At 36.8% G+C, this 144,179-nt stretch overlaps 2 protein-coding genes across 14 annotated transcripts; one reads left to right on the plus strand and one right to left on the minus strand.

Annotated features, from left to right (window-relative positions):
* Window positions 1–21,852: 21,852 nt before the first annotated feature.
* On the minus strand, window positions 21,853–47,711 carry CEP44 (centrosomal protein 44). Of its 13 annotated transcripts, none has more exons than XM_086703842.1 (13): window positions 47,144–47,711; window positions 45,830–45,938; window positions 44,883–44,914; window positions 39,744–39,882; window positions 36,223–36,370; window positions 34,923–35,069; window positions 33,980–34,102; window positions 31,369–31,539; window positions 30,110–30,316; window positions 29,293–29,368; window positions 23,446–23,570; window positions 23,155–23,192; window positions 21,853–22,396 (listed from the first exon to the last, which is right to left on the minus strand). In XM_086703842.1, exons 4-13 carry the CDS (start codon window positions 39,830–39,832, stop codon window positions 22,354–22,356), a joined length of 1,167 nt encoding a protein of 388 aa, XP_086559968.1. In that variant the 5' UTR covers window positions 39,833–39,882; window positions 44,883–44,914; window positions 45,830–45,938; window positions 47,144–47,711; the 3' UTR covers window positions 21,853–22,353. The 13 variants fall into 13 exon arrangements, 11 of the variants coding, with proteins under 11 accessions (XP_086559968.1, XP_086559969.1, XP_086559965.1 ...); XM_086703843.1 differs by having other exon boundaries at window positions 44,846–44,914; XM_086703839.1 differs by having other exon boundaries at window positions 45,618–45,938.
* A 5-nt stretch (window positions 47,712–47,716) lies between these two features.
* Window positions 47,717–93,374, plus strand: FBXO8 (F-box protein 8). Its single transcript, XM_025921892.2, has 6 exons — window positions 47,717–47,968; window positions 67,551–67,887; window positions 71,206–71,332; window positions 89,898–90,016; window positions 91,197–91,393; window positions 92,544–93,374. The coding sequence occupies exons 2-6, from the start codon at window positions 67,559–67,561 to the stop codon at window positions 92,729–92,731; spliced, it is 960 nt and encodes a 319-aa protein (XP_025777677.1). The 5' UTR covers window positions 47,717–47,968; window positions 67,551–67,558; the 3' UTR covers window positions 92,732–93,374.
* The last annotated feature ends 50,805 nt before the right edge of the window (window positions 93,375–144,179 follow it).

A 144,179-nucleotide genomic window follows, 5' to 3' on the forward strand; every position in this document is an offset into this window, starting at 1 on the left:
AAAACATGTAGTGATCATGAAGAGGTGATGACAATTTGGGGTCCTCTTCTGAGGCATCTGTTTTCATTTATATTCAGTTGTTCATCTGCTAGTCATTCAGGAAGGTTTATTAGTAGCTTAGGCATATTTAAGCAGTTGAATAGTTGAATCTGCATAGAAAACTAATAGTTTTTGGTCAGAGATGATTAAGACAGAATACATTGTATATATAATATATATACACACTATATATATACACACTACAGTAATAGTTCTTTTTTAGTTGTAGACTTAGCACTTTTATTTGCACTAGAACACATTATGAATGATGTTGTGGTTCTAAGGCAAGTAGCCATTCAGTTGTTTGATTCACAGCCTAGAGTCCATTTGTTCTAAAGTTGTGTAGTCCTGTGCCACAGAAAAAAATGTAGGCCTTTATCCTGGAACATCAGGTAAACTCATTCACATGTAAGGCATTATTTTTATGTGAAGTCCAGTAAGCTTATTTTATTAAATAGAATTCCAAATTTGTTTGGAAAAAAACACTTGGACCGTGGCACACTATACCTTTCGACCTCTATGACTACACTTTGACTCTTTTAATGGCTTCTCATTCATTCATCCACTCTTTTTTTTTTTTTTTTTTTTATGTTTTTTACTTTTGAGAGAGAGAGATGGAGTGTGAGCAGGGGAGGGGCAGAGAGAGAGGGAGACACAGAATCGAAGCAGGGTCCAGGCTCTGAACTGTCGGCACAGAGCCCGACACGGGGCTTGAACCCACAGACTGTGAGATCATGACCTGAGCCGAAGTCGGACACTTAACCAACTGAGCCACCCAGACGCCCCTCATTCATCCATTCTTAAGCAGAACCCCAAATGCCCAAGACATAAAAGAAAATCATTGGTAAATTAGACTTCATTAAAATGGAAAACGTTTGCTCTTTAAAAAATGCTATTAAGAAAATGGAAAGGCAAGCCAAAAACTTGTAGAAAATATTCACAACACAGATGTCAGATGAAAGACATGTATCTAGAATATATACAGGCAAGTAACTTAAAAAAAAAAAAAATGCCAGACTGTTTGCCAAGGTGGTTATATAACACCTGCCAGCAGTGTATGAGTCTAGTTACTTATTAACTGTGTGATCTTTGGCAAGTAATGACAACTCTGACTCAGAAACAATGGTAGAATACAAAAATAATCACAACGAATCTCTTTCCAAGAAGTAGAGTCAGTCTCCCTTTGAACACTCCCCCCTGCCCACACCGCTACCATATTTGAAACCTGGTAGGACTTGTGACTTGCATTGACCAACAGAACACATGAGAAATGAGGCTGTGCTAGTTCCAAGCCTGGGCCTCAAGAGATCTTACAGCTTCTACTCTGGAGCTTTGGGAACCCTGAGACTACCCCATGAACAAGCCCCAGCTTGTAGGCTGGGGAATGAGAAGCACTATAGAGAGGCTCTGTCTGCTGTCTCAGCTAAGGCCCTTATAGACCAGCTCTGACTCACCAATTGATCTCAAGGACCAGCTAGCAAAGCCCCGCCCAAATTGCTATCCACAGAACCAGGAGTTAAATTAAATTCTGGACTGATGTTTTATTTATTTATGTTTTCATTTACTCATTTTTGAGAGTGAGCGAGACAGAGCGTGAGCGGGGGACGGGCAGAGAGAGAGGGAGACACAGAACCTGAAGCAGCCTCCATGCTCTGAGCTGACAGCACAGAGCCTGTCACAGGGCTTGAACTCACCCACTGTGAAATCATGACCTGAGCTGAAATTGGACGATTAACCGACTGAGCCACCCAGGCTCCCCGCTGGGTTGATGTTTTAAACCATTAACTTTGGAGGTAGATTCTTAATCACAATGGATAACTGATATGGACTTCTCATCATTAAGGTGGGACAACACAAATACCTCCCTGTTTGGATTATTGAGATTTAAATGAGATTCAGTCTATCAGAGTAAGTACTGGAGTATGTTAGCAAAGATTAGTGTTACTGTAATTGTAGATAAAGATGGTTTTGTGGGGAGGAGGCTTTTTCAAAAGGCTGCCACTGCACAGCAGCCTACTGTATTATCTGATAGCCTATAAAAGCTCCCATTTTGAAAAAATACATTATGAGCTAACTGGCTGAGAATGACTCTTCCTGACAAGAAGGGTGGAGATGCTTCTCTTCCAGATTATGGCTCTTACGTGTAAATACATGGTTGGCGCAGAGAGGAAGACACTTTATGGTTCTTCTTCCTACTGACCTACCAGCTCATAATCTTCTATCAAATCAAGCTTTTTGTCTTGTGTGGCATCAAGTTGAATCAAAGAGATGTCAGGGAATGATGTGGGAAAGGACAACTTGGAATTAATATGGTTAAAAGACAAGAGTTTCCAAGAGGAATACACGGAACAAGCTTGAGCAGAATATCTTGATTGTTGTTTCTATGTTAACTGGGACTTTTAGCTGCATTCCATTAAGTTACTGCAAACAATGATGCTCATCAGAATATAATATTTAGAATTTTATTCCAATGCATCTTTTCATGTCCCCGAGCCCAAAACTATAAAAGATATTTCTTAAATACATATTCTGAAAACTCTGAATGCTGATCAAATGTTTAGTCTTAGCATTTTTAATTTTCCTTTTTTTTGCATAATTTTTAAATTTTTACAAAGTTTTTCTCAGCAGTGAGTGCATTAACTGTTATACTAACAAGTGTTAATGTAGTTCCTGTCTTTTCCCGAAAGGACTATAAAACCGCAAGGCTTTTAGGATTTAAGGCATAGATATAAATATTCAACCCAGGTGTTTTTAAATCACCTTCCACAATCTCAAACGATGCTATACTTGAATAGCTCTGGCAGAATGTCTTAGAGTGTCTTCTGTTTGTATCTAGTTATGTTATATCCAGAAGAAATGCATACAATAAAGCAAAGCCTGCTGACATATTTATTTTTAGGATAGTTCTGTCATATGAACTTTATAAGCATATTTGAAAATCCAGCTGTGGAAAGGTATGCATACTAGATAAATGGCAGTTGGGCGTTTGCCAGACCACAAAGTTAAACTGTACGAAGCAAAGAAAATTCTAAACCAGTGTTAGAGCAATTCGTTCTTTTAAGTTAAAATCTTCAATTAACCACCTAATTTCTGTCAATATCAATATAGCAATCTTTTTTATGCCTATTGAAAGTAAGAAAATATATTACAATGTTTTTCTGAAACACTCCTAAGAGTGATGTCTTTTTTGGCTTTTAAAAGTCTTGTCTTATCTAAAGTGTTTCTATAAATATAAATGGCTTTTGTGCCCAGCGTAATCAATTTTCCATTTTCAGTAAATTCCAAAGAACTCAACCCTCCACAAGAAGTGTTGGCTCAACATCCTAGTGGATTGTTTCTATTAGCAAATGCATTATTTAGAGAGGAATGTCTCCATGTGTTCTAGACTTCAATTCTGGGAAGGCAATAGGTTCAATCCTAAGCATTGTTTCCCTCCAATTAGAAACAAAATTGCATTTATTCCCCCCCAAATTAGATTCCTTGAGGCAGATTTTATGGATATGTTTAACTTGAATAATTTTCTCTTTAGAATCAGGCACACTATGGTTCTAGTCCTGTGTGTGGAACAAACATCTGAACCCGAACAGTAAGTAGTGGTGATTAATGCATACGCTGCCTGGGATGTTTGGTTATTCAAATATGAGGCACATAAAATCTCTGTCACTTTGACACCCAGACCATTTGGGGAGATGTTTTCTGTCTTAAATACGGTCCTAAAAATAAAAGTGAATTTTTTTTTTTTTTTGATGGGAATGATGTGGAAAAAAATGTATGTTGGCAATTTGAGGAGTCAATAAATGCGGTGAGTGGAGCTAAGGCCTGCAAGATCCGGCCTGTGGAACTGTGTTCGTAAGAGGCGGTGATGCAGTTACTGCAGTGAATCGAAAGTGTTGCCCATGTTGCAGGTTCAAAGATTAGCAAATGCTGTCACCATTATTTTCCTTTCTCTCCATTGCCACAGGTTTTCCTGCTCCACTGAAATGAATGGCATGTTTTCGTGTGGAATGTATAATCAACACAAGAGTAGCGATGTGTCCTCGATATGAAGGCCTTATTTTCTCATTTCCTCAGCTTGTGTGGAACATTCTGACCTTAGTGGGGCAACCAAACCTGCAAAGAACTGACTTTCCCTGCCCAGCTCTTTTGTCTGCTGCTCCCATTGTTAAGCTATGTTTGAATTCCTACCTTGCTTACCCAATGTTTTTGCTATTCTGGAGATAGAGGTATATATATGAAACGCTTATGTGTAGATCTAATAAACAGTTAATAACACAGTGAGAGGAAACTAAGGATGGGTACTTTGGTACTTCTGTAATGTTCGAATTTTTCTCTAGTATCTTGTACTGACTTTGTAGATTTTTTTCCCTTAAAGTTGATACAAATATTGAAGTTAATGAAGCACGTCTTCCTATTTTAAGAAATGCATTTTCCTAGCCTCCATACTTCCCATTTACGATGATAGTAAAGAAACATTAAAGCTATTGACCCATATTAAGAGAATGGATGAAGGGTTATCAGCAGAGGTTTCAACAAATGGCTGGCAAATGGAAATCAGGTGAGAGTGCTGCCTGGGAAGGAGGAAGGAAAAAGCCCTAGGCTGGGGTGTACCCACTCAGAAAACTGGAGCTGAGAAGGGAGCCAGCTTTTCAGGCAGAATTCTGGAGAACCTCTAGACTTAGTAAATGAGCTCCAAAAAAATTCAGAGGATGGCAAGGAAAGAAAAACACGGGATCTGAGAGATAAGGATTAAATGCCGGAGGAAGGCCAAGGAAAACTCTCATGAATGGAATGGAGTAAGTCTAGAGAGCAGCCAGCACAGGTTGGACTGAGAGGGGAGAGTACTCCATGTGGGGAGATTCTAGGAAGAAAATGCAAAATGATACATTAATATAGGATATCAACATATGAGTAGGGGAGGTAGATAGTAATTAGCGTGCTCTTGTCCCTCTTCCATAATAAGTAGGCATAAGATAATGCCCAAAGTAGACCAAACGAACAAAAAACGTAACTATATTTAGAAATACATAGGCACCAGCAGAAATAGTTAAAATGTTCAGAGATTTTTCCTCTGGGAAAAAAGTGAGGAGCCACGGGGATAAGAAACCTCCATAAATTATCTTATTTTAATAAAAGAATTAGTAATAAATGTAATGATAATATGATTTATGTACTAATTAGTAGATTTATAAATGAAAATATTTAATTGTGAGTTTACACTTGAACAAAAATTCCTATAGACAAGTATAACTTGTATAGACATAAAGTTGGAGATAGATACCAACCACCCTAATCACCATTACCCTCAAAATACTTCCTAAAGAAAGAATAATACATATGATCAAAAATTTCCACATAGAGGTGTTTATCACGGCATTAATTTTTTTAGGAACTTTATAAATCAGCAAAACACACAGTAGAGACAATTATTTAAAGGATTGTGGTGTTGTGCCTGGCATGTTGAAGAAGGTCAAGTGTTTGTTGAACTTTTAAAAGACAATATTTTGTAGCTATTAAAATCCAGACAGTGCATTTGGAAACATATTCTATGATGTGGGAAAAGCCAGGGAGTTTCATGAAAAAATAAAAATTATGTCTAAATTATATAACATTTTTTAATAACACATACAATCCACATAAATACACACATAGAAAAAAGTAAAAAGAAAAAGGTACACGAAAACCTTAACAAAGGTTATTTCTTTGTTATGCATTTAGTACAAATTTGCTCTTTGTACTTTTAAAATCTGTCCAAATGAAAATGTTATTTTTAACATCTTGAAAAATGAACATGTGGTCTATATTCAGAATAAAAACAAAAGATTGTATATTCTTATATAGTCATTTTATAGGAAGTATGAAAGTTAAGCTATAATAAGTATTATCTAAAAAATTCAAGTTTACATATTCTTTCTGACCTAAGGGTAGAGGAAGTTATTTGTAACTCATCCAAACTCATCTTTAAAAATGTAACAGGATAGTCCAGTAGTCTATTTTTACCATAAATCTATCTTAGGCAAGAATGTTGATAACCTGAAGGTTAACATATATTCATTAGCATTTTTTTTTACAAAGTCAGAACAACATAATCCAAACAGTCTTATCCTTTTTTCTAACCTAAAAAAAAAAAAAAAAGAAAAAAAAAAAAAACACATGAAATACCTTTTGAACTTTTTCCCTTCAGTTTCTCATAGCATAACATTTCTAGTTCTCATGAGTAAAGTACATTCTTTAAGCTATAAAGTGTGAGAACGTTATCCTGGAAGCAAAATGTTATTGTTAAACCACCGGATATATTTTAGCATTGACCATTTCATAACTTTGAAGATATACCAAAACAATTAAAAAACATGTGTCCTTCAACTTTAGCTTTCACAGCTTAAAAATCAACTAAAACTATACTATGAGGCTAAGAACTTCTGAAAATTCTTATGATTTTCTTATGATTCTTATGATTAACTCTTGTAATTTTTGTGTGTTTTAGCAAAGTGCTTTCCTGTGCATGTTCCCATTAATCCTAATTCACCTTCCTAATGAAATGGGAAAGTATATAATTGCCATTACTTTTTACATTCCAATTTTAGATGGTAATGGTTTGTCATAAATTTTTCTATGTGACTTCAGATTTTAAAAAACCACTTTAACTTATATCGTTAAAGGATATTTTGGTCCAGGAAAATCCAGAGCAATTGATACTGTCTATGTAAAATTCAAGTAGCTTGAGTTGTATAATATACAGTATAAAATCTTTTACGTGTGTCAAGTGTTATGGTTAAAAGTCATAGTTATTGAATAGTTCTTCTTTGCCATGAGAAAAGAATTAAAGAAATAAGTTTGATTTTTCCTAAAAATTACACACAATTTTCTGGATATAACATTGTACTCACACGGCCTCTAATAATCGCGGCAGTATATTGGTTCATGCAAATTTAAAGTCCACAGATCTGGCTTTCGAAGAAGCTTCCTTCAGCAATTCACATACTGTTTTTAGCATTGTGCCCTTTAAGATACTGTCTTCTTTGGGTTCACATGGCAGCTTATCCTCAGGCGTAAATAAGTATCAGCTCCAGACTCGAATCCTCACACTATGTTGTACAGAGTAAGAGCGAGAGCCTCTGCTGGTAGCTAATATAGAAAATGAAAGGGGCGCCTGGGTGGCTGAGTCGGTTAAGCGGCTGACTTCAGCTCAGGTCATGATCTCACGGTTCCTGGGTTCGAGCCCCGCGCCGGGCTCTGTGCTGACAGCTCAGAGCCCGGAGGCTGCTTCGATTCTGTGACTCCGCCTCTCTCTGCCCCTCCTCCACTCACACTCTGTGTCTCTCTGTCTCTCAAATAATAAAAATGTAAAAAAAAAATAAATAAATAAATAAAGAAAAAGAAAGAGGTTTCTCTTTCTCAAAAAGAACAAACTCTTTGCCCACAGTTGGGTTACCTGTTCACCTGTCAGTTAGTGTCTGAGAATAAGTAGAATGGGTTAAAATGTTAAGTGGGCCCACACCTGGATTCATGTCACTTAAAATTACACGCCTCAGAAAGGGAAGGCATTGTTGCCCATTAGGAAATTTGGGTGAAGTCTCCAAAGGAAGAGAAGTGTGAGAGTGCACGGCAAGTAAGTGTCTACTCTATCTATCACAACTGTATAGATTATTTTGTATTAATAATTGTTATACTTCCTCACTTTTCAGACAAAACAACCAAAATAAAAACCAATTCTATCGTCCTCAACTCCATGACCAAAGTGAACAATGTAACATGTTTTTGACTTGAAAATAGGTCCTGGATTGACGAATTCACAAAGCCTGCTTTTTCGTATCATTGGAAGAACGGAGAAGACAGGGAGTCCCATGACATATCAGAAACCGCTTTAGGGGGGCGCCTGGGTGGCGCAGTCGGTTAAGCGTCCGACTTCAGCCAGGTCACGATCTCACGGTCTGTGAGTTCGAGCCCCGCGTCAGGCTCTGGGCTGATGGCTCGGAGCCTGGAGCCTGTTTCCGATTCTGTGTCTCCCTCTCTCTCTGCCCCTCCCCTGTTCATGCTCTGTCTCTCTCTGTCCCAAAAATAAATAAACGTTGAAAAAAAAAATTAAAAAAAAAAAAAAAAAAGAAACCGCTTTAGGTAGTACTAAGAAAAAGAATTGTATTTGAGTCCCTTAGGATAACTTTATGAAACTTCTGCCAGAAAATTATGACTTATGCAGAAACTGAATCCTTGTTTGCAGTAGACATTGCACTAAACTCATATCAGTTGCATATAAACAAGCCCAAACAAATCAACATATGTAATTTTCTAGAATTAGAGGTGGGAGATTATTTATCCCATTGGACCCATTTAAAGACATGGCTCTTCAGTGATTTTTCACAAGAGTACTGTCAACATTCTTTGTCATCCATCTGAGACAGAAACATCGTTTTCCTTATCCAGCCACTCATCAATTCTTTGATTCTATTTCTTCACTATTTCTCTTTCCCGTCTCCCCTTTGTCTCCAATACTAATTCTTAACCATAAGCCCCTCTCTCTCCTGGACAGTGTGACAGGTCCCTAACAAGTCCTTTGTTAGGAAAGTCCCTAACAAGTTTCCTTGTTAGGAAAGACGACCTTTGTCGTCTTCTAATTCCCTTTTTAAAACTCACTCCCCGCCCCCCACCTTGGGGAATCTTGGTAAAATGAAATTCTAGGCCCCATGACTTGCCATTGTTTCACAAGGTCAAAGCTCCTTAGGATGATACAGTAAATTCTACCTCTCCAGTTTCATTTCTCACTAATGGCTGCTACCATTTTTTTTTTTTGACAATTTCATGTAATACTACTATGAATACTATGGATATTCTTATATAGCCTTTAAGTACCTGTGAGAATTTATTTAACGTGTATGCCACAGTGTGGTATTGCTAATTCTCAAGACAACGCACATCTTTACCTCTATGAGATTTTGCCAAAGTATTTGCAAAGCAGTTGTGCTGATTTGTATTCCTACCAAAATTGATTAAGACCTCCTGTTGACTATAATCTTATCAAAACTTAATATTGGTTTTTTTCAATTTTATGAATCTAAAGGGTAACTCAGAGTATATCTTCATGTGTGTACTGCCCATTCAGGATTCCTTTTCTCAGTAATTCCTATTGTTTTTTGTACCCTTTTCTATTGGATCTATTCATGTATTTATAGGTGTTCTTTGTATAGGCTGAATACTAACCTGTTTGTTATTTCTACTGAAACTTCATCTTTGCTTTATCATCTCACATTTTCATTTGGTGGACGAAATATTTTTAAGAGATTCTCGAATTTTTAGTGATGAAATCGCATAGGAATAAATCACACAAAAAATTAAAAATGGAGAATAAAGTATCAGCTGAAATTATGGGGGATAAGTGGTTAGAGGCCCTGGGGTTCCTCTGGGAGCTTTCCTGTTTTCTACCAAATCCCTGAAGTAACTTCTGGAATCTCCAAAAAGAACATGGGCCCAGTTTGAGAACGAGGGCCCTGAAGCAAATTTCTCTGTACAGAGAAAGAAACCAAGGCTCAGAGAGCGTGAACTAAGTGCCCCAGGAACCCTAACAGTGGCCTTTCAACCAATGCCATCTGGAAGGAAAGGGTGGGGAAATAGGCTGGAGCGGCAGGGGCATTCAGGTGGTGACCTTGATCTTAGAGGCTTTGTCCTCCACAGGTGTGCAAACTGAGGGCTTCAGGCAGTATTACCTCATCCCTGACCTTGTACCCTTGGCATCCAGACTGCCAGCTCACTTCTCAATCTCACTGGCTTCACTGTGGATATAATATCAACGAAGGAATTTGAGCCCTGGAACCATTTTCTAAATGACTCTGTTGGGGAAAACCATGGCTGGCAGAGCAGAAAGGATAGATAAGGAGGGTGTAGAAAACGTGGGTGTGGAATGATCCAGCCATTCTCCATGACTGGCAGTTTGAAACCTTTTGCCAGGTGAGGCTGAAAGGCTTTCCAGGTTCCATGTGAAAAAGGACACCATTTCCAGTTCATATAAAGCAACTGAACAGCTTTCGGGAGTTGGAGGTCAGGCTTGACAGCCAAGCCATAACCACTGGCACACATGCTCCTTGTTGACCGTGTTTTGTCCCTATGAACCTCTGAATTATCTGAGGGATGCAAGGAGTGTCGGTTTTAGAGCTGTTAAACCTCTGTAACATTGACATTTTCTCAGGTTCAGGGAGTCGTCCCTCAGTCTACGCACCGCGTCTTTGTGGCCAGGTGTCCAGTGGGTTGGCAGGGTGGATTGTCACTGGCAATCCTGGATTGGCAGGGTGGCTCATTGTCATGAGCCGCACCATGGGGGCACACAGTGGCCTTCGCACCAGTGCCTGATTCTCAAAAGCGTTCAGGATTGGAATTCCCACATGGCTACAATTTAGCTCTTTTCCTCTCCTTGGTGAGATTTCTGGGCCTCCGCACATCTAAGGTTTCCTTTACTCATCAAATCAATTACCTTTCATGCTTAAGCCAGTGTATGTCAAGCTACCCGTGCAATAGATACGGGATGCTGAAAATAGCTTCAAGTACCTTCCAGTCTGACACATTTGCAGGGCTAACTGCCGTGTGAGCAACCAATCCTCCAGGAAGACACCGTCTTTCCTAATTCAAGTATTTAGCATTAATGTCAAATTTGTTCTTTGTCTTTTACGGTTTGTGCATTTGTGTTTTAATCACTATTTCCCTACCCCAATGTCATAAAGCTGTTGTATATCGGCGCTTCTCCCTAGGCATATTTTTTTAAATGTAGATTTAGCTCAAAGGTGATGTTGATACTGCTGTTTACAGACCTTTCTCTTCTATTTTCATATTTGTCTTTGATCTACTTGAAGATGTTTGTGAACGGTGTAAAAACAGGCTGTAAATGCATTTTCCCTTATATCGGTAGCCGTGTGTCCCTACAACTATTTACTCTATAATCCATCCTTTCCCCACCGATGAGTAACACAATATTTGTCATATATCTTATTCTATATAGACAGTCTGTCTGGGGGCTCTCTGCTCTAATAGCCAACTGCCCTACAATTGTTTAAGAATTCTAATTACTGTTATAATTACTACAGTTTTATAATATTTTCAAATATCTTACAGGACAAATTGATACCCCATTTTTCCTCAAAATTGTCTTAGTTATCTTTGAGGGCTTTTCTGTCTTAATTTTTACGATCTTAAATTCTGGAGGGAAAAACTGAAGGTTTTGGCTGGAATTGGGATGAAATTGTAAACTGGGGGAGAATAGACAATCTTTATGGAATATTCCTAGCATGATGATGGTAGGTCCTTCCATTAATTTAGGTTTTGTTTTTATTTTACATCAGCTTTATAATTTTCTACATGAAGTTCATACACATCTTTATTGCATTTGTTACTATGTACTATATTATCTACTCCTTTTCTATGTATATGTATATATATGTATATATCTATATTTAACAAAAATCTCTATGAAAAAAAATAAATAAAAAAGAAAATCTCCATGGCTCTACAGAAATAAAATTAAGTTTTGCATATAGATGTAATACCCCCAATCCACCAAATGCTATTATTTATAAAAATTTGTCTAATTTTGTTCTTTTCTACATAGCCCTTCTCATTGCTGAAAATTAGTGGTAAAGAGAAATCGTAAGTAAAAAGCAGAGTAAAAAGGCAGATTCTGTAAAGAACCAAAGATAAAAAGACAGACTTCTCATCAGAAATAATGCAAACCAAACAGTAGAGAGGCATCTTCAAATTGCTGAAAAAACAAACCTGTTTACCTAAAACTATATACCTGGAAAAAAACATCTTTTGAAAATGAAAGTTAAAGAAAGTCTTTTTCAGAATCGATCAGTAGCAAACTAGTGAGAAAAGTTAAAGAAACTCCTTCAGACAGAAGGAAAATGGTAAGAGGAGAAAATGTGGCTCTACATAAAAAGCAACCAGAAATGGTAAAAATGTGGACATCTATGACTTTTAACAATTATTTAAACCTCTTGAAAAAAGAAGGAATTGTCAGAGCCTGGGTGGCTCTGTCCCGTTAAGCGTCCGACTTTGGCTCAGGTCATGATCTTACAACTCATGAGTATGAGCCCCGCATCGGGCTCTGTGCTGACTGCTCAGAGCCTGGAGCCTGCTTCAGATGCTGTGTCTCTCTCTCTCTCTCTCTCTGCCCCTTCCCCACTCACGCTCTGTCTCTCTCTCCTTCAAAAACAAACATTAAAAATAAGTAAATAAAAAAAAAAGGAATGATCAAAGCAAACTTATTGGCAATGTTTTGTGGAGTTTATGCCACATTTAGAAGTAAAATATAACAAAACCTTGAGAAGGAATGGAAGGATGTTATAATCTTGTTATGACCTACTTGAACTAGTGCATACTTATTAGAAGGTAGCCTGCAACAAGTCAGAGATGTATACTGCAAACCTAAGAGCAACCACACACACACACACACACACACACACACACACAGACACAAAGTATATTTATAAGCCAATGAAAGAGACAAAATAGAAACATAAAAGATTCAATTAGTGCAAAATAATGCTGGAAAAGAAGCCAGAACAACAAAAAAGGAACTAAGAACAAATGGGAAACAGAAAACGAATAAGAAAGTGGTAGATTTTAAGCCCAGCCATATCCACCATCCAATTAAATGTAACTGACCCAAACACTCCAGGGATTTTCAGATTGGACAAAAAAAAAGACCAAACTGTATATTACCTTCAGGGAGCCCACTTTAAATACACCCATAGATACACTACAAGATGGGAAATAATTACTGTACGACACTTTGTAAAAAAAAAAGCTGGAGTGGCTATATTGATATCAAAGTAGATTTCAGGAGGATATTCCTAGATAAACAGGGCCAATTTATAATGATAAAGGAGTGAATTTGTCATGAGGAAACAGTCAATGTTTATACATCTAACAACTGACTCCAAATACATGATAGAACTAAAAAAAAATTTTTTTTGTAGCCTTCAATAATTTATAGTGGGAGATTTAAACCACCCTTCTCTCAATAACTAAAATACATCAATTGGATGTTATGAATGTTCAAAACTTCCGCATTGTGGGGGTAACATCCCTGACGTTTATGGGGATGGCCCAACAGATGACCCCTAATACAGGGCAGGTGAGATCAACAGCAGTTTTAAGTTACATGTACTCACAGCCTACGGGAGGGGAACACTGCGTGCCATGCAGGGCCACATGGCAGTAACATTTGGAATCAGTGAACAATTAGGGGCTGTGGGAAGCAAGCTTTGTAGCATTATGAGGGGGGTGTGCCTCCCGGTTGCTGCATAAGGATGCGATTAATTCTGTGTCTTCTGTGAATAATTCTGTGTCTGGCACGAAACTGAAACCTGCTGCTCAGGGATAAGCAAGAATTGTGCCTGGTCTCCCGGGGAAGGAGGGCTGTTTGGCTAGGGAATCTATGCGTGGCCGCAGGATGGGTAGGGTGTGGTTAGGCCATATGAGGCCCTCTCCATTTTACCAGATGCCACGACAGCACCCAATTTCGGCCTTTCAGTCTTTCATGGCACACACCCACCAAAAGGCTGACAAAACCAAGTGTTGGTGAGGATGCTGAGAAATGGAACTCCTAAATCGCCGGTGCGAAAAGGAACACGGTACAGCTGTTCTGGAAAGCAGTGAAGCAGTTGCTCATCAAGTTAAACATAACTTTATCGTGTGACTCAGCTGTCGCGCCTAGGTATTTACCCAAGAGAAATGAAAATGTGTCTTCAAGCAAAGACTTGTATTGAAATGTTTGAGCAACTTTGTTCATAATGCCCCCAAACTGGAAATAACCATCAACAGATGACACAATACAGAAATCGTGGTATTTCCACATAATAAAATAATCCACTCAGCAATATGAAGGGAATGGACTACTAATACACACAATATGGATGGATCTCAAAAGCCAAATAGTATAGGATTACATTTACATGAAATTCCAGAAATGGCAGAATTAAAATAACAAAATGCAGATTAGTGGTTGCTAGGGACCAAGGATAGAGGGAGAGGATTAACTAACTACAAAGAGTCATGCTCTGTATCTTGATTAGAGTGATGGCTACAAGAATATATACATTTGTCAAAGGTTAAAATTGGTGAATTTTGTTGTATTTAAATTATTCCATAATAAGACTGATGAAAAAAACATGAGGGAAAAAACCCTCCAGGCCTTAGGTTTCTACTATCAGCAAATTACCTCAGGGCAGCTGCTATTTTTGGCAAGTTCAAGACTACATTTCTGCTTCCTCTTGTCCCGTTGGAATTTCTTCTAATTTCTTGTGATGTTTCTTGTTATTTTCTGTTGACTCTGATGTATTGATTTTTTTAAATATCTTGTCTGCCATATTGCTACAAGCAGAAATCTCATTTTCTTTCAAAATCCACTGGTTTTTATGAGATCTATGTACTTTTTTTGTGCAAAATTTCCTCACTTTTTTAACAGGAGAAACTCCTATTAAGGCTAAAAAATATCAATGCTTAACATGGAGAATGATTTTAAAAGTTCACAACCTGGAAATTAATGCTACGTGCTATTTCCCATTTTTAAATGCATTATCTACCAGATACAAAAAATGTAATATACGTAAATAAAGAGCCGATTTAAAATTGAAATGAAGATGTTGAATTGAGCAGTCAGTAAGAGTTGACTACAAAATTTGTATTATCACGTAACACGGGGGCTAGAGGAGATCTGTGTGTTGATCTATCAAACCAGAAAATAAACTGAGAATGTCCTATGTGCCAGGCATTGAGCTAAGTGTGGGAGGGTACATCAGTAAACAAGACTCAGGATGTCTTCTCACATGTAGCTTCCAGTATGGCAGGGAGGACAGACTTTATGCAACAACCGTCAACAATGGTTTTTAGAATGTACAAGTTGAAATGAAAAAATCCAGGTGCTTTAATATGTAATGGCAAGCCTAAGCTATGTTAGGCAGCAAGGGAAAGTTAACTGGAGGAAGTCAGGTTTGATCTGAAACCATGGGGTAAGTAGAAGTTGGCTAGATGTGGTACAGAGGGTAAGAAACAATGACTGGGGAATAAGCAGCATTTCAGGTGAATGGAACAGTATAAGGTCATCATAAGTCCAACACGTTCAAAAACTGAAAAAGCAGTTTTTGAAGAGGGAAAATGGAACACAACACAGTAATTCAAAACATGTTGCAAAATTGAGAAAAAGATAAATGGACTACTGCGATGCTTTTATTAAAGTCTTCAACTGTGGCGGGTAGTTTAGTTTTCTAGTTTGAATGTCAACAGACTAACCATCAGCACTCGAAAACACAAAGCAGATTCTCGACTAGTAAATTCAGGCTTACTGAAATGATGAGGCTGAGGGCGAACATTCTGATTGGGTCAAGTTTATGAATGCCTAATGGTTTCTGCCTTCCTCTCCTTTCTGTCTACTCAGACCTAATCCATCTATTGATACCGTTTCCTAAACATATTTTTTGAAATATAAGATGCATTTTTTCCTCCCTCATTTTAAAACTTCTCAAATTGGGTTGTATGTAACAATTTTTTTTTTTTTAAGTTTGTAAGACCATTTATCCCTGAATTATAACTTAAATGTAAAATATGGATTCCCAAAATCATTTTCCAGGTTTTCCAAAAGGTGAATTTAGGACATAATACTGAAAAGCCAATATGTATGCAGAAGAGGATTGCTTTTTACACTTTGGGCAATAAAATTAAGATAAAAAACCGGGAAATTTCTCACATACACACAGATATTTCAAGGATAGAAGATATTGTTATGAACTGTGCACACTTAATGAAGAATCATTTCTGATGAGACACCAAACATTAATTTGTACAGTTTACACCTAATTTTGGAAAAAGAATGTTTTAACTCCTAGTTATACATAATTCAACTGAATAAAGTAAAAAAAAAAACTAAATGCATTCAAAACCCTAAACTATCCATTCAAAAGGGAAAAGAGTCCAAGATACTGAACATGGGTTGTAAAAAGTTATATTTAAAGCAATTCAAAAGAATCTGTATTTAAAAGTTTAGACTCAAATGTTTATGATAATAAACAATTATTGGAGTCTAAGCTCTAAGCAAGAGGTATGTAAAGGTAAACTAGTGCTTCTCAAATTTAAGGCACCTACAAATTACTTTGGGTTCTTGTGCCATATAAATCTGATTCAGCAGATCAGGTAAGTGGCTTCAGATTTTGTATTTTTAGTAAGATTCCAGTCCAGGACCAGCTAGGTAATGTATCAAACCAAACATTAATGTATTAATGTATCTCCCACCACGCAGATACTAAATTGAAGATTATCTTTAAGTAAGATCAATTTATTTTTTTAAATTTTATTTATTTATTTTTTGAGAGAGAGAGAGAGAGAGAGAGAGAGGAACAGAGGATCCTAAGTGGGCTCTCTGCTGTCAGCACAGAGCCCGACGTGGGGCTCGAACCCACAAGCTGCGAGATCATGACCCGAGCCGAAGTCGGACACTTAACCAAATGAGCCGCCCACACGCCCCAAGTAAGATCAATTTAAATCAAATTTAAGATAGTCTTAAATTAGAAGAAATACATTTTCTTTCAATCCCATTGTTTCCCTCCATCTCCAGTCATCATAAACCGAGTCACCCTTATTATGTCTTTCGTAGATTACCGTCATGGCCTCCTAAATGGTTTCTCTGCCTCTAGCCTTGGCACCTTACTCATTCTCCATAATACAGCACTAAAATGCTCGGAGTCCCATCGGGTTAGATATTCTGCTACTTACCTTTTCACTAAATACAAACTGCCCCTGGGGCCTGTATGAAGACACCTCTAACCACCATTCCCTCCTCCCACACCTCATGACACACACTCATTAAGCTAGTTTTGGTGAATTTCCTTCAAATGACCTTCCTCTCAAGACCTTTGTTTATGCCAGCCCTTTTGCTTAAATCATCCCTGGCTACCCCTCATTCATCCCTTAGGACTTAGATCGACAGCATTTTAGAAGCTTTCTCTCCACCCCACATTAGTCAGATGCATCATGCTTCTCTTTAGGTACTTACTCTTAGGTACTTACTAGATACTGTCATTACTTATTTTAACTGTCTTTTCCTGCTCAGGCTTTTAGTGTATTGAGAACAGGAACCGTGTTCATCTTGTTCTCTGCTTATGGTCAGCGCCTGGCACACTGACCTATACCCAGTAAACAACTGAATCAGCTTTCATTCTAAATAACTCATTAACATAGAAACAAACTATGATGACCCTTTTCTAGAACAGATGCTGATTAGATCCTCCATCAGTATGTGTCTTCTTCCACTGTGTGGATATAGCAGGACTGACCAGACTGCAACTTTCAACTTGATAAAATCTTACTTATCTGGAAACCTTGATTATAACTTATAACTTCATTATAATTTGATATTCACTCAGCCAACAAATAATTACTACGTACCACTTAGCTTGTAATAAATAAGCAAACAAACGATCAAATGCTAGGTACTAGGGGGAAATAAACATTGGAAGAAAGACGGAAAACCAAAAGACAGAACGGACACTAAAGTCATATAAGCAACTAATAACTACAAAATCGGTGTACAAATCAAAATCATAAACATGGCACTAAAGCAACAAAGAGGAGCATGTGCTTTGGCTTCTGCAGTTGATAAAAGGCTCTTTAAGGAAGGTACAGTGTCTTAGAAGAGAAGCAGAAATTTGCCAAATGGAAGGAAAGCCATTTTCAGCCAAAGAAACTGTGCAAAAGCACGAGTGAAGAGAGTACTGTGTATATAGATTACAGAATTGGAGGAGAGGACTCTGGACATGTAGATGAGACCTCAAAGAAAAAGATCTTCGCTGTCCAGGGTAAGAAGGGCTTTGCTCAGTAGGAGGAAGAGAAACTTAAAACATTTTAAGCAGCAGCATAGCATAATCGAAGAACAATTCAGAAAAGCAGTGTGGCTACACTGAGGGAGGAAGGCTGTAAGCGGGGGTCCGTGAAGAGCACCAGCACCAACCAGAAGAGGGAATGCAGTGGCCATGGGAAAAGAGGTACAAGGATTAAGAGGATACAGGACTCCGAGTGGGCGGTTAGGAGTAGTAATCTCTGGCTGAGCGAGATTCTGTTTTGTTTCTTGAGAGCAGCTGTCACTGAAACACACCGAAAACAAGCCACCCATATTAAAACTCAGAGATGGTCGGGGCGCCTGGGTGGCGCAGTCGGTTAAGCGTCCGACTTCAGCCAGGTCACGATCTCGCGGTCCGTGAGTTCGAGCCCCGCGTCGGGCTCTGGGCTGATGGCTCAGAGCCTGGAGCCTGTTTCCGATTCTGTGTCTCCCTCTCTCTCTGCCCCTCCCCCGTTCATGCTCTGTCTCTCTCTGTCCCAAAAATAAAAAAACGTTGAAAAAAAAAAATTAAAAAAAAAAAAAAAAAACTCAGAGATGGTAATGTGTGTTTCTTCACCAGAGTGGGGGATGAGGAAAATGGAAAGTGAGCCAGTAGTAATGGGTCTAAAAAATGACCAAATCCTGGCACTGCTCTAATTCAAATGAATAGCTTTCCATTTATAATAATCAGTAACCAGCCCAGTTTATTTTATCCATTTTTCATAAACATCCTAACAGGCATACATTCTTAGAGAAACTCAGAAGTTTCAGAAACGGCAAAATAGAAAAAGAAGTAGAAATACCATCTCGTAAGGACCCAGAAAGAAAGCACCTCGTTGGGTAAATTTTACCGATACAGCACGTGAGAAGCTGTACGAGTAGGTGAGGCATGTACGGTCCAATCCATAGGGACAGTCAAAAGAGGTTTCAAAAAAACAGGCATAAAATAACTCTAGTGCATATGTACAAGTGTCTTTCAGGATTTCAACACCAAAGTAACTGAAGAGCTCAACCCAATTTGTACGTTCGGGGATACTTATTAAGTTCTCTGTTCTTAACTTTAAAATGTTGAACACTTTGCATTTAAAATCTTCTTTAAAAACTCAAATTAAACTTTTCTATTAGTGATTTAGGGCTTGAGAGAGAAAAGTAAGACGTGCTATACACATAGTCCCTATTCCTACAAGTATTAGGTATAAATAACAATCATTATCAAACTAACATGAATTGTAGCCACCACCTCCCCAAATTTGTCTCCATGTTGCTCCTGCTGTCAGTTCTGGTTTTCCTGCTTCCTTCACTTGGAACAGTATAAGAAACCTGCCATTTTCACTAGAAACATTAAAAGTCAAGGGACACAACAATTAAACTTTTAATTTTGTAGTTTAACTTTAAAGTTTCACACTACTCCACCTCTTCACCTTCTAAACAACCTGCAGCTGAAAGAAAGGACAGAAGAATCTGGGGACTGTTAAAAAGTAAAAATTAAATCTATCATGTTGTTATTTGAGCTCCGAAAGTATTAGAGTTTGTAAAATTGACAAGGTTCTTTAATTTTTAATGCTTCCCCAAGTGCCTGTCAATTATATAAAGCCATGAGTAATGAATGGCGTAAAACACAGTTCCAAGTTTTATTTTTTAGTGAGTAGATTTATTCCATGTTAAAACATCACATTAAAAATGCTACAATAAAACAAACAACAAATATAGAACTTTTTCTAACTTATTAATCCTTATCTTCGCCTAGGATTTTTCACACAGCTGATGTTACTTTTCTTTAATCTACTCTGACTAGTACTTTCCCTTACTCATTCTTTATAGTGTTCCTATATAATCTTCATCCAGACCTATTCTCTAGTATAGACAGGGCAGCACAAGCTGCAGATGCCTCTGTTGGTAGTAAAATAAATACTTCTCATCTGGGTTATGGGAGAATTAAGGGGATGGAGTTAGTGAAAATTCCAATTAAGGGTTTAATAACATAGCTCCAAATAATCTCTCCAGGATTCTCCTTTCTCACTTTCTCAGGACCCTCAAATTAATCAAAAGGGGTTTAAGGTTACAAGCTACTAACCAAATTGTTTGAGAGAAAATTTTAATAAGAGTAAAATAATAATTTGGCTATCACTTCAATAACTTCAAAGTCAAATTAGCTTTGCTTTCCACAAAAACTACGTTGTCAGGATAGTATAAGTGTAAATGTATAGTGTTATTACGAGTTGACTTTTTTAGTTTTTGTTTCACGTTGTTAGACAAAAATATTTTTAAGATTGGATTCCAAATTTCTACTTGATAATATAAAACAACTTTTACTACATTTTCAATAGTTCCTTATACTTATAGTATATTTGCATATACTATATGCAAATTAGGATTCAAGAAGTTTCAAATCATCTAATTGTTATGCACAGTTGACTCTTGAACAACAAGGGTGTTGGGGAAGTCTACCCTCTACGCAATCAAAAATCTGCATATAACTTTGGATTCCTCAAAAACTTATCTACTAATAGCCTGCTGTAGACCAGAATTCTTACCAATAACTTAATGCTATGCAACACATTTTTTTTTTTTATGTTATAGGTATCACACACTGTATTGCAATAAGAAAAGAAAATGTCAGTAAGAAAATCATAAGGAAAAGAATACACATTTACAGTACTGTGCTGTAAAAAATCCATGTTAAAATGGATCTGGGCAGTTCCAGGCAGTTCACACCTATGTTGTATAAGTTCACACCTATGTACTGTATATGTATGCTATATAAAACAAAAGGACAGGGAGGGAAAAAAGAGACAAAGAGAAAAGGGGACATTTTTTTCTTCTGTTTTAAACAAGAAAACTTGAAAAAGTTTTTTTTTTTAATTGGAATTGAGTTTCTCAAAAGAGGAAATATAAAGTACGTTTTATGGGAAATCACTTGTTTTAATAAAAGGTAAAATACTGATATATGAACCACAAGGTGGTGCTATAATTCCATGTTGGTACTGATATTTTGGAATATAAAAGCAGTGTTTTTTCTTTTATGACTGTAATATCTTGAGTTTTATAAATCTTTTATAATTGAGAAAATATAGCTAATTGGATTCATCAATTCTAGAGATATCTACTTAATACTAATTTTTAAAGTTGTAGGCTAACTTTAAAAATTCTTAAAGTCTAGGGGCGCCTGGGTGGCACAGTCGGTTAAGCGTCCGACTTCAGCCAGGTCACGATCTCGCGGTCCGTGAGTTCGAGCCCCGCGTCCGGCTCTGGGCTGATGGCTCAGTGCCTGGAGCCTGTTTCCGATTCTGTGTCTCCCTCTCTCTCTCTGCCCCTCACCCGTTCATGCTCTGTCTCTCTCTGTCCCAAAAATAAATAAACGTTGAAAAAAAAAAATTCTTAAAGTCTAATAACTATGTACTAGAATACTAAAAATACTTAAAAGTTATTTCCACACAGAATTTTAACGAAATGTTAATATTTCACGTGACAACTATCAAATTGAACATATAGACTATAAACAGATGAACCAATAAAATCTAATTAGATAATCTAAACAATAATAAAAAAGAAAAAATACTCCTTTTTTCCTTCAAAATAGTCAATTTTCTTATCGATTACCCAGGGCTATTATTACACTTTTTAATTTATAGAGATAAAAAAAGATAATTTCTCTAGTAATTTGTCTAGTAATTTCAATTGAATTTCATTTTTTCTCTTGGTTTAACTTCATCTAAGACCTTTTCTCTCTCTAGAAAGATATATAACTTCCCATCACCTAAAAAACCCAAAAAGACCTTACTGTGTACCTTGTAATACTGGATGGCCACCATCTGTGTCTGTGCTGCTGGTCTTAAAATGTGTTATGGAATAGAGCACTAAAATACTCAACACATTTCTCATGGTGAACTTTCTGACCTATTTCCAAATACAAAAGGAGAATCATACCCTTACTTTCTCAGCGTTAACTGAAAATGTACCGCTGCTTTTTGATTAACATTAAAATTATATTTTTATTTAATTTGCAATGAGCATTTTTGATTTTTCATTACAACATATTAGTCAGTACAGATGGCAAGATGGTATGCACGAGAGCCTCCTGGGTACAATATGCAAGTCCCAGCTGGAGTGTTTCCAACAGGATGTAAACCATGGTCCACAAGCCTCTACTTTAAAAAACATATTACTTAGCACACTGCCAACAAATGTCAACACAAAAATACAGTGCTATAATGACTTCACTCTGTAAAAGACACGTACTGGCACGTAAGTTTTCCTTAAAAAAGTAAAATACAGTAAAGCAGTGTAATCGTAGCATAAAAATATTTAAGTATTTACTCAATATCGAAAAAAACTCATATACCAAATGGAATTCAAAAATTCTTCATAAAAATATTGCAGTATGTTAAAATTTATAGAAAATCCTTAAAATATACAACATGTACAGTAGCCAAAGTCCTAGAGAAGTTCACGCAGAAAATCTATAATTAGTGATTTGGACATTTCAGTAACTCTGCAGTTTCTTCAAACCTGAAATATAACAAATAAATAATATGTTAAGTAAAAAAAAAGTCATAATGAGGCATAGTATTTAAGTGGCTGAAAATTATACTTTTGAGCCCAAAATAAATTTCCTACTTTTCTTATTTACAGGTATAAAAAATAAATTAAGTATATACCATGGCCAGAGGGGAGAAATACCACTAAAGTCAATTATGAGTCTTTAATTCTTAGAGCCTGAGTTATTTTAGTACTTATGAAATTTCAAAGCAATATAGTCCCCTGAAGTAGGATGCTGCATAATCATCTTACACAAGTTCATTTCATATTTCCTTTCAACTGCTTTTACTATTTCATATTCGTATAAGACACAAGTATCATTTTTAGTATTATTTTACCAATAACTGAAAGACTAGCAATACTTTAACAATACTTAAAATGTCTCCAAACCATCCACCTACATATATTTAATATTTTGATAAATCAGTTATCAAAGGTAGATAATACTTTTGATTAACTTCAACCAGAAATATCTCTGCACTGTTTAATCCTACAATTAATTCCATTAACAATGTTTTACATCACTTGTTGGAAACCAAAATAGTGACTCATCTCACAAACACATAACTGTAGGGGGATTTATTATCCACTGGAGTCCTGAAGGAAATTCCACACCTGATTGAGAGACCTTTAAGGTTTGAAACACATATGCACTTTCTATATATACTGTAATCCAATACAACTCCCTACAGAGAAATGAATTTCTGTTCCCCCTCTCTGTTACTTACATTTTTTTCATCCTTTCCATTTTCTGGATTGTTGTTTCCTTTAATTTAAAAAGCAACAAATTTAGGCGATTTCTCAAAGTAAACCATCATCAAAGACGGACCGTGAACATATAAAACAGTCTAAAACATTGCATTAAGTACTGTTTACTTATCATAAAGAATTTTTACGAGAGATTAAGATTTACAGTTTCGCTATTTTTCTTGCCAATGCATCTACAACCAAATCTAGTGCTTGCTTATTCTCCTGCCCTTAGAAAGGAAATCATCTAAGCAGTTGCCAGTTTTTCTTACCTCTGAATTCTCTTTCAGACCACAGTAACAAACCATTGGGGTTCTGGGAATTGAATCTGATGACACTGTACTATAACCAGAGGATAGAGGAACACTCGTTTGCCTCTCCTCTTTGCCTTTTCTATCTGTGGAGAAATTAATGTTTAGGTTATCTTCACAGTGCAGTCACATCTAAAAATTTTATTTGTAAATGGAAGAAAAACAGACATTTTAATATAAAATGGCTACTGGTATTGACCCAGATAAATTGTTATTATTCTTTTAAGATTATACCTAGAGATCTAGATGTTAAAAACTGGCCAGTAAAAATTATAAAAGGTACTACTTATCTTTATCCTGATAGTCCTGATAGCAAGTAGGCAAGCTCATAATTTATTTTTAAGTATCAGCTACTGACTCATGAATATTCTTTTCTGAAGATGGTTGTAACTATTACTAATGCTGAGTATACTTTTGAAAAATCAATAAAGATTCCCTCCTAAGTTAACCTGTATGGAAAAAACAATGCCTAAAATTCAGGGTTTAAAGATTTTTTCTTTTTTCTAAAGAAGTGAACAACTTTCCACCTCGTACACTGATACCATTCATGCGACAAAATGATGGCAAGAAAATGATGTTCTATATTTGACTAAATCAAATATAGAACATCACTTATAAGACATGTTACTATTAAATCAATCCCATTAGCCCTATGTTTTAGTCAAGATACATATGACCGCAAAATCAAGGCCAGAAAAAAAAAATAAGCACCCATTTAAACTGGTTTACATAAAGACGGTTTTATTGTAAGCCTACATAGACAACCTCAATTAGGGAAAAGGTATTAGCACCTGAAGACTGAAACAACTGGAAAGACTTTTACTTTCATTTCACACAGAGCCAGTCTCTTTTGTCTACTTCTCTTACCTATTTACTCCATACATCTGCTTACTTATCAGCATGAACTTGGAAGAAAAAGGCCGGCCTAGCCCAGGCTCAACATCTTGACTGACTTAGTATCCTAATTCCAAATTCCCAAGGGAGAGAAAATGCTCTGGCTCAACACCTTTTGAATTGGCATTCCCTGGATTAGGTGTTTACTCTTGATTCAGTTGGTCAAGCTCAGGGATCAAGATCACATAGTACAATTTTGAAGATTATCTATACCCAGATCTTTTAACAGGGGCTTTTGGCAATAGGTAATTTCAAGGAATAACCTGAAACTAGGCAGGAACTATATCTACCATTCCCTAATCTTGGATTATTTTCCATGGATAGAGATGAGTATCCTTGGAAAGAGCTGAACATTTTTTAAGCTGTTCAAAAATAATGAGGTTTTAAGTCCTAGGACAGGAAATAAGAAGTGGGAAGACAGAATGGAAACTGAATGGAAGGTGAAGGAACAGCTTTCTGCTCTGCTCTCTGGGGCCTAGACTTGAAAGTATCTATCTAGCCTTCAAGGGTATATACCTCACAATGGGAAAAAGCTGGTATTAGGCAGGCTATGGAGGCTATTGGGAAAGCCACATAGGGCATTCCAGAGATTACAGAATGGGACATATATAGAACACAAGCCATATTTTAATAGCCAGATCAATGAAGTGTGTATTACTTTCTGTGATGATTTTTCCTATTGCTTTCCTAAGTCTTTAGTATACAGTCTTCGTTGTTTATTTTATTTTATTTTTTTTTCAATGTTTATTTATTTTTGGGACAGAGAGAGACAGAGCATGAACGGGGGAGGGGCAGAGAGAGAGGGAGACACAGAATCGGAAACAGGCTCCAGGCTCTGAGCCATCAGCCCAGAGCCCGACGCGGGGCTCGAACTCACGGACCGCGAGATCGTGACCTGGCTGAAGTCGGACGCTTAACCGACTGCGCCACCCAGGCGCCCCAAGTCTTCGTTGTTTAAACATAATGGCTTTTAACTGTGCTATGGGAAGTTGAGAAAAAATTTGGCAACTAAGTTCAGGTTGGAAAAGATGGGGTGCCTGGGTGGCTCAGTTGGTTGAGCGTCCAACTTCAGCTTTAGGTCATGATCTCACAGTTCGTGAGTTCAAGCCCCATGTCGCGCTCTGTGCAGACAGCTCACAGTGGAGCCTACTTCAGATTCTGTGTCTCCCTCTCTCTCTGCTCCTCCCCCACTTGTGCTCTGTCTCTGTCTCTCTCAAAAATAAATAAACTTAAAAAAAAAAAATTTAACTTCAGGATGGAAAAGAAAGGGAAGAGTAGTAGTCCCTAGGGCAATTATTGTTTACAGTTTCAGAGTCATTGCCAATAGATCTCTATGAAGAAAGGGGATCTGTAAGATCTAGATTTTCTAGCCAACTTCCCATGACCTTTAATCTTTAACTGACAACTTTGGAGAATTACCTTACTGCATTAAGAGAACTAGTTAGGTCCTTTGCCATTTAACTATGCAGGTATCTCCCGCTTATCAAAAGTTCACATCATGCCACTTTGCTTTTAAAGAAGATCCACATTAGTACCTGTTTTTGCTAACCAAAAGAAATCAAGGAGGATTTTCACTTTTTTTGAATAAAGGCAAAAAAATGAAAATAGCATTCAGCACTTGTTTCACAGCAAGTTATTTTAGAGGCATCACACACCTGGAGCAGCGAGAGTGGCCCGCAAAGCTCCTTCCCTGGGAGTTACACTCAGCATCTCAGCATCAAGCCGCCATAGCTTTGAACTGTTTCTGTGAGCAACTGCTTTATCGGGACTTATTTTGTGCATCCATTGGCAAGATGTGTCCTAAGGCATCAAAAAAGCCTACAAAAAGTTATTTTTGAGGTGTGGGAATGCTCAAAATATTTTCCCTATAAATTCCTGGTACTACTTTGCTTTATGCATTTAGGCTTATGAAAGGTTTCATGTTAATGCTCCTCTTTCCAATAGCGGGGAAAACTAATTTGTAAACCAGTCCTTCCCAATCAAGGGAAAATATGTCCGACTGATATTTGGATATTTTGTCTTAAGTATTTCATACATAATTTCGTATTTTCAAAAGTGAATCCATTTTTCCCCAACTGTCTCCTTAATTCTCTATTAAAGAGTACCGACTATGTACCCAATCACACAAGTCAAATACAAGTGGTCCGTTTTGACTTTTTCTCTCTCTTTCACCACAACTTCTATCAGCAATCAAGAGCTATCAATTCTAACAACTAAGTAATTTTTTTCTTAATCCTTACTATCATAGCCTTAGTAGACACCCTCATTATTCTGAAATAAAGGATCTGAAAGACGCTTCAAATTACCGCCCTTTCCTGTGTTACTTTCCTATAATGTACCACTTTTCTGTTTTAGGATGATTTCTCTGAAATATAAATCTGATTGTATTTACTTTGCTAAAAATCTATGACCCCATATGAACTCCATGATTTTATCTTTCTACTCTTCTGTTTCAACTTCCTTCATATGCCCACATGTACCCTTCCTTCTAGTCATACTGGATCCATACACTTGTGACACTATAACTTTATTAATTTTTTTCTTATGAGGAAAAAGGCACAAAAAAAGCAAAGCAAAAAACAAAGAGCATTCATGGTCATGGCCTATCCAATAATTAACAACCAGGTCACTGTATCCCCAACTGAACATAATTATTTATGTTCATAGAAAACCATCATATGAGGTCACTTCATTACCTTGATGAAACAAACAAGACCAACTCTGTCATGTCTGAATACAGACAAGGACACCATGTAAGCAGCAAACACGCAAAGGACCAGCTATAGTGCTCTCCCGACTAATACTAAGTACTTCTTTTCCACTGAAAATTTCAGCATTCATTCTTATCATCACTCATCAAAGTGTTCCCGCTTCCTAACAGAACACAAACTAGAAGAACGCTCATTTTAAACAGTCTCCAAAGGGGCGCCTGGGTGGCTCGGTCGGTTAAGAGTCCGACTTCGGCTCAGGTCATGATCTCACAGTCCGTGAGTTCAAGCCCCGCGTCAGGCTCTGTGCTGACAGCTCAGAGCCTGGAGCCCATTTCGGATTCTGTGTCTCCCACTCTCTCTGCCCCTCCCCTGTTCATGCTCTGTCTCTCTCTGTCTCAAAAATAAATAAACGTTAAAAAATAAAAAAATAAACAGTCTCCAAAATCACCCAGTGTAAGCACAATCCTTATAATAAAAGCCTCTCCTCACTGATTTTTTGCCAAACACAGAGACGCCTTACAGCCCCCCATGGAAACACTATTTCTAATAAAGGGAAAACAAATCTGAAACTTCTCAAAAACCATTCCCAACTTAACATAATCCTAAAATGAGATTGGTGAATTATTGCTCTCAACTTCCAAGTGAAATCAAACTCTCTGGTTCCATGTAGCATGCATATTTAAGGGACAAAGTGTAAGAATTTATAAACTTAACTCTTTTAACTGATCACTGTTAGATTATAAATTTCTTGAGACCATATATTTATCTTGTTCATAATCTACAACCCATTTCAGATGATGGCCTATCTGCCTATCACTCTAAGTCTTAGTACATTGGCTTATATTTGGTTATGTGTTAACTCAATGGCTTAAAGGTAGGTCTGTAAAAATGTTAATAAAATTATAATTGTGAACATGCAAAACCAAACTTGGAAAAGGCAAGCGTTTGCAAATAGCAGGCATTCAATACTCTTACACTACATAAAAAAACCGAACGCCATTATATACAGATATTGGAGCTAGAAGTACAGACCTAATTTCTGTCTGCTATGCAGATCATAAGGTAAAGATCCTGACCTCAAAGATCTGAGTTGAGCTTTGACATTTGTTGAATAAATGAATGAATGATAAATTTGAAGAGGAAACATTTACCAAACCTGAAATCTGTAGTCTAATAAATTTATTGCCTGAAATAACACTTCAAATCATTATATAGTAACCTAATCATTGAAACTGTCCTGCCATAAAACTGACATGTATACTAAATATGTAGTAGTTAAGAGAAAACTTCAGAGCCAAGTTCCCCAGATTAAAATATGCTCCATTATTCAATTGCTGTGTGGTCTTTGGCGTATTTATTTAATCTCTCTGTACCTCAGTTTCCTCTTCTGTAAAATATGGATAATTACAATACTTGAATGTTTGCTTTGAGAATTAAATTTGTTAATACAGCAGTTAAGGACAGTGTCAGGTACACAGTACTATAATGCTGGTGTTGTTATACACAGTAGCTGAAAGATTTAATGATATTAAGCATCCACAGATTTTAAAATGTTTTTTTGTTATGAATTCTCAGTTGGACAAAATATCTCTTCTGCAAATATGATTTAATTATTAGCATAAGACAAAATCTCGAACTTTGTCTATTCAAAAAGTATAATAAAAAATAAAAGCTATCACCAAAAAAAAGCCCAGAAATATTAGCTTTGCTGCTCAGTCACAATGAAAATGTCAGTAATCCAGTGGAAGTAAGTGATATGGAGAAGACATTATCATCATTTAACTGATTAAATTCAAGAGGCTTGTAATACATTACAGGTTACTGACAAATGTTTTTTTTACTTATGTTATTTACAGAGGTGGAAGCTATCATAAGTTTAAATTAAAAACTCTGGAGTTCCATGTTTATTCTAGAGCATTTAGCAATTAAAAGAGTAAAATAAAATGCCTCTATAAAAGTTTGCAATTTTGTACACGGGACTTTATTCAACCACTACCTCGCGTAAGATATGTAAACCGGCTTTATTAAGCAATCCTTGGCTTCAGTAGTCCATAATTTCAATACTGTCTTTTTTCCTAAGAGATTTGCAGCTTCTAAAAAATAAGGCTTGGGACTATTAAAATTATCAAATACCTATAAAAATCATCTTCCTGAAAACTCTTTACCTTACCACCAATACCACTGCCATAATATTACAACTTACCAGAATTCAGAATATCCAAGTCATTACTGGATTCATAGTCTTCATTCACTTGACCAAAGTTTATATATTCATCATTCTGGAATAATATAATTTAGTATTTAGAATAAAATGAAAAGTGTTCTCATTTTATATTCTTACTATTCTATACTATATTCTGACTATTACTATTCTTACTATTAAGCATAACAGATAACAAGATAAATGTTTAAATTTTAATTGTTTGTAAAGCAATACATAAATACCACTATGAATATGAAATAACCTTTCAAATGTGGAAGCAGAGGTAACATTCTTGAATCAACTAACTTTACTGTTAGGAAGCAAAGATAGACTAGAACCAGAAATTGAAATCCTAAGCAAATCAAAAAAAATTTCTCAGACTTCATAAGGCAATGGCAAATTTGGTAACTGTTTCCAGGAAATTTATAACTTGTAAATAAGAAAAGGAAGTCATAATTTTAATTGTTCCTGTTCTGTCCACTTTTTTCTTTTCACTATAAAAATAGGATCTTTGTACAATTAAAGAATATAATTTCAAGCTCTTCATAAAAATCAAACATTATCGTACCTTTTTTTAAATGCTTACAGTATCAACAGCTCTAAAAGCTGAACCTACAGAGGCTTGCCAGATTATCTCAGTTGCTAAAGAGAAAAACAATAACCACAAATAGCAGCAACAAAATGGGCTATATCTAAATAGGGCCTCATTTCAACTAAACACTTTCCCATTACCTAAATATTCTTTTAGTTTTTCTAAAAGAATACACACTTAACAATGTATCTGAGATATCCCATAAATGTTAAAGATAGGAAATACCTTTTTAGACAAAAGCATTTCTGTTTCAAGAAGAGTGACACGACTTAGAAGATTAGCCCAGGTTTTTTCATTTACCATCACTTTTCCTTTCATTTTTTCTTCCAAAGAGTCTAATCTACTCTCTACCAAAGTCAGTTTCTTAAGTTTTTCTTGGCATTCAGCAAGCATAGTCTGTAGTGCAGTAATCTCATGATTAATTTTAATATCCTAAAATGATTAGAAAGGTTAAAAATTGTATTAGACAGACTGAAATTGTTTTAAAAATCAATGTATTTCCATTTCCACGGCGTTATTTCAATAGTTATAACAGGCATACAGCATGAGAGTTAAAAGACTATGATCTATACACGCAGAATGCTCAGACACTGAAACTACCTCTTCTGAGATGTGTGACCTTGGTGTTTCAATTTATATATAAACGTGTGTGTGTGTTTGTATGTGTGGGTATATATACACATATATATATATATACATATATGTGTATATATACATATATATATCTCCAACAGTTTGTACTTCATATAGCTCATCTGAAGATTAATTCTGCATGAAGCTATTAGAAAAGCACCTGGTAGTATAATAAAACTATCACTAACTAGCTATTTGTAACAGCACCCAGCACAAAGCTAAGAGGGAATGACCAAAATATGACAGTGCTTTGAAACTGTTCAGTTTGCTATTAACAGGAAATCAGCCAAATGACCATGTGGTAGTTTTTATAAATGCCAATTATAAACTGCGGTGTATAGAAGTTACAAGAAATAGAAGATAGAAAAGGAAGTCAGCAGAGCAGTATAGATAAGACACTATAAGAAGGTCTGTGGCAATAAAGTAATAGAAAAGGTATTCTAAAAGTAAGAGAAGAAGATAGCAAGGGCCCAAAAAAGAAAATAAAATGGCAGGAGGGAGTGTGCACCAGTTTTTTCCATTCTTTAATGAGAGGGATAGATGATACAGAACCTTCACTGTACAAAGCAGTGTATTTCTGTCTCTAACCAGACTTTAAATTCCTTGAAGCAAAGTACTGTCTCTTATTCATCTTTGCATTACCCATAACACCTGGCCCCGTACCCTAAACATAAGCAGCAAATAGTATCTGTTGAATTATAAACAGTAGACTTACTTATTCTTAAATAAAGTGTTGTGTCATAAGTAATAATGCAAAAAGCTAGAGATATTCCAAAGTTTAGGTGCTGAAGTAATCATGTACGTCCAAGTAAGAAATACAGGCATCTGATAAAGAAGTCCAAAATTCTTACTTGTTGTTCAGACTTGATTTCAGGGAACTTTACTTCAGGAACCCTTATTTCAGTAGTCTTTAAGTCACACACATCAAATGCTCCACTAACATCTGTTACTGTACTTCTCGTATCTTCAGGAATGTTAACACCATCTTCATTATACAGGTGACGGATCACCACAGCTTTTGTCTGCATAGAGAAAAATATGTCAGAGCTGCTTCAATGTTCTCCTCATACAATTATTTTCAACATATACATAATTTTGCAGAAGAAATACCTTATCTTCCCTTTAAAATTTATGCAAGTTTAAATTATAACAGTAAGGTATATATCAAACATTGATTAAACTGTTAATATTACTAATATTTTATGATGATGAAATTGCAGTTATTATTTTTGGAGCATTCTTACATAATAGAAAAATTGAAGTAACTACTAATGTCTGGGATTTGATTCATACTGCTTCAGAATTGGGGGGAAGATGTTGGAAAAGTGGTTATAATAAAGATGAAACAAGATTAACAAGGGGTCGATAATTTTCTGATAGTGGGAATTGGTACTTTTATAAATGTTTGAAACATCCCATAATAGGTTGCCACATAATTCACATAAATAATCAAGAATTGGCTCCGTGAGTAGGACCCATTACAATATTTTTCTATTAAACAAACCAGAAAATATCAGCTCTTCAGCTAACAATTCAAAATTAATAATGACAAAAGTCCTGAGAATAAGGCATTAGGTCAAACTATGCATTCAGACAAGACTCTCCTGCCTACCTCCTTTACCTTAGACTGCATATGCACTATAAAAATATCATATAATGTAACACAGAATTCACAAATCATACTCTACAGAAGGAACTGGGAAAAGAGATAATTTGTTTTAGTACTGACTTAATCTCTAACTGTAAACAAAGGAATGTACTTACTGATTCCAACTTTTAATATTAAAATTTCTGATAAAGATCCGATGCAACTGATTAAAATCTGACTAATAACAAACAATACTTTAAGAAAAACAAGTCTAATGCCGTGAAATTTTACACCTTTCTTTGTTAGGACAATATATATTACTACTCAGCCCCAAAACTAAAATAGAAGATTGAAAAATACATTTAGTTATATCAGCTTATATTTAGTAAGTGCTTATAGTGCCTGTACTAAGAACAGGAAGGTTAAAAAAAAAAAAAAAAAAAAAGCAGTATAGGGATGCCAGGGTGGCTCAGTTAAGTGTCCAACTCTTGGTTTCGGCGCAGGTGATGATCCCACAATTAGTGAGACTGAGCACTGGGTCAGGGTTTGTGCTGAACATGGAGACTGCTTGGGATTCTCTTGGTGCCAGCTTGAGATTCTGCCCTCTCCCTCTGCCCCTCCACCACTTGCATGCACTCTTTCAAAATAAATTAAAAAAACATTTTTAAAAAAGGTGGAAGAAATTTCTTGTTTATATTAATTCTTATGTATTGGGGAAAGATACTAGATATAAACCACTTAAAAATTAGAAAATCATATAAAACTAACAAGAGTTAGGTAAGACAAGTTATTGATAGGAGGCGCCTGGGTGTCTCAGTCGGTTAAGCGTCCGACTTCAGCTCAGGTCATGATCTCACAGTCCGTGAGTTCAAGCCCCGCGTCGGGCTCTGTGCTGAGAGCTCAGAGCCTGGAGCCTGCTTCAGATTCTGTGTCTCCCTCTCTCTTTCTGCCCCTTCCCTGCTCATGCTCTGTCTCTCTCTGTCTCAAAAATAAATAAAAACATTTAAAAAAAAAAAGTTATTGATATAAGAATGCTTTTCCTACAGTAAAATGTCATTATCTGTTATAGAGGCATACAAGTAGCTTTTTAATAGATTGTTGTAACTCATGTACATTGTACTAGGAAGAAATAATTCTCTGGATTTTACTTCCACCAGAAACTATTCACATCCTTTATCTAATTGCATGTTGATTATTTATCTGATATTCTATGCTTTAATCTCAGAAATGGTTTGCCCCAAAAGGAAGATTGGTAAAAGTATACTGATCATTATAAAGTAATACCTTGAACTCAATTTCTCTTGGAGATAGAAAAGCTATCCCTAAATGCATGGGACTCATTAAGCCACAAATGCTCAGAGGAGACAAGGGTAGGTAAATATTTACTAACAAAGAGAAAATATTAAAAAAAATTTACCCAAAACCAGATTATAGATTTAGGGACTATCAATCACTGGATAATATACACTCATGGTACAGAGACAGGAATTTGTGCAAATGAATTATCATAAAGTATCACTGTAACTAATGGTATGCTCCTCATACATTTCCATGTTTTAGAAAGACTAGATACATAAATAAGAGTACATGTCATGACCACATTATACAACCTTCCCAAATCATCGCTATTCTATCTGGGAAATGAGGCAGATTTAGGAAATAGAAATGTAAAAACAAACCTTGTTCATTTTACATTTCTATCTTATATGAGGACTGTTCTCCAGGTAATATACAGTATACATTGTCAAAACTCCTTAACCAAATCTGACTAAAAATGTTTTACCAGCTACTAGTCAGAAAAGTGAATCTTGTACATTTGATTAATTAGGTAGATAAATCTTTAACACCTACATATTTTCTTAGTATCTTCCTACCTTTCCTGAAGTCATAAATCTGCCAGTGATATCAATGCCAACAGATTCTGTAGATGTCTTCTCAGTGTTTGAAGAAGGTTCTGGCTTAACAGAACTGATTTTCTTTCTTTGTTGTGATGGAATCTAAAAAAAAAAAAAAAAGTACTGAGACTAAATGTACGTGAAAGCTGACATTAAAATTATATAATATTTAAATTACATTATTTGAATTTTCATATATGAAATATGACTGCCAAATTATAAATCTAATGAGATACGTCTTCTGAAAACTAAAAAGTAAGGAAAACGCATTGTTTGAACTGTTACCTTAGCTAGTAGCTCAAAGTCACAAATTTGTAAAAACAAATGACCAGTAGTTAATAAACAGGTCCATCTGACTCCAAAGAATGATCTCTTTTTTTTTTTTTTAATTTAAATTCAAGTTACTTAGCATACAGTGTAGTCTTGGCCTCAGGAGTACAACCCAGTGAGTCATCTCTTACATACGTCACCCAGAGCTCATCCCAAAAAGTGCCCTCCTTAATACCCACCATTCATTTAACTTACTGCCTCACAACATACCTCCCCTCCAGCAACCCTCAGTTGGAGTCTCTCTTTTTCAAAAAAAAGTTTATTTATTCTGAGAGACAGAAAGAGCGAGTCGGGGAGAGGCAGAGAGAGAGAATTCCATACAGGCTCTATTAGTGCAGAGCCTGACGTGGGGTTTGAACTCATGGAACTGTCAGATCATGACCTGCACCAAAGTTAAATGCTTAACCAACTAAGCCACACAGGTGCCTCGGAAGTGACCCGTATTTAAAGCAAACATCAGGCATAAGGTTGCCTAAATCTGTGAACAATGCAGTAATTGTACTTACGTGTTAGTTGGCTATCTAGAGTATTGAATTTGTCCGCTAAAATACCAGGCAACTTAGAGTAAGTTAAAATCTATTAATAAAATTACCTTCTCAAAACTACTCAATTCCTTGTGCTTTTTCATCACACAATTCAAAATATCACAAACAATTTGGATTTTCCATTCTGCAAACCCACACTGGAGAAACTGCTTTTTTGTCAAAACTGGTTTATAATTAAATTGATCACGAAGAAGCTGTAAAGAGGAAATAGATAAAAATCCAAAACGATAAATGGTCACCTGGTCAGGAATGTAATACCATCTTCAAGAAGGAGGATCAAGGCATTAGATGGAGGTACTAAAGAGATTTGTAGGCATGGTGGTAGTCAGGACCAGTTAGGAGGTATCCAGGTAGAAAATGGGCAGCCAGGAAGTAGCAGAGAATAGATGCATGTCCAGGGAGACAACAAAATACACTTAATGATCAAAAGGTTCAAATATCCTCATAGGTACTAGAAAAACTCCTTAACTTAGTAGAAAATAAAGAATGCCATACCAGAGGTTAGAAAACAACAGTTGTTTAGTTGTTATTTGTTTAGTTCTTCCACTATGTGATTTCTTAGGTCAGTAGGCCTCTGCGTTCCAATGTTTCATTTGTAAAATGAGAGAAACAGACTAACTAGACCACCAATTTTCAAAGCCTATGCTCTAGAACCCTAGGATTTCTTAGAAGTGCCTCTTAGTCTTTCAAGGAAGCTGCTGGTGTTAGAGGCAAAGACAGGGAAGATTAAACAGAGACTCTACACATAGAAAAGATCCCATGTCATTAAATGTAAACTCGCAAAAAAAAAAACCAAAAACAATTTGATCTGATAAATGGGTTTTATTATTTTAACAACAGTTTGAGATAACCACTGCTTGAGTAAAAATTAATAATGATCAGAAGGAATTTTTTAATCATGAGATTAAGTTCAGTCCCAATATAGTACAAGTATAGATACTAGAATAGATAGAAAATATGGTCCCAGACGTCAAGGAACATGAAATCTCAAAGCTATAGTTCTTTCTTACTAACAACTAAGTTACTCATAATTCTACAAACCACAAAATTTACTCAACAGTCACATTTCTAACTTATGCTAACATGCCAAATTTTACTAAAATTTGATATAAAAAGAGTAAACGGTAACCACAGGCAAATGTTTACCAACTGCAATTTATTAGATTATAAAACATAAAGGGGACTTAAATTATATTTTGATTATAATAGGAACTGTCTAAATGAGAAATGCATATGAAAATACTGTCAACTATATGTGCTGTACACGTATTTAAGGAGTTATTATAAAACATTAATCTTAAAAAAATCATTATGACTTCTGAAATAATGTTTCATACAATCAAGTACCTTGTAGACAGTATCTATAAAGCGTAAGTCATTCTTCGCTATGAGCTCTATATTGGATTCCATCAGAAGTTCTGCTACATAAGGTGAGTATGAGGTAAGTGAATAGCTGATGATGGGCAAAGATGCAGTTGTATCTCCCTTTACCAAGCTATTAGGAAGAAAAAGAAAAAGTTTTAAGGAGCATAATTCCACAAAGTTAGATAGAAAGGGAAATGAGATGCCGATAATTTGTAAGTTAACGTTATAGCCAAACAATTAGGAGATACACAAAACTCTTTTGATTCCATCTCCTACTCTAAATCCGTATAGCCAGATTGCTATGAAATAATAGCTTATTTACTTATTAGTTGGCATTTCAGTAATAGTATGGTCTATTCACCACAGTATTTGATGTTCCAAAGCTTAGCCTTATTTGATCAGTCCATTTTCTCTGATTAAACAAATGTACCACCTTATAGTGCTCCAGTACACTTTACAGTTTGGCAAACACTTGTTACATTACCTCACTTGCTCTTTACAATAAACCTGCAAAGGTAAAATATTATGAATTTTAAATTACAGAGAGGAAAATAGGGCTAGAAACTGTAACTGGGCTAATCAGTTTGCATCTTCCATTTATATCAAGCTCATTAGAAATCTGTGCCTTAGATTACGTTAATTCTTCCAGTCTAGAAAGGTATCCCATTCTTTCCTACTTGTCTGTTATTCACTATGAACTATTTGTCAAGTTTCAAGCCATCCATAAAGCCATCCTCAACTTTCTGATCCAGACTGATCTCTTCCAGAATGAGCCCCAGGGTATTCAGTGTTTGATGCCTCAGGTTTTGTCTTGTACTGTTTTCTAATTGTCTACACATATGGGCATTATTTTCTCAATGTGAAATACCTTCACTGATTCTGCCACAACAAAGCAAGGAGGTATTTGTTCAATTATCCAGTTACATCTGTTCAACTGAAGTAAAAATGTGCTTACACAAACTTGTTTTTCCACAAAATTCAAGACAAAATTTTCCACAAAATTCCCCATCGTCACCCAATTTTTTTAAAAAAGGCAGAGAACAAGTACATATTAAAATTACATTTTATTTTTCAGTACAAATATAAATCCTCTTTTATATTTACAGGTATAATAATATTTTACCCAATGATAAAACTGCTGGCAATATTGTCTGTTAGTTCAAAACAGGAAATGAGAACAATACTTTTGAACAGCAAAATCTGTCCATTTTATGCGCGTTATGACTAGAAGATAGCCAGGTATACATTTAATACCTCTTGTTTTTTGGTTGTTTTTGAAAGTTAATTTTACTTTGAAAGAGAGAGCAAGGGTGGGGCAGAGAGAGAGAGAGAGAGAGAAAGAGAGAAAGAGAGAGAGAGAGAGAGAGAGAGAGAGAATCCCAAGCAGGCTCCACGCTGTTAGCACAGAGCCTAACATAGTCCTCGATCTCACAAACCGTGAGATAATGACCCGAGCTAAGACTAAGCGTCAGACACTTACCTGATTGAGCCACCCAGGTGCCCCTAATACCTCTTGTTTTAACTCAAAAATCTTTGTTATCTAGTTTCTGAGAACTTTGATTAGACATTGTAAGAAAACATATTACAAGTTGGCATACTGGCCTCCCAAAAAATCAGATGCTGAAAGAAAACATTTTCAAAAAATGGGTAAGAAATAGAAAGAATCAAAATATGTGTGGGGGGAGTATGTATGAGTGTGAGGGGGGCAATCTGAAAAAGCAGCAGCAAGCAGTGTTATCAATCTCAATAGTCTCTGCAGAGTTACTATGTTGTGAAATAGTCTAAAAGCAATTGTTCTTAATGATACTCCTGAGACAGAAAATCAAATGTTTAAATGCTATACTCAAAAGACAGAAGAATTATCAGTATATTTTAGAAGTATTCCTATCCAAAATGTGTCTTAAAATGATGCTTAAAAGTAGTAGGAAGAAAACTTGGCTACTCAAACTGGTTAAATCCCAAAGACTAGAAAGACTAGATTTCCCTGTTTAAGGAACCAAGACAGGATTAGTACATACTATGGAACACCTTCTGTTTCTCACACAGAAGGGCTATAACAGGTCATCAGAACTCAACTTTCTCCCCACTCTCCTCACTATCCTTTCATTTGTAGCCATCTCTTGGAGTTAACTCTCCCCAGTGTCCAACAGAACATTCATTCTTGTATGTAAAGCACATTACTCCAGGATTCTCTTTTTTATTGTTTTAACCAAGTTTCACTCCACTCCTTGAACATATACCTAATCTGGACTTGTCCACTGATACTAAGTCATTGAATAAATGTCTAATTACCTGCTAATATGTACCAGGCATAATTCTAGATATGGGGATACTGCAGCAAACAAAACAAAGTACCAGACTTCAGTTGTATCCTAGTGGGGAATATTTTTTAAAAATTTTTTTTAATGTTTATTTATTTTTGAGAAAGAGAGAGAGCATGGGGGGTGGGGGGTAAAGACAGAGAGGGAGTCACAGAAACCGAGGCAGGCTCCAGGCTCTGAGCTGTCAGCACAGAGCCGGACATGGGGCTCTAACTCATGAATCATGAGATCATGACCAGAGCAGAGGTAGGACACTTAAATGACTGAGCCACCCAGGCACTCCCAGTGGGGAATATTTTTAATCAATAATCCCAGATAAGAAGAAAAAGGAAATATAGGACAGAAGATGACAAGAGTACCATTAGGTTAGCATGAATATAGAAGGAATGCATGTTGCTACATTTACAAAGGAAAGCAGTCATATTGGAAAAGCAGAAACTAAAGCAAAAGTTTCAAAGTGGGGTCTATTAAATGAGTTAGTTTGGTAACAATATTTGAGCATGGTGTACGTTCTCATAAGCAATCTATTAACTAGAATCTTCCAAATCAAAAAGAAATATCATCCAACCCAAAATATGAGAGGATAGAATACTGTATAATTAATGAAATCCATTATATTATTTTTTATGAATTTAAAAGTTCTACAGAAACTATGCCTTACACTGGGGTATATATTGTGGTTCTACTTCTAAGAACATATTTTAAATCTCTTGAGTTAGATACAATTTTTCATTAATTCATACTTAGTAATAAAAAACCTCCTGTAGTTACTTGCTGTCTAAAATATTTTAAACATTACAGGGAAAATTTTCAACTGACCCAGATAAAACCTGTCTATTTAAATACCCCCCCTTGGGACGCCTGGGTGGCTCAGTCAGTTGAGCGTCCGACTTCGGCTCGGGTCACGATCTCACGGTTTGTGGGTTCAAGCCCCGCGTCGGGCTCTGGGCTGATGGCTCAGAGCCTGGAGCCTGCTTCCGATTCTGTGTCTCCCTCTCTCTCTGCCCCTCCCCCATTCATGCTCTGTCTCTCTCTGTCTCAAAAATAAACAAACATTAAAAAAAAATTAAAAAATAAAAAAAAAATAAAATAAAAAAAAATAAAATAAATACCCCCCCAATGTCAAATCTTACCTCAAGTCATTGCCAAAAAGAACACAAATAACTTTGATACATAGCTTACCCTACACAATCCACTTCTTTAGGATAATTTAGCGAGCGAAGCACTTGTTCTAAGTTCCTTAAGCTTCTTTTTAAGTCACCAGTTGCCATTATTTAACATCACATTCAGCTCCAGCTTTTGAAATGATCTGATTTTTCACCTAAAATTAAAAATCCATAAAACACTGGTTAGGTCTGTCTATTTCTGAATCTTCTATTTTATTTGCATCCCTTATAGGAACTAACCATATTTATCTTAGCTATTTCTCTACTAACTTGACTTCCCTACTGGGCTAGTACTGTCTTCTATTGACAGTATAGTATTCCTGAATCTAAGATATGCTTTTACCCTAAATATTTTTTCCTTACAAAAAAATGTTTGCCTTATGTTCATGTTTTTAAAATATGTCCCATGAGGGACACCTGGGGGGCTCAGTTGGTTAAGCGTCCGACTTCGGCTCAGGTCATGATCTCACAGTCCGTGAGTTCGAGCCCCATGTCGGGCTCTGTGCTGATAGCTCAGAGCCTGGAGCCTGCTTCAGATGCTGTGTCTCCCTCTGTCTCTGCCCCTCCCCTGCTCATGCTCTGTCTCTCTCTGTCTCAAAAATAAGTAAAAACATTAAAAAAATAAAATAAAATATGTCCCATGGTACTCTACCAAATACTGTATTTTGAACAAAGTGCCATTTGGGAGGAAACATGAACTTGAGATAATCTCCAGCAATGACTATTTTAGATGCTTATAAAGGTTACATTTAAAAAAACCCATAAAAAATGGAGACAAGGGAATTTATCACAGATTTAGTCATTATTCCCAGGGCTTTGACCTCACATAGTCGCCAATAGGATGCTTTGTTTAAAAAATAAAATGACAAGTTAAAAAAGATTCAGGATTCGGCTGGTAAAATATGGCAGATTAAGTGCATGTTATCTTCATTTCTTTTCTTTCAACACTGCTAAAATGAAAGTAGATGATTAAAAGCCATGTATACGCACCAGGGCAAAATGAACTAGAGGGATTCCACATGACAGAAGTACTAACAAAATTTTGAAAGACTGAAAGCAGATGAAGGAGTGATAACCAACCTAGCAGAGCAGAAACAGGCTAATCCTATCTATTTACAAGGAAACCAACAGCAGCAAGATAGTTTTAGAAATAAGGGGCCCTTAAATGCTTAAGAAAGGCTAAGGGATAAGGCCAAGGGGGTTGAAATATGGATGATGATTTGAAAGTCCATGTAAGGAGCTGCTAAAGCTAGAATTTTACTCCCCCTGCCCTCCCATAATGTGTTCAGGTGAGCAACTACCTGTTTCCCTGGGTTTAGCAATGACTTAGATAGTATCAGAGCACAATCAATAAAGTTTTTAAAAAATGGTAAGTTGTACTTCATTAAAATTTAAAACTTCTTTTCTATAAAAGACATTATTAGCAAATGAAAAGATAGTCCACAGACTGGCAGAGAGTATTTACAAAACAAATACTGAATAAAAGAAGTGTTTCCCAAATATACAAAGAACTCTTATAAGAGTAAGAAAACACCCAGTTAAAAAATAGGCCAAATAGCTGAACATACATATCACCAAAAATTATATACAGATGACAATAAGCATATAAGAAAACACACTCAGTATTACATATCACTAGGTGACTGCACATTAAAAAAAAAAAAAAAAGATACCAATACACACCTATTATAATGGCTAGAATCCAAAAAACTGGTGATACCAAATGCTTATGAAGAAACAAAAGAGACTCACTTATTGCTATCATTTAGTCATTTTGGAAGACAGTTCAGCAGATACAAAACTAAATGTAGTCTTACCATACAATCAGCAATCATGTTAACAAAGTTTTCACTAAATAGAATTGAAAACACAGGTACATATAACATCCTGCACCTGAATGTTTATGGCAGCTCTATTCATAATCACCAAAAAATGAAAGCAGCCAAGATGTCCACCAATAAGTGAATGGATGAAAAATGTGGTACATCGATACAATGGGATATTTATTCAGCAATAAAAATAAATGAGCCATAAAACCACAAAAAGATATGGATGGACCTTAATGCATCTTTCTAAGTGAAAGAAACCATCTGAAAAAGCTACACACTGTATGAGTTTAATTATATGACATTCTGGAAAAGACAAAACTATAGTGAAAATAAAGACTATAGAGATCAGTGGTTTCCAAGGATTCAGAAGGAAGAACACAAGTTTGAATAAGTAAATATAGGGGAATTTTTTAGGATAGTGAAGCTATTCTGTATTATACTGTAATGGTAGATACATGACATTATGCATTTGTCAAAACCTATAAAACTTTATAGCACAAAGAGAACCCTAATGTGTATGACCTTAAAAAACCATGTAAAAGCTAGGAAACTCCAGGAAAGAATGCAGACTGTGACAAGAAAATCAAACCATATTACCAATGTGTGAAACAACCTCATAGAAGGCGTTGGATGGAAAAGGTGCTAACTTTGGAAATGAGTGGAGCTTGAGAGACTAAAGACAAAATCAACTGCATGTAAACACTCTACTCTAGTTTATAAGATGTTTCCCAAGGACTTATGAGGTAATTCTGATACTTCTATGCATATACCCTGGAATTGAAAAATTAAGTAAATAGATGGTAGAATAGGAGTCTGGTTTCTCACTGCTGGAGTGGGAATTTACAGATTAGCAAGGAGAGGAGACTAGAATGAGCCATGCTTACCTAATGGATTAGTTAGAAACATCAGTATGATGAACTCATGTTTGAAATATCCGTACGATGAACTCATGTTTAGCTTCACATAGATATAGATAGTTATATATCGAAGTATTTCAAGACAGCTTAGCATACACATTTCGTTTCTCTGCCAGCGGGAAGTGATTGAAAGCAACAACTCTCCAGCAGTAAAGAGCACACCCAGCATTCAGGTGTTGGTGTGTAACATTGTTCTCCAGTAAAAGGAACCAGGACTCCCTGGAGAAATGGTCAATTCTAAGACTGGGACAGAAAATTTGTAAGATGAGCCTGAAACTTTATGTAGTTCCAGAAAGTAAGAAAGTATACACAAAACGAATCAATCCCAAATTGGTGGGGTATGTCAAAGGGACACAGGAGACAAATGAAACAGTTCCCAGTGGTCAAAGGTGAAACTCTTTGAAAGACAAAAGTAATTTAATAATACTGGATTAAATGCAAAGTATGAGCAACACAAAAATTGAATTACTATACTTCAATGCATCAACAAATAAAGGAGAAAAGTGTTATTATTTAAATACATGTGGAATAGGCATTTCATAAAATTCAACATTCACTAATGATATAATACTTAGGACGTTAAGAATAGAAGAGAACTGCCTGCATTTGATAAAGGGTATCTACAAAAAAAAAAAAAATACAAGAAGAAATAAAAGGAATAAAGACTCAAAAGGAAGAAATAAAAAGATCACTATTCACAGATGACATAATTGTGTATAAAAAAATACAAAAAATAAGTGAATTTAGGATGATTGCTGGGTACAAGGCCAATATATAAAAACCAGTTGTATGTCTCTATATTCCTCAGTTAAAAAATTTATTTTAAAAGTTATATGTGTAGAAATCAAGTAGCCACAAACATCACAAGCATGTGACTAAGTCTAGAATAGATATGTAAGACCTCAAAACAAAAAAACATAAAACTTTATTCAGATATATTAAAGAGGCCCTAAATAGAAAACTATATACTTGTTTAAGGATTGGAAGACTCAATAAATTGATCCATAGGTTCAATGCATTCTACCACCCCCACCCCCACTGAAAAAAAAATATCTAAAGGATTTTTTGGTAGACACTGATTTGAAAATGTATATAGAAGTGCATAAGGTAAAGGATAACTAACACAATCTTGAAAAAAAATCAAAATTGGAGGACTAACCACTGGATAGCAAGACTCATTGTATAACTTAAATTTGAATTCGTGAAAATACGTACAAATAGAACAATGGAATGGAAGACTCCAGAAAAATGACCATGCATATATTGACACTAGAATTATGACAAAGTTGATTCTTAAGAAGCTATGAAGAAAGGATGGTCCTTTTCCATAAATGGTTCTCTGTCAACTTAATATCCTGATAGAGTAAATAAATCTTGACCTCTTAATGTAAATGGTACTTCACATCTTTTACAAATTAATTCCAGGTTTGTTGAAGATCTAAACATAAAATGTAAGACACCTAGGCTTGCTGGAGATCACAGAGGAGAATATCTTTGATCTTCAGATAGAGAAAGATTTCTTATCTTAATGACTATTAAAATGAACCCCATTAAAATTAGCAACTCTGTTCATCAAAAGACATCCTTGAGCGTGGAAAGACAAACTATTGAGAGAAAGTGATGTTGTCGATAATGTAAAACCAACAAAAAGATGTGTATCTAAAATATGTAAAGAATTCCCTTCAGAGCAATAAGAAAAAGAAAGACAACTCAATAGTAAAAAAGGAAGGAGACCTGAACAGGAACTTTACAAAAGAGTAAATGTGAAAAAAACAATCAGTCACATTTATCATTAGGAAATAACCAAAGGAAGCCCAAAATGTGGAGCTCTAGAACATTTGAAACACAGTGCTGGGAAAGGGTAAATTGGTACCACTACCTAAGAAAACTTAATGGTGATATCTACTAAAGTTGACATATACTGGGACTATGAAATAGGAATAAAACTCCAGAAAATATATGTTACAAACAGTATGTGTGTGTGTGTGTGTGTGTATATATATATATATATATATATATATATATATATATATATATATATATATATACACATATATATATATATATGTATACACCAACAGACTAAAACAATATTTGTGATTTTAAATAAAATAGGTCATTTTTGTAAATCTCAAAGAAAACATCATGTAATTATATTTTTAAATGACTCACTGCATACTTGTAGGGCTTTCATTAGATTCTCAAAAAACATTATTCCCAAAAGAGACTCATAAAATAAATAAATGTATTGGTAGGTAAATAAATGTTTATGAACGTTTGCTAGAAAGCGCTAAAAGGCTTCTAAACTGTAAGTAGTCAATCAGTAAGGCAAAGGTCAATAAGGCACTTAAAAATATCTATTTGTAACTGACCGTGGTCATTTCATAGAAGGAAAATATATAACAATACCTTGAAAAATGAATCCTCTGGAAATGAAGCTCCTTTAAAATGAAGTCATTACATTAAAAACAAAACAGAACAATTTATAAATCAGGCAGAGATAGTATAATCTTCCCCCTCTCCCCCAGTCAACAGTCCAGCAGTTGCCCAGGATACAAATCATCTCCTTACACACTTTCTCTGTTATCTATGCATATCTAGATTTGCAAACTCCTAAATTTAGTAGGTTTTCTATTTTAAGCCCCTAGCCACACAACTCTGTCCCCTTTTCTCCCCTCTTTAGGAACACAGTAACTTCCTGTTGCAAGACTCCTCTCCTTTAGCAACATGGTAAATAAGATGTTTTTGAATACAATTTTATACACTTATACTTGGATTTCAGTTTGTGTTTTCCAGCCAATCAATTACTTCTAAATATTTCAATTTTTAGGCAGAGGGAATTTCAGGTACCATCAAATGAGAGATAACTAGAAAAAGAGGAAGTGATCCTGAAATCACATTATACAAAATACTGGCCAAGAAAATACACCTTATTTAACATCTTTTAGGATGACCTGGGGATAAATCGATATAGGGAAGCAGTAAGAGAGATGACTTCCAAAGTCCAGCCTTTACTTTCCTGGGAAAGAGGAAGTGGTAACTATTCTGCTTGTAACTGCAAAAAAAACAAACAAACAAACAAAAAAACCACATTCTTAGGTACTGTATAGGCCAGAATATTATTGCATTAAGTTCCAGACCCACCTATTTTAATATGATTCTTCTCCTGGTAACTTTTCCTCTAAGACATTCTATAACTTTAATATAAATGTATCTGTTTTCAAAAACTTCCTTTAATTCTTCTAGATGTATATTCCATCTTTCTACTGCATGCAACTTTGCTTTATTTAACACTTTGTGGTATCTTTCCTTTCTCTGAAGTCCTGGAACATATCAATGTCTCATATTATTTCTACCTCCGATAATGGAATTTCTGACAACAAAGTATGTCCTTGGAGCACATCCTCTTCAGTACCAGCAGAATAAATATTTTGAAGAAGAGTAAGATACAAGTACAGGTTGAATCTGTAGGTGAAGGAGGTAAGTAATAAAACGGGATAGAAAAAATACAGGGATAAAAAATTGTGAGTATTACACACACACAAAAATCACAGCTACTGCTATACATTGTCATGAAAGACTGCTAAATCTATTATAAAAATGAAAAACACTAAAATTAGGGTATTAAAAGAAGCCAATCTACAACTTAATCACAGTTTAGCATAGTACTTTCAGAAATGGAAAATAACTTACTTTTTAAAAAACTGATTAACATTTTAAATTTATAACCCTTAACAAAAGAAATTAACAGAAAGGATCTATTACTCTGCTATTGTAGTATAAATTCAATCATTAAGATGGAATCAATGTTGCTTCCTCTAGAGAGTTTCTCTACAAGTCATATCTGCCCAACAACTAAATTTATTGGGGGGAAGGTGATGAAAACGAAATCGATGGCAGTTTATGATTTTTAATCTAGTTTACTCGCATTGCTCTCACAGGTGTTAAGTGATGCCTCCCAATGGAATGCCATTGAACTCAGTGATTTTTGTTCAGAATGAACAAGTACACTGACTTTAACGATCATGGTTCATGGCTAAGAGTTTGTGACATAGCTTACAACACTAAATAGTATCTAAAACCGTGAATCAAAAATAAGAGGAGGAGTATATGTGAGGAAAAGCTAGGTTTATGAAATTTTAGCAAAAGATAGTAAGGGCAACGCTGCTCTGCAACAGGGAGAAAGATCTGGAAAAGGGAAAACACTAAGAAAACAGAAAAACAGGCAGTACGGAACAAGAATAGAGCTCTGTAGGACTGCTGTGTTCACAGCTAAAACTGTCAGAACGTTTGTGGGTTATTTTAGCAAAATAGCGTACCCATAATTTCGGAATCAAATGCCAAGACTGATATTTTCCCTGAGGGGAAAAAAATCGGAAGTTGCCTAGAAAGATACGGAAACCCAGGGAAATGCGAGCAAAGAAAACTCAACTACCTTCACCTCTTTCTTCTAGCCAGCCCTTCGGAGGAGTCGGATCAGAGTTCAGTGGTTCCGAAAGAACGAATCAGTCTGTAACTTCCCAGCCCAGACCCTAAACTGTAACCTAACCTGAGAGAATTAGCTTCCGCGATTCTTCCAACTTCGCGGTTTATCAGAAGGGTGTGCCAGTTGAGTATATAAGCAAGGGGTCTCCTCCCTCCATTTGATTTAAAAGGATGAAAACGCAGACCTGGTCATTCGCTCCCGCCCGTGGTTTCGGTCAAGGCAGCAGGAGAGGGGCTTCCCCTGCTTAACCTGGGGCGCAGCCTCGCCAGCAGCCACCAAGCAAACAAGTGGGCCCCGAAGGCCTCTGGCCCCGCACAGCAAGGACAGAGGGAGGTAGCATATGCGACCAGTGGTAGTCAGTGGAGCCCAGACTCCAGCAACGCGTCGCTGTGTCCCGACGCCGGCACCGAGGCGCACCCCTCGCGACGACCGTTTGTATTTAAACAGTGGGTCGCGGCGCGCCACGCGCCCGGCCAGCCCTTCAAAGCGGCAGGCTCCTAAGTGCTTCACGATTCCTCGCTGCAGATTCCACACTACTTTTGTCCAGACCCCTGAGGTGACTGACTCTGCAGAGGGGCTTTTCAACGACCAGTCCGATCCCAAGTTACGGATTAAAAGTTTGTCTAGTGTTCAAGCTCAGAGGGGCTCGGGCTGCTAAGCGAGAAACAGGGAATCTATAGCGAATCATAAACATCGGGGATAAAAATGCTTCTTCTTTAAGTCTCAGAACCCGAACGTCACTTCCGGCAACAATAGGAAACGTCAAAAGTCGGGCAGTCCGCAGCTCTGGCTGCTACAGCTTGAGGCGAGCTGAGTCCAGAGGAATCCTGTGCTGCTTCCGATATCCTCACTGCTGTCACCACTATCGGCGTGAACAAGTGAAGTTTGAACCGGCTTCTCCATGGCCCGGGCACAGGTTCCCGGCTGAGCCATTTTCTTTGTGACTAAAAAAAGCCCCCGCCCAGAGACCGATTCGTCGCGGCGGCGGTGGGGATCGCAGGTCGTTCAGGTACAAGCATCAGCCTAGATATGTCAGAGCTCTTGCCTCTCTTCTTTGCATACCCTTACTTTTCTTCTCGGAAATAGACAACGGGTGCTTGCCAGTTGGCAGAAACTTGCCAACCAGCGAGACTTTGGGACCAATAGCTGTGCAGAGCATTTAGAGTGACAGCTGTGATGGCTTATTAAAATGTGGAATCTGTATCAGGAGGCGGGAGTAGGTGTGTTCCTTGTGTTTCTAGGCCACTGGAGTGTAGGTGAACTTGGGACCCCAGGTGATGACCGGCCTCATTATGAAATAAAGGCAAGAAATGGCAAGGAATCCTTTTTCTAGCCCAAGTGTTGCTTTTCAAACAGTGGTTTCTTGATGCATAGGTACCATTTTCGGTTCTTTACTTACTTTTCAGTAATAAGAATGCAAACACTTTTTAGTTAAGGTTATGATGGATTTGCCAGTTGCTTCAGCAGTCAAACTTGTATTATAAATCTGGCATATTTTTAATCTATCTCTTGTTTGTGACTGGGGTCTACTCACTTACGGTGAGCGTTCCAATGAAATATTATTAGGTGAAAATACATAAATTAATTCCAATCCTCAATGAAGTTTTTTGTTTTTATTTTTAGGATCTGTATGTATTAGTAATTTAATAACTGAGTCTACTTATTTTTTAAAAATTGAATTTTTATTTTCTTGGATCCTAGATGTTTCTCTCCAATACAATATATCATGATCTTTATTACTGCAAAGTGAAGCTAATTTGTGTTTTTCATTTGAGCTTTCCTTTCAATATTTGGAGTTTGGCAACCGTATTTATGAGATAGGAGGTTTTTAAACCCCCCAAGAAAATGGTTTACAAAAGTGAGCAGATCTGAGAATGAAGAAAAAAATTTATTCTGTTTTTCAAGTTGAGTAAGAAACTTGCCATTTTTATTCACTTTAACTTGATATTTTGTCTGATGAGATACTGTATTAGTTATCCATTGCTGAGTGACAAATTACTCAAATTCAGCAGCTTAAAACCACAAACATTGATTATCTCACAGTTTTTGTGGGTCAGAAACTTGGTTACAGCTTGGTGGAGAGCCTCTGACTCAAGGTCTTTCATGAGTTTGTAGTCAGGCTATAGGTGGGGACTGGTCTTATCTGAAAGCTTCTCTCAGGGGTAGAAGGATCCGCTTCCACGCTTCCACCTGCACTCACATGGTTGTTTACAGACCTAGGTTCTCCACCACATAGAGAGTACAATAGAGAGTACCCAAGACTGTCAGTAGTCTTTTATAACCTGATCTCTGAAGTGGTATTTCATCACCGTTGCCACATTGTAATAGAAGTGACTCAGTAAATCCAACCAAAAGTCAATGTAGAGAGGAATATATAAGGGCACCAGTTCCAGGATGCAAGGGTCTTTGGGGGCTATCCTCAAGACTGCCTAACACAGACGCCTGGCTGATAACTTTTAAGAGTTAATGGATGGGCGGGGAGTGGGGTGCCTGGGTGGGTCAGTCGGTTAAGCTTCTTCTGACTTTGGCTCAGGTCCTGATCTCGAGGTTTGTGAGTTGGAGCCCCAGGTTAGGCTCCGGGCTGGCTCAGAGCCTGGAGCCTACTTCAGATTCTGTCTCTCACCCTCTCTGCCCCTCTCCTGCTTGTGTTCTGTCTGTCTGTCTCTCTCTCAAAAGTAAATAAACATTAAAAATGTAAGCGTTAATAGATGGAAATAACTGAGCAAAAATGCATCCAAGTGAAATGCAGTCAGAGAAGGAGAGATGTCAACTTGTAAAGCAATAAATTTGGGCAAGCATTACCTCTCTGAAAAAAGTTGGGCTTTTGTTTGTTTTTTGTCTTTTTGTCCTTCTAATTATCTGAAGAGGGGCCTACTATTTTTCTTGGGAAATTCTGCCTGAGGAACAATGTGTGTGAGAGGAATGTTTGTACTTTTAGGGTCTACATGAGCAGAGCATATCACAACTGGAGATTGTGTAATCTTTACCCAATTACCATCTTATATAGTTGAAACCATATCAAAATACATGTGAGCAAAGATAGCTCTCAAGGATTTGGAAAGAAGTTAGGAAAAGCTAGAGGTGTGCTTTTCTAGTATAGAAAGAACGCAAGTCAGTGGCCCTCTTTATGATGGTGGAAGATCAAGTAAGGATGGGAGAGGTGAATCTGAGGATAGAAGTGTACTTTGCAGGTCTGTTTTTCAGCATTATTAGGTGGCAGGTTCTTCCTATCAGCATTTCCTGGCTGTGCACCACCAGCACAGATTTTATCAATGAATCGCATAAGCTTATTAGGAATTAAAGGTGCAGGCTTTCAGGGTTTGTGGTGACACTCTGTCGGCTGTGATCTGCTGTAAAAGTGCCTGTGCTCCTTCCAGGTTTGAAAGATGTTGTAAATCCTTACCCGCTGGTAAAGTGTAATTCAGGTTTATCTTCTATACCTTAAGTGTTTCACAGTAGCCTAAATGTGTCAATTCTCAAATTACAAGTTTGGCTTTTAAAATTTTTTTTTTCAACGTTTTTATTTATTTTTGGGACAGAGAGACAGAGCATGAACGGGGGAGGGGCAGAGAGAGAGGGAGACACAGAATCGGAAACAGGCTCCAGGCTCTGAGCCATCAGCCCAGAGCCCAACGCAGGGCTCAAACCCACGGACCGCGAGATCGTGACCTGGATGAAGTCGGACGCTTAACCGACTGCGCCACCCAGGCGCCCCACAAGTTTGGCTTTTAAATTGGGATTCTCTGTCAGGCTAGTATTTCATTTGTAGTAGGTCACAGCCAGTTAACTAATGTGATTTTGGGCCCTTAGATATATGCAAAATTTTAAACAGACGCTTGAGAAAATAATACAGTTGAAACACTTCCACCCACAAAATACCCTATAGTAATAACTGCTAAATAAGCTGAAACAGGCATTATAATTTCTTGTATGTGATCAATTTAATAGGGATTTTTTTATGTGTTTACTGTGCTTTTGTATAGGTTAAAAGATAGTCATTTTCCTTACTTCACAGTGTAAAATAAAACCATTGAGTCACCAAGAGATTATCTTTGATCACAGTGCATTGAAATTACTGAAACGTCTGGTTTTATAGTTCAGTACTTAACCAAATTGTGTACAACTGTCTTTTTTCTGTATTTTGATTCAAATTTGGAAACTGAGGCTAATCCCTTGGCTGGCCTGTGATAATGCATCAAAATCATTAATACTGAAGTCTGAAATACATCTAACTCATACTGCTTTTTCATTGAATTACTTAATAATTTTAAAACAACTTTAATGGAGGGGCGCCTGGGTGGCGCAGTCGGTTAAGCGTCCGACTTCAACCAGGTCACGATCTCACGGTCCGTGAGTTCGAGCCCCGCGTCGGGCTCTGGGCTGATGGCTCAGAGCCTGGAGCCTGTTTCCGATTCTGTGTCTCCCTCTCTCTCTGCCCCTCGCCCGTTCATGCTCTGTCTCTCTCTGTCCCAAAAATAAATAAAACGTTGAAAAAAAAAAAAAACAACCTTAATGGAATATAGCTACTTCCAGAAATTTCTATTCCTTATTTGTTTTTTCCTCATCACTTTGTTTTTCTGACAAATTTATCGACATAGATTCTATAATAAAATTAAAACATCTTGGCTTGAATAATTTACATCGTACTTGTGGCACATACTTTAGTGACAGAGATGAAAAAAGATTTGTGGTTTCAGGTGTAGGCATTAGGTTTAGGGAGTTTAGCTCTGTGTTCATGTGTTTGTCAGGAATAGATTCCATGAGATTTCATAAGCTCTTTGAATGAAGAAACAAGATTTTAGTTAGTGAGCCGTATTAGGAGAAACCCTATCTGCCCATACTGGGTAGTGATTTGTAGAAGTCATGAACACAGGGGAAAAGAATGGAAAGAACAGATGCTTAGACACACACACTCTCTATCACCTCTTCATTTTATTTTATTTTTTAGGATTTTTTTCTCCTTGTCAGAGAAAAAATTTTTTTTCTCATCTCTATGTCTCAGAATCATAGAATTTTATAGCTAAAAGAGACCTTAGGGATCGATCATCAGGTTCAAAACTCTTGTTTTACAGGTGAGGAAACTGAGACCTCGAATTTAAGTGACTTTCCCAATACAGCTAATAAAGAGAAGGAGCCCACATAAATCTATATTTTCTGTCTGTCTCTTTTCATTACTGGATATTTTCTCACCTCATTTCTGTCTTTCCTTGTATTCTGGCTGCCCTCAACATTTTAATTTCTTGTTTTGTTTGTCTAAAGGCAATTCAGTGAGAATTAGTTTTTGTTTTGTTATTTTAATTCCTCAACTGTCATAGCAATGGACATTTTGGTCCGTGGGCACAGAGCATGGTGTGCCCCAAGGAGGTGGGTTGAGATATGCTGCTATGGCAGTTGCTGATTTTCAGTGGGCTTGAGTAAATAGTGCGGTTAAGTAAGAACCAGCGTAATGAACAATAATGCTGATGAGGAGTGTAATAATTCTTTTTGTTTAAAAGTTAAAACAGGTGAGGTATGATAAATGTATTTTATTTAAAGGTTAAAATAAAACAGTGGAACATTTCTTACAAAACAAGCCAAAGAAATTAAATAAAGCTAAAATTCTCAGCTTTTTTTGGTCACATTCAAATGACACATTTTAATTTTTAGATTTGTTTAGATGCCGTTTGGTGGCCCTCATTATAGAATCAAATTAAAGAACTGGAAAAAAGCTTCAGAAACCAAAGTGATATTGTAAATCTTTTTGAATTAAAAAAAAAAAAAAAACTACAAATGGTGTGCCTTTTAGTAACAAAAACTGCTCTTGCAGACCAGATCTTTAAATTTAATGAGTGTGGGTTTTTTTTTTTTTTTTTTTTAATGTGTTTAACGTACCTTGTGACCTCTTAATACCTAGCTATTTCCCTTTTCTTAGAAAGACCTCCTTGTGGACCTACCCTTCTTTCCCTCAATCGTTGCCATTCAGTTTTAGGGATGTGATTTTGGTTATCACATTTTTTTTTCTTCTCTTTTTTTTCTTTTCTTTTTTTAAACTTCTCCACCCAGTGTGTTCTGAACTACTTTGGTGGTCCATTCTTTTGGAAGTGGAGAAATAAATGCTGGGCTGCCACTTGATTCTAAATGTCTTAGAGAAAATATTTTCTCACAGAATTTCTGATGTTCTCATGCCATTGAGTAGTATCACATGATATCATTGAAGGATAAATGATAACATAATCAGAAAACCTAAAATAATCAAATTAGATAGTTGTTACTATCTAATTGAAGAATACTGAAAATTTCTAAGAAGATAAAAGTGAATTTCCTCATCTTTAAGTCATAATAAGATTAACATTTTCGGACTAACTTTTCTGGTATACATTTTATATCTTTATCTGAGATAGGAAATCTCTCATTTCTGAATTCCACTATTCAGATGTTTAGGAATTATTGAAGAAAACTAACTTTCTATAGTGAGTTATTTTAATGAGATTATTTATATGTCAATCATCACAAACCAGTGATTCACAGTGTTTTCTCAGGAAGAAATTTATGGAATTGGTTTGCTTCAAACCAAAGTATTTAAAGAAGTAGGCTTTTTTGATGCCTCCAGACTCATTTCTGTTTTTCCCATCTCCCACCGTGTATTTTCTACCTAAATGGTATGTAAGCCATTCTTTATTACGTGGAGTCATCTTCACAGCATGTGGAATGTTTACTGCCATGGAATTACTAAACGTACTAATTCATTTACCTTTTTCTTATAGAATAGTATTTCATTTGATGTTTGTTACATAGGGATGTTTTGATTAAAGCTGCTTAACATTTTACAGATAAGCTGTATATTAGATATAGCAACAGCTATTACTAAAATAAATTAATCTTACTTTTTCTGGAAATACTCTTTTGAAAAGAGAACAAGACATTACAAATACAGTCAAGAATACTGTCTGTTTTAGAAATGTAGCCATCTACTAGACTAGAAAAGTATTACGGTTCTCATACCCTTTAATAAGTTGGTGACTAATATAGTTGATGATTAATTTATTCTGGCTTCTTGGTGGAAGTGCCATTGTGCTCTGTTTTGACTGAAACTGTATTTCACTTGGTAAAAATGAGAAAATTACATCTAAAATCATGTCAGAAAAGTATTGCTGTTTCTGCAATCTTTGCATTAGAAAAAGGTCAGGATCTACATACTGCTTTACCAATTAAAAGATGCTTTTATGTCATATATATATGTATATACATATATATATATCTGTCACATCAATTAAGACTTAAAGCAATCCTGTAAAATAGACAGGAGTGATTTCCCGTATTTTATAGGAAACAGAAGCTCACAAACCTTGTTTGAAATATCTAAGGTCATACGACATATGGCATAATTGGAGCTGTAACTTTAAATTCACTTTCCATTGTAACAGTGTCAAGAAAACTTACACATTTCTCTCAGGCAGACATCATATAGCCTACATTCTCCAATCTCAGCATAATAAAACTAGAAATAAAGTTTAAAACCCAAAGAGGCCTAAACACTTATTTTTTTTAAATAAGCTTTTCCAAATAACCCATCAATACATAATAAAAGTATGTATTATTATTAATGTCACCATTATTATTTTATTTTATTTTATTTTATTTTATTTTATTTTATTTTATTTTATTTATTTCTTATTATTTTTTTTTAACGTTTATTTATTCTTGGGACAGAGAGAGACAGAGCATGAACGGGCGAGGGGCAGAGAGAGAGGGAGACACAGAATCGGAAACAGGCTCCAGGCTCTGAGCCATCAGCCCAGAGCCCGACGCGGGGCTCGAACTCACGGACCGCGAGATCGTGACCTGGTTGAAGTCGGACGCTTAACCGACTGCGCCACCCAGGCGCCCCACCATTATTATTTTAATAGAAACAAGGATTTTTAAGAATATAAGAGATGTAGGGGCACCTGGGTGGCTCAGTTGGTTGAGCGTCCAACTTCGGCTCAGGTCATGATCTCATGGCTCATGAGTTAGAGCCCCAATGTCAGGCTCTGTACTGACAACTTGGAGCCTGGAGCCTGCTTCAGATTCTGTGTCTCCCTCTCTCTCTCTCTGCCACCTCCCACTCACTCACTCACTCTCTCTCTCAAAAATAAATGAAAATATTTTTAAAAATTTTTTAAATGTTAAAAAAAGAATATAAGAGGTTTAAACAAAACTTACTCTGACTTTTAAAATCATAGTATTTGATACTTATTATTAAAATCTTCTTAGTAAATTATCAGTATTTCTATATATTAGAAATAAGCTTATTTGAAGCAATCCGAAATAGTTTATGTACTTTGATTTTTAATAAGTAATTATACCAGTTTTCTCTTTAATGTATTTTGCATTTCCATATTTATTAGATCAAAGAGGAGACACACAAATACCAGTTCTTTAGCATTTATACCTTTGCCCAATTATTATTTTTTTTATTTTTTTAATGTTTATTTACTTTTGAGAGAGACAGAGCATGAGCAGGGGGAGGGGCAGAGAGACAGGGAGATATAGAATCCAAAGCAGGCTCCAGGCGCCAAGCTCTCAGAAGCAGAGAGACCAACACGGGGATCGAACCCACAAACCGCAAGATCATGACCTGAGCCGAAGCAGGACGCTTAACTGACTGGGCCACCCAGGTTCCACTTCTCAATTATGTTCTATCCAATTATTGATGCATCCTATGTAAATAGAACATAGGATTTATATCTTTCAGGATTTGTATTCCTTGATCATGTCTTCTTTTGACCCATATAGGAAGTTCCATGAAGTCAGAGATGATTCATAGGTTATAGATTTTTAATGATTAGTTGAATTTCCCGAAATTTAACATAGTTACTATTTGTCAAATGATGCTACACTTGCTGTGTCCTTTGTCATTCTCTTTAGAGCAGGCATTAGAGTTTCTCTCTGATTCTTTTTTTAAACCAGTTTACTGCTTTATCATTCACATATCAAAATTCACCCATTGTAAGTGTACAATTTTACCCTCCCCCTTTTCTGAGGTGATTGTGGATGCACGTGCAGTTGCAGGAAGTATACAGAGAGATCTTTTGTACACCTTGGCAGGTTTCCATGGATGGGGACATTTTGCAAAACTGTAATCCAGTATCACAACCCAGACGTTGATATGAATACAGTCTGTCAATCTTATTCATATAACCCCAGTTTTATTTTCGCTCCCATGTGTAAATAGGTATATGAAACTATTCACAGGTTCGACTATCCAGCACCACAGCCAAGATACTGAACAGTTCAAGCACCACAGGGATTCCTCATGCTGCCCTTTTATGGTTAGACCCACTCCCTCCTGGGTAATGATATATTGAATGTGTCACCATCTGCTTACATGCCATTTGTTATATCCTCTTTGGCAAAATATCTGTTGCTTCTTTTTAAATTGAATTTTTTTTATTGTTTTGGGAGTTGTTTATGTATTCTAGATAGTGGTCCTTTGTCAGAATGTAGTTTTCAAATATTTTCTCTCAGTCTCTACACAGCTTGTGTTTTCATCTTCTTTACGTAGGGCTTCACAGAGCAAGAGTTCTTGATGATAGAGATATACTTTATCAGTTTTTACTCTTACAGAGTTTTACTCTTATGGATCATCCTTTTGATGTCAAGTATGAGAACTCTGCCTAGTCCCAGATCCTTAAGATTTCCTTCTATGAATTTTTCTAAAAGTTTTACAATTGTACACTTTACATTTAAGTCTGTGATCCAATTTGAGTTAATTTTTAAAAGATACGTGAAGTTTAAGTCAAGGTTCATCTAATTCAGTTTTTTATCATTGCATGCCACTCATCCATTTGTTCACTCAAAATATTTACTGAGCACTTTATAGGGATAAGGCACTGTATTTGGTACTGGATTTATCCATGTAGCCTATTGATTGGAATCAATTCCTCGTCTTAGTACTTAAACTCAGTTCTTACTTTGCATGGTACCATTGTAACTGAAATGTGCATATTAGAGCTTTTCACAGTCCCATGGTCACTGTTAATAGTTAGCACAATGTTGTACAAAGCAAGGACTGCCTATATACAGGCCTACCTCGGAGATATTGAGGGTTTGGCTCTGGACCACAATAAACTGAATACCACAATAAAGCAAATCAAAGGAATTTTTTTTGTTTCTCAATGCATATAAAAGTTATGTTTATACTGTACTGTAGTCTATTACAGTGTGCAATAGTATTATGTCTAAAAAATGTGCACACCTTAGCTACAAGATATTTTATTGCTAAAAGATGCTAACCATCATGTGAGCTTTCAGTGACTCATATTCACTGATCACAGATCACCACAACAAATACGATAATGAAAAAGTTTGAAGTGTTGCAAGAATTGCTAAAATGTGACACAAAGTGCACAAATGCTGGCGGGGCGGGGGGGGGGGGGGTGGAAATGGCGTTGATGCACTTGCTTGATGCAGGTTTGCATCAGTCCTTCAATCTGTAGAAAACTAAGTATCTGCCAAGTGCAGTGAAATAGAGCATGATAAAACAAGGTATGTATACATTTTTAAATATTTATTTCTTTTACTATATATATGATAAATGTGAAAAAAAGCACAGTGTAATAGGTTGTTCCAAAGGTATTGTCTTAACGAACATGTTTGAATAAATATTAGTATTCCGTAATTAAGAAATATGCTTAAAAATATGAATCTCAACAATTGTAACATTAATTTTAAAGATCTAATGAATTACCATGCTATTCACAAAGTACTTTAAAATTTAAATTACTGGTGATTGCTGATGTTCTAGAGATCTATAGTAGAAATTTCCTCTTATTAATTGACAGATTTATTTTGTCATGCTACCGGAAGTGACTTTGACATGTTGAATCTTCCTATGGAGTCTTGAAGTTTTCATTTCTAGAAACATTGATGATGATTAAAGATGATGGTAGTGCTTAACTGCCAAAAAAGTATCTCTGTTATCACTGACTGATGATACGTACTTGGCCTTAATTGTCAAACTTTGTTTTTATATATAGTGTTTCAATCTAAGCAAAGTTAGAATCTTTTTCTTACTTTATATATTCACCTAGCAAAGGTAAATGGCATCTCTCCCAATTTCTCAGATCCTAAATTAATGAAATTCAGAAGCAGGACTATAACTACTCACTAATTAAATCCAAAATAATCAGGTTAATTTGAAATGGAAAAAGCAACGCATGATTATCATTTAAAGAAGTTTGAAAGATGGCCACGAAACTACCTGTTACTCTGAATTAGGTTCTTTAAATGTTAGCCCCTGTAAGTCCCATGGGATAAGAATTATCCATTATCTTACTGATGAGGAAAATGAGGACCGCAGTCTATAGGTGAATCAGATTCTGTGTTGGAGTTTTAACCAGATCTGTTTTCTCATCAAAGCCTATGAGAAAAGCCGCAGCCGGAAACAACAATGGAGGTAATAAGCAGTAACAGGAAAAAGAGATGAGAGCCAGCGCCGGAGAAACAGATGGTAGATTGCCTTTGCCATCTGTGGCCTCTAACGGTTCTGGGCATAAGGTTTGGTGGTTGAGAATAAAAGCTTTGGACTCACCTAGACCTAAGCTTGAATCCTAAATTTTACATTTGCCAGCTATGAGATCTTGGGCAAAGATGTTTAACCTCTCTGGGTCATAGTTCCTCAGCTACAAAATTAGAATAATAATCTCTACCTGTTGTGGTTGTTGTGAGGATTAAAATGAGGTAACATATACACGCTTTAACAGAGTATTTAGCATAGAGAAAGTACTAAATGAATGTTTTATGGTATAAAAACAATATTATGTTTAATATTTATATTATTGAATATTATCCACATAATGTTATGTACAGAAGGAGAGAACACAGCCATGAATGCCAAGTCTTAAAGATGAACACAAAAAGAGTTAAAAGGGGCGTTTCTTTCTACTTTCTTTCAAACATTTTCTCCATCCTTTAAAATAAAACTTGTTGTCAAAAATGGCACATCCGTTTTGATGTTTTCCTTCACAGGAGTCTCCTACTATTGTTAATCCATAATGCTGGGCATTTATCTCCTGATTAATGGTTTTCAGTCTGTATGACAGTAAACTCTAGAGTAGTAATTTTAAACCGAGTGCATATCAAACCAAGAGTTTTTTTCAAATTCACATGCCTGGATTCCACACCAAATTTCTGTTTACGGGGATAGACGTTACTATTTTTCTGAACCATCTGAGACTAGGTTACATATGGGATGCCTGAAGTGTGTTTCCAAAGAACAATAATATACTGTGACAGAGCCACTGCACAGTTATCAAATTCAGGAACTTTAACAGTGATATGATATTTGATCCAATCTTTAGTCCATGTGTTTAGTCTTTCAGTTATCCGAATAATGTTCCTGAACTGTTCCTCAGCCTTTCTTTAACTTCATAGCATTTTTGAAGAGAAAAGTCCTATCATTTTAGAGACTCCATTTGGTTTCCTCTGATAGTCCTTATGGTTAGCTGCAGTTTATACATACATTTTTGTCAGGAATACTGCACAATTGATTCTGTGTCCTTCTCAGAGTATTGGGGCCAGAGGCACATGATATAATTTGTCTCCTGTTGATAAATGTTAATTTTGGTCATTTGGTTATATACTGTCTTCATAATTTTTTTTTGTAATTTAGGAGTCATATGTGAGGAATCCTGGGAAACACTATAAATATTCCATTCTTTATCAAATTCCAGATACAGCATCCACTCATAATCTTTGCCAGAATTATTTTTCCTAAGATGCTTGTGAGATGATCCTTCTAATACCCCTGTATTCCTTTTATCTTTATAACATTTTTCTGTAAAGAAGAGCTTTTTATCTCCTTTATTTATATGTTTATTTATTATCAATGTAAACACATGGATTCTTTTTGTTATGTGATGGATTATAATCCATTAGTGTACTTATTTTTATTTGGATGCTCAAATTTTCATATGGGTTGGCCAATAGGAGCTTTTTCACATCCGCTCCTAATATTTTTTTTGATATTATTCCATTGCATTTGTTTTGTGTTGATTATATTCAAGCTCACTGGACATTCATAATCTGCATTTAAGAAACACTGCTTTAGGATTTTCTGGGTAGCCCTTGAGGATGTCCCAAGTGGACTGGAAAGGTTAAAGTTGGGAGAAAGATGTACCCTTCTGCCATATTTATACAATGCAGAACTTCAGTGGGTTCCTTCTGTAAGCCAACTCTCAAATATGTAATATGTAGAGTTTATGATTTTATTTATTAGATCAAGATTAAAATTAACTTTTAACTCTTGTTGAAGAGTCACTGGGTAAAATAAGGAAAATAAGCCAAGTGGTCATTGTGGAAATGCTTCAGCATTTGAATATGATTCAATGATTAATGATTGAATGTTAGATCTTTGAGACAATAAAAAGTTGATTTGTAGATGTATGCACCTATATAAAGTTGGTGGCCCTTGCTTTGGGATGATTGGTTTGATAGCCATTATGTTGGGCTGCTTCTAAATGTTACAAGGGGAATCTTTTCTCTAGGGTTCAGTTTCTTTAGAAGAAATACTTCTTCATTTAACCCGGATAAGGGAAAGGGGTTGGAGTAGATGCCTAATCATTCAAGACACTTGTTGCATGCGTGTTGAAGGATAGCTTTTGTTGTCTGTTGTTCCATTTTACTTCTTAATAAGATTGTTAAGGGGCTAATTTTTGTCAATATTGTGTAAGGAAGGAAACAGTGACCCAGCGATCCTTTGATTTTTGTTCCTCATTTTACTCTGAATTAATTCCTTACTTATGCTGTGCTTTGGGCCCTCAAAAGCCTTTTGAAGATTCTGCAGGATAGATAAGCTTCTGTTTAACCCCATGCACTATTCCATACTATCTTTCTCCTTCCTCTTCATGGCTTCACTAGTAACCACTACTCCTTCCAATGTCATGTTACAGAAATCTGTTCAAATGTTTCGTTCGCTCAACAGCCTGTTTTCCTTCTCTTTCAGGTTTTTAAGTTTCTCTTTTTTATTTCCTCTCATTTTAATAGGAAGGAAAAGTGATAAATGTATGTATTCATGCTTAAACTTTTAACAAGATGCTAGGAATTGACCATAAAAGATTTTTCCAAAAATGAGTTAGAACATTCTTTCTTTTATCTACTATCCAATTGATATCTCACAAACCATGTTAATGAGATGACACCCTACCATATATATTTATCCTGCTCCTGGCTTAAAACCTGTTTCTGAAACCATATTAGTATGCATCAAAATAGTGTTAGAGTTGAGAATACTAAAATCAAGCAATGTAATACCAAAAAAGCTTTTTTTGGAAGGAAAAGCAACATATGTACATAATAACCCTGGATGTAACATGCCTAAAATGTTGTCAGGTAGAGGTGAAACAGATGATTTAGAGGTGATAGTGGCTATTTTCTCTATAAATGGACCTTTGGCTAAGCAAGAAGTTTTATTCATGCTTATTGCTCAATATTTATCAAAGACTATTTTTGAAAAATGCTGGAATCTTCCTAAAGTAATGTTAATTTCCATTTATTTTATTCCAACTACTGTGCCACGGTAGCATAGGACTTTAGGAACACAAAGTTAAATTTGAAGTGTAAGATAATAAACAAAAATAGGAAATTCTTATGCATGCAATTAAATTAATAAAATGGTTGACTCTTTAAGCTAATGTGACATATTTATCCACAGTACCACTGAGTGTTCAAAGCGGCTAAGGTTGGTTACCCATCCCATAACCAGTAGTGCCAGGCTTCTGAGTTTTCTGTCCACCCGAGACATTTGCATGTACATGAACTCATGTACATGAGTTCATCTGCAAATAGTGGAGAATTGAACATAAATCTTTGGCCCTTACTTGAAAACTGTATGTAATAGCTCTGAGATGTAAGGAGCATTACTTGACCACTGTATTAAAATAATCAAGATTAATTAAATTGATAGCGATGTTTGCATAATTTCAGGAAAAATGAGATTCTTGAGTAATATCCATTTGCATGTTTGGCCATTGCTTCATTTGAGAGTCTTCATCCAATTTAAAAAGGAGTTCTGGGATTTATTTTATCTTGCATTGACCATTTTCTATAAAATGTAAATTCACACTTACTAAATAGTATCTAAATCTCTGCTTTTAAGTGTCAATTTTATTATCATTCTGAAAATTAAGACACTATAGCATCTGATTTACCTTGATTTTTTTTCCTATAATTTTTTCTCTTTTCTAAAAGGAAGAACTTCAATTTTGAATTCTTGTATGGAATTTTTATCAGTATAATTTCTCCTGTAACCTATATAATTATGGCATTTTTATTTCCATCAGATGTTAAATAATGAAGCACTGTTTCTACCTTTGGAGACCAAGAGAAAATATCTTTGGTTTCATTTTGAAGGTCCTTAGAAAAAATCTTCTAAGTCTCCTGAACATGATAAACTTTAAAGAAAATAAATTCAAATCTGGAGGAAAAGGCATGGGACCTCTTCAACAGTATTACAGTCAATTTCCTAACTTGCAGATTTTGTATTTGTGATTTCTCCTACTCGCTAAAATTTATTTTTTGATCCCCCAAATCAGGACTCCTGGCACTGTCACAGTCATTCTCAGACAGGTACAGACCTGTAGAAAATTTGCATCTGTGAGGTACTGTTCCCAGCTAAGGTTAAATTAAGGCAATGCTCTGCTTTCTTGTTGTAGCTCTGATATTATAAACAAGTGTCCTTTTTGTGATCTGTATAGTGGCACATTTGTACGTTTTTGTCCTTTTGTGTTGATGATTTCACTGTTGAAAATGCCCCCCATAATTGCTACTCACGTGCTGGGTAGTGTTCCTAACTGTAAAAAGGCTGTGATGGTGCTTTATAGAGAAAATGCCTGTGTTAGATGAGCTCTGATCAGGTTTGGTGAGTTCAATCTTAGTGAATCAACAATGTATATTAAAAAGATGTCTTTAAACAGAAACATGCATAAAGCAAGATTATGTATTCATCAGTTGGCAAAAATGCAGCCAGAGGCTGTAGTAACCTAACGGCATATATCTGCTAGGAACAATGGTTTAGTATTTGCTAATTCACTGTATGCAGTGACTTTATCCCACCAAACTACCACAAATTACAAGAATTGACCATATTTCTTTTATTTGTGCATAGAATAGACTAACTATGCTCTTAAGAGTACTGTTTCCTAGGAGTAAGTATCTATATTTCTCAACCTGTTTTGAGAGAATAAAATTATCAGCAGTAATTTCATCACAAAATCTATATTTATACCCAAACTATTTATTTCAAATACACAGACTTCTTTGGTGGTTATTTTTTTTCAATTTTAAACTCTTTGTATATTCAGTGATTCCACTGTGCAGCTTGATGTTTCTTAGACTGAATTGGCACAAATGACAGAGTATTCTATCTTTTATGATGCTGTTTTTAAATTGTGAAAATCTTTATACTAACATTTATGAAAACTTTAAGACAAATCTGAATATTTTGTACTTTGAAGTCAGTCCAGATAACTATTTTCAGGAATTTGACATCTTGTAAGACCCCAGCATGAAACTGTCATATTTTATATCTCTTTTAGCACCAAATGTTGACAGATTACTAGTAATAACACAAGGACCTGTTTCAGGCCTTGTTAGTGGCACTATCATAAGGCATGCCGAGGTTTGAAATTGTTTAGTGGACACAACACAGTCTTTGTTTTTCAGGTTTGGGTTTACTTGGTTGGTTGGTTGGTTGGTTGGTTGGTTGGTTGGTTTGGTCATCAATATAAACAACTGCATTTATGAGGGAAAGAATAACCATGGCCGAAATATGAAGTAACTAAAAGAGATGAAGAATAGTGTGCATCAGCATGAACAAATGAGTTTATTAAGCAGGCATAACATCTGGACAATTGAAGTGCCACTAAATAAGTTTTGCCAAAGTGCTCATCAATTTCACTTTATGAAAATCTTTTCACAACAAACTGATAGCTGATATTTTCTTGATTATTAGGTGTGGAATGAACTTTATAAGCATTATCTCATTCAATACAATGATCTTTTGAACTATAGATATTACTATTATGTAATATGCAAATGATCACATACATATAAAGAAGCTAAAGCTTAGAATAGTCAAGTATATTCCCCCAAGGTCCTCTGTAAGTAATAACTAGTGGAGTCCAGATTTTAAACTCAGGTCTGTTCAGTTTCAGAGTCCACAACATTGTGTTCCCTCCATGACTCAGTTCACAGCTTCTGCAATGGATATCGTGTTGTTTTGAGAGTTTTAGCACTGACAGTCCACCCACATTCCACATCTCTATTATCCTAAGGAAGATGGGGAATGGAGACGGAACTCTAGAAACACCCTTTCCTTTCTCCAAAGCATAAATTTATGATATGAATCTTCCCCAAGTGGTTTATCATTTTATGTTCTTTCCCAGTATCAAGAACTGCCCCTAAAAGAAAGGGACATTCCAAGAGGGCAATTTGTGTCATTATTCAGTAGGAGAATAGAAAATGCAGTTTCCTTTGTCTGAATTATGCTTATATGAGCCTCAAATTTCCACCCCCAACCCAAGAGCCAGCTGCTAGCTTTACCTCTTTCTACCTGCCGGATGCTTTCTGAATCACATTATCCAGTGCTCAATTTAAGCGATCCCCATTAAAGTCCAGAGCCTAGGGAAATCACCCTGATTCTGTGTTCCCTAGCAACATCCCTGAGACTAACAACAGCTGCTTAACAGCTGCTTAACCAGAAAGATGCTATAGGGAAAATACACAGAAATTGGTATTAAATGCCTTAAATCTTGAGATTTCAAACATTGTAGTTACCATGTTGTATTATTTGTTTAGTGGTACAAAAGCAAAAGAGAAAAATAAATATAAGTAATCATCAGAAAGGATAAGATATGCTAAATGACCTTGGCAGGCAACATGATTTTAGATATTTTCTTGCTAAGATAAACAGAAATAGCCGTGATGGAAATAAAATACCTTTCTTTATGATTTTGAATCATTTTGAAACATTTGAACATTTTGAAATGTTATGGTTGTCAAAATTAAGTTATGCTTACGTTGTTGTATGGCATGGCGTACTTAAACATTAACCAAAATTAAAATTCCTTACAAATTTTGTCGATATTCTTTATTTTTCTGTGTTAATCATATTTATTCTCTGTAGTTTGCCTTTTCCAGAATGTCAAATTATTGGAATCGTACATTATGTAGCCTTTTCAGATCATTTTCTTCCACTTAGTGATATGCATTTAAGTTTCCTCCCTGTCTTTTTATGGCTTCATAGTTCATTTCTTTTAGTCCTAAACATTTCAGTGTATGGATGTACCACAGTTTATGCACTCACCTTGGTTGCTTACAAGTTTTGATAATTGTGAGTACAGATGTTATAGACATTTGTGTGAAGGTTTTTATGTGTACATAAATTTTCAACATATTTGGGTGAATACCAAGGATCACAAATGCTGGGTCATATGGTAAAAGCATGTTTTGTAAGAAACTGCCAAAGTGTCCCATTTTGCATTCCCACATCTTTGCCTGCATTTGGTGTTGTCAGTGTTTTGGATTTCAAGTATTCTAAATATGTATGGTATTTACTATCTCATTGTTTTGGTTTGAGATTGTAGAATAACATGTGGAGTGTCTTTTTATATGCTTATTTGCTATCTATATATCTTTTTTTTGGTGAGGTATCTGTTGAGATTTTTTGCAAATTTTTACATGGGCTGTTTTCTTATTGTTGACTTTAAAGTTCTTTGTATACCAGTACTTTGTTAGATAAGTGTTTTGTAAATATTTTCTGCAGCTCTGGAGCTTGTCTGTTCAATCTCTTAAGAGCCTATATAAAAAATACAAATTTGGGGTGCGTGGATGACTCGGTTGGGTGTCCGACTTCGGCTCAGGTCATGGTCTTGCGGTTTGTGGGTTCAAGCCCCGCATCGGGCTCTGTACTGACGGCGGAGCCTGGAGCCTGCTTTGGACTCTGTGTCTCCTTCTCTCTCTGCCCCTCCCCAACATGTGCTCTGTCTATGTCTCTCAAAAAATAAGTAAATGTAAAAAAAAAAAAAAAAATTAAAAAAATACAAATTTAATTATTATATTCTAATCACCAACCATTATTGTCGTATGTGTTATGGGGATAAAAGATTATTTCTTGTGGTTTCTTTGTAAATAAATCTCCCCACGTTTGAAAATTATTAATATGTTCCTTCTCTTTGTACCCCTCATTCCTTTATACCTTAAGCTGTTGGGGTTGCAAGCAGTCAACTGTAAGGAGGAAGAGTGAAAAATTATCCTGGACTACTTTTCTGTTTTGATCAATGAGTAACCTATTACAATGTTCATTGTCTAAATAATAGCCAATAACTCAGTAAACATAAATGTGGATCATGCCTCTTTAAATCCTGAAAAAATATCTTTGACATTCTTTGAAATTCTATTCAATTTCAAATTCCTAAGAATTTTCAAAATTTCTATTCACCCATGGTGTTTTTCTTTCTTTCTTTTTCTGTTAATTCTCATTGTAAACAGCTCATTAAAACTATTTTAAGGTTACATGATGCTATGAAAGTTACTTTAATGACTTTATATGAAAAAGTTTTTTCTCCCAATTTTTAAATTGCAAGCACATACATATATATTAGCAGTCAACTTGGGTTTGTAAAACAAGAATATTTTGGAAAAGAGATCATGGAATATCTGTGTTAGTTAAAAGCTCTTCCTGATTTCATTTTTCTCAATAAACTTATTAGCCTGGGAGAAGTTACTTATTTTAAAGCCAAGATCAAATAGGAAGCCTAGGCCCGTAGTTTCCTAATATTTGTATAGCGGCAGTCCAATATTTCTAACAGATAAATGTAGAGCCGCTCTGGTTTGGAGGTCAAGTGAAGGTAGAGGAGGCCCGGGGCACATCTTCTTCTTCTCCTACCTTTTTCCAGGTGCCTCTGAGGAATCCATGGGTCTGTCTGGAGAAGAACTGGAAAATCAGTTTAAATTCTGATTTTTATTTAAAGAAACAACAAAACCAAATAGTCATTACTAAGCTATTTATCACGGAGTTCTAGGTGTCTAATTTATAAGGTTTCTGAATTAGACTTCAGGGCCTATGTTACATTTTATTACAGTCTACAACTTAAGTGTAGACTGGCAAGAATTAAAGGAAAAGCCTGTTTCACAGCTGTTATGCATCTGGGAGTTTGGTTAAAAGGGGCTAGCTTAGCTTAGCCCGAGTTGTGATAAAAAGCAGGGTCTAGAGGCCTTTTAACTAAAGTCCTGTGCTCTGATCAGAGCTGCATTTAATACTGGCCCATAAGTCCACATAATTATAATTTGTAAGAGTCTTTAGGACATCAGTAACTTTTAAATCTCACCATGTGAAAAATGATTATGTCACCTGTGGACTTTAAAAGCAGCTAGCAAACTGGGATAAAGGTGATTTGATATCAAATCAAATATTTCTGCAACTTTCTCTGTCGAAGTTTTGTACTCAGGAGGTTCCAGCTCTTCTTTGTAATCTACTACTCCTTTTAACATGCTTTAATGAGGAAGGTTAATTCTGGTAAATTAGTGCTTCGGGTCAGAGTTAACCTTCTTAATACATTCTGGCTTTCTCCCAGGCTTGCAGATGGGTCAGGGGCTGTGGAGAGTGGCCAGAAACCAGCAGCTACAGCACGAAGGTTACAGTGAGCAAGGCTACCTCAGCAGAGAGCAGAGCAGGAGGATGGCTGCCAGCAGCATTTCTAACACCAGTCATCGGAAACAGGTCCAAGGAGGCATCGATATATATCACCTCTTGAAGGCACGGAAATCTAAAGAACAGGAAGGATTCATTAATTTGGAAATGTTGCCCCCCGAGCTAAGCTTTACCATCTTGTCCTACCTGAATGCGACTGACCTCTGCTTAGCTTCATGTGTTTGGCAGGACCTTGCAAATGATGAACTTCTCTGGCAAGGGTGAGTTCAACCTGACACATTTGATTCAGGCATCTCTAAACACAACCGTGCTTGCATGTTCTCTTTGTAATGGATGTATATGCATTATGAAGTATTTCTTTTAAACCCGGTTTGTAGTTTGGCCCTTTATTAAAATCTGGAAAGACATGGAGTTACCATCACAGTCAGGTTTGGTAGTGGGAAAAGGACAGTTTAAAAGAAAATTTTACAGTTAGAAGTAACCAGTCAGGAGGTGGCAGTTATTGTAAATCAGAAATGACCAGTTTAATCTAAAAATACAAGCTGTTGGGGTGCCCGACTGGCTCAGTCAGTAGCGCATGCCCCGCGTCGGGCTCTGTGCTGACAGCTCGGAGCCTGGAGCCTGCTTCAGAATCTGTGTCTCCCTCTCTCTGCCCCTCCCCTGCTCATGCTCTGTCTCTCTCACTCTCAAAAAGAAACACAAAAAAATTTCTTTTAAAGAAAAAAACCCCATGGGTAAATAGAAATTTTGAAAATCTCGGGGTTGTAAGTGGATGTAGAGATTACCTTAAAAATTAAAAAATCTAAAACTTACAAATTAAGTGAGAATTTATAATCCAAAATTTAGAGTGTTTACGTCCCTGGTATAGTTTGTGCTTCCCGTATGAAGATTGTGTGTTTACTTATTTATGTATTTCCTCTATCATAGGTGCTCATTAACATGAACTTTAAATGTTTCATCTACTTTTTATTTTTTCTAACCAATATTTCATCAATGAAGTAGTCAGATAGTAGAAGGCAAGGAGATAATCTCCTTGCTGAAGTGAGGGTAGATGATAGAAATTATAGCAGTGATTATATCAGTTTAAATTTAACCTATAAATTTAAGAATGTTTGGAGTAGAATCTGTTTTATGGAACCGACATTACTCCTTACATAGCATCATATACTTGGGTGTGAAAATGTTACCAAACCTAAAAGAATCATTGGCTATTGAGCTTTCTAGCATTCTTTACTAAGGTTCATTTAAGTCTCATTCTTTTCTTTTTTTCTTTTTTTAAGTCTCATTTTTTTAATGGGACTTTAATTATGTAAAACATATCTGAAAGCAAAGGTCTTTTTGTGACTATAAATAATTTCTAAATGAAAACGAAAATCTAATGAGAGAATTAATAAATTATCCAAATAGTCAAACTTTAATAAAAAGGCATTACCAACAATGGCATTTCTAATTGAGGCTTTCTCATGCTACAAAATTACAGTATTATATAATTTCTCAGCCTCTACATAGATAAAAATCATCAGCATCATCTTATTCTCTCATCGTCGTGTTATAGTTTAGGTACTGTGGACGTAAGAGGAAATTCTATTAATTTGTAGTGTTTAAATTATAGTTACTAATTCCCTAACTGGCAAAAGAACAAATAAAAATACTTTAAAACTGGCTCATTATTTATTTAAAATTTCTTTTCTGCATTTTAGTATTCCTAGCAAGCTTAATTTGTAATTCTGTATATGAACTTTGAAAAAAAGAAAAGCTTATTTCTAAGCTGATCTGAATTCAATCAGAATGTATTCTTCATCTGGGATTTAAATCTGGTGTTCTTTTCTGGAAGAAGTGCTTCCTTTATTCTTACCACATTGTTATGCCTGTTTTTATGACACTTGGATTTTTGTTTCTTAGTGATAAATTGCTTCAATTTTAAATTAAAGGCTACCTTAATTTTATTTTAACTTTGGATGTGTGGAATACTTAATATTGAAAGGTTCTGTTACATAGCTCAGTAGTAAAGGTCAAAAGCTAGAGGATTAAAGAAGCTGCTAAAATATTGATAATCTTCTGAAGTTCCTAAATTCACTATTTTAGAATCAGTGACTACATTTGGTTGCTAAAAATAATGCAAGGATATAAATGACCTATTAAGAAGTTATTCTCATATTAAATTGCATATTTTACCCACTATCCTCACAATTTTGATGTTACAGGTTGAAACAGTAACTTTGTCTTTTTAACTTGTACATTATATGTGTGTGACAAGAAGTTTGAGCCAAAAATCAATTGAATGTCAGAAAATGAAAGTATTTTAATGTCTGTTACTAAAAGTAGGTGTTTTTGAGCACACAAAATCTGATAATTTTGAGATAGTCATTAAAAGTGCACTAAAATAGAATTTCAGTATTCTGTGTGTCTCTAGAGTAATGCACTTAGATTTCATGATCTATGGCATATATCCAGAATGTCTGGGCATTGTAATTATATAAAACTTTAGCTTTAAAATAACTAGTAGCTAATCTTTGCACAGAGTTGGACACAACTATCCCAGTCCTCAAAAATAGTGTGTTTTGAGATGAACTATTTGCATTTTAGGTTTCAGAGAATTTTTAAACAATCATGTGTTATTGTGATAGTAAAGAAATAGTATTTTGAAGCAGGATCTTAAGCAGCTAAGCTTAATGACACACACAACTATGTCTGTTCTGAAGCTATAGCATTATAATTTCTATGTTTAGTTTGCCTGCTGTCACTATATGTATTGTTAAAAAAAAAAAAAAAAAAAAAAGGTTCTCTCCCTACCTAGCAATCTTTACCCCCACACAATTTTACTTTGTAACGGAGACATAGCAACTTAATCCTGTTTAGTTGTTTTGATTAAGATTGCTAACTCTGGAGTAAAACTCCTTGGATTCAAATCAACTTTTTAATCTCTTACTGTGTCTGTGTTTCTTTATCTTTAAAACCAACATCAGGGGCGCCTGGGTGGCGCAGTCGGTTAAGCGTCCGACTTCAGCCAGGTCAGGATCTCGCGGTCCGTGAGTTCGAGCCCCGCGTCAGGCTCTGGGCTGATGGCTCGGAGCCTGGAGCCTGTTTCCGATTCTGTGTCTCCCTCTCTCTCTGCCCCTCCCCTGTTCATGCTCTGTCTCTCTCTGTCCCAAAAATAAATAAAAACGTGGGGAAAAAAAATTTTTAAAAAAATAAATAAATAAAACCAACATCATAGCATTGTTGTAAAGATTAAGCAAGTTAATACTATTTCAATGTTTTAAATAGTGCCTGGCATCTACTAAGCACTCTGTAAATGTTATAAATAAATATCTGTCATTGCTAGTATTAGTAATAGGTTATATTTAACTTCAGATAAAACTCATGAATATTAATCTTTATAACTCAGAATCTTTATCAGAATTGCCACATTGAAGGCATTTGTCAATCATACTCTATAGGCAAACAAACAAGTACAGAAGTTAACATTTTCAACATTAGAGCTATAAATTACAATTTTATTGTATGTTACTTTTATAGCGTGTATATACATATTTAACTTGTATAGTAATGTTTTCTCATCTGATTTCATCTTATAGGTTGTGTAAATCCACATGGGGTCACTGTTCCATATATAATAAGAACCCACCTCTAGGATTTTCTTTCAGAAAATTGTATATGCAGTTGGATGAAGGCAGCCTCACCTTTAATGCCAACCCAGAGGAGGTAAGTGGAGAACTTGAATATTTATAATAGTTGAACCTGATTACCACCTTGTCTCAGCTTTGCTGCAATGTAATATAATAAACTTGCAAGTAAAGTAACAGGTCATTGAATATTCGAAACTAATTACCTCTTATTATAATATATTAGAATGATCAAAATGTGAAAACAGTGCTTTCTCTGATTTTTTTCCCCTACTTTCATTTTACTATCATCCTAGAAAATTTCAAATTCTCAGAAATTTTTTTTTTCTCAGAAAAGTTTACATGTCTATTAGACTTATTCTTAGAAATATAATGGAGGGGCTCCTAGGCCGCTCAGTTGGTTAAGCATCCGACTCTTGATTTCGGCTCAGGTCATCATCTCAACAGTTATGAGATCGAGCTCCGCGTTGGGCTCTGTACTGACAGTGCAAAGCCTGCTTGGGGTTCTCTCTCTCTCCATCTCTCTCTGCCTCTCCCCATGTTGGCACTCTCCCTCTTTCTCTCAAAATAAATAAACATTAAAAAAAAAAAAAAGAAATATAATGGAAATTACACAGCACTCAGAACTACTGCTTCTAGGTGACTTATTTTCTGTGGAATAAAATAACTGGCAGTGACATTAATTTAAATTTTCAAAAACCAACTTTTTTTCATCTCTTGTAGGGGTATTAAGAACTATTTAAATCATGTAGCCAAATACTTTTTATACACATAAAAAAAAATTTTTTTTTAAGTTTATTTATTTTGAGAGAAGCAGAGACAGCACAAGTGGAGGAGGGCCTGAGAGAGAGGAAATGAGAGAGAATCCCAAGCAGGTGTCATGCTGCCAGTGCAGAGCCTGACACAGGGCTCGAACCCATGACACCATGATAACATGACCTGACCTGAATCCGAGTCAGACGCTTAACCAACTGAGCTGCCCAGGTGCCCCGCAGCAAAATATTTTTAAAAATATCTTAACTTTTGCTATGTTAGAATTAGAAAAATGTTTCTCCCCCATGCACAATATTTTAATATTGGACAAAAATACTGACTTTATAAATGTGCTTATCATAATACAAATGACATGTTTTTAAAGTTTATTTTGAGAGAGAGAAAGAGAGCAGGGGAGGGGCTGAGAGAAGAGGGGATAGAGAATACCAAGCAGGCTCCGCGCTGTAAGCGCAGAGCCCGACATAGAACTCAATCTCATGAACCAAACTGTGAGATCATGACCTGAACCAAAATCAAGAATGGGATGCTCAACCGACCAAGCCACCCAGGTGCCCCAATGCAAATGACATTTTTAATATTAAAGTGATTTTCACTTATTACAAACGATTTCTTAAATTTTTCTTGTACACAAGTAAAAAATATAACACCATGCATACATTATCAGTTATGTCTTAGCACCACAAATATAACAAAACATATGTATTATAAAGCCCGATATAAATATTGAAATTAAGAAATTTGTTCTCACTACTGCTTGTTTCGACTGTCAGTGAATAGAGGACTCTTAATTTAGAAGGCAAATGAATGGATAAACTAAACTGTCATAAATTTAGGTTTTGTAACTTGGCCCTTAATTGCAGTTTTGTTCTGATGCATTTTATCATAAAATACATGTTTTTACTTTATTTTTGGTCAAATCCAAGTTCTCTTCCATCTAAATATATAGCAATAGTAAGCCTGTCACTTTTTGATCGTGCTCTATGGCATAGCTACTGTGTACGAGAGATTCTTCTATACTGACATGTTTGAAGAATGTCATCGTTTCAGAGACTTCATTATTCTTGTTTGTTCAAATTAGACATTACTTGTAGCTAACTAAAATCATTCTTATGACGAACTTTATAATAAGATACACATTTTTCATTAATCCCTTAAGTTTAATCTAATGATGATTGCTGGAGAACTGAGGCAGAATAGTACATAAGGATGACGAAAGGCAGCTAACACCAGCGCCAACCTTTTATGTCCAATTTATCAAGGCATTCTGGTTCCTGTCATGAATTATGCTGATAATGAGTAAAACTGTCATCTCCAATTCATATCACTTGCAAATGTTACATTCTAAGGGAAATATAACTTGGTAAGTACTGAGTTTTAGATTTACAAAGTCAGAAAAGTTGGATGTAACTGCTGATGTTGATTATGGTAAGTAGTCATGCCTTGCTAAAGGAGTATCAATTTTTAAAACAAATTATAAACCATCATTTTTATGCAAAGATTAAACCATAGATAGGCCCTCATATAGTAGAATATGATATCGATAGTTTTAAATATCTAAATTGGAAAAGCTAGATGTCAAAATATGTTTCCATCTTTGCAGCTACATATATCAGACTACAGAGTTCTTGTTACACCTCCTCTACTGTGTTTGGAGGGGTGGGCAGAGGAAATAGGGTAAAATTAAAAGACCTCTTTTTATCTCCCAAAACTTAAAAAAAATTTTTTTAAGTCTAATGTTTACTAAGAGAGGGGATTGAAGTTATTAGGTAAAATAAGATTTTAGATCTTCAGATTTAACTTATCCATCCTACCTTCCATTATTATTGAGAGTTGGCTGTATTTTCTTTTTCTCATTCCCTTGCCTGATATCCTGGAGCATTCCAGAAGTATTGAATTCACTATTCTGAAAGGGGCACATAGTGCCAGGAGGCATAGAGCTGAACCTTTCAGAGTGACTCATGGTTCCAGAATTCTGACTCTATGCTTTTATGAACATCAGTAACTTAGCATGTGTTGCCTGATAGCAAAATAGAATCCCATCTTTATCAGAATGCACCCAGGTTGTAAATAGGCAAAGAAGGACATTGAAATATAATTGTAGATACAGAGAAATGAGGGAAAGCATTTTAATGACTATAACCTTTACTTTATTTCATTGACTAATATACACAATATCAACTTGGTTGTTTATCTGAGTTAAGCCTTCAGAATTGGAATCATGTAATTCAAAGAGTTATCCTAATAGATATTTTTATATAGAATTATCTGTATGAGTCATACTTTTAGCCAGGTCTTAGAATGACTCTTGCCAAGTTTTTTGAGTGCTAGAAATCAGAAAGTACTTTCTGGATGTTTTTTTCTGCCCTCATTGGAGCACTGTCATGAAATGTGTTATTTTGGGTTCATTTAAGCCTGAGAAGTAAATTAGCTTTGATGATATGTTTAAATATGTGTTGTTTATTGTTAGTACCTGAGATATGATGTGTGTAATTATTCAGTGTTATAAAAACTCTACTTTTCCATAATTTCTAGTTCTGTACTTATCATTTTGATAGCAAGCATCATTAAAATATTATAAAAATAAGAATACTTACAGCCACAGGGAACAAGATTCTCCAAAGGACATCGTTCATGTCACGGATATGGGTAACCAAACTCCACAGCAACTGCTGGCAGTGGCTCATGGGGTGGGGGAGAACATCTGCACAGTTTGTGGTACGATTATCTAGCACGCTGCTGTTATCTGCATGACATTGTGATCTCAGCTGTATGTAAAGTCTTGATCTTGTGCATGAGCTTGTGTACTTTGTGGCAGGTGACCACATTCTGGTAAAGGAATGTGCTGAAAACCATCCATTATGTTAGGCTGTTTTCCCCCTGCATGTACAAGTTACGTGTGTTGATTTTATTCTGCTAGCAGTATTATAATAAAGTAATTTTTTCTTATCCCCCAATTAGCTATATTCCTTGAGCTCCATTTAGTATGAAACCTTTTCTTAGCAAACATGATTTAATTTCAAGATATTATAGTTTTTATTTTTGCTTGTGTAAGCATGTTTTTAAAAAGTCTTTTATATTCTCATTGGGGGTCAGGGAAAAGTAGTCTTTTTTGTAACTATACAAGCACATTTTCTTTGTGTTCATAAAGGATGGCCCACAAGCATACAATTTTATGCATAGTTATTAGTGATGTGGGATAGATAGAGTCTATTATGAGAAGAAATATTTTAAATTTGACCTGTGTACACATTTTAGAGGGAAATGCATAAGCAGTTTATTTTAAAGATAATGATTCTTTTTGTTGTTTGTCCGGCTAAAATATAAACAGGAAATTGTAGTTCTCCATTATAAAAAGGAGCTCAGAAGTTTGTACTCAGATATTAAATCTTAGTTTTTGCTCTAATATACAGCAACAAAATGCTCATTACCATTACTTCATAGCATAGCAACAATGATGAAAACTATTTTTATTCCTAAGGATAGAAAACCCTATCAGAAATTGGTGTCATCAGAATGTACAGCATTTCCCAAATGTATTCTTTGGAATAATTGTTCCACAGGATAATAGATAATCAAAAGAGTTCCCCAATCTAATAAATGACATGTTATGATTAGCTGGCTTATTTAAAGAACAACTTTTCAGAGCCTTTATTATATTTATATACAGTTTGAATATGAAAGAGGAAGTTATTGTATACAGTATTATTCAAATTTATCTGACATAGTGGCTTTTGGAGTTTTTTGTTGTTGTTTGGTTTTTTGGTAAAATAACATTTGAGGGGACTCGTTCTGTACATGCTAGTATAGATTATCGGTAATCTTACTATGTGTAAATAAATATGTGTTCCTAACCGGATAGACACCTAGCTTGAATAATTGAAATGCCCTCTTGTTCACTGACAGTTAATCTGATACCTATTTTACTTGTAATCCTCTCTCTTTTTGAAGTCTATGAATCTATATCTGTTCCTTTTGTATGATAGTATTATAAAAAAAAAAAAACCCTTAAAACTGAGAGTTGTGTCTTGAAAGATTGAGAGATTTATCTATGTTCTGGATTTTGGTTGTCATCTAATATGTTAAAGAAAATGTTACTTTGGAAAATAAGGGCAGGACAACAAACCTGATAGGCATATTGAATTCAAATATTCATATATGATATGAGCAGTTATCCCAGAGTTATTTCCATGATACACTGATCATATCATGGACTCTCAAGGTGTGTTTACTTTTGCCTTCTTTTGATAAAAAGTTGTCCACCACCACTCAAAACATAACATGCTCATATGAAAGTATCCTCACCACAAAGAGCACAAAGAAATTCTCTTCAAATTCCTTACGCTTATTAGGAAGAAAACTATCCTTTCAGGTGCCTTCAGTGTACTTCTGTTGATTCCTAATGGACATACTGAATCACGGGAACATTCCTAGACCAGTTAGGAACAGAATAGAAGGGATTGCATGATTGGCTTAGAGTTAATCATGACTGAGCAACCGTGGCTGAAATTCTAAAGACAAGGAAAAGACTGAGATTGCTTTGAGCTAGGTCTCCAAGCATCCGCAACATTAGTTTTACTAGTGAGCCACTTGTAAAATTTGTTATTCTGCCTCTCTTATTTCTGGGCTCTGCTGGTTTAGAAGTCTTACCCAAAGGAAGAGTATTGATAAGAGGCACAACAATTCAAATTGGTTGCTGAGACGACCTTCTTGCCACTTTAGGTCCTCCTGCCACTGAGCAAAGAAGATACCCTTCCCCCCAAAAAATGAGGATCAGTAATTGTTCTGTGGTTGAAGTAATTAAGCCTAATTATCAGTGGGAAATAGTTTCCCCCACAAAGTGGGGAAAACAGAAGGATATAAGTGGAACTCAGGAGATGTCTTCAAATTCCTTCTACTACTGCTATATCCTATTGTAAAAGTAATTTTAAAAAAAATCACACTAACCCTATGTGGGGAAGGTTGAAATCACATCACTTAGGCTACTCACTAGGTAAAGAATTTGAACCAGCTGAAAGGATTGATCCATTTTCAGCCTCCGAAGTTGAATACAGATGATTCCAAAACCATCATGTTAATTTTATTTCCCTTGGCTCTCATGGCATCCATGCAATTCAGTTCTGGCCTGTAAATTGGAGGAAATATGTGCAGAGAAAATTTTAAGTTTCAAAAAGAGACAAAAAAAAAAAGTAGTACTGTGGAGTATCTATGTGTATGTGTACATACCTGTCCATGTGTATACTTCTGGCACTAATATGTGAGCATATAATGACGGGAACGGAAGCAGCCATCTTGCAGCCATGAGGGCTATTAATAACAGTGCTAGTAGCACATTAGGAAGAAAGAATTGGGTCCATGAGGCTAACAACTGTGGAGCCAAAATACTTTACAATTTGTTTGTTACACAAGGCAACAAATCCTTTACGGTTTTGAATTGGGGCTCCTGTTGCTTGCAGTCCAAAGGATTCCACTGCATCGTCATCACCGCCATCATCACCCAGACTCATTAAGAGTTTTATATGTAATCCTGAACAAATTATTTTTTATAAAAATAAACAATACTAATTTTCATTAGCAAATTAATGTTATCCCCATTTTGCTGATGAGAATTTAGTCAGAGCAAAGGAGCTAGTTGACACTGAGAGGCATCCCTCACTGAATATAGCTTAGAAAGCTTTCTCCTCTATTGGAATGATTTACCCAAAACAACTAAAATACTCAAGCTGATTGGCAAAACCCCTTCCCCTTGATTAGCATTAGAGTCAAAGTGAAAAACTATGCCTCGCAGACACTAAATATTATCCTCTGGCTAGATAATTATGACTAGTCAGGTTGTACTGAATTGGAAGCCATTTACTTTTTTGCGGGCAACGTGGCATGTGTATGGGTACGTATCAATATATCTCTTTTTAATCTGATCAATCATGTGTTATATTTAAGAAGGTAACGTTATCCTATGTCATTCAGGTCAATACCCTGCCCTGACCATAACATATCTTGGCTACCCTCCCATTCCTTTGTCTTCAGGAGTCCTTGGAGTACGTGCTATAGAATCACTCCATAGAACTACATGGACTCAGGGTAAACCTTTTAGAAGCTTCATAGGGAAATAAATTTCCCAGCCCCTTTTGTCTTAATGTAATTGAAAGAGAGATTAAGACCTAGAGTATCCTATAGTTTATTCATCAGGCAAACCACCTGATGCATTTTGCTTTTGTTTTCTATAGTTATCACAGGGGATATTGTTATCTCATTTAGTGTGAATTATCTAAGGGTAAAGTAAACAAAAATTAGTGGAAAATGTATTGATCTAGGACTTTTAAACCAGAAGAAAGAATAAAGTTAGAATATTTTAGTACCACAGCACCCATACTACAAACTCTTAAATTTTAAAATGTGCAAAGCTAAAATGAGCAAAAATTTTCCTTTGTTTGAATTTTACTTTTGTTGCCAATTTAAATAAATATACCTGGCAAGTTTACAATATTGTGTTAATATTTTAAGAACATTTCAAAGATAAATCTGTTTACCTGTTACTTCCTTACCATGTCCTGACAACCTTAATAACCTCCATGTTCTTTGTTATTTGATGTGTCCACAGTTTCAATAAAATTTGGCAACACTTTCTAGATCTAAGTTCTCAATCTTAATGTCCAAAGTAGTTGTCTCTCCTACACGTCTTATCTGAATTTAGCAATTGCTAATACCAGTGTCACTCTACAGTATGAATTCTTTATCTGAAACCTAAAAAACAATATATCCTCAGTTCTTGGATGTCTTCAGTTGTAGAGCATCCTTTGAAATATTGGAGTATAAAAGAAACACTACATTAAATGCAAAAGTTTGAACCAAAACTATAGTATACATTTATTCCTAATGTTATATAACATTTTCTTTCATGTCATAAAATTTTTGAAGATGCTTTTATTATAAAAGTGATAAGATCATTGTAACCACTTGTGGCCATTTGTTAGCAGGTAAATATAGAATCATAGTGCCTGTTGCTTTTTATTATTTGTACTGGTGACTCTGACTTTTGAGAGTTTACAATGTGAGGCATTTCAAAGTATACTGGAGTTTTGATCCAACTCGTAGGTTTTTGTGGTGGTTATCTTCTTTTCTTTTTTAACTTCAGTTTAATTATGTAATCCTTAAAAGTTTATAGCTTCTCTTGAAAGCCAGCTAGAGGCCTTGTACAGATTCATTCATTTTAAAAATATTTATTAAGTATCTCTCCAGTTACTAATTATATGACTTTGACCTTGGCAAATTATTTAATGTTTGCACTCCTGTTTCCCCGTACGTAAAATGGGGACAATAATATTACATATATCATGGTGTTACTGTGAATATTAAATGAAATAATAAATGTTAAATACTTAGTGCCTCTAAGTGCTTCCCAGAATGTAGGTTTCATTTATACTAGAGGTACAACCATAACAACTTACACTGTCAGGAGGCAAGTACTGTTGTAAACTGTGAGGTTCTTCCTCTCTTGGAACTTTTGGATTCTAGTAGATATTTGACACCTGAGTAATGGCCCTTCATAATGTATGTATTGGTCACACCAACATCTCCTAGCTTTAAATGGTAATACCATTTGCCTTTAATATCATTTCCTAGTATGTGATGAACAATCTTTTGCATATACAGTAACTTTTGTGCCAGTGGTGATACTCAGTGTAATGGTTTTTTTAGGACATTTTAAACAATAATTAGGTGTCCAAAATTATGTTTAAATTAAAACATGTGTCATGGCTGAATATCGTGATGAATAGATACTTTACTTACATGAGTAAGTACACACATGTGCTGGCAATAAAACTACCATTTAAATTCCAGCTTGCTTCTCTGCTTGTCTACTCTGAAGATACGAGGTTTTTCTTAATGTGTATTTCAAAATTGTTTCAGAGCCGTCAAAATATATTTATAAATGTACATATGAGAATCTAGGTAATATGAGAAAAGTGCTTCTTATTTACCACAGTGGAGTTTGTCATTTAAATATATACATATACACACATATTTACTGCGAATGCAATATTTACATGTAGTTTTTATAAAGTGGGGATTTAAATTAGCCAACGTTAGTATTCAAATGGATCACTTTCTCATTAGTTTGAGTTGTTATTAATTGCACCTTAATCTAATAGAGTTTTATTTCCAGATTTTGATTAGAATGCTTTCTTTTTCTGATTTACAGTTTAGTGAAAGAAGGGGCTTTTCCCAAAAGCTGAAGCTTACGTCAGCTACCAGCAACTTGTCAATAATATTAGCTCTTAGTACTTATTTATCATTTAAGAATTACCTTCATGTTCTTCATCTTATTTACTTATCCCTGTCATGAGAGTGATACTTTTGGAGACTACTAGAACTCAGTGTGATTCTTTTTCTGTTTGAGTGTATTAGAATTAATTAATAGGAACTTTTAATTGTTATTTAAAACCTAGATAATGACATTTATGTTATCTTGTCTGATGTCATTGCGTTCTCTCCTATGAAAAAGAAGCACAACGATCTGTCTTACATTTCTCCTCCATTTTCCCTGGACTCCATTAGAAGTATTTTCTGTTTTTGTTTTGATTTTCTTTGAACTGCCCCTCCTTTATGTAAGATTTCCTTTTGACATCTTTTGGCTGCAAATAATTTCGGGTATATATATGACTATTCTTAGCAGTTCATCAACATTGTGCACTTCGATGTATGGAAAAGTCCTCCATAAATTGTTCCAGGAAGCTGAAATCCAATCCAATTTCATTCCATATTCCATACTTAAAAAAATGAATAGTATGATTCTTCATTATTCTCTAGAATCTTTTATTCTGAGCAATTTCAGTAAGGAATTGGCTGCAATATATCAGCATTTTCTCTTCACGTCTATCACTTCCTCCACATAAGCATGGACAATGTGTGCTCTGTTTTTCCTAGGGAAGAGATAAGACAAATCTGCAGTTCAGATTTCAAACTGACATCAAAATTATCTTCACATTTCTTTCCCAGTTGTCATTACCTCCTTTCCTCTTATTTATAGCTAAGTCACACAGAGGCTTTCTGTGAATAGCCTACTTACAGGCACCTCAGTAAGAGGTAAACTTCATTTATTACTCTTATAATCTTTTCATATAGGACAACTTTAACAACTTGAGCCTAATTTTTACTTTAGTCTTTGAATCTAGTAACTAGATTAGGAATAATGATTATAATATGTATAAATAGACTAAATTATAATGAATAAATGAAATAACGTTACATTTCTAAAGTACATGTGGTAGGTCAGTGTTACAGCAGAGGAGAGTGGTGTGGATACTTCCAGAAGAAAACACTGCAGAAGTTAGTGGGTAAAATGAAGTGAAATGACACAATAAATACATTGATACCTAGTCTTAAAATGTGCTCATTAGGTAATCTTCTGCATTTATTTTGCTGCAGCTAAAAAGCACCATGTTGATTTGAACAGTATATATCCCCAAATGAATCTCATCTGTTCAAGTTCTATGTGGGTTTTTCCCCCTTAACTATAAAATGAATACATATACTCTGATTAAATATGGAGAGTGAGAACTGCTGATTGAACAAAAATTAGTAGGTTTTATATTTTGCTTCAGTGATCCTGAAAGTACTGTAAAAAAGAAGAAATAATATCAGAGCAGTTGTCTGAACCATTGTTGCTGTTTTCTAGCAAGACAGTGGGGTACTCCATGTGACCTATGGAGGGCTGCCCCTCTGAACTAATTATTTTCACTATCCAGAAAATAACCATCCATAATAGTTTTTGTATCTCAATTTTTACATTACTTTTAATGCAAAAGGATGACATTGCAATTGCTCGTTTCACTGAGGTTAAAATGCATATATGAATATTATTATGTCAATTCTTACTGAAAGAAAAAGTAGAAATCTAGATTGAACTCTTCTGTTTTATAAAAATTTATTGTTAAAATTTAAGGATCAGTATTTTAAAAGTCCTCTAATAAAGTCCTCTAAAAAAATTAAATGCAGTGTCCGTTTTGCTTTCCATTATATAATTATATTAGCATTATATTATGCTGTAAGGACAGATTTGTTGCCTGAAAAGTAGTAGCCATGGCAAATTTGAGCAAAGGCAAATTTGAGCAAAATTAGCTAGAACCCATCTTTTTTTAAATTTCTTTATTAGGCTGTTCTGAAGGATACAAGGGTACCCCTTACTTTGTCACAATTTTGCTATATACATGATTGTTTTTATTGATACGGGCTGCTACACTATGTTTCTGCCAAGCGTCTATGCAAATAGCCAGTACTGTCGGTACCAGTAGTCAGTGCTTGGTTTTTTAAATTAAGACTTTATAATTTTTTAAGTCAGTTTTAGGTGTGTAACAAGAGTTGATTCTTTTGCATTTGGCTTCGCATACCTAGTGTTTTAGAATTCACTCTGTTCCTAAATGTATGATTTCTGACCCTGAACATAAGTATGGTAGGTTTGGCTTTTGAAGTACACCATGGATAATGACTTTAATCGATAAGTAAGGCTTTATTAAAAGGGGAGAGAAAACGTGGGTATCGATGTAATAGAAGAAATGAAACAAAGTAAAGGTATCTTAAAATGAATTCTGTGAAAAGAGCCATTCTTACAATCATAACATAGATAAATTGTATAGGTGACTAAGCCCCAACACATCGTTTTCTTCATTTTGAATTCCTTCTTAATATTGGCGTAAGCTATCTATTCATGATTTCTTGAATTGTTTGCCTCCTAAACAAATTACATCAAAACAGCTCACTACTCTAATTTGTGTAAATCTTGGGGCTGTCATTTGTATAACCATTTTTAGAGACATATTCTGTGCTGTCTACTTTACAAAATTTCTTAATTGTTCTCTCTTGGATTACTGTAAACATGCGTTCTATTAAAGAAAACGTAACATGAATTGACATTCATGTCACCTGGGTTCTCGCTGCCGCCTGGTGCTCCTTTTGTTTATTCCCTGTTGTGCCTGAACCGTTGTGATAGACATCTTCAGCACTTCACTGGGAGATCCAACTCAGCTCTCGTTTCCAACTCTTTCTAGATGGTTCTTCCACCCAAAGAAGAAAACCAATATGCACTCTTCTTTTTGCTTTTATCACTTTCTTAACATAACCTGTCTCCTAACCGTTACTACTGCCCTGTCCTCCAGGCTCAGAAAGCATTATCAACTCCCTGTGTCTGCTTTTGGTCCAAGATTTTTCTTTCCTTCTTCTGATCAGCTTCGTTATTTCCCATTATTCTATCTTCTGTCTCACTTTTTTGTTCCTTTGCTTTTTCCATCTTTATGGTCTTTGCCTCCCGTTGGTTTCGAATTTCGGTTACCGTATTTTTTACTTCGGCCTGGTTTTAAGCTCTTTTATCCCTGTGGTAAGGGACTCCCCGATGTCTTCTGTGCTTTTCTCAAGGCCAGCGAGCAATCTTATGATTGTTACTTTAAGTCCTGGATGAGGCATGTTACTTGGATCTGTTTCGATTAGATCCCTGGCTGTGACCATTTCTTGTTCTTTCTTTTGGGATAAATTCCTCCATCTTGGCATTTTGTCTGGGTCTCTTTCTTCTTCTGCGTGTTAGGAAAGCTGTTATGTTTCCTGCTGCTGAGAGTAATGGTTTTATGAAGAAGACACCGTACAATGTCCAGGGCCTGGCTCTTCAGGAAGTGTCTCTGGAGCATGTTGTGTGTACTCCACAGCTGTGTTATGTCCGCTCTATCCCTCAGGCCGGTCCTCCTCTGCAGGGATTCTTCTTTCCTCCAGTGGGGAGTGTTTAGACCTCGGCCATCATGGCGAGTTGTAACTTTTTTCAGTCCTTCCCCCTGCTCCCCTTTTCTCTACCTTGCTACTCCCATTATCTTCTCCTGCTCCTTACGTCAATCTTTTACTCACTCTGCTGGTTCTTTCTTTCTTTCTTTCTTCCTCGACGTGCATGGGTCAAGATTTTCTTGAAAAACCGTGTTTCCCTTATTGACCTTTAACGTTGCCTTTTATTTGTCCCATCTTTATACTAATAAATTTTTCAAGTGAGTGGGCTATCAGTTTCTTTACCTTGAGCTCATTCCTTAGCTTTCTTCTTAGACTTGAGCCCCCATTACTCTGAGGAAAGAGACCTTGAAAGGTACTACTTTCTCTTTCTTTTCTCCCTGTCACCAAATCCATTACCCTCTTTCCACGTGTTCATCTCTTTGAGCTCCCTAAAAGAAAACGGAAACCAGCCTTGTTTTATGCCAGACACTTTCAAATCTTCACAATAGCCACTTAAATAAGATTTTTACTGATTAGGAAACCGAGGTTCCAAAAGTTTGCGTAAATTATGTTCACAAGATCATGAAATGGCAGGGCCATGATTTGGTCTCTCTTGGAACAACTAGGCTCTTTCTCTTTCTGTACTATGGAATTGCACTGTATACCCCTTTCTTCACATTTCAAAGACTTTTACCCCCGGGACATTATTGTATCCCTGCGTTATTCATTACCTACTCCTTTACTGATTCTTCTTATTAAGGATCCTTAATCTGTACCTTCAACCCTCACTTTTTTCATTATCTTATTACATTGCTAACTGCTTCCTCTGCCTTTCTAGTTGTACCTATCATCACCTGAAATTCAACATTTCAAAGTCCACACTCATTACTCTTTCCTTTAATTCAGCACCGTCTATAAACTGTGGAGTTTTTTGTTTTGTTTTTTTACCCCTGTCAGGCATTTCCCTTTTCATCTAAGCCAGAAACATCAGTTACCTTTTTCTTTCACTTTTCATTATTCATTGGCGTATGGTTCCATGTGTTCTCACTTCTCATTTTTATATACATATGTAGCACATGGATTTTGTATATATATGTGTATATATATGCATATATGTGTGTGTATATATATATATACACACATATATATGTGTATATATATATATACACATATATATGTGTATATATATATATATACACACATATATGTGTGTATATATATGTGTATATATATATGTATATATATACATATGATTTTAGAAAAGAATATTTCCTTTGCATTTCTGTTGCTTTTTCCACATGTTTAAGCCTGGACAATTGTAGTAGCCTACTGTCTAATTTCCATTTTATTACTTATTTATATTACTGTCAAATTTATATTGCAGGCCATTGCTTCATAATGTTAAAAAGTCTTCAGAGGCTTCCAGTTACATATAGGGTAGAAAATACACTTTATACCCTAAAACTCAGCCCTGTTTCTCCTATAGTCTGATTCCAGACTTGCTCTGAAGTCCAAGTTAGTTTGCCTATTTTTTTGAAAATAGTCTGATTTTTTTTTTTTTTTAATCTTCTAATGCTTTGGCTCATATGATAGAACATCGACTAAAATATTCCTCTCCAGTGTTCTTCTCATTCTGGGCTATGTAAACCCCTACCATTCCTTCAGAGTAGATATTCCAGGAAACATGATTCAAATACCCTTTCCTACAGTGATTTTTTTTTTTAATTGAACTACTGAAATGCATATTTTTCATACCAGTTCATTTAGGCCTTAGTTGACTGTCTTGTGTCATTGATTTGTTACACATGCCTAGTGTGGTTATTTGTGTACCTGTCTCATCTCCCCAGATAAACTTTAAATTTGCTTAATGCAAAACTTTCGTACTTTTCAGTGTCTGTCACTGAATACCTTGCATATTTACCATTTGCTTAATACATTGTAAATGAAGACGTAGATGTAAATGAAGATGTAATTTTAATAGGTTTGTTTTGATTCGGTGTTTCAGAAATGCTTTTAAAGAAGATGCATAGCTATCTATATGAATATATACACATACACACAGACATACATATGTCAGTTTTACAAACTAGTCTTTGGGTGTTCATCTTTATATTTAAATTTAAAGTTAAATGCATACTTTAAAAGAAATCACATTACAAAGGAATTTAGGATTTGTAATATGAATATTATTTATATTTATGATTTTCTGGAAAAATATGAATCCTAATGTCTATATGCAATCTATTTTCATAATAAGAATTTTATTTATCCCCCTGTAACTTTCCTTTAAAAAAAATTTTTAACGTTTATTCATTATTGAGAGACAGACAGAGACAGAGCATGATCATGGGAGGGTCAGAGAGAAGGGGAGACACAGAATCTGAAGCAGGCTCCCGGCTCTGAGCTGTTCGCACAGAACCTGACGCAGGGCTTGAACCCACAAACTACGAGATCATGACCTGAGCTGAAGTCAGACGCTTAACCGACTGAGCCACCCAGGCATCCCACTGTAACTTTCCTTTAATACCATTCATTAAATAAAATCCATTTTGGTCAATAGTTTTCTTCCAGATGACAGAAACTTCCCTTTATGCTATGGAGCCAATTCATGAAAGGACTGACTCCGTCATGATTTATCTTTGAGTTATACAGCAACAAAAATTAAATTAACCAAATGACAAACTATTAGCCTTGAACAGCTATAGCTCAGAAGCATGATCTTCCTTACATGGCACAAGCCTGCCTCCTTATTACTGACATTTAGTAACCATACTCCTACATCATCTAAAATAGGATTTCTAACCTGAAGTTCTTAGATGGGCTTCAGGCATAAATACATATATATATGTATGTATATATGTATGTATATATATATATATATGTATGTATGTACATACATACATATATGGGCTTCTGAGTGGCTCAGTGGGTTAGGCATTTGACTTTGGCTCAGGTCATGATCTCACAGTTTGTGAGTTCAAGCCCCACATAGGGCTCTGTGCTGACAGCTCAGAAACTGCTTCTGATCCTCTGTCTTCCTCTCTCTCTGTCCCTGTCCCTTTTTCTCTTTCACGCAAACACACGTTCTCTCTTTTAAAACAAAATGTTTTAAAATGTGTGTGTGCATTATTCTGGGAAGACATTCTATAACTTTCATCAGCTTAAGATCTTCACTGAAATTACAGGGTCTATCTTTTTTCCTTATGATAAAGCCTTTCAGGTGCCTTAACCTTAAACTTCTTTCCTAAGTATCTTTTTTAAGCCTAATATCCCTAGATGCCTCAACTCTTCATTATCTAACAGGACTTCTAGACCCTTCAACAATCTTATCAGGTCTTGATTTCCTTTATCCGGATAAGTTCTAGTTTATCAATATGGCCCATAAAATGTGACATCCAGAATCAGACACTTTTATAGTGAATTATGTAGACAGTAGTGAGCTACAGACTTCTTTTTTTTTTTTTCTGGAAACTATGTTAATATAAACTAACATTAATGTTCATGATTTGCTTTGTGAGACACCACATACATAGCTCACCCTGCTGAGAGCTCTAGTCCTGAAAAATAACTAACATGCTATGTGGTCTGAAGGGAACTCTCTGTACCATTCTTCTAAAACTATATTGAAAATAAAAAAAAAATAGTTATACCACTTATTAAACAAGTGTACAGTTATTCAACAGGTCTCATACTATGTTTTCTTTTGTAGTTCCATGCTTACATAATAAGATAGGAATTCGAATGGTTGCCAGCTTGCTTATTGAAGAAAATTATAATCTATCTCATGCCTTTTCCCATTTCACATCCCTTGACCCTTCAGTCTGATAGCCCTTCTAAAGTAATCTTCCTTTCCAGAGGAATTCCAGGCTTGAAAACTGATGCCTCCTTTCCTCATAAAACCAACAGAGTTGGCTTATTTCAGGTTGTGTCCCTAGTTTTCAGGCTTCGGTTTAAAACTGACTGAGTTCATGCCTACTCCTCTGTATATGGTTGATTTTGGAGACTTCAACATTCTTTTTTTAAATTTTTTTTTTTTCAACGTTTATTTATTTTTGGGACAGAGAGAGACAGAGCATGAACGGGGGAGGGGCAGAGAGAGAGGGAGACACAGAATCGGAAACAGGCTCCAGGCTCTGAGCCATCAGCCCAGAGCCCGACGCGGGTGGAGACTTCAACATTCTTAAAACACGTGTTCCTTAAAAAAGGAAATTGTCAACAGCATATTTTTAGGATCTCACATGAGGTAAATACCAATGTTCATTTATAACTAAGAAGCATTCGGATGTTAAAATGCACATATCATATAATTAGAGAATTATGTACTATTTAATGGATCTGCAGTGTTTTTTAATATTTTGTATAATTTTAAAAAGAACTAGTTTTACATGTCCTAAATATTGGCTTACAAGTAGGTATAAATAAAGAACCCATTACATAATATTTAGTTGGCATTCCTCTTTGAATCACTTAGATTAAAATTAAGCACTGGTAATACTTCTGAAAAATTGTTATTCTTTTAAGTGGAGGAATTTTGGAAAGAAATCAAACCTGGAAACTTTTGCTAAATAGATCATTTAAAACATACAGTCAACTCTCGATTATTCAAACTAATGGAGGAAAGGATGGAACAAGCATTAATATTTCTTTAGTTCCTGCCCCTCAGATAACTGCCGAGAGCTTCATTCCAAATTCTTGGGCTTTCCATCTTGACCATGTTACGTTTCCTAGCCGTGTATCTAGGATGCAGTCTGAAATGTGGCTTACAATTGAGTTGACATGAACATCTCATGTTATATTCTGCTTTTATATACATTTCTTTAAATCAGTGCTTTAGCACTGCCTTTTACTATTAAAATTCACATGAGAAACTGATAACATTGCCATTAGGATATTATCCTGATGGCTCATAAACTTAGTTTTATATTAAAAAATCTTTTGTTTGAATTACAACTTACAGATAATTATGACCTTTCAAAAGCATTACCTCATGGTATCAAATTGCTTTTTAATTTTTTTAATATAAAAATTTTATGAGACTTTTTATTTTGAAGAGTCTTTTATAAAAATTCCTTCAACTTTTTGAATTCTTAATGGGTGCAATATTTCTGAGTACTATATGTAAGTGTTTGTAAAAGGGAAGAAATGCTGAAGGAATTTATGTGTGAAAACAGTATGTTGTGTGTATATAATACATCATTTTCTCTACTAATTAACTGCACACAGTGTGCTATTATCCAGACATAAGTATTCATGGGAACGCATGTATCTGGATAACTACGAGTTGAAATAAACACACCTGCCTTTTATTTCAATAACTGCACATTCAAATCCACATAAGGTATTTATTTGAATGTGACCTCTGCATACATGAGAGAACATTGGCTTCAGTGTTCTATTTTTTTGTTGATGTTTTGTTGTTGTTGATTTAAATCTAAAATAGGTACAGACTGTGGATAATGCTTCTCTGGAAAACTTTGCATGCAGGGAAAAGGAAATTCAAAGATAAATCCTATGAAAAACCATTGAAACTGTTTTGTTTTATTGTATTTTGCCTCACTATGTATTGAAGCTAAATTCTTGTAGAATGTAGCAATGCTTAAAGCCAAAGTATGTGTACAGACCCTAAACCCACCTGGAATTGTGCCTACTTTAAGTTGAATAATGTAATTTTTTTTTTTTTTTTAATTTTTGGTTTTCGGTTTGTAGAATCTTATCTCAAGTTCTTCCCTGGAATAGTGTATTAGAGCATGTCTTTGAGAAATCATGTTTTCTGTTAGGCAGTGGAAGTGTTTGTTAAAAGGCTTAAAGTCTATAGCGTAGTTTCCCCTTGCCCCCACCATTTACGCCATATTTCCGTAAAGTTAGTTTTAACTGACATGAGCCAGAAAATTGAATTAGGATTTCTTTGGGAGTCTTAACTTTGAATTTCCTACTTTTCATTGCATGTAAACTATCAACCACAAGTAATAGTTTCAGTTCAAGTTCTAGCTTGTATTTTGCATGTTAAAGCTATAAAAAGTCTATTAATGCTGGAAAGAATTTATGGCTATTGTTCTGCTATCGCCTGATTGTTAAAATTTATAAATAAAGACCGGCTTTATTTATGTAAACTTGTCTTTCTGCCATAGGGAGTGAACTACTTTATGTCCAAGGGTATCCTAGATGATTCACCAAAGGAAATAGCAAAGTTTATCTTCTGTACAAGAACACTAAATTGGAAAAAACTGAGAATCTATCTTGATGAAAGGTAAAAAAAAAAAAAAAAAAAATTTACGTCTTCTTTAGAATTAGCTAAGTAATGTTTTTGATGAGTTAAGCTTTTCTTTAAAAGCTATACCACATAGCAGTCATCTAGTTAAGAAATTTCTCTCGCAGCTATTTATAACTACCATTGCAGCCTAAAAGCAGACAAACAGTATGTGAACCAATGATGGCTTTTTTTTAATGTTTTTTTATTTATTTTTGAGAGAGAAAGAGAGAGAGAGAGAGAGAGCGAGCACGAGTGGGAAAGGGGCAGAGAGAGAGGGAGACACAGAATCCAAAGCAGGTTCCAGGCTCTGAGCTGTCAGCACGGAGCCTGACGAACATGGCTTTCTTCTAATAAAATTTTGTTTACAAAACAGGTAGTGGGCCCTATTTGGACCACTAGCTATAATTTGCTTATCCCTACCATAAACAATTGATAGAAATTAAAGATGATGATCATACAATCATGATTGAGTTCAACAAGAGTTGAAGCATATTATACCAAAGTGTGACTATTAGAATGCCATTGATAAAAAATACTTATATATGTACACACATATACTTACACAAGTATTTATGTAGTTGTAAATAATCTAAATGTTCATAAGTAGAAAGAAGGGTACTGTGGAGCCATTAAAAAGAATGATTTAGATCTGTGTGTAAAGATATAGAAAGATATAGAAAGCTGTTCACAATATACCATATGAACTAGGAAAAGCAAATACTAGAAAAATATATAGTACATGTTGACATTTTTAAGTCCACATAAATAGTTGTCACCTCTGGTGGTGTGGACTGGTATGGAAAGTGAAAACTCTTAATTATTTTCATAGTTAAAAGCATAAAGAATTTTGTTATTTGGATTTAGTCAAGAAGACGCTTGAAAAGAAGCTGTCCCTTTTAATGTTGCTGAATTTATTTTTTCTTCATTTTATAATTAGAATTGCTAGCTTCAGTTGCTTTATAATAACCCATTCACAAAAGATTTTAAAATTAGTGTCTTAAATAATCATAATCGGATTTTTTAATTTTAAGGATTATGTATTACTTTGTAGGATTAGCTGATCTCATAATCAGTAACAAAGTATTTTCATCCAAACAGATGATGATTTATGAGTGCTTATCATTTTCTTAGTAGAGAAATGGTAATTAAAGCTGTACCTTTTTTCTTTTTCCACTAGGAGAGATGTCTTGGATGACCTTGTAACATTGCATAATTTTAGAAATCAATTCTTGCCCAATGCACTGAGAGAATTTTTTCGTCATATCCATGCCCCCGAAGAGCGTGGGGAGTATCTTGAAACTCTCATAACAAAGTTCTCACATAGATTCTGTGCTTGCAACCCCGATTTAATGCGAGAACTTGGCCTTAGTCCTGGTAAGAATATATATAGTGAATTCCTTCCATCTCCCTTCCTGCCTCCAGGTAAAAATAGTAGTATATGAGACATTTTTTTCTCACCGTGGGGAAAGATAGTTTGAGTAATTATAAATAACTTCTCTTAGTACTTGTAGCAATCACTAAATATACGGAAAACTACATTTATGTGAGCTTAGAGGAATAGTTTGTTATAACTGTCCTTCATATGTAGTAAACATACCATTTTATTTTTTTAAGTTTATTTATTTATTTTGAGAGAGAGAGAGAGCAAGCAAGCAAGCAGGAGAGAGGCAGAGAGAGGGGGAGAGAGAGAGAATCTCATGCAGACTCCTCATTGTCAACGCGGAGCCCGAAGGAGGCTTGAACTCATGAACTATGAGGTCATGACCTGAGCCGAAACCAAGAGTCGGATGCTTACCTGACTGAGCCACCCAGGCGCCCCTAAACATACAGTTTTAGAAAGAAAATGAGACTTAGGTATAAATTCTTTAAAATGATTCTGGCCTGAGCATTGCATATTATTATTAATTTAACTAAAAACTTGAGAAATCATTTTTAAAGCTTTTCATAGTTCACGTATGACATAGGTAACACCTAGAACTTTTCTACTAAAACTTAATTTTAATATAACGAATCTTTATCATCTGTGTCTGAGTCTGTGTCTGTGTGTGTGTGCAGTATAGGCCAAGTATCCTGCATATTTTTTCATTTGACTGAGCTTTACTTATCTCTTCATATCAACAACTTTATCATGCTTATCTTATTAAGTGGCGATTACAAAACATTCGCCCATCATGAAATTTGGTGAAAATGCTTTTACAAGACGTACTATTTAACTTAGCTTTCTTAAGATTGCAGGATTCTGTAATAAAAACACTATAGTAGTAGCAAGTACTTGTAGCAAATAATACTAGCAAGTATCTTGAGGCTTGTTACTTTTTTGATAGGAAGCATCAAATACTGCCTTGGGCATATAAAGTCATTTGTTATTGTCTCATGCTGCTCAGGTTTAGCAATCTTTTTCCCTAGAAATTTACATTCTAATCTTGATTTCTTTAAATGGTGACAAGTTTTGCATTATAGGGTGCCTTGGGGACCACATTTTCCAAAGCAGCTAATAATTTGAGGTGTTTCTTTTTAATTCCAGATGCTGTCTATGTACTGTGCTACTCTTTGATTCTACTTTCCATTGACCTCACTAGCCCTCACGTGAAGAATAAGATGTCAAAAAGAGAATTTATTCGAAATACCCGTCGTGCTGCTCAAAACATTAGTGAAGATTTTGTAGGGCATCTTTATGACAACATCTACCTTATTGGCCACGTGGCTGCATAAAAGCACAATTGCTAGGACTTCCACTATTAACTTCAAACTAAAGTTACCCAAGGACTTATTTAGCAGTTATGGGGGTTACATTAGTGCTGGTCATCCTGGCCTCTGTATACAATCAAGCTTGAGTATACACCTTTTTTTTTTTCCTTTTACTCTTTTCTTTTTTAGTAATTTCCTTGGGGAGCTAAAGGATTTTGCAGAATTTTTCTTAATTTTGCTTATCATGTTTTGCACAAAGCAGAGCCATTGTCTGACACAGCTGTTTAAGAATGTTAAACTGACATTATACTCTAAGGGATGGTATATTTGTGCATTAGATTTGCTTGAAAAACTATTTGTTTTCATTCTTTTTAAAAATACCATGTAATGTGTACATATTTAATGAAAGAGATTTATAATCATAATTATTTTATTGTAAAGATTTTAACTAAAGCCTTTCCTTTTCTCTCAAACTGAGTTCTGAAATTTATTTGATTCTGATCTGAACTTTTTACTGTCTTCATAAAAGTTGGATCTGACTTGGATGAAAACCAATACCCGTTTGTCTTTCCTTTGAACTTTGAAAAGAGTATTTATTGTTTTGTTGCTAGTAACAAGCAAAACAGGCACTTATTTTTATAATATAAATTCATCACTTGACTTTCCATTTTTAAAAGTTTCCTCATTTGTCATGTTTTAGTCTTGTCTCAATAAGTCCTTTAAGCCATTTGAGATAGCAAAATGTATTAAATCTAAGATTTACATACATAGGAACAGAATGTTATTAGAACTTCTATCTGATGTCATTTGTCAAACTTTACCATTCTCTTAACTTGATAATTTGTGTTTAGAACCAGTTGAGTAAGGGATGTTGTGAATGAATAAAGAACCTTTATTCATTCATTCATTCAATAAATATTTACCAAGGGCCTTCCGTGTATTAAACACTGTGCTAGGTAGTAGTGATACCTAGACATGGACCCTGCCTTCATAGATGTTACATGACTAGTAACAAAAGGAAAAATACAGCTTCGTGGAGAGCAAATGAAGAATAGCTTAACTAATAATCATTTAATTATGAACCACTTGGCATTGAAATGGTAAAGACTAGTATATTTATATGGTAAGTCAGAAGTTTTCTGGTAATACTAAGTGCTAAGTGAAAAGCACCAGCTTTGAAATGAGACATTATGTGATGGGTCGAACTCTAGTCTGGGTGGGGGGGGAGCTTGGAGGGGCAGAAACTTGGGCTGGAGGTGTACAATCCTGGCTTCTTTAGAGATCTGATCCTAAGTAAATAGCGGTCTGGTAACATCTCAACTACAGTGATGTTCTACAGAATTTTAGCAACACGACGTAAGGTGATCAAACAATGTCAGAAGTCAAAGGGACTTTTAGACTGGGAGTAAACAAGTTCTCAGATCTTGAGGCAAGTATCAACATTTTCACATGTGCATAATTTCAAACTCCATGACAAAACAATCCTTCCTAATTTTAACTTCAAAACTAATGTATGGAAAAGTTTCTAAAGACACTGATGATAACGTTATTGTTTCTATTTTCCAGTGAATGGCAGGCATCTTGCCCTCTCTAGCTCCCCCTATCTTGTCTTTTTTTTTTTTTTCCATCCCCAACTCTCCCTTACCATTAGGTCCTTTCTACATCTCTGTTTTAGCTTTACTTTCTCTTTTCTTTCCTTCTATTTCTTCTTCTTCTTTTTTGTATCTTCCATTTCCCAACTTTGTCCCTTTTTCCTGTTTTATTTTCTCCACCCTGACCTGATGACCTGATTATAAATGTAGGCCGGCAATATTCTTTTTTTTTTTTTTTTAACATTTTCTTTGAAATTTTTCGAACGTATAAAAAAGATGCAGAAAAATGCCCGTATAACCACTGTGTAGATTCTACAATTACATTGTATTTGTACTCACTTTACCACATATTTGTACATCCCCCTGTCCATCAATCAACCCATCTTATTGTTTTGATACAGGTAATCCCAAGTTTCAGACATCAGTACGCTTCATTCCTAAGGCCTTCAACTTGTATATTGTTAGCTAGAGAGCTACCTTGTTTAAAGTTTTTTCTTTATAGGTAAAATTTACATTCAATGAAATGCATAAATCTTAGGGACACGAATCCATGAATCTTCATAAATGCATATACGTGAGTAAACCAAGCATGTATCAAGATAAGCAACTTTATGCAACCTGTTTATAGGTAATATTTGCACCCTTCACATAAAGTATAAAAACCTTGTAACCACATACAGTGTTTACCCCATTCTTCCATTTGTTGCCTTACAGTTGTCATATGTGTTACATAGAGTGTATGTTATAAACTCCACAATGTGATAGTTTGCTTTGAGTAGTCGTATACATTTTAAACAAACAAACAAACAAAAAAAAACCCTCCTTCATATTTACACACATTGTCATTTCGAATGCTTTTATTCCATCCTGAAAATCTAAGTTTCCTTGTAGTATCATTTATGTCAGCCTGAAAAATTTTAACATCTATTACAGTTCAGATCTCCTGCCAATTTATCATAGTTTTCTTTTACATGAAAATGCCTTTATTTTGTTTTTCTTTTTGAAGAACGCTTTTGCTGAATATATAATTCTGTGTTGACAGTTTCTTCCCCTGCCCCCTTTGATACTTTAAAGCTGTTCCTCTACCGTCTTCTGGTCTCCTCTGTTTCCATTAAGAAGTCAGTGTAGGGGAGCCTGGGTGGCTCAGTTAGTTAAGCGTCCGACTTGGGCTCAGGACATGATCTCGCGGTTTGTGGGTCCGAGACCCGCGCTGCGCTCTGTGCTGACAGCTTGCACAGAGCCTGGACCCTGCTTCTGATTCTGTGTCTCCCCCTCTCTCTGCCCCCACAGTGCTCATGCTCTGTCTCTCTCTGTCTCTCAATAATAAATAAACATTAAAAAAAAAAAGTCAATGTATTCAACGTGTTTTCTCCCTGTGTGTATAATAATGCCATTTTCCTCTCACAGTTTTATTTTGTCACATATTTTTCTGCCTCATTTTCTCTTTCCACTCCTTTACACATGTGCTCGAACTTTTGATATCATCTCACAGATTTTTTATCTTTTTTCTTCCTCTCCAACTGGATTATTTCTCTTGATCTATATTCTAGGTCACTGACTCTTCTGTAATCGTCCTTCTTTGAAGCCCATTCAATCAACTTTTTTTCTCTTAATCATGATGTTTTTTGGTTCTAGAAATTCCTTCTGGTTCTTTATAATTTACATTTCTGTACCGAGATTTCCTGTCTTCATTTACTACAAGCACATTTTCCCTTACAACCTTGAACATAGTTAAATAGCAGCTTTAAATCTTTATCTGCTCATTTCATCCTTTTGACTGTCTCTTCTTTTGAGAATAGATTGTATTTTCCTGTTTGTTCAATATGTTAGTAATTTAGTTTTTGTCCTGGACACGGTGAATAAAATATGGTGAAACCCTGGATTATGATATATTTCTCCAAATAACTTTTTTTTTTTTTTTTTTTTTTTTTTTAAGCTGGGAGTTAACTGGCAGAGCTCAGTTGCAAGCTCTCACTCCCCTGAAGTTGGTGGCAGCTCGGATATCAGTTTATTTCTTTAACCTGGCATCTTTTTTTGTCTGTACAGACTTCAGAGAGAAGCCAGAGTTTCGGGCACAGTTCCTACACAGAAACCAGGGCCCTCTCTGGTTCTTTTCTTGCCATTATTTCTTTCTTAATTTTCTAGCAACCGCTGTTGCCCCAAACTCTGTCCCCTGGTTCTTCAAGTCAGTGAAACCATAGGCTATGATGCAGACTGGGGACTCACCCTCATGCAGAAAGTATAAAAATGGGAAAACTCATCCAATGCCGCCATCTTCCAAGCATTCTCTCCTCTGTAGGATCAGCCTATATCGGATTGCTTTCCATAACTTTCAGGTAGTGGATTTCCATATTTTGTCCAGAGTTTGTGGTTTTATCTGTTCAAGGAAGAGCTATTTGGCCATCGTTTGAAGTAGAACCCTCTTTGATTGGGCAGTATTCTTTTCAATACTTTTTAATCCTTTTAACAACGATGTTTTTATTGATGGAGAACACAAGCAGGGAAGGGGCAGAGGGAGAGGGAGAATCTTAAACAGGCTCCAGGCCCAGCACGAACCATGAGATCATGACCTGAGCCGAAATCAAAAGTTGGACGCTTAACCAACTGAGCCACCCTGGTGCCTTTTTTTCTCCTACACTTACTGAATAGGGATTTATCCCTGGCATTTTAAAACATAAGTATGTTTAAATGCTCCAGTAAAGAAAATCTATCATAACAAATGTTTGCTGAATGCTTAATTAGAAATTCAGTGTTTTCCAGGGGAAGTCCCACTGGCTTTTGGGGAAGGATATTCATTATGGGAGACTGCTCCCTATAGCATAGGAAGGACATCAACATTCCTGGATTTTGCCTGCTAGATGCCAGTAATTGTGACGTACAAATAATGTTCCCCACGTATTTCCAAGTGCGTGAAGTTGGGAACTGGTGGACCTTCTTTCTGATCAAACAAGTTTACCTTTGTAAAACACAAACTCTTTATGGTACATCTGTTTAAAGTCTTTCAGTGTCTCCGTTTCTACAAAACTTCTGCACAACCTGGCCTCGGCTTATCTTTTTTTAAAGCCTCATCTCCAACATTCCTCAAATGTGGTCTGGTCTGTCTTTGCCTTTTACAAGCTGTTCTGTCTGAGAGATCCTTCTCTCCCCTCTATATCTAAAGTTCCCCTACTCATCATCTAAGATCCACCTCGAATAGAAGTTATTCATCAAAGCTCTCAAATACTACCTTTCTTCTATAAGGCCTGAACTAGGTAAATGGCAGAGGATTTAGAAAGGATGAAGGAATAAATTTAAAAAATACTGAAAATTGACAGGATTTAGTGATTTTGGAGGAAGATTTTTGATTTAAGGGTCTGGTGGTCCTCTATCAAAGGTGTAGCTGCTAAGAGAAGCAACCAGTGGAATGAAATGGAACAGATAAGGATCCCAACTTTTGGATATTTTGTATTTGAAAGTATCAATAGAATGTTGATCGCAGCTGGAGAAGAAGACTAGAGTTTCAAAAACTCAGGGCTGGATATGTAAGTTTGGGGGTCATATTAGCATGTAAAATGTGTTTGAAGTGAAGTATTGGAGAAAACTCCTCTAAGAAGTTTGAGTAGAGAGAAGTATTTGGAAAAATGGCATTATAGGTTTTGGTAGAGGAAAAGAGGGTTTGTGAAGACGACAGAAGGACCAGAGAAGAATGGTATCCCAAGAGCTAGGGCAGTGGAGTTTCAAGAAGGATGTTGAGCTTGCGTTTGGTGCAGCCCAACCAAGTAGTTTTTTTTTTGTTGTTTTTTTTTTTTTTTTTTCTCCCATCTACACTCAAGGCTCTTTGAGTCCACCTTTTCCACTTGAGGCTGAGCTCTTTAGTTAGTAGCAGTGCTAATGGCTTTTATATGGTCTCTGACCAAATATCCTCTTGCCTGGTGTGTAATCTGAGCTCTTCTGAAACCCACAAGAGTACATATGGTCCACTGCAACTCAGGCCTGTCTACACCTTCCATCCCCACTAAGGGCTGTGCTGTTTCAAGCCCGGAACACACCATATCAACGGGGTACTGCTAGTGCATTTTTCCTACACACAATCACCAGTTACGTTTTCTAATATACAGATTTTTTTTTTTTTAAGAAAGGAAGGCAAGGAAAAAATACTTAAAACCTTTGAGTCCTCCAAATTTATCATCAACAGGATTTTTCCTAAGTACATTTTAACACTCTCTAATCTCGATGAACCCTGTATTTTCATCTTTCCATTAATTTTACTCTGTTTTCTTCTGGAAAGCGTGTAACCTCTCCCTCACATTTACCTGTTGAAATGTTATTTGTCCCTCAAAGTTCTCTTAGACTCTTTCCCCTCCAGAGACAATTCTTGCAAGTGGAAATTTGATTCTTATATCTCCCTCAGTACCTGACACAGACCTTGGCCCAGAACAGTTCCTCAATAAATCCAACTGAATTATCTTAGATCTGGTTTAGTTTCTACATAAGCACATAAAAAGATGGCTTTACTATGCCCGTTTAACAAATAGATATTTGGAGTTTTCAGTTGTATGCAGTTTATAAATTGGAATATATTAGAGCTCTTCAAAGTATTTAAAACCACAAATTCAACTATGTATTCTAGATATATATTCATTTCTAGAGGGCTTCTGATTTTAAATATTTCAGTGAATTGCTATAAGATTGTCTTTTTTTTTTTTTTTTCAACTTCAAGAGTTTAAGTCATTGAACTTGCCTACACGGAGCTTTGACATTTTTTACAATAGTATAAATACGGTGCTCCATGAGAGTAAGCTTATTCAGAAGTCAACATTTAAAATAATAACTTGTTTATTGTAATTGGAGTCTGTTTTCCTGTGTTTAAAGTGAACTTCTTAAATAACGCTGTTCACTGCCCACTTTCTTTGGAAGCATTCATAATTGAATACGTCCACTGTGGGAAGCCATCCTAAGGAAATAATCCAAAATAGGGAAAGGGCAGTACTTACACCATTAGTTCTGTCATTGTTTTTAATTTAAGGAAAAAAAAAAAAAAAAAAAAAGGAGCTAACTGTGGAATGCCCAAAATTTGGGGCTGTTAAAACAAATAACTAGCAGATATTTCAGTGCACAGCATATCTCAGAACCTATGCTAGCCACTGGCCAAATAGACCAAAATACATCCTTACCATGTATTACTGTGCAGCTATGATGTTTATGAATAATATGTGAAAGCATTATAAATAATGATGAATACCAAAAGGATATGAAATTATAAATATATGTATATGTGTTCCTATATATGTGCGTGCACACACACATTAAGTTACTGTGTAAAACACTGCAAAAATCTATGAATGGAAAAAGACTGGAATAAAATACATCAAAATATGGATAATGCTTTTTTTTTCTTATTTCCTCTTTCAAATAGTATTAAGGATCATATACTTCAGATAGAACTAAAGAAATTCATTGAACTATCCAGAAAATAAAGATAAATGGTGTCCCTAAGTCAACTAGTATAGTTTCCCCTCAGAATGTTTCCATGTATTTTTACTCAAAATTTGTTTTATTTTTAAAAGACACTTGGTTGATCTGTTAAATCATTTCTGGACAAATGTTTTGTTTTCAAGCTTAGAAAAGTGGATTGTTTTATATTATTTTTGTCTAATCGAATTAAAGACCAACAAGAGAAAAATACCAAATCTTTACCGGGAAAATTTTCATTTGCTTAAAAAAAAAAAAGAAAAGAAAAGAAAAAGGCTTTCTTCTCGGCATGGTCGGACAGGAAGGTTGGATTTAATTTAAAATGATTAATGAGATTTTGTCAGGCTCCTTGACTTTACCACCGCTGCAGTTTGTCAGTGCAACAACCTGGGAAGCCCGGACGCCACTCTGTCGCCCAAAACCACTCTCCCGGGAAGAAATTAACTGGCGAACCTAGTGTCAGGTACACGTCAGTGGCGTTGTCTCTTGGGTATTGACAGTTTAAAAGTCTGAATCAGAAATATGTAAGTTCTGGGGACGCACGTCCCTGAGATACGGTTTTCACTCTCTTTGCAAGTGGCTACTCACTTTTTCAATATGTGAGCTGTTGATGCTTTCCAAAGGGACCCTTTTTTTTTAATGTTTCATTTTTTTTTAATTTTTTTTCAATATATGAAATTTATTGTCAAATTGGTTTCCATACAACACCCAGTGCTCATCCCAAATGGTGCCCTCCTCAATACCCATCACCCACCCTCCCCTCCCTCCCGCCCCCCATCAACCCAAAGGGAACCTTTTTAAGCCAACCTCTTTACTAATGTCTCTCCTCCCGGATTTGTTTTAAAAATGAAGATAAACAAGAATTGTAGGATCTCAGGTTACGTGCTGTTTTCTTCGTTGGTTTGTTGGTTGGTTTTTAAGAATTAAGGTGAAGTGTTTTTTGAAAAATGAAATAATTTTTCACTTTTGGAAAATACTTCTTAGCCATCGGCTTGACCCAATTTTATAATCAAGTTTTTAAATTAAGTTGAAAGGTTGTGATCTGACTTAACCCACCCTTTTATACTTAACTTATGTGCTTATGTTTAAAAATACGATGATCAGGGGCGCCTGGGTGGCGCAGTCGGTTAAGCGTCCGACTTCAGCTCAGGTCACGATCTCGCGGTCCGTGAGTTTGAGCCCCGCGTCCGGCTCTGGGCTGATGGCTCAGAGCCTGGAGCCTGTTTCCGATTCTGTGTCTCCCTCTCTCTCTGCCCCTCGCCCATTCATGCTCTGTCTCTCTCTGTCCCAAAAATAAATAAACGTTGAAAAAAAAAATTAAAAAAAAAAAAATACGATGATCTGCTAAAACCAAGCCACTGAACATGGTTAGTTATTAGATGGTAAATGCAATGTGTAGTTTTGCTTTGGTGTTTAACTGCAAAAGAAAGCAATACCAGACTTTACTGTCTTATGTAAAAGCCTGTCTGAAAAAGTTCAGGCAAAAGGAATTTCTTCCAACGAAAGCATAGTGAAGGTTTGAGGGTATGAGAGACACCTGAAGACTACCTTATTACCTTGGTAATAATTGAATATAATGCATGCTTGCCAATTTGTATCGAAGCGAAACATGAACAAAGAATGCTTTCACGTTGAACGATTTCAAAGGAGTCATCTCTTCTGAGCTGTGAATTAGGCAACCTGAGGAGAGAGACACTCTGACCAGCACCAGACTTGCAATGATTCGGCTTGTGCTTCTGCTGGGGGCAGCCGGAGAAAAAGCACAGAAGAGTGGACACATCTAGAAAAGTTTATCAAGGTCGCTGCTCTTACTAAGAGGATAATAAAAAGGGCAAAACAGAGTAGCTGTGTGTATATACCTGCACACTCTCATATCACATCGCTCTGCAGTGAGTGTCTCCCAAAGCAAATGTCATTTTCAGTCCTGAGGCCATGAGATCATTTATTGCATCTCTAAAATGCTCAAAAATTATATACACCATTTTTGTTTCTTTTTTTTTTAGTTTTTTTTTAACGTTTATTTATTTTTGAGACAGAGAGAGACAGAGCATGAACGGGGGAGGGTCAGAGAGAGGGAGACACAGAATCTGAAACAGGCTCCAGGCTCCGAGCTGTCAGCACAGAGCCCGACGCGGGGCTCGAACTCACGGACCACGAGATCATGACCTGAGCCGAAGTCAGACGCTTAACCGACCGAGCCACCCAGGCGCCCCTATATACACCATTTTTAATGTGTGTCCATTTTTGTGTTATTGAAATTTAGCAGCTTCATTACGAGTTTCCTCTAAAAATGGACTGCAGTATCCAATGTAGGTAATCATATTTATGAAGAATTCAGTTATTCATTTCATTTCACTTTGGAGAGATTTGTTTTTACTACATACCTCAAAATATATATACGTATTTTCTCCTTCCCTTAATCTTCAACAAAGAAAATAATACACAGTATTTTCCAAAAGGCCATTCAAAAAAGATTATGGCCCTTGTCAATAATAAGCCAGAAAAATGAAAAACTCTTGAGTGAGGTCAAGCTCAGATTAGATTAGTTGAAATCCAATGCCTTTGGAACAGTGTTCCCAGGGTAGCATTTATTACCATGATGAATTTGTTGGTTCTGGGTCTGGTTCTCAGCCTCAGAAATGTGGTTTTATCAACAGACCTCAAGCAAATGTATTCTCCATGGCATTGATTTTTCAATCTAGAACTGAAGGAAATGCTGCAATGATAACTTACTGCATGTGAGTTCTCTTTACCAGCCTACAGAAAGTTGATTGATGATCATGGGCTCAGAGCGACAGAAGTTACCAGAATCAAACACTTTATGTATCATATCAAACAGCATAGCCAAATGCATCACTCTCTCGATAGAGATGATCGTCGCACATTTAAAATTTGACAGCTTAAGTCACTTGGCACTAGGTATGGCCGACAGTTGGTTCCATTCTCCTTTTTATTTTATACTGTTCAGGGGAGCAATGTTTTGCCCTAGCCTTCCTCACCAGTTTCCCTCTTCACTGACTCAAAATGTTTCTCATACTTTCTCTTTTTTTCAAGCTTTTATTTAAATTCCAGTTAGTTAACATACAGTGTAATATTAGTTTCAGATGTACAATTTAGTGTCTAATACTTTCAATGACTATTACATCAATTCATTTAAAACTTTCATATGGCTGATCATGTTACAGGAATGGCCTAAAGTCATTCTGAAGCATTTTGCGCTTTTCTCACCATTTAAGGGAAATCTCATTTCTCACATATTCAAGTTCACTGTACCTTCCCCCTCTTCTCCTCCCCAGTACCTAATCTGGGGCATTATATTACATTACAGTGAAGTTTTAATTTAAATATTCAAGTAAGCCTTTAAAGACAGCTCATTTTGTGCAAGGAAGGAATTAACTAGGTGCGAGGAAGGAGAGAAAAATGAAGAAAACTGTCCCTTATGATCAAAGGCTTCAGTGGAGGAAGGCAATGATAATCCATACAGTTCTGTAATACTTCATATATAACACCACAGTTTGGCAGAGGTCTGGAGAAGTTATGAGACTTTTGGAGGTTCGCGGGAACATTTACAGGGATCAAGAGAGGCTGACCTTCAAGTACATCTTGTATATTATTAACTTTAATGAACAGAAGAAAATGTGTTAAAAGATCTTTAAAAAAAAAAAAGCGGTTTAGAAAGAGTGAACAATTAACACTCACTGGCTGAGTGTGAAGGATGAATATTACTTCAGTAAGTATCATGCTGGGTGGGGGAGGGGGACAGCATGATCAAATGCATGGAAACATAAACGTGTAGAGGGACACGGAATGGCCACAAATCTGCTGGAACTGATGGCAGGGTGCGAGCAGTGAGTTAGCAGCAAAGAGGACCGGAAAATACAGATTGGAGAAAGTAAGCTAAAATAGAGAGTCGGCACTTTATTTCTGTAGGCAATTGGAAAGCCTCGTGAAGAACGGTGTCATTTCTGATCCCTAATTCAGGAAGATCTTTCGAAAGCCAGTCTAAACTATGAAGTCGAAATGCAACAGAACGCGGTACATTCCAGGCAATCAGTGACGAGGCCACTGTAACCATGCAAGTGAAATATGGTGGATGGCTGACCTTCAGCGTCGTGGGGCTGGGGATGGAGGAAAGATTTGGGAGACCTTTTGAAAGCAAACCACCTTGGCGAGCTACCGGCTGTTGGATGTAAGAGGAAAGAGGTAAAAATTACTCCAAATAGTCTGAAGAAGGTATTGCTGTTACAGATAGATGGACACAAACCAAGGACACGTTTGCTTGGGCTGGGGGTAAAGTGGTGATTAGAGGAAGAGAATGAGTTCCCTTTTGCTCGGATTTAAAGTACATCGAGGACAGTTATGTGAATTGTTATTCAGCAGTTAGTTTGGAAATGCAATATAATGCAGAGCTCAGAGATAAAAGCTGAGCTAATATTTTGGGAGAGTCCTCAACATAAAAAATGTAGAAGAGGGGCGCTTGGGTGGCTCAGTCGGTTGAGCATCTGACTTCGGCTCAGGTCACCATCTCACTGTCTCGTGAGTTCAAGCCCCACGTCTGACTCTGTGCGGGGCTCTGTGCTGACTGCTCAGAGCCTGGAGCCTGTTTCAGATTCTGTGTCTCCCTCTCTCTGCCCCTCCCCCACTCATGCTCTGTCTGTCAAGAATAAATAAACATTAAAAAAATTGTTTGATGTAGAAGAAATAGCAGCATAAATACACATATTGTCATGATCACTTACACAGTGCATGAAAAATTGTAGGATCTAAATAAATAGTTGTCGAAGGAACGCTGAGATTGATAAGTATTCTCAAACCACATATCCAAAAACCTCTCAGTACTTTAATAAAATGCCTTGGATATAAAAAAAAAAAAATCATCCTGTTTCAGTTTTAAAAATCTTCCACAGTACAATTTTAGAATTAAATAACCAAGGTACTGCCTGTTCAGAAAATCTTCCTCTTATCTGTCCATGTCCTTGCTAGGACATGAGGTGTTCTATTTATCAACTATTCTTTGTAAATTGATAGACTGTAATTGGTCCTATAACTGGGATTCTCAAAACTAAAATTATCCTACACCAAATTAAATCCTGTACTGCTGATTAAGACCCATACAAATCCTCCCCTATCCCCCACCTGAATATTTCTCAGAATCCCTCACTGAGAATCACACCTCACTGAGGTTAAGGGCTCCAAGGCATCTTCTAGGTTATGTCTTCCTGCCCTCATTTCTTCACCGGGATGCAGGTCGCTAATACACTTCTGTTTTCAGCAGTTCTCACCGTCTCGGAATAGGTGTCTTTGTAACAGACATGGGGGGAGGAATCCTCTCCCGAGAGTGCTTAGCCACAGTCTTTGAGGCCCTTCTTACTCCTCCACTGATTCTGCCTCTCGCCATCCGTGCCTTAGTTTCCCCCCAAGGCCTTCTCTGTGTGTGACTCGGCCAGACGTCTTAGTGCCACCGGCCTCACCAATTTCCCAAGCAGAGGCACACTGGCCTCAGGACCACCCCAGTGCTCCTCAGCCTCTCCAGCCAGGCACCTGCCTCATAACTTGGGGGACTACAGAGTTTATTGTCTACACCAGGACACTTTGGAGAGTGCTAAAATGCTAAACCAGATGGTACTTCAAGACAACAGGCATAAACTAGGAAGTATGGTCACCCTACCCGTGACTATAATACAATGTGATAAATGCAATAATAAAAGTTTAAACACTTTTCAGTGGAAACACTGTGAATGTAATGCACCAAAGGGTCAAAATTTGTTTCCAATAAAGAACATCTCTAAATTATTTTCCACTTGGTATTCATGATAAAAACCACACCATGAAGCTGGGGCTATTTGTACTATGCTGCACTGCAGAGCACTGGCTCTGGAAGGAAATAATCTTGCAGCCTCTTGGAAATGTATTTTGTGACTTAGGATTCTTGCAGAGAAGCTCATTTTGTAGTTTGGTCACACCACAGGCAGCTGAGCCTCAGAAATCTCTGGGACGATTGTGAAAATATTTAATTGACAAGAATGATAATAAAATCAAAATGATAGTTAACATTTGTCTTATGGCTCTATCACAATTAGAGGTAAGGGCTTTGTATTCTTTAACTCATTCAGTGTTAACTCATTTTTTTAATGTTTATTTATTTTATTTTGACAGGGAGGAGGGGGCAGAGAGAGAGGGAAAGGAAGAATCCTAAGCAGGCCCCGTCCTCAGCAAGGAGCCTGAGGCCAGACTCCATCTCACAACTGTTGAGATCATAACCTGAGTCTAAATCGAGAGTCAGACGCTCAACCAACTGAGCCACGCAAGGCTCCCTGAACTCATTTCGCCTTTACAAGTACACTCCAAGAAGATCAACATGGCTTTAGAAAACACAGACTGGGGAGTCCTAGGTACACTGGCTATAATGATAGATAGGTACATGCATATCTGCATCTATCTAAATATAACTGTCTCCGATAAAGAATATCCCAAAAGCAGAGGGAGAAACAAATGCAAAGACTGTGAGGCGAAAACATTCGTGTACAATCAAATTAAGCTTCAGAAAACAAGGTACTGTTGTATTCACTTCTCTATCTTAAGCACCTTAAAAAGTTACTGAAACTGGGTAGCTCAGTCGGTCAAGGGTTCAACTCTTGATTTTGGCTCAGGTCATGATCTCACAGTTCGTGAGTTTGAGCCCCGCGTGGGGCTCCGTGCTGATGATGCAGAGCCTGCTTGGGATTCTGTCTCTTCTCTGCTCTTCCCCTGCTCATGCTCTCTGTCTCAAAATACATAAGTAAAGTTAATTTTTAAAAGTCATGGAAACATAAGAAAACATCAATAACTATTTTGCATGAATGAATGAATGAATGAACAAATTCATAGAGGAAGATGGGTTTCGAGAAGAAGGCAGAGCTCATATCTTACATGGCCTGGTAAGTGTTGGTAAGGAATTTGGATCTTATTCAAGTGCCACGGACAGTTACAGAAGACTTAAAAAGAAGAGTGATGTGTGATTTATGTTTTTGAAACAATATTTTGATGGCTGTGTGAAAAACGGGTAACTAACTGGCTGGGGCAAGAATGAAGGAGGGAGGCTGGTTTTATCTGGCTTCTGAGGTTGTACAGATAAAAGCCAGGGAGGCTCAGGAAAGGACAGTGGCAGGCGGGATATTAAGAACTGGGTGTTTCTAGGTTTTTGGCTTTAAAAACTGGGTAGATGTGGTGCCATTTGGCTGAGATGAGGAAAATTGGGAAGGAGTATGGTTAGAGAAGAAATCCAAAGGAGTTTATCCATTAAAAGAATACAAAAACCAGTTAAGAATCAGGGGAACTGGGGCACCTGGGTGGCTTAGTTGGTTAAGCGTCCGACTTCGGCTCAGGTCACGATCTCGCAGCCTGTGAGTTCGAGCCCCACGTCGAGCTCTGGGCTGATGGCTCAGAGCCTGGAGCCTGTTTCCAATTCTGTGTCTCCCTCTCTCTCTGCCCCTCCCCCATTCATGATCTGTCTCTCTCTGTCTCAAAAATAAATAAACATTAAAAAAATTAAAAAAAAAAGAATCAGGGGAACTGTTTATGATAAAATGTTAAGTAAAAAAAACAAATCACTATTCGTTATGTATACAGTAATTATGGCTCTGAAAACAATATGTTTGTGTATTGAAATACATGAATAGAAATTATGGTTGAATAAAAACTTGGATTTATTGAGAATTTGGGTTTTTTTTAATTTTTTAATTTAAAATTTTACTCTGCTTGTTGTAATATTATAAAATACAAATACAATTCTGTAAAACAAGACAAAACAAAACAAAAAAAACAAAACAGTAAGTCCATGAGAAAAGCTTAAAATCCAGAACACAAATTCATTATAATAAATTCATTAAAGTATTTTGTAATGGAATTATTTTATTTTGTTTTATTTTATTTATTTTATTTTATTTTTGAGAGAGAGGGTGCAAATGAGTGAGGAGCAGAGAGACAGGGAGAGAGAAGTGGGGCTCGCTACGGGCTCATGATTTATTTATTTATTTATTTATTTATTTATTTATTTAGTGGGGTAGAGTGCAAGTGGGGGAGGGGGCAGAGAGAGGGGTACAGAGGATCCCAAGCAGGCTTCTCAATGACAAGCTGACAGCACCAAGCCGGATGTGGGGCTCGAACTCAGGAACTAGGAGATCATGACCTGAGCTGAGACACCCAGGTGCCCCACCGGGCTCATGTTTTACCCAAAGTGGGGTCATGCTCACCCAAAATGGGACTGGAGCTCATGCACTGTGAAATCATGACGTGAGCCAAAGTCAAATGCGTAAGGACTAAGTCACGCATGCTCCCCTGTAGAATTATTTTAAAACCACTGGAAGCTCTATTCTCAGGTCTTTAAATCCAAGGCAGTAGTAATGAGGGTTTGAGGGAGAAGAGAGGTAGAGAATAAAAAATAAAATAACATAAAATAAAATAAAATAATAAAACAAAATAAAATAAAATAAAACTCAGGTTATTGATATAACATTCTACTGGTAAAGACCTCAAGAGAAGGAAATTCCATGAACCCCCATTACAATCCATTTCGTTACTTGTAACTTTAATTTTCTTAAAATTCTTCCACCTTTTTGTAACATAAGGTCCCCAAGTCTCCCTATGCTGAACTTTGAGTTAAGCTGTCAGTACGGGTAACAGCCAGCTGTCATCTTCAGTTTAGAAGCACTTGATATACCCAAACCCTTTTCAATTGTTCCTTCTTTTGTTCATACAATCTTTTTACAATGAAAATTACATTAGGAATAGATTTTTCACTAGTAATCCCATACTATACTTTGTTTTGACTACATTTTTTTAAATGTTTATTTGTTTTTGAGAAAGAGAGAGACAGCACATGAGTGGGGGAGGGGCAGAGAGAGAGGGAGACAGAATCCGAAGCAGACTTCAGTCTCTGAGCTGTGGGCACAGAGCCTGATGAGGGGCTCGAAATCACGGACCGTGAGATCATAACCTGAGCCGAAGTCACTTAACCGACTTAGCCACCCAGGCATCCCCCCCTTGTCTTAACTACATTAAGCGCTACAAATAAACTTTATCCAAATGATTTCTGCATGAAATAATCATTGTTTTCAATCAATAAATTATTACAATTCAACTATAACATAGAGCCTCCATGTCAAGCGAGTAGATACAAATTGATGCCAGTTGTGTATTGAAAACGCTAAGCTTCGGGGCGCCTGGGTGGCTCAGTCGGTTAAGCGTCCGACTTCAGCCAGGTCACGATCTCGCGGTCCGTGAGTTCGAGCCCCGCGTCAGGCTCTGGGCTGATGGCTCGGAGCCTGGAGCCTGTTTCCGATTCTGTGTCTCCCTCTCTCTCTGCCTCTCCCCCGTTCATGCTCTGTCTCTATCTGTCCCAAAAATAAATAAAAAACGTTGAAAAAAAAAATTAAAAAAAAAAAAAGAAAACGCTAAGCTTCACATAAATGTTTTCACTTTCCATCACACCATAGTTACCCTAGAATTCAGATTACTCTAAAACAATCACACCTACCAGAAAACTCACTCATATTTCCCATTTCTGTATAAAATATATATATTTTTTTGCTTATTTACAGCTGTTATCAAACCTCCTGGGTATGATTCATGCATTTCAAATGTATTGAACATTACCATGGCCAAAGGGAAAATGTAAGGAGAAAATCTTTAGTGGTGCATATTAACATGTTAATGTTCTACTAATTATATCCTTAGGAAAAGAACACACAGACTTGTGTGTTGGAGAGAACATCTTCACATAAAGAAATACTTATCTTTAACATCTCACTTTCATATTTAAAGAACACTCATCTGGAAACAAAGATCCTGACTTATTATATAGTAGATAAGCACAAGAAAGTCTTCAACTCTATTTTCAAACAAGTCTACAAGTATTGCTACATGTTCTATAAACCATTTTTCTAATAAGAAAATTATTTTTATCTCTTTAGGAGATCTAAAGATGACAAAGATCTAATTTCATTTGGGAATAATGTCTTAATTCTATCCCACAGAAGAGATCTGATTAAATGAAATAACTTTAAATCTTCACTATTAAGTGTGAGGTCTCATTTAAGGGGTCTCTGAAAACAAAATAAATGCATGATTGCATGTATGTACATATTAGCATATATGTTTGATTACTCATCAACATGGATGTTATTCCAATATGTTAATGTTTTGGACAATAACTCCCCAAATTTGCAATCATACTATGATACCTAAGTTTACCTATGTAAATTTTAAAAAACTGACCCAAGGCTTTGTGGGACCCTATGCAAAACCAGATGTTCAGATCCTTAGGCAGATTTCTATAAACCTCAAACCTAGGAGTACAGAGAAGTATGGGAAGGGAAATAGCAAAATTTCTTTAGATAAGCTAGGGGATCTTGTAGACAGACTTCTATGGAATGCAGCTGGCTGTATTCTTTCCTTGAAATGATGAGCCCCTAGTAAGGAATGCTTTGTAAACTGAACACAGAATGTTTTTTGACAATTAGCTATTATTTGTAATGCTGAAAAAGAGACGTTTCAAGCAAAATATGGTGGAAATATTCATAGAAATACTCTATCCTTTGCACCAAAGTTTGCTCCTCCTTGTGGTCAGTTTTGCACATTTTGCCACCTAGTGGACAACGTGAAAACTACAGGATTCCTCCCCACTCCCACCCCCCACCCGCCGCTCCCGCCCCCACCCCCAACTATCGATTTCCATACTCACCAGAAAGAATTGCCCAACTACCTAGGGCAATGATTTTGTTTGTTTTGTTCATTGGTGCTCCTAGAACAGTGCCTGGTACTCAGTAGATGATCAAAAAATAATCGGAGGTAACTCCATTTAAAGACTATTCTTATGGAGAATATAATTTAAAATATAGTTACAGTATGATATTGGTGACATGAGTTTCCTAACTAAATTGGAAGTTCCAAATTATTTCAAAAGTAAATGGTGGATTCTATATTGTCAGGTTAGAGATGTATCTAGTCTTCCACCCCAACTGCTCCAAATAAAATTAAATCTACCCTGGAAAATGCCCTTTTGCCTTTGTCTTAAAACCACGACTGGTTTTCTTCTTGCTTTGGGCTGTGATGCTCACTATTCCCTTTTTCTGTTGCCCCAAATTATGAAGCCCTTTCAGCTCTCTTTTTTAAAAAAGTATATATGCATACATATGAATATGTGTGTATATATATATATATATATATATATATATATATATATGTGTGTGTGTGTGTGTGTGTATATATATGTATGTGTGTATATGCTTTTTTTTTTTTTCAGAATAGCATTCCATGTTTCTACTCCACTGGGCCTAAAGTGTTAGTGACTCTTAAACATATTTCTCCTGGCGTAAAGATTGGTGCTTTTAAAAAATACAGTAATGATCATAATTTTTAAATAGAATATTCCTCTAATGTCTTTTTGATTTTGAGACTTTTTTTTGGAGATGTTTTAAAAAGCAAAGCATATGCCTATGTTTCAGCATCTTAAAATTTGAGCCAGAAAAAATTCATTAGGTAATCTACCTCAAATTTCTTTCTCCAGAGGATTATATTCCATTCTAAAATCAGCAAAATATATATACATATAACATATAGCAGTATGCTAGCAGTTCATTAAAAGAACTTATCATTTGTTTTCAAATCAAGCTGATCTTTGACAATAGCCTAACACAATAATGTATTGTTGAGATATAAATCATTTTTTAGCTGCAACTCTATATTCCTTATATAAAATTCATTTATGTTGCATAGAATTGAAACTCTCTCCAGGGTTCATAGTTTTAAACAACATGCATGTAAATCCAAATAAATATTAAGTCCAAAGCAATGACTTCATTTTGACCCAGTCAATAGGAAATACAACCTTACATACATAACTTGCCAATACATTTAGAATGGCATCTTTGAAGAAGCCTACTTTTTCTTTTTTTAGAATGATAAAGCTATGTTACGAATTAAAATATGCAAGATTCAAAGACTTTGAAAATGGAAGTTGTAATGCAATTGCTTTCTAAGGTATTTTTGCCCTTCTAGGGGGACAAAAGGGGGTTTAAGTAACATTTTATAGGGACAATTATTTCTTACCTCTCTGTGTAACTGAGTGTAACTAACATTCACATGCACATGTAAAATAACATACACAAGAAAAACAAGTTTAGAATACCATTTTAATTATTTTTTAGTGTATGTGGAATTACTTGCCTTTCTCAGCTATATCCCCAGGTCAAGGTCTATAGCATTTATTTGAACCAGCAATCTATCTTTTATTTTCATACAGGTCCCAGGAGGCAATAGTCATACATTGTTACTCCAGCCTTCACAAAGGCAAAACAGTACAGAGCCCTGTCCTGTAATAGACAACATGGGACACACACACAATTTCAGTTCCTGTTACGTTGACAAGACTCCTTCAGGTAAAAAATGAAAACATTCTTTTATCATTATAAGGTTAGTGACCATTTTAATAGAATAAAAGGATTATTTCTGCTACATTGAGGATAGAAAGTTTAGGGTGTGAATATGTAGTAAAGATGTCTTTTCCTTTTATGCTTGTGCTCATAAGCTCTCTTAGAGCTTATTTAGTTGAAATAAAGCTATCTCCATAATTTCGATATTTATGAATAAAGCTAATGAGGACACAGATCATATAGAGAGCCTGTCCAAATAATTCAATGTACATTTTTTGAAACATCAAAAGGAGGTAGGTAGGTGATTTTCACAGGCCGAGAGGTTTTACCTTTGAACATCAACAATATAGCATTACTTATATTTGCTTCACCATGGTGACGAAAGAGAAATTCTACATTTAGTTTACTCACCTTGCACTAATGATATGTAACATTTTTTAAATAAATAGGAGTTTCAAAATTAATTTTCATGCCTAATATGCACAGTTTATGTGGGGAAAGACCATGAAGATCACCCAAATATTCATGCTTGTAAATTATGGAAGAGAGACAGAAGAGAAAGTCCAAGAAATATATCTCTAAAGTTTTCAAAGTGCTTTCAAATAATTAATTACTTTAGATTTTATACTTTGATAACATTTTCTGCTTAAACAAACCATCCCTCTTTTGAGAGGGAGCCTTTTAAAAGATAAAAATAAATCAACATAGGTGATTACAATATTTGTTTAACTAAACAACAACACTTCCATTCTGCTACAAAATAAATACGGCACAAGTAAACTGTATTTCATAAAAGTGTAAAATGTATAGGTGGGTGTTTCATATGGTCAGATATAAAATTTATTTAAGTTATGTTTTACAAGGAAGATTATACAGCATTTTCATATTGATTTTTAATGATTTCTTGCAAATATTCATGTATTGCTTGCCAACCCATGTCTAGGAATTAAGAAGAAAAGATTATTTAGCCCAAAGAGTTAGTTGCTCTTTCTTGGCTTAAATGGGATAAATTCTGATTTCATCGAGGGGAATGCATTATGATAATTTCTAAAATATAACCATGTTTTTAGTGTTTCATGTCTGTGCCAGCAGTTAAAACATTTCATTTTAAAATAACTGTGTATGCACTTTGCACACTGTACCTTAGCCAATTTGACAAGAAGTGATATTAAAAAATAAATAAATAAATGAAATAACTGTGTATTTTTAAAAGTCAAATATACTATCTGCTGCCATAGTGTTATGATTTGATAGGGAAGCAATACTTTTTTCTGCAAAGTTTTACAAGAAAACGTCATCAATGTAGGAAATCTGTGCAAACGACTAAAATACATTTTATTAAATTGGCAATGTAATTTTTTCATTACAGCTATCATATAACTCTTACAAATTAGGTGAACATTTTCTATATGGTCATCTTAAATGTTACGTGTGTCTTTCTAAAAACTTTCAGTTCCTTCTTCTTTTCGCTTTAAGGGTGCTCTGGCACGTGGCTAGCACAAAGCATCCCCCGACCTGTTTCTGAATCTCAAGTGTGCCACGGGAGATTCCAAACGGAATTAAAAGATCACTCAAAGTCTTTGACACAACTGGAGTAATATTTATGAATAGGAGAGGGTTGTCTCCTTTCAGGCTTTGTTGAGCAGAAGCACTGATAGATCTTAGCATCTTAACAGACTGCCACCAGAACTAGGCATGTCGCGTGGCCTTAGGAGATTCTGAGTGTGTTGCGAGGGGAGGGCGAGGGAATTCGTAGCCTTGGGCAACTACCTCCCCGGGCCACTGGCTCCACGTACAGGTGTGGGGGGGGGGGGACAAGGAGGGAGGGGGAATGGGCGGGAACGGTGTGGTAAAAACAAGAGGCAAGTAGAGAACAAGGCTAAATGCCTCCAAGATTCCGGGATCTTACCAACGAGGAACACTTAAGGCATCCTTCATATAAGGTCTTCCTACCGCAGGGCCTGATGCCCAGACACAGGCCGCTTTTCAACGAGGCGGGGCAGTGGGGGTCGAGATGGTGTTCGGGGACCTAACAATAAAAGGAACGCGAGACACGTGTTGCGTCCCATGCCGTTTCAAGACCATGTCCGCGTAGCTTCCTGGCACCAAGTAGATCACAAAGTGGGAAGAAATAGAAACTGCAAAGGGGGTAGTACCCTCCCCCCAACTCTGCCTCAAGGGAAAATCCAAAACACTGGTGCCCGACTTCAGTTTAATTCTTTGCAATCTTTCTAAGTTTTGTGTTTTGTTTGGAGACAGTTTAAAAATAAATGTTTGAACTGCTGGGCTAGGAAACAAACGGGAACGGACCTGAAAAGGTCAAGTCAGCTTTCACGGTCCTGGTCACAGTTTTCTCCCTGGCCTGTTACCCGAGGACTGCCTGGAGGAGGCGTTTACTCGGACGCCGCCTGCTCGGGTGAGGCACCCTGCTGAGAACCGTGAAAGGCGAGAGAGGCGCTATGGGATCTGATTGCTTTAAAAAAAAAAAAAAAAAAAGTGTATTTGTAACCGGATGGAACCAGTCTCGCTCCTTCGTGGAGAGCGCAGTTTGGCCGCTTGCCTGGCGCTGGGGCTACGGCCGCAGTCACTGGTGGGTTGTGGAGAAGTTCACGTCTTAAAATAAATGATCAGGGATAATTCTTTCCCAAGGCAGAAGGCCCGTCCCCCACCCCCGCTAGCAAGGCGATTCACATTGAACTCTAGGGCGCTTTGTTCCCACCGACCGGGTGCGGGTCTCGGATTTGCACGCGCCCTGGCTTCTCGACCGCTGCCCCCCGACCCCCACCCGGGCTCTGCTGGCGCGCGGCCCCCAGGACCCCCGCCAGCCTCAGCTTAGAGTTCCCGGAGGCCCGCGGGCCAGACAGGTCAAAGAACGCATATACTTTTCAATTAACCGAGGGGTTTGAAATTGAATCCAAGCTAGCAGGAAAAGCTGCCATCTCGCTGTGGAGCTGCAGAGCGTCGGGTGCGGAGGTTGCGGCAAGGTGTGCAGGTATCCGTCCCCTGGGCTGAGCAGTCCTGCGTTAACTCTGCCGCAGCTCCCAAATACAGCCTAACCGTCCAGGTTTACGGCCGACTTGTGTCACCAGCGCATAAATTACTGTCAGCCCGGACGGAGGGTGCAGAGCGATCCCGCACGCCCTGGACACGCCGGCCGGAGGCAGCTTAACTGCCGGGGGGCTCCGCGCGAAATTTCCGGACCCGGAGTATTTGCCCCAAAGAAATCTTTTCAGCCGTGTCACCTTGACCCCAAATACGTGCCTTGTACAGACACGCAAAAGGCGCCGGGGCTTCGAGAAGGCTCTAGCAACAGATCGCGTCTGCTCGAGACGGCCTGATTATCGTCCAAAAATCAGAGAATGCAAGAGCACATCACCAGATCTCATTCTGTGCATGGGAAACCCTGAGCCCATCAACATTAAAGTGACATTCTCAAGGTCACATCAAGCAGTGGTAACACTGCTGCCTGATTTCTTGATTCCCCCTTTCCCCGCCTGACCCCCTCCACCCTCCTGCCCCTCAAATTTATTCCTTTACAGATGACAGGATCTAAGGCTGCCTGTAAAGAACGAGTCACCATTTGCTGTCATTGCAAATTATCAGGATAATTTTCAGTGTGATATCTCCGCTCATCCTCCCAGGAATGAACTTCAGATCTTTTCTCGTGCTACCTCACAATCAGACAAGAGGAATCTCAGGCAATCTCAGATAAGCGGGGTGCTAGACACCCAGTTCACCTCCTGGCCTCTTGGGCCTCTGGGCGAGGGATTACCAGCACCCATCTTTGTGAGGGAAAGCATTCTTGCAAAGCGGGAGGACTAGGAGAGATGAGGGTCAAAGAGGGTGGGCGCAGACTTGGAGAAATGCTGTAGTGAGCAAGTGGGCAGGCAATCAACTTTCACCTTCTTGTAGCTATTAGAAAAGGGACTGGTTTTCGTCCAGCAAACTGTACCCTCAGGCGTTCAGGGCTTGACGTTATCGTGATTATTCCTCACTATTCACATTAATTATTTTAGGAAAATACACACCCCCCCCCCACGCTTTGAGTAAAGGGGAACACGAGCCATTTCAGATTCTTTGTCCAGTTTCCTTTTTGTTGTTGTTGTTTATTTTTTAAAAATCTGGGTTAGATTGTTGGTAGCCCCCAAAGCATTGGTTTCTTACGAGGCCACAAAGTAGTGGCCTCTCCCTTGTTCTTCTCATTCAAATTCTCTTTCTCTGTCTCTGTCTCTCTCCCAGTCCAAGTAGAAAAGTAGAAAAGAGAGAAACCTCAGCCTTCAACTGTCAACTGTTTTCCAAACACCAGATTAATGTTCCCCAGGACTCGGTAGTAACGTGACCTTTCTGTTTTCAGATGTGTTTTTCAACATGTAATCGTTTGTTTGTTATGTCTCTCAGCATGGAATAAGAAAAGCTGGGGGAAGGGGTGCCTGTTGCCAGAGGGGGGAAAAATGGATTTGGAGCCTGTTTTTGTTCCCTGCTCAACACAGGAAAGCTCCAAGGGTTTTTATTTTTATTTTCCAGAAGATAATCCCCAGGAAAAAAAAAATCCACAATACTGAAACTGAAAAGAAATCTGAGCATTTGATGAGCAACAATTTAAAAGCAACATATCCCCAAATAAAAAATCTAATAAATGGCCTTTTTTTAATGAGAGGGAACTTCTGAGATGTGGGTTAACCCGTCCCCCCCCCCATTTTTTTATTTAGATAGTTACATAAGAAGTATTTTTTAAAATTATGTTTAAGCTTTTTGCTTATGATTTATGTCCCTTTTTGGATTGCTATAGTTCAATAATTTTTTTTTTTAATCTGAGAAACAGGAAACCTTTGAGGTGTGTGTCTATATGTCACTATCTTCTAAAACTTACTCCTAAAAAGTTTTTAAAGCAATATGTTTACCAACAACTTGATTTCAAAGCCATAGGTTCTGAATGAAATTGACAACAACATACTTGAATTCGTTATTTGGCAGCCAGTATAACTATTGGATCATCGTTCCTAACATATTAAAACATTAAACAAGCAACGAGAGTTTAAGGCTTGTTGTAAGATGTACCTGAAGAAATTTAACAACGACAACAACCAGACTTCACATTTTAAAACAGTATTTAATTGAGACGGACTCCTATTAGAAAAGGTTTTATCCCAAATGAGAATTTAAAAAGCATATCACCCATCCTCAAAAGTGAATTCCTGCTAGACAGCGGCCAGTTTTAAGCTTGTTTTCCCTCCATAAAAGATTATTAGGCTGCTTTCATGGTTGGTGATTAAGCATTTCACCAAGAACCTAAGACTAAATGGCTGTCCCCACTTAATCAATAGCTTTTATTGCTGGTATCAACCTCACTAACGACCCACTGTTGTTCCCCTACTCCTGATTTCTTCCTGCCTCTCACCACCCGTTGCCAACGCACCCCAAGCTCCCCCTCCACGCCCTTAAACTTGGAGAACTCGCGGTTCCCAGTCTAGGAAAGTATTTCCCGACAAATGGCTTTATTGCTGACTTTCACCCTCTTCCTTCTCTCTCCTTCCGTAACGGATGCTCTATCACCGGGCACCACTGCTGAACCCTCACTGCCCACACGGAGGCTTCGCCGCCGCACGACTTTATAGGCCCTTCCGCGGTTTTATGATTGGTTGCTGCGGTTGGAATGTTTATAGATAATAAACAACTAATCCATTTCTGGCCTAATGAATTGCCCCACCCGCGTACCACTTTAACACCCGTAACTAGCGCCAGGATCGATCCGAGCAAATGAGTTGCGGGACCGAAACTACCCGACCTCTCTGGCGATCAGCATCCAAGCGGAATAACCCAAGGTCGGCAGACGCGTTCACCCATTTTCCAATTCCTCTCCCTCGAAACCCCCCCCCCCCCATCAACTCGGGCCCTGCTTCGCCCGCTCCTCTCCCCACAGGTGCCAGGGACGGACCCCAATGAGGGGATGCTTCTGTGGGCTCTGAAAAAAAAAAAAAAAAAAAAAAGCGACCCCGCAGTCGGGGAGCCTGGGACGCGCTGCGACCTCCGCGCACCCGCACGGACCCGGCGTCCGTCCTGGGGACGCACCAAAGCTGGCGTCCGCAGCAGCTCAGTTTGGCCAGATCAGCCGCTCCGGTGTCAGGCAGCACACAACCTAGGGACGGTGTGAACCGTGCTCGTCCCGAAAGCGGTTCGCCCGCGCGCGGGGAGGAAGGCGCGCGTTTGCCAGAGCGCTCACCCCTGCTCCCCGACGGCTGAAAGGGGAGGCGGACAGGTAGTGTGGGAAGTTCCCAATCCCGTTAACACTTTGGAATCTAGTCCGAAATAAAGAAAGTGTACGTTCAGACTCCCCAGAGACCTGGAAAACGCGGAGGATCTGCCAAAAAGCATTCCAAGAGCAGAGGAAACCAACGTCTGGCTGAGATTCTTTTATACACATTATGGCAGCTGCGCATGGCCCCCGTCAGTAGCCAGGGCAGGGGGTGTGATGACTGTGACGGGGGCCGTGCAGGGGGCCGCCGGCACCAATCGCCGGCATCTCCTACGGTGTTGCGGTGGGAGAGGCAGCTGTCTGGTCTGGTCTGGTCTGTGAGCGACCCAGACAACGGGGACGTTCGCCACGGGCCATTCCCTTTCCTTTCCGTAAGCACCCAGCGGAGGGGAGCCGGGTGAGAGTCTCCAGAGGAAGGGCCAAGAGCAACAATCCTCTCGCGAGAGCGATTTCCAAAGCCCATGCATCAGCTGCATTTTGAATGAATAGATTTCTTTTAGGTAGACGGCAGTTTGAAAGCTCTGCAGCGTGGCGTTTATGAACTTAATTTTTACAAAGCGAATGTTTACGGCGCCTTCCCTCGGCGCCCCCAGTTCGCAGGATCTCTTCTAAGAACCCAAGGAAGGATCCTTAGAAGCGCTCACTGCCCTGCGCACCCCAGGTGTGACTTCGCTCCTCTTTATGAATAAAAGAGTAGGTGAAGGTGTTGTCGAGGCCGAATTTATTTTCGTGGGTGGCCTGGTCTTCTTACTTTCACTGGTCATGATTTGCAAATCCGTCTGATCCTTGGGGGGGGGGGGGGGGGGGGCGGGGGGCTGCCGCGTGCGTGCGTGTTTGTAGGCGGGGAGGACTTCCATTGTTCTATCATTCAGTAGACAACCTAGCTCCTGAATGCCCACGGGTCCGGGCATTGGGGACGCAGCAGTTCACAAAGAACAAAAACCTTTCCTGGAGCTTTCACTCTAGCAGGGAGGTAGAACTCACTTTGGGCTGTACACTGAGAGAATGTGCTTTTAAATAAAAGCATAGGGCACAGTCCCGGCCACCTGGTTGGAACCTCTCTTGTTGTCACCTAAGAGGTTTCTTGATTACGTGTAGTTTAAATCACACTGCCTCCCTTTCCCCAGTCCTTCTACAATGCGCCGGAGGCACTAAATAGCAGACAGGACCCTCCATTTCTTTCCCCTCACAGGGCCCATTTCCACATGTGTGGTATTGGGGAGAAGGGCACTCCGTGCCACTGTCGACTAACGTTGGTCATTATTCAAGCCATGAGGTCAACAATTCAATATTTTTAGTGTCCCCGAAGGAATCTTGGCCCCGTGAATCTTCAGTGACACGAGGCCAGCTTCAAAACAAAAAGCAGGCCATGTTCCCTGGTGACAGAGGGGATTTTCTGTTTTCATCAGCATCCCTGTTTGGACCGTCCCTCTACCTGGGATCTCACTCTCCTCCACCCCTCAGGGGACATAAGTGTTGCCTAGGGAAGAATTAGCAGCTTCTCACGGTCAGCCAGAGCTGGCCAGGTTTCTGCAGACAGTGGCTGATTCTGCTGGAAGGTCTTTCAGTCCCTCTCTCTTTCTCAGCTGAAAGCCTCCCCTTCCGTGGGAAGGAAAGTTGCCCTTTTAACACCAGGACAAGGAAGCTTTCGGGATCCAGGGGTTTGGCCGGGCCTCCTTGCCAGCTTGTACTCTGACTTGCGTGCAAGGATACTCATTTAATTGCCCCTGATGCAAAGAGGATTTAAAAAGATCTGCAAAGAGAAACTCGAATAATAATAATAATAATAATTTTTTTAAAAAGGCAAAAAGCGCACCGTGACCTGTTTGATTATTTTCTCTGACATTGTTGTTTGATTTGAACCTGCCTCATCAGGAATAAAAATAAATAAGGACACAAAACGTTGACTGGTTCTCCAGCACTGAATGTGTGCGTGGTTGGTATAGAGAAAAGAAAATAAAGCCCGGTTAGTTAATGAAAGGAAGAAGTAATTTGCGTAAATAGATCTTGAGAACAAGAAACAGAACGCGCAGGAAAAGCCCGCCGCCACCGGCAACCACTGAATCACTGTACCTTCACAGACTCGCGGGGACTGGGAAGCGGGGAGTGGGTGAGTCATCGAGGACGCCCCCGGGTTCGCACAGCCCTAAAAGCCTGGATGGGGGCGCACATCAAACAGCGGGGAGCTGGGCTTCCCTTTATTTGATCATCAAAGGAATGGATAAATCAGCAAGGCGTTGATGCCTGCATTCCAGGTAGCTGAGACCTTTGGAAAGGTGTTTGCACTTCGCTGTGGCTTTTTCTGAAAGTGACCGACAGCAGCCTGCAAAAGAAAGGCTCTTACCTGCTGGCAGGCACAGCTGTTGCTTGTGCCTGGACCGGTAGACATGGTGGGAGCGCGAACACTCGCACGGGCCTGGCACCTCCAGCCCAGGGGGCGCGCCGGGCGGTGTCCTTTCCCACAGAGGTGGTGGCTGAAGACGGCGGGGGTCAGCAGGGCTATTTATTCTTCAGCCTCAGAGAGCATCCCGGGTGACTCTCCGATGGGTCCGCGAGAGTGTTCAGGCGTCACAGCCTGCAGGAAAGGGAAATGCCCCCTGAAAGTACCTTTTCAGCTGCCAAGGGATTAGGTTGCAATATTGCTGTGTGCATCTGCAAATTTCATACACAAATGGGGGGACAACTGGTAAGAAACTCTTCTGTAGAGCTCTTATTTCATTTCATTAGTATTCTCTGCCACCTCCCCGTTAGCTCCCACGCTCACCTGAAGTTGACATTTACTGAAACTTTACACAGTCTTTATAGTATCCAGCCTTGTTGTCTTCTTCCTTCCTAAAGTTAGGCTGCCTGCGAACTTGGCTTTCTTTGGAGTTAGCCAAGGATCACCGTCAATGCCAAAGCACAAAATTACCGTGTGTACAGAGGTATGCTTTAAGGGGATCTTCCGCCAGGGCAGATGTGGAATACTAATTTGCACATAGTGAGTCATAGATATAGCTCAATTTTACTTATCACTTGAATGTAATGTAAAAACGAGACCTAACAGGCTTTTTTCTTCTCCCTTCATGTTACAAGTTGTGGAAATTAAGTAAATACTCTGCCTCTACCTTGCTGCAGGAGAATATCATTAGCGAATTTGTGGCATCACATTTTACCTTTGTACCCTAGAAGGGCCTTTAGCAACATCTTTCAGTGCAAAAATAGGGGCATAAAATGTCAGTGTGTATTTAAAAAAGAAAAGGAAATTTCTGGTGATCTGGAGGTAGGAGCTCTGCTGACCCAGGGGAGGTTCAGATGAGGGCTGTCTTCCACTCTTCACTAGACATCAGCCCCCCCACCCCTTGACTCACAAATCTCAACTTTTCAGAGCCTGGGTTTCCTATCTCTGTCCTGTTACTCAGGATCCCATTCCTTTTCTTGTTATCCTCTCCACTTGCCAGCCACCGGGTAACTTACAGTTCCCTGAAGGGGTAACTTAGGAAACATTTCTCTATCCCCCTCCCCCACCAAAACTTATCAGGTTTTCTCCAGGCATCATTAGGTCCCAAGGGTTGATAGACAAACTTATTCATACGAAGTGCTAATGGATGGCTTAATGTGTTCTCCTGTCCAATCTATTATAGTTCCTTTAAAGCTGATGTTTCCAATGCCTTCGAAAAAGGTGGAACCAGAAGTGGAGATTCTAGATGGCTTTGTCACAAGGAGAGATATTTTGGGGGAGGTTGCTAATAAAGGGCCTTTCAACTACAATAATGTCTTATCTATCTGTCTATTGGTTCCACTGGCCAGGAGCCACCTTTAGTAGTGAGCGAATTGCTGTCCTTCATATGAGCAAGTGAAACCCCTTCTCCAAAAGGACTTTTACTTGGAAGTCTAATATGTGAAATAAATTTAAAAAGAAATGCCTTGGGTGATAGGATGGTGGTGGACTTATTACCTGAAAATGAAGCTAGGAGCAGCCCAGCATCCTTGTCTCTTTCACTTCTTGGGAGTACAGTTTGAAAATCATTATTTTGCATGAGGCCAATATGGAAGATGTTGACATCACTGTAGACGTAAGAAACAACCAGTTGGAGGTAGGGAGAAATTGTGTAAGAAGAATTATCAGTGACCATGAATGAAAATAATCCCATGTATGTACATAATATGTATAGAATTAATAGGTCCCACATTCATACATAGATTCATAACTATGTTTATAAACAATGATTGCTGGAAAAGGGTTCACTTTTATGTCTTCCTCGAACCAAGGGTCTGGTAATGTCACCATCTGTGTTGAGGAATGTACACTAGAAAATCAAGGTCTGGGAAGAGAGCCACGGGAATGAAATTCTGTGAAAGTCGTGGAGATATTTTTCTCTGTTATCCCCATTCGCAACAGGTCAGACCGTACTGATAACAGCTGCAGAAACAATTGGGGACCTTATTCATAAAATCAAAGGCACAATGCCAGATGGCGACCAACCAAAGGAATTGGGGATGGAGAGGATTACAAAATGCTGGTGAAACAGGGAACAAGTCCTCTGGGGAATAAACATCCCGTGTTTTTGCTACAACATAGAAATCAAATATTTTTGCGTGGAAAAGTGCAACCAGTACAGTATAAATTGAAAACAACAAGTGTTTGTTAATTAGAAAGTTTATTCATGGAGAAAAACAATTTTCTTAGTAGAGAGTTTGACGGGCTGTTCAGGCTGCTCTGTCATTTTTCTTGTCTCTCTTCATAATCTCTATGTAATCCAGAAACAGCCAGTAAAAAAAGAGAATCTCTGCTTCTTTAATTACTTCCTGTAAATTTGACAAGTACCACCTCAGTCTCATTGGCTAGTCTACGTAGAAATAGACCACTCTTTCAAAGACAACATAATTATTCGGGTACACCTACTTCCCCAGCTATATATCATGCCTATCAAAGCTAAGTGCTTCCAACCTGCCTTAACAGTATCTTAACATCTCACTTGAGCAGTAGCCTTACCCGTTAAATTTTACTTAATTCCTTAGCTGGTAAATGTTCAAGCCACTGACGATAATATAGACCCACGGTCGGAAATAAAACCCAAAATGAAATCTATCAAAATAGAGGATAAAAAATAAAATCGGTCTTTGTGATGAATCAGAATTATTGAATCCTACTTAATCCCACTCAGTCTTGAATATTTTGTAACTTACTACGTTATACTTTATACTTTACAACTTTATACTTATGAGACTCTTCTTGGTGAAAGGCCCATAGGAATAAAAGTAAGCTTATAACAATTTTATATGTGTGTGTTTAGTTGGGAAGGAAATATACCATTAAGAAAAATAACCAAAACCAGAAGTATATTACAATTCTGGTGATTTAATGAGTTACTAAAGTTCTTAATCCCGAAATACTAGTATTTTCCATAGAGTTCTAAGAAGAAAAAAATCAAATATTTTAAAGTGTTAGTGCTGATAGATAAAATAATTTAGATTGACTCTTTAAAACTAGAGTTTTACTTTTTATAAAGTTTATTTATTTATTTTGAGACACAGAGAGTATGAGCAGGGGAGGGGCAGAGAGAGAGGGCGAGAGAGAGACAATCCCAAGCAGGCTCCCTGCAGTTGACATGGGGCTTGAACCCACCAACCAGGAGATTATGACCTGAGCCGAATCAAGAGTCGGACGCTTAACCCACTGAGCCACCCAGGAGTCGCTAGAATTTTAGTTATTGGTTCAAGAGCCTATTTCCTAAGAAAAATTAGACCTTTATAATTGATAGTGAAACTGTGAGCATTATTTTCAATGCAAAGCTAGTTAGAAATATCCCAACTGAAGGGACATGTGTGCCATGGACATTAAAGTTCTGTTTTGTATACTGTGAACTCAGGGAAATAGCTGGCACCTATGACACCAGTTTGATCCACCCAATGTGATAGTTAAGACTCTTTACTGGATTTTGAAGGATTCTAGCTTATCTCCTTTGGCTCTCTATTGACCCTGGCAAGCCTTTGATGACAAACATGTACTTGATTATGTACTGCGTTCAGGTTACTATTGGAGGCATAGTGCTGGGTTATGGATTCCAGCGCTTGACCCCTGAGTATTACTTTATAGCTTTATGTAAAAAAATATTTGGGTTTTTTTTTTTGTTTCACAGTTTGGTATACACATTGAAAATAATAAGAAGAAGCTGGGGGGGGATCAGGAAGCAATAACAAGGTGGGTGGGCTCTCATGTCATGTCTAATATGTGCTACGTGAAGTGGAGATGAACACAGTTACGAAACGAAAGTTTCGCAAACATGCCTTCAGTGAATTTGGAATGCTGCAGAAATGGGAGGTTTCTAAAAGGAAACAGAATCGTCCATTACAAATCCGTGATTCTGTTAATCTTTGTATCAGCAGATGTATCAGAACCAAAGGAAATATGGTAATATGTGCTCGTATCTGGAACACATTAAACTATTGCAGTAAAACAATGCACATCTGCATATGTGATTAGTCATGCTTTAATTTTCCTTTAGTGGCTGTGGATGGGGAGGAAGTGTTTGAAAAAAAACCTACCGCTTACTTTTTTATCCTTCTTAATTGAGGAGGAAGGTGGTGGAGAGTCAGTCTTACCATTGAATAGTCTATCCCAAACTTGAAAGAAAGAATGGCACAATCAATCAAGGAATATTTGTGTGACAGATATTTCTATAAGGAAGCGAAGGCACACAGTCTCCATAAGTGGGAAGATAATATGTAAGTACTCAAAATGTTAAATAACTATAAAGGAGATAAATAGATACATATTTGCTTGGTACAAAATGCTGAACATATCAAAAGTCAGTAAATTTTATTTGCTTCTAATAAAATATCTCTAGAAGGATACACAAGAAGCTGATAATGTTGGTTGCTTCCAAGAGGAACTTAACTGGTTGAAGGATGGGGTTGGAAGAGAGACACTTTTCTTTTTTTTAAAAAAATTTTTTTTTTCAACGTTTATTTATTTTTTTTGGGACAGAGAGAGACAGAGCATGAACGGGGGAGGGTCAGAGAGAGAGGGAGACACAGAATCGGAAACAGGCTCCAGGCTCTGAGCCATCAGCCCAGAGCCTGACGCGGGGCTCGAACTCACGGACCGCGAGATCGTGACCTGGCTGAAGTCGGACACTTAACCGACTGCGCCACCCAGGCGCCCCGAGACACTTTTCTTTATATACACTTTTGCACCCCTTGCATTTTGAATACCAAGAATGTATTATGAAGCTGCATCAAAACTAACCAAATAAAATAAATAACGTTCTGAAATAATGTTCAGATGGACACCATATACTTGGAATTCTTTGTTGGGTCTTAATGAAGAAATAGCATTTGGACTTAATATTAAAAGATAGATATTTGAATGGGCTGAAATGAGGGGGTAGCATTCCAGGCAGGGCAATTATGCAAAGGTCCTAGGAAGGTAAATATAAGACACTTGTGGTCTCAGTAAGTAGATCAGGCAGACTATAAATAATTTGGGAGGTATGGCAAGAGATTAAGGTACAGATTATGAAGGGCTTTGAATGCCAGGATAAGGCATTAATAATACAAACAGCAAGAAGCTTTTTTAGTGTGAATTGAGATGGGAAATATTGGAGCCCATGTAACATTCCAGGCAAGGAAGTTGGGGTGTAGGTGTTGGGGTCAGTTTGTAAAGCTCAGAGCAAAGAGATGGAGACAAAGTCACGGCGACTGGAGCCTGAGGACAGGGGGAGGCTGAATGCTGGAGGCTCCCCAGAGAAAGTGTCCTCATCAGTATCTGATTCTTAAGGATCAAAAAAAAAAAAAAAAAAAAAAAAAATGAGGGTTGAGAAAATGTTATCTTATTTATTGATTTGTAAGTAGTTATTGAGAAAGTATAAACCATGTATTTTTTGAGTGTACATTTTCATGAGAATGGAGGGGCAGGAATAGTAAAAGTGGTAAGAAAACGAAGGAAGCACTCATTAAAATGAAATAATCCAATACAAGCAGTATTTTTTGAATGTTTACTATGTGCCAGAAAATGTATTGGGCATTAAGGGCACAGCCTGAAACAAGATGACCTAATCTCCAACTTTACGGAGTTTAGGGATCTCTCGTGAATATAGACATGAAACAGGTAATTAAGGTGAGTGGCTCACGTGTCACAGAAGGAGAAGACTGGGTGTTCGGCAAGTTGACAGCAATGAAAAGAAGGATAGAAACAGACAAAATAGCTGGAAGAAGGTGGCAGGGATATATGAAGTGTTTTTTTTTGTTTGTTTGTTTTGTTTTTTCTCCCAACTGGATCCATCTGTCTTTGAAGGTATATTGGAAAGGGTCTGTGGCAGAGGCAAGAGCAGACCACTGATGATGCGAAGTCCTTGGGAGATGGGATTAAGCGCAGGTAGAGGAGAGGTAGAGAAGTTTATCTGTAGAAAATAAGGACTTTTTTCCCCCCCTAGTAGGAAGGAAGAAAAGAAAACTACAGTGTAGACATAATGCTGCTTAGAGGCTGGGAGAAAGAAAACCAGCAGTCTTCAATTCTGGGTACTTCACCCTTCAAGTATAGTTGGGGCCTCAGGAAAATGACGAACTAGTTTCCAAGGTTGTAGACTGCACTGTTAACCCCATGTCAACTCGAGGCAGTGGTATGGCGAATGGGTGACGTGCTCCCATAGAGCCTGGGGTGGTGAACCGGTTTGATATACCTCAAGACAAATCTCTTACCACTAACTGAAAATCCTCACAAAATATGCTCTCAATGGAAGCTTTTGAAAGCAGTAGGATTGTATAAAAGGCATTTTATTTCTTTTTCATACTATGTGAAAATAACTTATATAATTTACTCATGTAGGTAAACCTCTCACGCGGTAAGCAGTCTTGGTATAGTAAAAAAGAATACTTTTTATTTTCTTACTTTTTAAAAAAACAATTCTTTTTTTAAAATTTTTATTTATTTTTGAGACAGAGGCAGAGCATGAACGGGGGAGGGGCAGAGAGAGAGGGAGACACAGAATCGGAAACAGGCTCCAGGCTCTGAGTTGTCAGCACAGAACCCCGCACGGGGCTCGAACTCACGGACGGTGAGATCATGACCTGAGCCGAAGTCGGACGCTTAACCGACTGAACCACCGATGAGCACCAAAAGAATAATTTTTAAAAGGTATGGGTTGACCTGAGGCATCTGGGTGGCTCAGTCCATCGAGCCTCTGACTTCAGCTCAGGTCATGATCTCGAGGTTGGTGAGTTTGAGCCGCACATCCGGCCTCCTCTTGTCAGCCTGTCAGTGCAGAGCCCCTTTGGATCCTCTGTCCCCCTCTCTCTCTACCCCTCCCTACTTGCATTCTCCCAAAAATAAACAAATATATATTTTTTTAATTTTAAAAAAAGGATGGACTGAGTCAATACAGAGATGTTCAGCTAGCTTGGGAATCTCCCTAAACGTGTGTTATCAGAGTACAGGGGCAACGGACCTCTCAATGAAAGGATACATTTAAGAGTGCGTTAGGTGGCTTTTGCCTGAGGTGTCTTGGAAGGATAAGAACTCAGGAGACGGAGTACTTTGGGAGCCTGAGTCAGGGGGCTGAGTCCACAGGTTTCTATTCCCAGCCCCAGTTTCAGATAAAAGCAACTGTGAAATGGGAAAAAAAAAAAACAAAAAAACCCTTCGTGACTAGTGTTTCCCAGGGATAGACAAGACCGAAGTATCTGGAAGGGCCGCACTAGTGTGTGCTGGGGGGCAGCCCTGGAAGGAAAAGGACAGACCAGCGGCCAGGTGACTGGCCATCTGCTGCCCGTGGGTCCCTCCCTCACATCTGCTCTCCTGACCAGGGGACCCCTTCTTCCTCTTTACTTCAGCCAAAGAAGAAAGCCCTCCTCTCAACAGGCCAGGAAAGATGAAGGATAGGGATCCAAAGCTGTGTAGATGATAATCAGGATTTATACTAGTACATTTAACACATTTAATAGTTTGGGGAGTGTAATCCAGATTTGAGTATCCAGAAAAAGGATAACTTCTGGCTAGAGATTGGACGGTATAAATCAAGTGTTTCCCTGGAAATACAGTGTTGATGGGGCCACTGTAGTTCATGCATAGAAATTTTAATGAGAAAAAGCTACATATTATGTTGTCATACACTCCCTGGAAAATCTTTCTTTGCCATTTAGTTGTGAATGCATTTCCATTTTATTAAACCATGTTGCCTATCATTTTATATCATGTGATAAACTGCAGCTAAATATAAAAAGTTACTGCAATTTAAAAATGGATATAATTCCATTATTGCCGCATTTTACAGGGCATCAGAAGTCAATCTGTCCTCATTATTTTTTTTTTTTAAATTAAATCTATCAGATAACCTAAGCCTTTAAAGCCATATATCCTATTTTAATTAAAAAAAAATTCTGGTTGTGATCATTGTATAGAATTAAAATCCCACGTAAAATATGGGAAGAAGGGAGGTAAGAGGAGGTCATCTAGTGTTACCTGATAAAAGGAGACAGTAATATTTAAAATGAGGTAAGTGTTGCACCGATTTATGATGTATTTTATCTTCAGGAGAAACCATAGTTTATCGTGGTGCCGTTCAGCTTGAATCGTCAGCTGTATATCTTTGACTTTTTGAATGTAACTGTTGAAAGGAAAAGACTTTCAGAGATGTGAGCTATGAGGCAGATCAAAAGCTTAAAGCAATTTTGCTTTGCTAGCTCGAATATATTTTTATTGAAACATATTTTGTTGTCATGTGTGCATAAATATTATATAGCATCAGTTAAAGAGGGTGAGGGTCCCAGAGTTGCTGGGTGTTGTTAGGAGAAAGGCAAGTAAGAATTAAAATATCTTTATAACTTCTATTATCTCAAACACTTGGCTCTATTTTTCTTTTTTTAACATCTAACTTTGCAGTAGCCACTCTTTTCCGTAGGTGATTCCTATTGTAGAAAATAAAATAAATTCCTGATGTTAGAGTCACAGACTAAATTTAACATTACATTTAAGGGACATAAATCCTCATGAGATAATAGTAAACATTAATTGGAGACTTTTAAGAAGTGTATTATAGTTCCACATTCTACAGGAACCATACACATAATCTATACTGTTCGTTTTTGGTTTTCAACTTCTTTTTTCTTCTTTTTGTTTGTATTTCTTTGTTGTTTCGAACTGTTAACACTGTAACCGGTCATTAAACAATTAAAGCTTGTTAACAATCAATAATCTGACAGCGCCTTGTGTATTTGAGTTAGATTATTTATTTATTTATTTATTTATTTATTTATTTACTTCAGCTTCAGATTTTCTCGCGATATTAACATTTTCCTTCTCTTTAAATATCCTTAGAAACCAAGAAAAATATTTTTTTCTTTAACTATTGGAATTAATTTCTATGATTTTTAACATTTCCCTTTTCGGGAGTTGGTTTGTTTAGAAAGGAATAATAAAAATAAGCTATTAAAAGTCAGGAGGGTCACCAGGAATAGGATTGAACTAGCAATGCTATAGTCTGAAGACAGGAAGGAATTTAAGTTATTTAAACAGTCTGTGGAAATTAATCTCAAAGGATTTAAATTATTGGGTTCAAAAATATTTATTAGAAAAGACAAGGGAGAACATGAGGAGATATTCTACTGTTTGTTCTATGCTTTTAAAATCTATTTTCTTTTCATTTCAGTTTTTAAAGACTACAGTTGATAAACTGATCAGAGGTTAATTGGCTTTTCTGTGCCCCCCTCACTGATGTCTTTTTAAAGAATAAATGCCTAGAATGTGGTCTTGCTAATGTCATCCTTGGTACCCTCAATAGAGCTAATGGTTTGAGGTTTTAGGGGGGAAAACAAAATCAGGGCTCATAAAGTAAATGTTCTGGCTCCTTCCTCCAAAAAGCATGGACATCTTATAAAATATAGATTCTTCACTGCTGTGTTCTCACCTCTCTGGGAAACAGAAGAGTAACACAGGTTTTCATAAAAGGATTTAAAACATGGTACAGCAGCTTAGTGTTTTCAGTTGGTGTAGCAATTTATACAAGGACCTTGGAGACTCTCATACAATTCTTAGTATTATTTAGAGAACAGCAGCTTGAAGGGTTCTGATGTCTTGTATATCTTACCCAGACTTTATTAGAATGTTTACAAAAGGACTCACTTCATAACTCACATCCTTTCTTAAAGCAGTAACTATAAAGCAGCAAACATATGACAGATGTGTGTCTGTGGGTCTTTTCTGTCTTGTTTAGGCTTTATAGAGAGTTTCTTTTTTTTCCTTTTAAGAAAATCATTAGTGGAGGATCAGTTCACATTAACATGGATTCTTTTGTTTGTACTCTTTTTTTTTTTTTTTTGACTTGTTTGAAAATGTATTTTCCTTAGGTCCATCAGAGAAAATATCGTGTAAGTTTCTGTATTTAATGTAGGTCACTCCAGGCTAAATTCACATTCACTACACTTTATGGTAACAGAATACCTTTTAATATTTTCCCCTTATTTTATCCTTTGCTCATTCAGAGACTTTTTTAAGTCTTTCCCCTCCTACCCCCCCCTTTTTTTTTGGTACTTCAGCAAGGTGAACATCTGATTGAATAGGTTTTAAAAATCAAAAAGCATCTTATGAAAACATTTGAGAAAAATGAGTCCTAGAATTTCTTACAGTTAAACAGGCAATTATTATAACTGATGTACATACAATTATTATAATATATAAATACCCCAATATATATATACTGAATGAAAACAATGCCTGAGGATAGGTTAAGTAGTGAAACGAATACTGAATACTAGAATTGTAAACAAAAATAAATCCATTTATTGGGAAAAAATTTATTCATGATATTTTGTAAATATGTTATTGGCAGATATTGCATTAAATATTTTAATTTTACAACCTAACCAACACTATCAACTATTTTAACTTCTCATTTTTCAGAAAGGGCTTGAATATACCATATATGATAAAATAGCACTAATCCATATTCCACTCATTTATCCTTTTGTTTAAATGGCAATAAATTAGTTCCACTAGTGAACACTATTTGTGGAATTAAAAACAACTTAGAGAAAAATAAGTTTATTAAAATGATTACAGTAAAAAAATTATTTTCTGAAAATATTTGAGTCCCAAGTGCAAAGGAAAAAAAGAAAAATTTAAAATGAGCTGTTTTTACAGTGTGTCCTCAATGTTGAAATACAGCACATTCTTTCCCTGTAAAATATTTCTGTTAATTATAGTTCATGTGTTAAATTCTAATGGGCAAAAATGTTTCATTATAGTATAGTTATAGTATCATAATATTTTAGTATATATTTAATATTTTGATCTATTTAGACTTGTTATCAATTCTTAACGTAGTACATTTCAATGTATCCTGTATTTTGGAATCATAAACCACCATTTCTTAAAACATGGTGTAATTTTGACTGCACATGATTGAACTGATGTCTTTATTCTGCCTCCTTTCCCCCCCAATTTTCTCTTGTTTCTCATTTTCTGGGAAAGACATTTTCCATCAGGTTTATTATTGTGGTCTCATTTATTAGGCTTTTGCTTTTCAGATACATTTTAAGGTTTCTTTCTCTCAGTAAATTCCTCTTTGACATTACATAAAGTGTCAGTTTATATTGTTTTAGGAGCTGCTTGATGGTTTAGGAGGGACTTTTTCTAAATTCTTCCTAACAAGTTCATTAACTGCCTTCCAATTAACTGACCCCTTCAGACTTTTGATAACCCTTTACTACAAGGGAATAGCATTCAGAGCTCATTAATTTTTTTTTTTAAATAGTGAGTTGGTTAATAAAAAATAATAAGGGGGTTGTAATGATTTTAATGATCATATTAATGTATTTCATTACTAATTTATAATCATCTTTTAAGGTGTTTTTCTTAGAAATTTCATATCTTTCTGTCACCTACCTTGCCAGCTATCAAAGTCAATCATTTGCTATTATGAAAAAACTATTCAAGTCTTCCAATGTCCTGAAATCTGACTTTATTATTTGCATTTTACTGTAGTAGTGCTATATTTGAGAAAAATGTCACTATACCCTTATAATTCAAAGGCATTCAGGGTAAAAATTCTTTTATTTTAAGTCATATTAAAATTATTAGTTAAGTTTTTTAATAACCAGTATAAAATATTTGCAATAACTAAGCATGGTTCCCATTAAATTATTATTAAATTTATGATTAGTACCGGATGTCAAAGTAAAGCTTCAAGTCTAAATGGCACAAAACGAAAAGTTACCTGAAGCTAACCAGTTATTATGGGACTTACTGTCTTTTCCTAGAAGCCAAAAGCCATCGTGTTGACCGTATTATTTCATTATCATGTATATTTTTCTGATCATTAAACACACATACTTTATAAAGAATGGCATTTTATGAATTGAAGTAAGTCACTGGTAAAAAGTAGAAGGCGTTGTCAGCTTTCGGTCTATTTAATAGTTAAGAGCGATTGTAAAAGTGCATTATCATTTTGAATTCTGATCATGTGCCTTTTTATTGCTGGACAAAAATCAAGCCTTTCTGCCTGTTACATTGCTACAATTCTTCCGTCAGAAGACAGGACTGTGAAAATCTGCAATAGCCTTCAATGTGACTTGATGAATAGCGAGAGAGCTTAGTGGAAATGCTGAACTCCTTCATGATTAAAAAGCAAACCTTTAATGTAGTTTTTGTTTACCATGTCATAAGTGCAGCGTTGGAAGTTACTGCCAGAGAGTCATTGGAACAGGCATCAGTAAGGCAATGTCAGCCAGCCAATGCTTTGAAAATGATTCAGTTCCTCTAGCCTTATGACTAAAATAATATCCAGTGGCTCCAGCCCCAAGCCTGGTTAATGCATCTGTCCAGAACACATAATTACTCGGTCATAACATTCCCCCGGCCACCAGCCAACAAACCAATCAGCATTTCTTCCTAACCTACCAGAATTTTTGCTGTGTCAAACTGTTTGATCTCTAGGTAGTAAAAATGCAAAAAATGGAAGGACACTGCACTGGAAGGTTTTAATTTAGAATAGTTTCTCATGGAAATTAAATTTGAAGAGAAACATGTTTTTGTTGTCTTGACTGAAGTTGAAATTTTAATTTGGTATCCCTTTGCATATCGTGTAGTTTATTTTTTTCTTTATAAACTCACGTATTTCAGTCATTTCAGTGAGGAAATCGTCCAACGACAAAATGATGGTAGATATAGCTCCAGTTACTGCTAAAAATGATTTTGTCGCCAAAACATTACAAATATAGTGGCAAAATTTGCTTTTTCGTTAACATAAATATTGTATGTGCACGTATTTGTGTATACAGAATGCCTCCTATCATCTTCCTTTGGCAATTGCAAAAGTATGTATCTATTCATATACATGTATGGGAGCATATACTCTGTTTCTACATAATCATTACATGTGAATAATTGTTCATGAAATCCTTAAAATTGCTCTAGATTAAGTTATGTTGTTTCCCATGTTTTTCACAGACTAGCCTAAAAATGTTTCAAATGGATTTCAAAAATCATTTTTTATGAGGTGAAGGTCCACTGAGGTGTGAAATATAAACTTAGCCATAAAGAACGAATAGATTTAAGCAACCAGAGGGAGTGAGGAAGATCACTCCAGATAGAAGTCAAAGCATGTGGGAAGAAGCGTTAAGTGTGAAAGAAAACGGCGTGTGCAGGACAGTATAAGAAAGCTGGTCTTTCTGGAGTGCAAAGGCCTCGCGTGAGGGTAATGGGAGATGAAGTTGGAATGGTTGGCACGAGTGAGGTTGTGAATGACCTTATGTACAAAATAGAAGCGTAAATATTAGGGCCGATAATTTGAAGAAATGGCGCTGGGATAGGCCAGGGGTTAATTCATGGGCATATTTGAAATTATTTTCTCAAGTATCTGTCCCCTCTTGACTTCATCCTGTACCAGGTGGAGATGGCAATGTGCCAATTGGATCATATTCTTGGCTTCATGTTTGGTAGAAGTAGAAAGAAGGGTAGAACTACTTTGTTCTCACGAATAGTTGGTACATTTCCTATAGTACCACTTCTTTATCTTGGGCACCTCACCCACAAGAGAACAAGAACGAGACCCGAAGATAAAAGATCATGTCACAGAAAAAATATTGTCTCCTGGATACGTGGTTACTGAACGTTCTGGAGGAAGAGCACAGTAAATGTCCCTTTGGGTTTGAGAGGGGAGAATTATCATATGCATATTATATATACCCACATACAGGCGCATAATGCTTTTTGCCTCGTGTCTTTGTGTCCTCTGTGGTGCCATCATGGATGTGTGTGTGTGGACATCCACATTTGTAGTTTATGGGCTGGTCTTCATGGATCATTTCATGTCCCATGTACTGTTCACAGTGCTGTTCGCATGTCAAAACCTTGAAGTATTTGCCAAGATGCTGTAATAAATAACAAACACGAACCATCTCTAAGAGATACCTCCCTTCCTTTTTTAGTAATTGAATATTTTATAGTTCCAAAGGTGACTTGGGCTTCCACTTGTGCTGATAGGATGAGCTCCTACCAAGAAGGTGATTCCGTGGGGAGAATGTGTAAAGTGCGAAGCTGCTCCTGCAATTGAAAATCTGCATTTTTCCGTCCAACTACATCCTTAAAAGTAGATCTAGTGTTTTGTGTTTTTTTTAATGTTTATTTTATTTTTGAGGGAGAGAGAGAGAGACAGAGTGCGAGTGGGGGAGGTGCAGAGAGAGAGGGAAACACAGAATCGGAAGCAGGCTCCACGCTCTGAGCGGTTAGCACAGAGCCCGACGTGGGGGTCAGACTCACAGATCGTGAGATCATGACTCAAGCCGAAGTCCGAAGCTCAACCGACTGAGCCCCGAAAGTAGATCTAGTTCTTAAAGATCTAGTTTTATGTCGACCCATCTTGTTTGATGGGTCGACATAACTCTCAAAGCGATAAATAAATTTGAGAAACTACCTTAGAGACAAAAAGACATAGTGTTCGTGAATTACTATGTCTCTACTATTAATAAACTCTATATGATTTTAGTGATTCAGTGATTTCAGAGAGTGGGTATCAAGCATGGAACTTTCCATTTCGAGGTAATGGAATTCATGCTCTAAGGCAGCAGTCCCCAATAAAAATAGAAAAAGAACCTTATATGTAATTTTGAAATTTGTGGTAGTATAATGGCTACATTAGAACAAATTTTTAAAAAAGCAGATGAAATTAATTTTAATAAGATTTTATTTAACCCAATATATCCATAATGTTGAATCGATAAAAGTATTAAGATTTTTATATATTTAAAAAAATTAAGTTTCTTAAATCCAATGTGTCCATGAGATTCATAACAAATCTCAATTTAGAATAGACACATGTGGCTAGTGGCTACTGTATTATACAGCAGAGCTCTAAGGTGAGAGAGCTGAACTCATTATGGGATGCTAGCTTGGAGGCACATTTGAAACTGATGTATACCTTTATGTTTTGGTCCTTGGATAGCAACATCACAAAGACATTCACCGTAGAAGTTTTTCATTTTTTCAAAAAAATTTTTTTTAAGTTTACTTATTTATTTATTTTGAGAGAGAAAGAGACAGGGCAAGTGGAGGAGGGGTAGAGAGAGAGAGGGAGACTGAGAATCCCAAGCAGGCTCCATGCTGGCAGCACGGAGCCCAATGCAGGGCTCAAACCCACAAAATCATGAAATCATGAGCTGAAATCAAGAGTTGGAGGCTTAACCGACTGAGCCACTCAAGCGCCCCATTGCAGAAGTTTTTTTTATCAGATACTTTATTCATTTAGATTCACCCACATAGTTACCATATTTGTTTATTATTTCTTGAGTTTTTGAATTTCTTTTTGGACAAATTTTATTCAGCCTGAAAAATATTTTAAATGCAAGTCCGCTGGAGATGAATTTTCTGTTTTTGTTGGTCTGAAAATATCTTAATTTCCTTTCATCTTTATCTTTGGAGGACATTTTGGCTATGCATATAATTCTAACTTGAATCATTATTTTATTTAAATATTTTAAGTATAGCTTTAAATATAGCTTTCTGGATCATTTTTTGTTTTTGTTTTTATTTTTGCTTATGTTGTTGTGTTGAGGGCTCAGATGTCAGTCTGTGGTCTTTTTCTGAAAATTGCCGTTATGATTTTTCTCTTTGGATTTTGTTTTTCAGCATTGTTTTCCATGTCAGTTCAACCACAATGTGAGCAGGTGTTGATTTCTTCTTAGTTTTTCTTACTTGTGCTTTGTATGGTTTCTTGAAAATGTGGCTTGATTTTTTTTGATCAATTTGGTTACCTTCTCAGCCATTTTCTCCTTAACTATAACTGCTGTTATATATCCATTCTCTTTCTGTTCTTCTGGAATTCTCATTATATTCATCTTAGGCTTTTATACTATATCCTTTTATAATTTATATTTTTTCTTTTCTGTATTTTTCATTCTTTAGTCTCTCTATGCTTCATTCTGAAAATTTTCTTCTGACCATACCTCAATTTGCTAATTTTCTCTTCAATTATCTTAAATTTATTGTCAGGTTTGTTCACTGAGATCTTAATTTTGGTAATTAGTTTTTCAAATGTTCTGGAATTTCTATTTTAAGAAGTAGATTTCAGTTCTTTACTAAAATTTATAATCTTATGTCCTTGAGCAGAGTAAGTATTAACTCCAAATTTGAAGTTCTTGTGGGTCTGTTTCTATTGTTTGTTTTTGCTGTTTTTCAGTAGCATTGCTTTTCTGTGCCTGCTTTTCCCCAAACCCCTGCCCCAGATAATGTGTTTACAGAGCTCCCTTAAAAATATTCTAGAAAAGAAGATAATGTTTTAATTTCTAGAGAGGATTTACTTTTCTCTCAACCAGGCATCTGGAAGCATTAGCAAGATGGGGATCGTCTTAATCCAACTTCATGTATTGAGATGATCTTAAGCTGAGCAATAGTCCTGCAAGTCCTATACCCTTCATTCTTATCCTTGTCCTTCACCCCTATTATCTGAACGCCCATTCCTCCAGAGTTCCAAACTAAAGTAAGGCATTGATCCGGAAACTCCCTTTGGGAGTCTCTGGACTGTTTCTCTTCTCTCATTCAAAGGTACTACTCACTCTCTCACTCTTCCTCTTCCAAATTGGGCGAGGTGGGATGGGGGGGGGGGGAAGATGAAAAGTGGTTACAAAGCTGGGCACACTTTTCTGGTTCTCTTTTGTACCTCAGGATCCCGAACTAGTAACTTTTCACTAACATGTTAGCTCCCCCATGCCTTAAAGAAAATATGTCTTGTCCAGCTTTTCTGATACATAGCAGAGAACTATTCCAAATTATCTAGTCTACCATTGTCCTTTTCAGTCTTTCTAATTTCTAAAACTGATGTTACTTTCGTCCATTTTATGATCAAACTTACCTCGCTGTAGCAGCAACTTATCTATCTTTGGTTGAAGCTGATCTAACAGATTAAGGCAGAATCCCTCTGGGCTAAGCATCATATTTTAAATACATTAATATTTTTCACCCCAATTTCTTTTTTCCATTCAAAGTTAACCAGAATATACCTCAAATGCTTTCCCATTATGTTATATTTTCTTTGAGATAAAGTAAATATTTTCCAGGTATATGATGTACCCCCAAATAGGTCTGGTTATATCTTGAGATTGTAGTATCTCAGTAAAATATATGTTAAATATTAACTTGTACAGAAGCCTTAAAGGTACTTCTGTTTACAAATTGTTTAATATGAGCAATTTTTAGCATTGCTTTTGAAGACAATTGATGTGTTTCTTTTCTTCACATGTAGCATGTTTTCTAACTGCCCTGTTACTGTTTCAGCCACATTTTTGGGTTTGTGTTTGACTTTTTTGCTCATTTACTTGCCAGCGAAGGAAATGGCATTTGAAAAAACAAAAAACAAACAACAACAACAACAAAAAAACCCTAAGGATCAGTTACAGTAGCAGAGTAGTTGGAGTCTAATGGAGATGTTCGTATAGAGTTTGCTTGTGAGTGCTTTAGATATTCGGAGAAACTTGATATAGCCCAGGCCCGGCTAATTTAGAAGAGGAAGAGATATGATTTGATTTGTCTAGGAATTCTCAATCCTATTTCCCTTAACTCTGAGCTCCTTTAGCTAGCGTATGTATATCAGAGACAATTTGTGCACTCCAACTCCATATACTTGCCTTGCTGTCTGACAGGAGAGGTCCCTGTTTCTACAGACAAACAGGCTCACTGTGGTAGCCGCTCACTATTTCCTCATGTTGTTCATGGGCATGCCCCTAAAACAGCAACTCACCATCCTCACTGAACATCTCTTTCTCTAGCCCTGTGGCTTCCCTATCCCAGAAGCAAGATACTAAGGTTTCCACTGGGAGCCCATGCGTGTGCAACCGATAAGTGTTAATAATGCCCTTGGGATAAATTTTGAACAATGAAAGGGCTGGTAGATAAATTCTACTCTCTTCCTCCCTCGTAAAAAGACTGTTTAGAGACTGAGTGGCTTCATAAATGCACACTGAAGATATCTTGTGAAAATGAGTGATTAGCTCGTCGTGAAGCTGTGTCCAGCATTACTTGGTTTTGATCTCCCTCCCTTTACCCCTCATGCCTATGTTTCTGGATAGCATTCCTCCATAAAGTGTTAGCACATCTGTTTTTGCCTGGGCTCTGTTTCTCAGAAATGATCCTAAGATAGGCTGTATCAGCAACATAATGAATATTTATGACTGTGATATTGCTAGCATAGTAGTAGATTCTTGGTAAACCCATGTGGGATCTTGATTAAAGACTTACACTTACCAGAAGATACTTTGATAAAGATGTTTAGCCAATTGAAGTTTAAAATGGCAATAATAGCAAAGATTTAGTGAAAATCTACTGCCTGCCAGATACTGTGATAAATGCTTTCCAACTGTTATCTCTGTTAGCTTTTAACAGTCCAACTAGTTGGTCCTACTATTAACCCAATTTTTACATAGGAAGAAAGTCAAGTTCCTAGTGGTTAAACAACTTCATTAAGATCACGAGTTAGTGTCAGAGCTGGATTCAAATTAGACAATTCCAGAAATTCTTGACCACAAATTGTGTTGTCTGCCCGAATTTTTATTTTTCTTTGTATATTTCTATTTTATTTAGGTATGCTGGTCATGGTCATTGGAAAGTTTAAAAAATCTATTCCAGTTCACATATTAAATAGCTGAGGAAATATAAAAAAATGATTCATGTTGTTACTACAACTAATGAATAAGACATTTGTTAATTCAGGTTAATTATCAAAGTCACAAAACATGTTTTGCTGAAGGAAGAAAAATGTGAATACAAGTAGGTGGTTAAAGGCAATTCTTAGACACTATCTTAATCATCCCAAGAAATACTATACTATTGCATTATATTATCAAGAACATTCAACCTGGTTTTCCACTTCAAGTCAACTGACTTAAACAGATAAAATTTTTTACATATTAGCAAATTAAAAAAAAATAGTTTGAAGCAACGAGAACAGTACAGTCACATGACTAATTTATTATTCTTTTTCTTTAGGTGAGAAACATGATTAAAATGACATTATCTTAGCAAAATGTTGCTAAATCAGGATATAGATGATATAAAATCATTGGTAAATGTTCTTAGAATCTATTTGACTTGAAATGGATTCTAAGTAGATAGGCATACATCTCAGCAGGAAAGCTGACATACCAAGTATTTTCATAATTAAACTAACATTCAACAAGTTTGATCCTACTCTCTGTTTGGCACTGTTTTAGGTGCTAGAAGCTTGGAAGTGAAAAAAGACACAAAATTCCTGCCCTTGTGAAGCCTACTTTCTACTGAGGGAAATGAACAATACAAAAACATAAAGTATTTTTTCAGAATGAGAGAAGTACTATGCGAAGTAGTAAATCAGTGTGGGATAATAGCCCTTGTTGAGGGGGTCATGGTGGAAATCAGCCATTTTATCCAAGGGAGTCATTTTAAAGAGCCTCGATTCTCAAATACAGAATGTTGGTGATGATAAGGATCTAAAGATTTACTCTTCTGTGCCATGGATGTCTGTAGGTATAGATCAACATGGAATCAAGGAGGTAGAAAGGTCTTTGGCAAGCCCCTTCAGGTTGTAGACAAGATTGAGAACAGGAAATTCCAGTTGATTTTACCCTACTTTACACAATAGTTAGGAGGAAGCCCAGCCCTCTAATTCAGGTTTCCTAGTTCTGGGTCAAGTATTCTTTACAATGTTTTATTCACTATGTGTTTGTATGAATAAAAAAGGATGATTCAACTCCAGACGTCCACAAAGCTTCTTCCAATCTCACATTTTTCAGGTCTTTATTCAACTTCTCAGTCTTTCCCTGTCATTTTATGTATATGTCCTCCATGTTGAAAGGTGGGTTTGGAGGGACTGTCATCCTATGCTTTGTCACTTACATAGGTCCCACTTGGAGAACTTTGATAACTGCAAGCAACACTTCCTTTCCAGGGGGACCACATGCTCTGAGAGCTATACTCATTGTGTAGAAGCCATTAACTTGTTTCTTTCTCTTCCAAATGCTAAGTTGCATCATCAGGGTGATCATAAATGACCTTCAAGGGTTTAAAGAAACACCATCAGTAGATTATGTATGTAGCCCTCAGATTACAGTGAAGGATCCATCTCTTCTAATGAGACTACTCTTTCTTGGAAGTATCCTAGGGGGATAACTGACTTCTTATTATAACTGAAGCTATTCCTACCTTGGGGATCATACCACTTAGAAAAGCTCGTATGAAAATGGATGCCTAACTTTAGCAAAAGTGACTAATGATGCCACTTTTTCTGGAAGTCACTCAAGGTTAGCCTCAACTCACCGATCAGAGTGGTTATACAAGGTCGATCTGCCCTAGACTTCTCTTTGTACCGGGATCCCTGCTTTGAGCAAAGTCGAGAGGCCAAAAAAACTTTAGGAGAAAATCACCTGACTTTCTTGGTAGACCTTGATGGTTTCTGGAATTCGTTCATATGGTTGGATCTTGCACCCTGGGCAGCATGGTTGAGATCAAGATTGGCCTCATCCTGTACCTCGGCATTCTGTTGGTCGTAGCCTTAATAAAAATGCTGTATGGAACAAATTGAATAGATTTGGTAGAAATGAGGAACTGATATTACTGGGAGATAATTCTTCACGTGTCTCTCATGTTTCTTTACATCCTGTGAGTGAAATCTGATAGCTGTTTATTCTTGACTATCTTTTTAGGAATGCTTGTATGGCTAATATCTTTGGAAGAAGAAAGAGTTTTGCCTTGTAAAACAAAGAAAGGCATAATTACTTCTGATATAAAGAAGGTAATATTCCCTCTGGGGAAAAGATCAGGCAGGTTCACTATCTGTTTTAAAAGATTCAGGGTCCCTAAGCTCATTGTTCCTTTCGTATAATGTAACCCACTACATGTGCAGGCATTATCTGGCCTTCTTCTCATCACCCTGTAGGAATGCAGCTGTGAGGAAATGTACAATTTGATACTCTGGCTACTGCTTACTCTAGGTAATAAAGTCCTTTGTCTCTGGCCCAGGAGTCTTGTGTCTTCTTCTCGCACCCAGCAATCTATTGCAGGTTAATTGTCAGCTTGCCAATAGGGTGAATTCTCAGACCCTTTGCAGTTCTTGACACAACCCTTCTTATCACTTTCCAGGTTTGTTTTTCTTCATCTTCGCCTCCATCTCCATCTTCTTTCTCTTCTTTTGCTTTTTTTTTTTTTTTTTTGGTGTTTTTCTTTTAAGCATACATCATGATCTAAGATATCACACGTATAATTTACCTATCCTGTATATTATTTTTCTCCTCTAGTAGGAGCTTTGTCTGTTTTGTTCACTGCTGTAGCCCCAGTGCCTCGAAGAGAAATGGGTCCATAGTAGATAGCTCACAAAGATATATTGCATCTTTGGCACCCATACAGATAGAAAGTAGCTAAATGGATTATGCTGTGATCCAGACTCATGATCGATTTTGTTGATAAGGCTCATGTGTGGACAGAGTTGGTATGTATGGACATGAGCTGATAGCTCCATTTATGCACAGAAAACTGCACCATACAACGTAAACTCCTTTGTATTCTCTTTATTCCCCTTAAATAATCTGTCTGTAGAGAATTGCCTTATCCTTTTGATTATGTTTGGGGGGGAAAATGTTTGCTGACTGCTTAGAGAGGTTAAACTTACCTATGCTCTTGTTATCATCACTGCCTACTTCCTCTAGGTTTTTTTCTCCCAAATTATTGTACATCTCCTATCTCCTCATTTTTAGCCTTTTTTTTTTTTCCTGCATTCTACCAAGGGGCCACTTATCCCTTGTTTTAAAACTATGTGACTACTTCAAACTTCTTTTTACTGCACTTTTATTTGCCACTAAATTTCTTACAAGGATGGTCTATGCTAGGTGCTATTCCCTTTCTCGACGTTGGCTTCGTTTTCAACCTTTTGCTATCTGATTTCTTCACTCACCACCATTGAAATTATTCTGTCATTATTGATGATCTGGATTTACTCAATCCAAAAATCTCTTCTCAGACTCCTTCCTAAAACATTTAATGGCTGTGTCAATTCCTATCTACTCACTACTTATTATATTTCTTTTCTTTTCTCTTTTGTTTCTACCACATAGAGTGATCTTGTGTTTATCTTCCCATATTATAATTGTTCTTTTGGGCATTTCTCTTCTTTATTGTTTACTGTCCTAAATATACATAGGTGTTCGTTAATTCAACAAATATTTATTGAGTGTTTGCTATGTTCTAAGTACTTAGACTGCATTAGTGAACAGAATGTTCAGAGATCTCAACCTTCATGATTTACATTCTCTCTCTTTTTTTAATTCTTAAATGCTTATTTTATTTTTGAGAGATAGAGAAACAGAGCATGAGCAGGGGAGGGGCAGACAGAGAGGGAGACACAGAATCCGAAGCAGGCTGTGAGATCATGACCTGAGCTGAATCGGATGCTTAACGGGATGAGCCACCCACGTGCCCCATGAACTTACATTCTAACAAGGTCAGTTGGGCAACAATAAATATGAAAAATAAGTTAAAATTATGTAATATCTTAAAAGTCAATAGAAAGAAAGAACAGTCAAGCAAGATATGGGGCATCCTGAAGGTGAGTGTGGGTGCAGAAGATCGAAAGCAGGAAGCAGGTTGTATCAATAACAGGCCCCATTGGGAAGAGAGTCCACCAAGGGCTCACCTCTTTTTCCTCTGTATCACATCCCTTGGGGAGCTCATCTACTTTACATTCTACAACCGGTACCTGTATGCTGGTGGTTTCCTAATCTATATCTCTAATATTACCTCTCCTTTGAGGTGTCATCCTGTTTAAATCTTAGCATTACTCATTGATTTAACCAAGTTTTGAGCACCTACTGTGTGCCAGTATTGTAAAAGTGATGCAGAGATGAATAAATCAGTGCCCCAGAATTCAAAGAACTCCTATAGTAGGACATACTGTGATTTAGCAGCATCGTTTTAGAATCACCGGGAAGGGCATTAATAGAAAGGTGGGAATACTAGGGGAAGGAGTCATGGAAAAATTCCTGGAGAAGGTGACACCTCATTTGAGACTTAGCAATAGTAGAAAGGAAACAAGCAGAAAGGAGGAGTCATAAGGCCCAATATGCCCAGATGCCATGATTTTTTTATTCCATCCCAGCTGAATAATACCAATCCTGCCTTTGGACCCTCATCTCCAACCCAATAGCACTTTACTCACATTTTCTTCCCTCTCCTAGGAGAGACATCGTGTACTCCAATGTGTCATAAGCATCAGAATGCTACCAGGTTGTAATGGCAAGTCTGACTTACCCATATTTGTGTCTACTGTATGTGTATA

The sequence above is a fragment of the Puma concolor genome, chromosome B1, assembly GCF_028749965.1.
Source record: "Puma concolor isolate L17-30 chromosome B1, mPumCon1.1.hap2, whole genome shotgun sequence".
Classification (NCBI taxonomy): domain Eukaryota; kingdom Metazoa; phylum Chordata; class Mammalia; order Carnivora; family Felidae; genus Puma; species Puma concolor.

Bases quoted from the DNA above. Each gene is read 5' to 3' on its own strand.
- CEP44 (XM_025921843.2), bottom strand. From the start codon at position 39,832: ATGGCAACTGGTGACTTAAAAAGAAGCTTAAGGAACTTAGAACAAGTG. The intron at 30,317-31,368 runs GTAAGAATTTTG...TAATCATTTTAG, and splicing joins AAATCAAGTCTGAACAACAA to GATATTAAAATTAATCATGA. The intron at 23,193-23,445 runs GTAAGAAAAACT...TTTAAATTAAAG, and splicing joins GTCTGAAAGAGAATTCAGAG to GAAACAACAATCCAGAAAAT.
- FBXO8 (XM_025921892.2), top strand. From the start codon at position 67,559: ATGGGTCAGGGGCTGTGGAGAGTGGCCAGAAACCAGCAGCTACAGCAC. The intron at 71,333-89,897 runs GTAAGTGGAGAA...TTTCTGCCATAG, and splicing joins TTAATGCCAACCCAGAGGAG to GGAGTGAACTACTTTATGTC. The intron at 90,017-91,196 runs GTAAAAAAAAAA...TTTTTCCACTAG, and splicing joins AGAATCTATCTTGATGAAAG to GAGAGATGTCTTGGATGACC.